Genomic DNA, 121,869 nt, shown 5'->3' on the forward strand with positions numbered 1-121,869 from the left:
TTCTTTGAATAGAGAGCTTCTCACTCCATCATTACTTGTCTAATCAAATCATCATCCCCAATTTTTGAAAACTTTGTTTCTTGAAAACCTAATCTCCTACTTCTGGTCGAGTCTTTAGAACTATGCCTCCTAGGGATTTTAGTCCCCTTTTTTCGACCTAGATGTATCGACTTGCACCTGTGTACAAACCCATTTGAGAAACTATGAATATTGTGCATACTTTAGAATGAGCTACCTTCGATCTTTCTTATATTACTCTTTTGCTAGGGGCTAATATGTACTTTTGGTGCCCTGCCACTAATAACTTTCAATTTCTTTATGGAATGATGGGTCTGACTCTAATGGACATTTCGACCTTGACTGGTTTACTAGTTGATGGTGAATTTGTTTCATGGTCGACCGATTATCCTGAGGATGTTTTTGACATTAACTTTGACTCAAATTCTATGTCGAGCTTTATTCAAAACAATATTGGTTCCAATGGGGATCCTGTTTCTGACAGTGAGCATGTAGCTTTTCTTTTTCTTTGGCTCAATTCTTTTGTTTTCTGCTAGAAGTCAGTCTAAATTCAAAAGAATAACTACCTGTCCTTGGCCATTATGCTTCATCACAAAAAACTCATCGATCTTCCTGCTTTGATTTTAAGTCAGCTTTATGAAACACACTCTCTGATTGTTGGTGAAATTGGACAAGGGAATCCTTCAATCAACCCTTTTGGTCCCCTCTAGTTTGTAAATTTGTGGCTCAAAGCTATCCTTGAACCTCGACTCATAACTTCTGATTCTAACATTCCCAACACTCCAACCGATGGTATTCGTCTTTTCCAACTTTCTTGGACGAGACCAAAGACCATGACTCCTATTGGTGCCTTTTGATACTTTGTTAGGATTCTGCTCGAAATAAAAAAAAGACCATAATGTTTCTTATTTCCCTAACCCATTCTCGTTTCGACCTAGTTCGATTTTGTGTCTCAACTCCTTTACTAGCTCTCAGCCAGAGAATCAAGCAACTGTCGATGACATGTGGGCTAGAATCTTATCTCCTCAAATTCTCCCTGTCGGTCTACCTCATGAATCATCCTGGGCTCTTAAAAAGAAACTAGTCATCTATTCTCCCCAGTATGTAGCCTGATAGTTTGGATTAGCCTAAGCCTTACCTTCTCCTCTGTCTCTCGACCCTAAGGCTTAGATGATTCATTATGGTGTATCGGAGACAAAAGAATTCGACAAAATGCTAGAGATAAACCACCAGAGAATGTCGGCTCAATATCAATATTTGAATATCAATCGTTGTTTCTTGTCGAATCCTGACTTTCATGAGTGGTGGTCAAGGTATTTCTCTACTTATTGCACATCTGTCGACCAAGCCCTCTTGAATCTAGTTTTTTCTACTACGCTGATAGTGTTGAAGAAAACCAAAGGTGAGAGTGTAAAAAAATTCTTTAATTTATTTTTAAGTATTAAGCATCATTTTGATGCTCAACTCTCCTTACTTCTGATTCCTACAATTACTCGACAAACACCCATCACTCAAATTGCCGCTAACTTGTAACCAATTGAGGAAAACTGAGATGCTGATGAGAATGCAATCCCTAAAAAAAACTCAGATAAGGGGAAAGTCGAAGCAAAGTAAGGTCAAGTAGTGCAACCCTTACCTTTAAAAAGTGTGGTCCTATTGATATTCTGATGAGAACTGAACCACCCAAGCTTCAAAAGGTTCGACCTGAAACCTCAAAAGTATATACTTGATGATGCCTGTCACAACTGTTTTCTCCTTATACTTGCAATTTTTCATTTTCTAATATACTGTAGTCAAACCAATCCCAGAAAGGACCTTCCTCTCAAGTTGCTAATATCAACAAACTTGGTTTAAATGTGGATAAGCTAATTCAAGCTGAAACAAAAATCTTTCGGCCTATCGAAACTAAGAGTAATAGTCTGTCGACTCTTGTTCTAACTTCAACTTAGGATCCATCATCGACAAAATCATCTCATATTTTGACCTCTTCTCCACTGGTACTTCTTTTGTTTAGATTTTTAGTGTTAAGTGTCTTTCGACTGCCACTTGCTCCTTATATTTTACTTTTTCAGATCCATCATATGCCTCTTCCTAGTGATGCTGAAACTCTCCAAGAATCTGGGCCTACATATGGATCAGGGTCAACTGCTGCAGCTATCACTATTGTTCCTGGATGTTCGACATAGAAATTCATTGAACTGTCAACACAGAAATCCATTGACAAAGACACGGTTCCCGTACTGTCGACACAGAAATTCGTCAATCAAGACACAAAGCCACCCTTTAATGTTCCTTCTCCAGAAGCAGGAGATTTGAACTTTGATGACATCACCTTTGACCTGGACAATATCTTGTCTGTAGCTCGACGAGTCTATTCTTCTGAAGGAACTAGGGGGTTGGCTTTTGGTCTAGAATTGAGCACTGTATCCCTGAAGCTGAGAAATTGACTCAGGAAGCATTGACCAAAGGAGGAGAGGTTATAGAGGAAGTTACTTCCCATGTGCCCATGGGTTTAGATCCTTAAGTTGTCGATAAAATCAACATCGTTCTTAATTGCTTGGACCATTCCATTGATGATTTTGATAACAATATTGTCCTAAATGCTCGACTTACTGATGCACTTACCTTTCTCAGCCAACATATTTTCTCCGACATGCATTCAGCTCTTGGCTCATTTATTGAGAACGTCTCTTCCCACTTTTCCAGAATTCATGATGCTGATCAAGAACTTAACAAATCACTTGAAACTTTAGCCGACTATGATACTCAGCTAGAAAAATATTACATAACTATGTCTCGGGTCATTGAGGTTTTGTTGATGGGTCAAGTAAAAGAGTAACAGATGGTGTCGAAGATTGCAGCCCTAGAAAAATAATTGGCTAATCTAAACTCAGGAAAAGACCAAGTCACATCCACCAAGGCTCATGCTTTCAAATTTTCAGGTTGAAGTGCTTTAGTCGAAGCAATCACTCGAGCCACTGATGCCCGAGAAGCAGCACATGAGTCCTCAAGTTTGAACCAACATCGAGAGGATCTAAAACTCATATTTAGGAGCTTATTCTAGTTTTCTTATTTTGTTTAGTATTCTCGACTTAGTTGTTTTAGTGACAATCTTTTGAGGTACTTATCATTTACATGTATAGTTCGACTGCAATTTATCTTTCTTATTCCATACACATTGCCATTGAAAATCTTTCGATTTCAAAGGAATTTTATTAAAACTTTATATTTTAAAGTATGGAATAATAAGTTTTGCTGATCACGTGCTTCTTTTTAAATTTTTAAATTTTGAAAAATGGTTATAAAAAGATGAAATGGTTTGCGTGCTTCTGGGAATGTTATAACGTTTCTAATGGGCTTTAATGGTCCTTTATTACTTGAAACCCCTTTTATATTCCCAAGTCTTCATCCTTGAGCATTATTTAGTGAACTTTTCTCAGAAATTCTTCATCTTCTTCACAAGGCTTTTCATTTGCAATTCCATCTCTTCAGTCCTTCATGGCTTCTCACTCTAGTCTCAATTCTAGCAATACTCCTACCGTCACTGCTGCATCACCATCATCAACTACCATTTCTGTAACTACTACTATCAATGTTTTTGTTACTACCTCTACTGCAGGAACAACCATGGCATCTGCTTCTATCTCCACCACCAAAGCTGCTGTTATTGCTCCAGGTGGAACCTCTGCTACTCCCGCTTCTTCGTCCCAGGAGGGTGATGACGACGTACATGTCGCAAGTCCTCCACCTCTAGTGACTAGCATGTCACAATTTTATAATGATGATGGGATCTTAAGGGCTTCTAATCCAGATGTAGAGACTACCGACTTATGGCGTAGCTAGGTGCTTCTACCTTTTCAAGTTTCCAATGTCATATACTCGTTCTTAGCCCCAATCTCTACCTTGGAACAAGTCGAGTCAATTTCATCTTTCTTTCCATCTCCCCCTGAATACCTTCCTTTAATTTTTCTGTAAAGATGATGCGTGAGCATCTTGTCTTTATTTTCTATTTATTTTAGATGTGAATTTATTGAGTTTTAATTAGATTTTAGTGTTTGAAACCTATTTGGATGCTACTTTGAGTCGCTTTAGTGTTTTAATTATTTCAGCTAAAGTTTGGATCGGTTTGGCAGAGTTCGTGTGCAAGAAAAGAGAAGAATTTTGAATTTTTCAAGCTGGCGCTAAACGTGGACCTGGACGTTTAGCGCTAGTTGCCTTGTGATTCATGCCAAGCCTCTGCCACCAGGAGTGCTAAACGCCAATCCTGACATTTAGCGCCAGCAAGTTAGAAACGAATAGGAGACACTGCCATTAGGGGCGCTAAATGCCGAACTTCGCGTTTAGTGCCAGGAAGTCATTATCGAAGTTGGAGTTTCTGTCATCTGGGGCGCTAAATGCTGAATCTGGCGTTTAGCACCAGCAACGCGGATCAACCGCACTAAAGGAGCATCTTTAGTAGATTTGGCTTTTAATTATTATATTTTAATTGGTTTTAAGTATTTTCTATTCCCAAACACAATCTTTTGGGCTTTAGTTATTATTAGTTTATTTTATTTTCAAATTAAATTAGGTTAGATATAAAAGGGAAAAGATTTCACCCTTCGGGGGATATCTCTTCTCTCGGACCTGATTCTGCACTTTCACACTTTTGAACCCTAGTTTTCTCTCTGAGTCATGAGCAACTAAACCTCCCTAGTTAAGGTTAGGAGCTTTATTTATTTCCATGGATTAATACTATTACCACTCTGTTTTAATTAATGTATTGATTTAATTTCAAGGATTATTTTCATTCTTCATCTTATGAATTTGAGTGTATTGGAAAATAACTCGTATTCCACATGAATTCTTGTTGATTCTTAGAAAATTTATCTCACTTGAAAACTAGCTTAAAAGTAAACTCCTCCTAAACTAGCTTGAAAATTTATATTTAGGTAATTAGGGTTTTTGTGGCTAATAAACTAGAATTGAACCTAACCTTCTAATCTATATTAAGTGACCAAGGAATTGGCGGTTGATTAGGTTAGCGGAGACTAAATCACTAAGGAATTAGGGTTTAGTCAATTACAGTTTTCCATGAAATGAGTCTTGCATGATTAAAATAATTGTTAAGAAATCTTAATCCAGAAGAATAAATAACTCTGAAACCTTAACTATCTTCTCACATCCTTTTCATACCAATTTCTCTGTTTGCCCTCTCACTCTTTAAATTACTGTTTAATGCTTTTGAACCTCAAAACACCATTTTCTGCTAGCCTAACTAAGTGAGTCATTCGACTATTGTTGCTCGGTCCATCAATCCTCGTGGGATCGACCCTCACTCACCTGAGGTATTACTTGGTACAACCCAGTGCACTTGCCAATTAGTTTGTGGATTTTGAATTCCGCACTAAAAGACGTCAAAGCGACATATTTTGCTAGTCGAGTTTTTAGGACTACACCTCCTAAAGAATCGAGTTCATCTTTTTCGACATGGATGTTAAGACTTTCTCCAACTTACAAATCTCTCTAGAAGTCTTTTGGTATGGTGTCTGTCCTTCAACTATCCACATATGACCTTTCCTATACTACCCATTCACTTGGAGTTAGTTTGTATTTTTGGTATCCAGCCACAAACAATTTTTATTTTTCTTTTGGGATGATGGATCCGACCCTGATGGAAATATCTTCTCTGACTGGCCTTTCTCCCGATGGAGAAGACGTCTGCTGGACGACCCCATGTCCTGATGATGTTTCTGACATCAACTTTCACTTGACTTATTTGTCGGGTTTTATTCAAAATAACATGGGCTATGAGAATGACCTAATGAGTGATAGTGAACACATAACTTTTCTTTTTTTTTTTTATGGCTCAATGCCTTTGTTTTCTGCCCAAAGTTGATTCAAATTTAAAAAATCAATTACCTTCCATTAGCTATCATGCTCCATCACAAAAATACATCAATCTTCTCTTATCTTGGGTCAACTGTATGAAACGCTTTCCTTGGTGGTAAGTGAAATTCGACGGGGTAAGTCCTCGATCAATCCTTTTGGTCCTCTTCGGATTGTCAATTTATGGTTAAAGTCTTTGTTCGAACCATAACTCACTGCTCCTCTCAAATTTCCAAAAATTTCTCTTGAAGGTATTCGACTATCTACTCTTTCTTGGTCGAAACCAAAGGGTATGTCATCCATCGATGCTTTTTGCCACTTCATTAAGCTTTTTCTTAATATAAAAAACAATGATGATTCAACCTATCATCCCAATCCCTTAGCTTGTCGAAAAAATAAGGTAGGATACCTTCATTCTCTTATAAGCCTCAAACCTGAAAATTAAGAGACTCTTGACGAACTGTGGGCAAAAACCCTTACTCCTCAAGTTCTTTCCGTAGGACTTCCTCGTGAATCGACTATAGCTTTAAAGAAAAAACTTGTCAGCTACTCCCCTCAATTTGTGTCGAGGCAATTCGGCCTTGCACAAGCATTACCTTCTCCACTTTCACTTGAGGCTGGGGCCCAAATGATTCACTATGAAGTGTTGGATCTCAAGGAGTTCGACCAAATTTTGGACCTGAACCATCAGAGAGTTAGTACCTAGTACCAAAGATATGACCTTAAATTTTGCTTTCTCTCGACCCCTGATTTTCATAAATGGTGGTCGAGCTATTATAAATCTCATTGCCCCTCAGTTGAGCAAGCACTCTCTAACTTGGTTCTTCCTCCTGTGCAGACTGTTGATGCTTAGAAGAAAACCAAAGGTGAGCACATCAAAGAGATTCTTGCCTTTGAAAAATATTATAAGGTAAAATGGCACTTTCGGAACGTAAGGTATGTCTTTCTTGAGGCCAAAGAGGTGTTGGAAAAGAAAAAGAAAGCACACTTTCATAGATGTCTCGATCACTATTTAAAGCTTTAAGTGGAGATCCTTTTGTATAGAAAAATAACTTCATGAAAACATTCAAATTTCCCTCTTTTTCCAATGCCTCTTTCAGCCTTGCTGATCGACTACCTGACCCTCCTAAAGGGGCCTTAGGAGTGGATTATTGAACCGATAAAAAGACCTTCGTACTTTGGGCATAAATACAATTGGTGCCATTTATTATCTAGGCGCCAGGGTTAGAATTCATGGTCGGACGAGGATTGATGGATATCCTCTAGGTACCATGATTTTTCTTAGTGCTTAAACACGTTTTAAACCCTTACTCCTCTTATACTTTCTTCAAATTCTAACTGCACAACCGAAAGTCTTGGTGGGCGTCGCTCCCAACCCTAATCCAGGAAGAAGCTGGGAATTGGACAAAGAAGCTGCTCCTAAGAATACAAAATCAAAGAAAGGTCGAGGAAGAGAACGATCGAGCAAGGCAACTCTTCCTTCCAGAAAGCGCAGGGATGTCGACATTTTTATGGCGGATAAGCCCAAGAAGGTGCAAAAATCTAATCCAGTTCCTCCGATCAAGGTATCTTTCTTACCCTTCTTTTAAACAGTCAATTTATACACTGCATCCTTTAATTTAATCATTACTTTCCTTAGTCGAAACTTGCAAGGCGTATCTCCAAATCCCAAGCTGAAACACAAGTGACTCCAAGCTACTCTGAGCCAGGTGTCGACCCATCAAGTGTCGAAATTGAAGTTACTCAACCCTTCCAAAGGCTGTTGTTTCCTTTCCGATTTAGCCTACACCTTCGACTACTGCTTCCCAAACTTCAAATGATTCTCTAATGGTAATCATACTTACCTCTCTCTTGGCTCTTGTGTATATTTTATTATACCCTTATACTTTGGGAAACATTTATTATTTCTTCCTAGACAAGCTATATGCCAATTCCAACTAATACGGAGACTCAGCAAGAATCTGGTCCTGTTTCGACATCAGTTGCAGTAACTTCAACCTTCTTTCCTCCTAACCAAACTCCAGCTAGTGTCGAGCAGGACGAATCTTCGATCAATGTCCCTGCTCCAGAGGCTGGAGACTTGAACTTTGATGATTTCGACTTCGACCTTGCCAACATTCTTTCAGAGGCTTGACAAGTATACTTTTCAGAAGGAACAAAGGTTTTTTCTTCTTCTGGCCAAGAACTTGAAGCCCCTTCAGTGCAAGACGTGGAGAAGTTATTTTGCCCCGCGAAGAAGAAGTCACTTCTCCTGAGCCACAAGTTCCACCAGGTCTCGATCCTTCAGTTGTTGAAAAAGTCAATATCGTTCTTGATTGTCTCAACCATTCTTCGGAAGAGATTAACAACGAGGCTGACCTAAAGGCTCAACTATTAGCCGCTCTTAACTTCCTAAATCAGAAGATTCCATTTGAGACTTTGGCAGCCTTGGAAACTTTTATGGAAGATATTTATAATCATATTTCCAAGGTCGACTCTGTCGAAAAGGATTTTAACACAGTAATTGAGACTCTGGCCACTCATGATAAGCAATTGAAAAAATGTGAAGAAGCCACATCTCAAATTGAAGAAGTGTTATATAAAGGTCAGACCAAAGAGAAGATTATGACTATGAAAGTCGAGATTCTTGAAAAAAAAATTGGCTGGGCTAAAGTCAAGTAAGGCAAAGGTAGAGGCTACAAATGCGACCCTCAATCAACGGCTTCAGCAAATAAATCAAGTTCATGCATTGAAGACTTCGGGTCGTACTACCTTTATGGAATCAGTCAATCAGACCATCAAAGCCAAAGAAGAAACTGTTGAAGCTGCTGCTGCTTTATGTCAAAAGCAAGAGGACCTTAAACTCAAATTTAGGATCCTTTTTTAATTTATTGTAATTTTAGTGGCATTTTTTTAATATGAACTCTTTTTGTATGCACTTTCCATGTCTTTTGATTAATGACCATGATATATCTTGAGGTATTTACCATTGATATGTCCAATCTGTCGAGCCATTGTTGTATCTTTTAATTCATAAGCATTGCCATTAAATATTCTATCGACTCTAAAAGGTCCTTCTCACAAAGGAGACCACTTTCCTTTATTTTTCTCAGTAGCATAGATTAATTTCAGCACTAAGTTACCAACCTTAATTGTTTTCTTTCTTGATTTTTTATTGTATGACTTAGTGACACTATCTATTTGTCGAATCATTAGATCAAGAGCCATTAATCGAGATTGGTCTAATTGATCTAATTCATCTATCACGCTCGACCAATATTATTCGACAGGTAGATCATTTTGTTTCACCACTCTGATTGTTTGCAAATTTATTTCAAGTGGCAATACTGCTTTATGACCATATAATAGTTCATAAGGAGTCGAACCTATAGCTTCTCGAGGAGAACACCTATATGCCCATACTACCTGACTTAAAGTATTATGCCAATTTCAAAGCTATCTTCCTATATATTTCTTAATCAAACTAATTAAAGTTTTATTGACAGCTTCGACTTGGCCATTTGCTTGGGCATAATATGGAGTCAAATGTATAAGTTTAATTCCTTTCGACTCGGTGTATCCTTTGACTTGTCGGCCTGTGAACATAGTTCCTTGGTCTGTAGTCACAGTTTGAGGAATGCCAAATCTATGAATATTTGATTCTTCAATGAAATTAATTATTTTGGCTTGTGTGACCTCTTTCATGGGCACAACTTCCACCCATTTAGTAAAGTAATCAACTGCAACCAAAATAAATTTATTCCCCTTAGTCGAAGAGGGATGAATCATTCCAATTAAATCCAGAGCACATCCTCTAAATGGCCAAGGTTTAATTATCGTATGCAAATCTGCCGCAGGAACACTCTGGATTTGCGCATTTCTTTGGCATTAGTCATAACATCGAGCAAAGTTGATGCAATCTTTCATCATTGAAGGCCAATACACTCCTTGTCGGTGCAAGGTCCAATATATTTTTTGACCCGCTTGATGAGCGCTGCAAATCCCCTCATGCACCTCAGCCATAGCCAAATATGCATCTTGCAAACTTAGCCATTGAAGTAAAGATCTGTTGACACTTTTCTTGAAAAGATCTCCTCCAACCAATACAAAGCTCAATGCTAAATATTTCAGTTTTTGATATGCTTTTTTATTGGGATTTTCAAAGAAGTCGATGATCTTGTATCTCCAATCATTCACATCGAGAGTGTTTGTGCAACAAAGTTCCTCTTACTTCTAAAGGAGTCAAATTAGTTTTAATTTCACTAAACTCTTTTATCAAATTAGGAGTTATCTTATAGCCAGAAGCCATTTGAGCTAACTCATTAGCTTCTTGATTCAACTCCCTAAATATATGTTTAATCAAAACTGAGTCAAACTCAGCTAAGAGTTGAACAACCACAACAAAGTACTTAGCCTAATTATGACTAATAACTCGATAGTTTCCAGCCAATTGTTGAATTACTAATTGCAAATCTCCTAATATTTTGATTGTTCTAGCTCTTTTTCGGTTAAGAGTTCTAGGCCAACTATTAAAGCCTCATATTCTGCTTCATTGTACGATAGATCTGACTCAGGGATGATTAGAAATATCCCCACCCCTGCTCCATTTTGATACTTCGACCCATCAAAATATAACCTCCAAGGTTTTAGTTCAAGATACCCAATTTTGGGTTGTTCGTCAATCTCGACGTAAGGGTGATCTGCTAAAAAATTAGCAATCACTTGTCCTTTGACAGCTCTAGTCGGGACGTAAAATGTAACACCCTACCATACAAAACTTTATGCTTAAGTCATAAAACAGAGGTGGTGAGGTATTACAACCTATAAAATAATATATACATACATATTAATAGTTGAAAGGAATTTATAACGAGGAGTCTTGAAGGAAAGCTTAAACAAAAGTTGAAAAACGAAAAGCGCAATGCTGACGTAAACAGAACTTGGATAGGAAGAAAAGTAAGAATATATACATATACACATAGAGCAGAGTATCCAAAATACATAATATCAAGCTCCAGGCTCGACTTGCGAAGCCAAGGCTGACCAGAGAATATGTACATACAGACATATATATAAGTGTATCCCAAAATATGCCGACACACATAAAGTAAACACATAGTTCTCCAAAAATTCTCTAAGAGGATTAAACATAAGTTATATATATATATACATAGGAGAGTATATAAACATAAATACATAACCAACATCCCCAAAATTATAACATCCCAACTTCACTTGTCATAGGAACCTCCAGATGCTCTCCGAGACGCATCTCGACCTGCATCTGAAAACAACAACATTTGTATGAAATGAGAACTGGAGATTCTCAGCATGGTAATGGTGCCCACATAAATAATATATAAGATCCCGGAAAAGTCAGAGACAATCCTAGAACTCTGACACTCAGATTAAAATCTTAGAGTTATATTTTAAACCAAAAACCAGGTGAACTATCTATGGTAGTTAGATTCTAGCCCAATTTTAACCTGATTCCCACAATTCTCACTCTCCTCCAACCCTCCAAAACTCTGGTGGAACTACCCTTGTCACTCTTTTGCCAAACAAGGGATCTCTTAATTGCACAAATATACAATACAGACAAGGAAAACACAGATAAAATGCAGTTACATCAAGTAGAACATATAGCAAGTAAGTATAGATATTCAAATAGGCAACTCCGAGTAGTTCAAACTCAAACAAGACAAATAAATTCATATGATGTATGCATTTTCTACTGGTCGTGAGCTCACGTATCGGTTACTTTGTCAGAACCCGACACACCCAGTAGATAACCCGGATATCGTCTCGCTGACATGCCTCCACACTCTTGGGATATAGTTCCCATTACACTCTCGGGATGTAGTTCCCATTACACTCTCGGGATGTAGTGCCCGTCACACTCATGAGATATAGTGCTCGTCGCATTTTTCGAGATAAAGTGTTCCCACACTCTTGGGGTATAGCGCCCGCCACGCTCTTGGGATATAGTGCCCGCCACACTCATGGGATATAGTGCCCGATACACTTCCTAGGGTAAAGTGCTCCCACACTCTTGAGATATAGCGCCCGTCACACTCTTGGGATATATTGTCCATCACACTCAAGGGATATAGTGTCCGACACACTTGACAAACAGAGAGAAAGTAATGCAACAAGAATGGAACAGAATAAACAGTCACAGTTCATAATCATATTCATAATCCTCATAATCAATTTCAATCATCACATAATCATTCACGTTCTTCTCATCATAACACTACATCTCAACCTTCATTACTCAAGCACATAGTTCTCATCATCATCATCATCATATCCCATCACATATTCAGGGTTTTAGCACTTCCTAAACATAATTAACTACTTTACAATCTTTCTTCACCACCAAGTCAACACCCTCTCAAGGTTCACCCCCTTCACTATTATTAAAACTAAGTTTGGGACACTAGAGAGTAAAAATAGAGGTTTATAGGTTATAAAATAGGTTAAAAATCACAAAATCCAATTTTTCCAAAAACAGGGGTCTCACGTATGCGAGTACACTGGACAGAGGCGAATGGCCGCGTACACAGCCATGTCTCGCGTACACGTACGTGACCCATGTCCACATACGCAAGTTCCCCTAGACAGTGGCAAATTTCCACATACGCAGCCATATGTCTGCATATGCGGGCCCTATATTTTCTCAAAAAGTTGTTACAAATCTGCAGAAACACTTTTGCACACCAAACTTCCGATGCGGGTAACTTTTTTATTAAAAACCATTTTTAGTCAGTTCTTCAAACGATGTAAACTTTACGGACCCATTTTCATATGAAATAAGGTTGATAAAGTTTGAGGGTCCGGAAGCTAAGTTATGGCCTGCTGAAGTTTGGTCAAAAATCGGGTTTTTTCATCAAATCACAAACCTCTATTTTTTTTTTACAAATTTTTGTTTCAAAACCAAAGTTTCAAGTTCCAACTCAAACCAACCATATCCAAAACATACCTAAACACCTTTCATTTATTCCCCAACATGTCAATACTCAAAATTCATAATTTCCTCCCAATAATCCAAAATCAAGCAACATAATTCATCAATATATCAACAATCATAGTTCATATTCATCATCCTCACCACAAGCATCAATCATCAATTCATTATCAAGCTAACTCAACATTTTTCATCAAGATTACTAAACATTAACTTAACTATACATTCCAACCTATCCTGTGGTCATCTAGCCTAAGTTTTTATAAAACATTATATATTATCTACGAGAAACCAAAATCATACCTTGGCCGATTTCTTCTTAATGCTCGAACACCTCAATTCAAGCCTCTAAGGTTCCAAATCAAGTGCTATAAGTTTCAGGAACCAAAAGCTCCGATTCAAGTATACCACTTCGCCAATTTGACTTTAATTTCACATATATACAACCTAATGTCATATAATTCCATATACATACAAATTTTCAACACCCTAATCTCATAAAATTGACAAATTAGAAGGTAATAATGATTTCTTACCTTTACCCATAGACATATTGATGGAACCCATAATTATATGACGCTAATTCCACCTTAAACCTTCAAAGTCGCTCAATACCCAAACCAAAAATGTGGAAAAAGGGGGAAATAGATAACTGGGCATGATATTTATAGTTTCTTACCACAATATTTAGTTGGAATTGAAAAGAATTCTGAGACAAATGCGTGATCACAAATGACTCGTCAATGGAAGCTTTGGATTGAAAGATATGTGGAATTGAAGTTTGGGTGAATTTTAGGGTTAGGGTTCTTGCTCCCTTCCCTCAAGTTTCAGCATGAAAATGAAAGAGAATGGGAAAAAAGGCTGAATTGAGGCTTATATGGGTTGGGCCTTGGGCCCGGTCTAACCGGTTCGACCCATTGGTCCGTTTTAGGCCAAAATCTTTAAAATTAGTGTTAAAATTCATATTTTTGATATTTCTACTCTTCTAACTTATCAAATTTTAATTTTCTAATTTTTTTAAATAATAATTAATTTGTTGTCTAATTCTTTATTAATTTTCTAGGGTATACATAAAACAAAGAATGTTTAATCAGTCCCAACATCCACTTGCCAATTCTTCCTCTTAAGATTGAGTAAGAAAGCATGTATTTAATAACATCAAATTTCGACACAACAAAAATATTCTTTCCAATTAAGTAACTTTTAAGTTTAGTACAAGAGAAATAAAGAGCTAAACAAATTTTCTCGATTGCACTATATTTAATTTCTACATCAGTCAACATTCGACTCAGATAGTAAACTACTTTTTCGTTTTCATTTTCGTCTTCTTGGGACAGCATGCTCCCTAAAGTTGTGTCTGATGCAGCAATATATAATTTAAGTAGTTGACCTTGTTTGACTGGTGTCAAGATTTGAGGTGAGGTCAAGTATTGCTTTATTTGTTCGAAAGCCTTCTAGTGCTCCTCCTCTCATTTGAATTCTTTCCCCTGTTTCAATTTCAACAAAGGAGTGAATATTTTCGTTTTTTGAGATAAAATTTGGAATGAAGCATCGAAAGAAATTTACTTTAACCAAAAAGATTTAAGTTCTTTCGTACTCCTCAGAGGGGACGAGTCAAAAATTTCTTGGCAATATTAGTGCCGACGGCTACTCCCTTTTATGCATAACGAATCCCAAAAAATTTTCTGCAGACACAACAAAAGTAAATTTCAGTGGGTTCGTCTTGAGTCGATGATGTCTCATTTATTTAAAAGCCATTTCTAGATTACACAAATGAACATGATTCGACTCTGATTTAACTACCATGTCATCGATGTAAATTTCCATAAACTTACCAATAAAATCACGGAAGATCGAATTCATAGCTCTCTGGTAAGTAGCACCAACGTTTTTAAGCCCAAATGACATAACTAGCCATTCATAAGTTCCAATGGCACCAGGGCATCGAAATGCTGCCTTCGATACATCTTCTTGGAATATGAATATTTGATTATTCCTAGATATCCATCCATGAAGCTCATAAATTTGCTTCTTGCAACAGAGTCAATTAACATCTCTGCAATTGGCATGTGATATTCGTCATTTAGTGTCACTTTATTCAGATCCCTAAAATCAATACATACTCTTAATTTTTCATTTTTCTTAATAACAAGAACAATGTTAGCAATCTATTCGACATACCTGGCTGTGCGAATGAAACCAGCTTTTAATAGACGTTCGACTTCCTCTTTTATCTTGACCATAATTTCGGGAACAAAACATCTCGGAGCTTGCTTAATTGGTTGGGCATTCTCAATGAGAGGGAGATTATGTTCGACTAAAGATTTGTCTAAACTAGGCATCTCCTCGTATTGCTAAGCAAAGCAATCTTGATATCTCTTCAAGACGTTTATCAACTCTTCGTTGAATTCAGGATCTAGCTATCGACTAATGTAAGTCACTCACCCTTTTCCACCAATCTCGACCTCGTCGAGAGGATCTTGTACTTCAACCTTTTTATTATGCAAATATTCAGAAACTAAATTTGACCTTTCAAATCCTAAGAGTTCGACATCATATATATAATCTAGTGCACATTTTCCTGTGCACTCTTTCTTCTCAGCCATGTAGGCTGACAGTCGAGCCCAGTGGCTTGATATATCCATTTTAGTGGACATATTGGCCAAGTTTTCCTTGGTTTTGGGGACCAATTTTATACCATGGGCCCCTACATAGCAACCTTTGATAAGATTGGGGTCAAAGGTGCTCATATCAATAGTCAATGGTCGAATGCTGGTATGACTCTTTGAAGCTGACGTTTATTTGTTCTACATAGCATGGACTATCGTCAGCTTCAATTTCTTTGATCCTTCCATCTTTGTCCCATAGAACTAACTTTTCATGCAAAGTCGAAGGAATTTCCCTTACACCATGTATCTAATCTCTTCCCAAAAGAATATTGAAAGTTGCCTTGGTAGGCACTACTATGAACACTATTGGTCACTCGACACTTCCAACTTTAACCTGAGTGAGATCATTCCCAGAGCTGTTGTCGATTTATCATTGAATCCAATAGCAGTCAAGTTTGTCTTGTTCAATTCTTTGACTATTTTATGGAATAGTGGGAGCATACTTTCAGGTAATAGGTTAATTGATGCTCCCCCATTGACCAGAATACGATTAATCAACAATCCTTTAACTTTTGCCTTAATATGCAACAGTCGAAGATGACCTCTGGTGATCTCATTAGGTCTTTCAAACAAACCTTTCTTGATTATGCCGTTTTCAATTGGCATTCATCACTAGGGATAATATCATCACAGTCTTCTTCGAGACAATTCCAAGGCCCTTCAGGACTACCCTAGAAGTAAAAAAGGAGACCAGAAACTGTGGCAACATACCCAAACTCAGTTTCTCCAAACATCACATCCAAATCGTCCTCAAAACTAGAGTCAAAATTCTCTATTAGTGCTTCTTCTTTTTCTTTTCTTTTGGGGATCGACTAGATAGCTAGTTTCTCCTTTGACTCATCCTTCATATGACCTTTGCTCGGCAATATCATGTCTCCCTTTTTTTCCTGTTTCTGAGGTGACTTACTTTTTTTGCTCAATTCTGGATATGGCCCATGTGTCTCGACATAAGCATTTTGCGCTTGGGCAACTACTCCTGGAATGAAGGAAGCTCTTTCTTGAAAATTGTGTCGAGGCCTTTCTCGACCATTTTCCCTTCTACCTGCTCCTCGCCTGGAGCCTCCTCTTTTCTGGGCTCTAACCCAATTTCCAAATCCTCCCCTAGGAACATTAAAATTATAATTCCTGGAATAATTTGGACCGTTGTATTGTACTCATTTGTTGTTCGCCACATTAGTAGGGGAAACTCTAGTTCGACTTGACACCCCCTGAGGTTTCTGATCGACTGTCACCATTGTGCGCATATTTTGTTTAAAAGGAGCAGCCACAGGCTCTTGACTGTTAGCCCCTTGTTTCAGTCGGGCTTGCCTTAATTCTTCCTGATAGACACACTCTCTACTCTTTTTTTTAAGTCAACACCCTTAGCAGCTGAAATGTCGAACAAGGCACTGCATCGAGGGTATATGGCTAGGTTTCCTTCTTCCTTCCTTTGTCTCAACAAGAAATATAGCAGATCTTCTCTTGCCTTTGGATAAATCGTCCTTTCTACTTCAAACATGTTCAACTCAAACTGCTAATCTTTTTTCATAGGTTCGACCACAACCATGTTGACGGTAAACGCCACCTCTTCTGTTTCAGCGAAGTTTGATGTCACTTGGAAAGGGTCGGAATCCACCATCATTTTAGGAAATAGCCTTTTGTATCAAGTTCCAAAAATGAACACAATTATTAGTATGATGGCTAGCATCTTGACAAAATTTATAAAACTTTTTATTTCTAATTTCAAAAACAGATGGCATTCATTTTCATTCAAGAAGTACAAGATGCTTATCTTTTAACATGTCAAAGATCTATTCAACTTTTGTTATGTCAAAAGAATAATTCTTCCCTCCTGATAAAGGAGTCTTATCCTTTGATGGATTAAGAGATCGATACACATAAGGAAGCCCATCTTTTAATTTTGTAGCAAAGGTAGATTCGTTGTTCGACTCTTCTTCACTCACGCAGTCGACGTAGTTAACGTAACCTTTTTATTGAAAAATGTTTTTTTGTTTGACTCTAGCTCTTCTTTTTCTTTATTCAATTTTTCAATTTGCTGGAATTTATCGGCCAATTGAGCTAGGTCGAGGAACTGTTGATTTATTAATTTCTTTCGAATATTGAAACCAAGCCCATTTATAGCCATCTTGACTATTTTAGGTTCAGGAATAAGTGTGAAACATTTATTTCTCATATTCTTGAACCGGATAAGATAGTCATCGATTGACTCAGTTTTCTCTCTTTTCATTGTAAATAAGTCAAATAAAGTTACCTTCACTTCTCCCCTAAAGAATTGATCATGAAAACTTCTCTTTAACTGAACCCAATTAAGGATCGAATTAGGTTGCAAATTTGAAAACCAAGAGAAAGCATTCTTTGTCAGTGAAGGGCAAAATCTCATTTTTAAATATTTATTATTGGCCAACTCACTTATTTCGACTGAGTATCAAGCGATGTGCTTTACAGTCGATTCTCCACTTTTCCCAACAAACTTTGTAAAATATTTAGGAGTATAAAACATAATCTGGGAAAGGGGATATAAAATAAGGTTGATTTGTGACCCCAATATTTAATCCTACTCTATTCAAGATTTGTTCAACGGCTTGAGTTATCTTTTGACCATAAGCTTTGGCAACATTGTTTGCCCGGTCCTCGTTTAATACCATATTTGGGTCTTCTCCCATATTTAATTTAAAGGAGGATTATCAACACGAACCCCTCCCATAGGTTGGATTTAGGGTCAATTAATTGCTCCCAATATCATTGACGCGTCGAGTCACTTGCTCTATTTTAGCATTGTTATTTTCTAACATAGGATTCAACACTGTAGCCATCTGCTGAGTATGCATATTCACTAAATCATGATGGCTATCCTCAATTTGTTGCCGAAATACAGCCAAGGATTCGACTGTATTAGGCGACGATGTCCGGACAGGTAGTTGTCTCAGCATCTCTGAAAATATAAAAGTACGTGTCCCTCCTATCGACACTTTAGGTTCCCCTACTCCTTGTGTCGAAGTGACATTCGACACCGTAGGCATTGGTTGTTGCATGAGAATAGATCCTAGATATGGAGGATTGTTTATTAAGTATTGGTAGACATTGTAATTTGTCATGCCAAGGTTATAATTATATGTCCCCATGAGGGGATATCCTGGAGGTGGTACTGGACTATATAAAGGATTATTCCTTATAGTGGCTGCACCTCCCGTATACCCCATATTTGAAGTTTCTATGGGAGGAGAGTAATTTTTCGAGGAAACCTATATGGAGGCCACGTTACGTGTATAGTTGTTGGGATCCCTTCAGTGACGACGGAAGTCGTCCCTCGATTAGGAGTTCCAATTGATGGGACGGCCTCTGTTTCCCTATCCCTTGTGGTGTCTTTAATATCATTATTCGACGTATTTGTCAAAGTCAATACTCTATCAGACATTATTAATTTGTCATGGAAATGAGCTTGTGTGATGATCTAGTGTTCCAATTAAAGTCCCAGAACTCTTCTGAGTTTTTACTATTTATGAACCATGGAAATGGGCTTTGCTATAGAATATGTTGTCCACTATCTTACTTCCTCCTTGGGACGAGAAGTCAATTTCAAAAGGGAAGAAAGATTTCACTCGATTCAAAGACTGATGGAACACTCTCTAGGAGCAAACCCAGTCTTTCCTTTTGATCGGGGATTTCCCCACTCACTGCTTAAAGGGCAGACACATTTTAGACTTTTGTTCAAGGGGAGCCAGATCGCTTCTGATAGCTTGCTGACTCTCCTAGTAAGAAGAAAAGGTTTCTCAGCTATGACCTTGCCTTGACCATAAAGAATCTTGTCCCCCAAATTTTGACACCCACATCTTCTTTAGTCTCCAAATCTCCATGTTTCTTCAGCTTGTTCCTCAAATTTTACACTCATGTTCTCCACTCAACTTGAAGGTCGAATAGCAAATCTTAATGCTAAAAAAATAACAATAATTACCTTTCGACTATGACGCTTTTTGTACCATCTTTCTTTGATTTTTAGCTTTGTCTATTTTTGTTTCTATAGTTAAAATACTATTTCTGTAATCGACACCTTCTATAGTTGAAGATGCTCTTTTGTCGGAAAAAAAAATCTATTTTTTGTACCAACCATACGAAAGAGCATATGAAAAAAGAAACTCTCCAATTGAGTCACTACTTGGAGTATGAGATTTGAGGCTTTGGACGACAAATACACATCATTAACGAATAATACGTAGAAGAAATATCTCAACACCTATCCAGAAAGCATTCACTCTTCTCTCCAATCATTTCTTCTTTGCGGAGCCCGATAACATTAACCTGCCTATGAAGTAATGTTTTGGCCAAGTAATTATCTACTCTTTTAATTTGATGAGTTACACTTTTCTAAAGTGGGTGGGTTTGTCTTTAGTCTTTATCAATTTATAATTTATTTTCACTAAAAGGTTTGTAACTGTAATGACAGTAAGTCTTATAAAATTAGCAATACTCATATATATATATATATATATATATACCATAAAAAACTTCTCATATTATTATATGAATATAATTTTTAAAAGCAGTCATTTATGAATGAGTTAGTATCTAACTAAAGATGTTTGTTTTTAGTTTTTTTTATAAGCTTGATAGTTAATTTCTTAATAAAAATAAGAATTAATTTCTTCATCATAAATAATAAACTGTAAAATAAAAAATGCTATAAAAATTATATATATATCCTAATTAATACCATTAACAAAAATGTTAGTAGTATTATCTAAACAGATACTAATTAAATCATCTAAGAATAAATTATTAATTATGCCCTAAAAAAAAAAACATTTAGATAGCGTTTGGTGGAGAGACAGAGACGGAAAGACTGAGACTGAGAGATAGAGACTAAGAGACAGGGATTGAAATAAATTTCAGTATTCTGTTTGGTGCAAAATGGAAAACAGGAATTGAAACAAGAATGAAACTCTAATTTAATTTGCACAAAGGGTAAAATTGGAATTAATTAATTGAAATGAAAGTATTTTAGGTATAAAATGTTATTAAAGTTTCAGTCTCCATCTCTGAAATTTTCAGTCCCCTGTGTCCCTACTTTTTGAAGGTACTGAAATACTGAAATTTTAGAGACAGAGACAGAAATTTTAGTATCAATCTCTAAACTAACAAACACGATACTGAGTCTCAATCTCTCAGTCTCTGTCTCAGTACCTCAAAACAAACGCTACCTTAGAGTACATAGTACTTGAGCTCAGCTTTGGAGTAGCTTTTCCCTATTCGTTATAGACACTTGGTGCATAAAATTAAAAAGTAGGGCGTTTAATGTTTATTATTATTATGGGAATTATATTTTAATGATACCGTTAGGCACAATAATTATGAGATATATCGGCAAAATAGCTAGATTTACGTAAAACCTAGACTAATGAATATTCAAGAGATAAGTAAAAGACTTAATTTTGTGGCTTTCGTTTCAGTCTAGTAGAAAGGGAAAGCAACCATGTTACTAACCTATAAAATACTCACCCGAAGTAATCTTTACATGGAATGAAAGTTTGAATGAACGTTATATTTTTTAATCTGTTGGCATTTTGCGATGGTTACAAACCACCGCTAAAAGGAGGCAGTTTGGTTTTTAAATATAGTAATGGGTATAATTGTCGCAAAAATAATCTACCACAAAACTTTAATTTGTAGCGGTTATTCCAATGATTAAAAAAAATCACCACTAAATATTTAGTTGCACCTTATTTTGGAGCGACTATCCAACTGCCGCTATATAATTCCAGAACTGCCGCAAACTACCGGGAATTTTGAGCCAAAGGAAAGGAATTATTTTATTTTGAGTTTTTATATTGTCATATTACATAATATACGTAATGATATATAGATTAGTTTGTTAACCAATTTGAGTTAATCGAGTAATTAATTTACTCATTTATAGATTTACTTAAACAATTATATTAAATTTGAATCTTATCTTGTGTATATAGCAATTACTACAAGAAAAATGCTGAATACCATCGGATTTAGCGTCAGACGTTAGCGGCGAGTTTACTGGCGGATTTGGCAATAAATTTATCGGATAAAAAGGTTACTGTCGGATTTAATTTTCCGATGGTAAATTTACGCTGTGTTTTGGTCACTTTCAAAGCGTTACTGTTGGATTTTTTCGCCGATAAATCTGACAGTAATCTTGCTCTAAATTCAAATTGTGAATTCTCTTACCCTTCATTTTTGAACTACTCTCTCTCTCTCTCTCTCTCTCTCTCTCTCTCTCTCTCTCTCCCCCCCCCCCAAACCACCTTCAACAGCCCCTCCGCCAACGTCGGCCACCACCAATTGCGTCCAAAGACTACGTGAACTCGGCTAGGTGATCCTTATGACGCGTTGGTCGCTCTCTCGCCATCATTTTTGTCGCTCTCGCCACTGCTGCCGCTGTCGTTGCTCCCTTAATCGCCGACTTACGTCTCTCCTCCCTCCTTCAGGTAGGTTGCCCTCATCCCTCTTTCTATTCCATCCTCGTTTTTACTTCATTTTAAATAAAAAAACCCTAACCCCTTTTTGAACCCTAACCCTATCTCGCTCCTTCTTCAATGACTGTGGTCCGTAGTTCACACGTTCTCGCCGCCTCGCATTCTCGCTGCCAGTCGTACTTAGTTCCTGTCACATCGCCATGCTCTACTTCTTCTTCTCGTGATTCCTCCATCGCTGTGTTCTTGGTTCTGCTTCTATAGTATAGGTGAGTTCATTGACTTCACTTTTTACTGAATTTTTTTTCAATTTTTATTACATAAATTTTTTATACTAAATTTTTTAGTTTTTCAATTTTAAATTTTAATGTAAGTTTAGATAATTTGTTTAATTTGACATAATTATTTATTATTGAGTTGCATCTAATTCTCTTGTTATGATTTTTAGTTTGTTCTTGATTCTTGGTTGAGATTTTTTATTATGTTTTCGTTTTGCAGGTTCAAGTTCAGAGAGCAGTACAAGAAAGAGCATCCAAATAAAAAATCGGTTACAATTGTGAGTGTTTATTTATGTAGAATATTGTTCAGCACTTGTTTTAAAAAAATTTGAATTAGTTTTCAAATTATTTTTAACATGTTTGAATTTTAACTTCTTTTGTCATTACAACTCCAAAAAAATTTAGTTAGCAAGGCCGGTGGTGGCAGGTCATAATTAATTACTTATTTTTAACTTGTTTTATGATTGATGATTAGTTTTTGCTGTTATTTTTATAATTGTTCTCTTATTGGTCTATTAAAACTTAAAATTCAATCACACATTAGTTATCTCTATTTTTACTTTTTCTCTAATTTTGTGCTTATTCTTTGTCATTTTTTCGGCTAATTATGTCTATAAAGCTAATGTTCAATTGTTCATATCTTATTTTCAAAAGAAATTGAAGTAATATACAAAACAAAAATTCAGAGAATACGATGATATCAAACATTGATAGGGTAAACATTCTCTGTAAGTTTTATAGTCTATTTTTAGCTCTTTCAAAATTTTAATGCTTGAAAAAAAGTGAACAAATTTATATATTAATTGGCTGGTGGTGGATGAAATTTTAATTTGGATTAAGCTTACTAAGTCAATTGCATAGGCTATTAAGAGTAATAGTAGATATGATATATGGATTATCTTTTATTGAACATAAAAGGTTCTTAATTGACTTTAATTTTTTCATAAGTGTGCAAACAATACTTTAAGACAACTTTCTAGTCATAATGTGTATATATACTTAATTTTTTTTTTTTTTTTTTGTAGAATATGGGGGTTACTACCCTATAGTGTAGGTTATTATACTTTTTTTGTACTTTAATTTTATTCTTTTTACTGGTTTGATTAGTTAGTATTAACTATATATGCTTTTGTTCTCTTTTGCTGTAGGAAAAGGATGATGATAAATAAATTTATAAAAATAAAATAAAATTTAAATTTACTAGCGCAGTAATTATTAATTTAGTTATTATTAAATAACATAGATAAAAGTTTTCGGTGAAAATTTTTCAATAATAATTAACGGTAGATAAAAAATTTATCAGTAAATAATTACTGATGAGATTTATACCATCAGATTTATTCTGATGATAAATAGATTATCGACAAATTTTTTTAATAAATTCGTCAATAAATTTGACGACATCTCTTGTAGTGCAACCCACTTAATTATATTCTAAAAAAATAGCAATTTTCAAAAGATCATGCAATATCAAAGCTCTAAGAATCATGTTAACTTTTTTTTTTTCTGAAAATCTTCTAGTTTTCTGGTGTTTTCCAAATCTTAGTAGAACAAAAAAGTTTTGCTGTCAATTATATAATCATTTTTCTTTTGCCGTTTTATACTAAGATTTTATCTATTTAGAATAATAAAAAATAATAAAGATCAAATTAATTGATAATTGATGACTTTTTTATATTAAATCATGAATTTCTTTTAAGCGTTTAAAATTTTTTTCTAGACATACAGATGATTATGAGGATTTTTTATATGCTATGTATGTAATGTAGAGTGTAATCCTAACTTTAATTTCATGATAGGCATAGACTTTCTATAACTTTACCTACTATATAGATTATTTCTAGACACTTAGCTTGTATAGAAAATCTTTAATCAGTGACGGTGAATATAAAGAAAAGATTAAAGACCAAAATGGATACCTAAATGTCCGTACAATTAGACCACCTTTGCTTTTGGTAGATACTGTCGAAGTCACGCACAATCATATATTAATAATTTCCATCTTATATATATCTATTCATCAAATTACTATTAGAATCCATCATGGAAATTGTTGGTTGACACCCCAATAAGAGCAAATGAAATAATGAATGGTAAAAATCACAAACCATTTTCATCGTATTAGATGTATGTGGAGATTAATAAATAGATAATTATTATATGTAAGTTCGTTATTATTATAGTTGTACGGAAAATGAAACAGGTGCAAACAAAAATTGATGGGCATTGATCCCACCCGGGTGATGAAGCCAACTTTTAGGAATGGATGTCTCTTTCTCCGCACCATACAAACACAAACATGCTTTTTCTTTGTTTATATAAATAAATATTTCTAAGAAAAAGCTCCTTTGGCATACATATCTATCCACATATATAATGCAAAATAATGGTGGCGCGGTCTTCTAATCTTTTTCGGTAAAAATTAAATCCAAAGTTGTTTGTGGATACGTATCTGATGTGGAATGCAAATCAAATCTAATAGTATAAAATAAAAAATATATATATACACCCACCCAACCTCTTTTCTCTACGTGCCCTTACATTAGATTTCCACTTGGTACAACTCATCCTTCAAACGCTTCATTTTTAAGTTTGATTTAAATACATCAAATGATCAAAACACAAAAAAGTTTTACGGACTCGTGGGAAAGGATTCTCTGTTGGAAGTGCTAAGGATATGGTCGCCTCTTTACTACCATGCTTTTTCTTAAAAGCCATATTGTTTATTCTCTAGTTTATATATTTTTTATTTTGTACATCAATAACACATATACACTAAAAATAAATAATTAAATCAACTATTTTATAAAATATATATTAGAATTTCAGATATAAATTTAAAATGTATAAAATAATCCATATAATACTAACTAACTAAAATCTGGATTAACTCTTACCATCTTTCAATAAAACAATTTTGAATTAGCCAATCCACTTCAAAAAAAATTACTGGTTATACTACAACAGAGGCGCTGCTTAGCGGCGATTTTTTCCTAATTAGCGGCAGTTTTAAATCGCTGCAAAATCAAAGGCCGGCAGTTTAGTCGACCACCATGGTTATAGACGCCAGAATTAGGTTTTGCGGCAATCCCATTTAGCGGCGGTTTTAAACCACCGCGATATACAAGTATTAGGATTTAGTCAATTTTTTACCGGCGGTTACGAACCGCTGCAATGTTATTAAGTTTTTTAATTTATGACTGTTTGTGGCGGTTATAAAACCGCCGCTATTTTCAATACAAATTTAAAAAAAATCCTTGTAAAAACACTAATTTTTTTTGTTTAATTTTAAAGATAATTTTTTTTGCCTTTTTTGGATTTTTTTAATGCTATAAATCTTAATATTTTTCATCTATTGAATAAAAACTTGTGGCAAAAATAAAAAAATTAACTGAAAAACAAAATAATATCTTTATAAAAATATCAACATAATAAATCTCTTGCTAAGAATTACATAATGAAATTCAAAAAAATGTTTGCTTCAAATCAAAATAAGTCCAATCCTAGGATTCTATTTTGTCTCTGTCCTTCCACGGAATTCATCTATGCGATACTATTGAGTAAACAATCTGCATAAGGATAAATAACAATGTTTTAGTCTAATTAAACAATCGAACACATACTTAAGCCAATGATATATATGACTTTTGATACTTAGTTATAAAATACTACCAAGTTAGTATTGTTTTTTTTTTCTCTATACTAACCTTGCTATTGTCAATATTCGATGGTGGTAAGTTTCTCCTTGATGTATATATTGGTTTTTCTACTTCATAAAAGCAAAATCTGGATGGCTGAATTTACAAACATGTGACTGATCTTAAATCCTAATCAATGGAAATTAGTTAATGAAGTATTTTTGGTAGAAAACAAAAACATAATTGTAAACTTGCTGCTAGATTATGATAAACATGACACTTACATATTCGGTGAGGGATAAATTTGCCTCAAAGAGTGACCTGATTGTCCCTATATCCTCCCAATAGTCATTGAAGAAAAAAGCCTGCAAAATATTAGGGGAAATTATTGGTTATAAGATAAAAAAAAAAAGACAAAATAAAAATTGAATTATGATAAAGTCCAAATTAGCGGCACGAAATTGACTTTAGTATAAAATTGAATGCACAATAATATTATTCCTATAATATTTATACAAATCGTAATTTTTATATAAATATTATTCATTTATAATCTTATTCTTTTAAACATCGAAACAATCACAAGCATACAGAACATGTGAATATTATTATAACAAACATAATAATAAAATAGCTCTTCTAATGTGTCTCCGAAAATATCCCAAATCAAGAAAATTACATAATCTGATCCACTTGATTCAGAAAGCTACATATATTAGAAAAAATAAGAATCAACTAAAAGAAAAAGAAAATGAAGGCCTGGTTAATTCGATTCAATTGTCTGAGATGAAGAATCAAACAGGGCTGAGAAGTTGAGAGTTTAAATGTTAAACCTCAATATCAAATAACATGACACCATTATTGTTATTATTACACCCTTCTAATGTCACAAACTCAATATATATTATAATCCGTTGACACTTGTGTATTCACAACTTGGCCTCATCATTCTGATTCATACCTTAAGTAGAAGAAAAAGTCCCAATCAGCTTTCGTTACAATTTTATCCAGAGAGTTGGGGTTTTGGTTCGGAGTTCATGCCAATGATAATGACGAGAGGGATGAATCCGTGAATCAGTAATATAGGCAGTGCAAATTTTAACAAAGTTCATCACAATGATTAACAACAACAAAAAGCACTGAAGGAACACTCAGTAATATAGGTAGTGCAAATTTTAACGAAGCTCATCACAATGATTAACAACAACAAGAAGCACTGAAAGAACAGTGAATCAGTGACATAAGCAATGCAAATTTAAAATTTAAAAGTTATCAATTTAAAATTTATCATCAAATACAATCAGTGAGCAAAGCCAATCAATCAAGCACTGACTGAGCATTCTGTTCTGATTCTGTGACTGGGAAGCAACAAATTCAGCAACAAGCAACAAAATAGAGTAAGTTTCCAGCATTAACAAAACACTAAAATAGAGTAACAGTTACATAACAGAGTAAGTTTCCAGCATATTAGGTGTTCTGAACTAAAACAGAGTAACATTTACAAAACAGCAAAACACTAAAACATCAATATTAGGTGTTCTGGACTCTGGTTGATACAAATGACATAACAGAATAACTTTCCAGCATTAGCAACCAATACATACATACAAATTTCCACAGCAATCAGAACCATACATATAAAGAAGACCGAAGACCGAAGAAGAAGAATTGAAGAACCAAACTTCAAGCCAAGACCCAAGAAGAATTAAAGAAATATGGAACAAAAATTGAAGAAAAAGTTCAGAGAAGATGAATACGAGGAGCACTCCCCTGGGCTCGAGAAGCCAGCGAAGACGAAGAGGACCTGTCGAGTTACTGGGTTCCGGACATGGGGTAGAGGAAGAAGCGGCGGTGCTGAGGACCGGGGACGGCTGCGGCGCTGACGACCTCAGAACTGTGGCGACAATGGAGTGAGATGAATGAATGGGGGAAGGGGGAGGGTTCACGAGTGGATCGGGTTTTCTTTTTTTTTTAAACAAATTAAAAAACGGCGTCGTTTTAGGGAAACCGGCCGGTTACTGGTCCGGTCCAACTGGCCGGTTCTCGACCGGTTCGACGCTTTTTCACCGGTTTTCTCCCAAGCAATTATAAGAAAAGGACCAGACCGCTTACATCGCCTGTTCCCGGTTGAATCGGTTCGACCGACCGGTCCGGTCCGATTTTTAAAAACCATGGTTCAAACTGCCTATATTGGGACTGTTGGCTAGTTAGGTACCAAGGATGTTAAAACACAAGGCATACCCATTTTATTGCTCCGAGCTCATGCTACAGAGTGTTCTATCCAAAACCTTTCTTGTGAACTGAAGAAGAAGGATTCGGACGAGCCAACTAACTAACTAATATTCCATTGTCCTTATCATTAGTTGGTTTAATTTGTTTGCACATATATGGCAAATGATATATGGTCAAAATTGTTTAACAAAATTATTGACCTAAATAACTGCGTACATTTCTCATCTAAAATTAAAGAGCATCTAACAATCAACAATAATGTCCTATGTCAACTTAATTAATGGTTCGCTTTCACATCAAAGTGACAACAACCTAGATTTCACATATGATAATAAATATGGTAATACTAAAGATATAAAAAAAATAACTAAAATTTATTTTATTTAATATTCATTAATTATTATAATAATTAATAAATATTAAATAAGACAAATTTGACTGGTTTTGGTTAATTTCTTTTGATTACTAAATATTTTTGTGATAGATATATCATATATTTAATGAAAGTGGATCGATAAACACACACATATGAATTGATGAATTCGGACGCTCTTTTCTTTTTGCATGACAGTTTTTTACCCTCACTTTTTTTTTCGTTGTGCAAAACATGCTACTTGTTTAGGTGCTGGAAAATTTTTCTAAGGTACAACTCATAGAACTTGTAGTCAAAGTATAAGTGGCGATTTCAAATTATAACTCGGTTGAGAGTTCTTTATCGAAAGCTTATTTGAAGTTGTGGTTGGAATCGAAATTAAAAAAAAAAGGATTAAAAGTGTGCTTATAAAAAAACACTCATATTCTGAAGTAAGTAAATGTTAAGATTAATAAGATCAAATATAATAATTTTATAAAGAAAAAATTTAGGTAACGAACTTAATTTTTATTCTGTCAATTTTTTTATATACTAAAAACAACATCCAAAAGTATATATAGAAAAACTTTTGAAATCATACCATATATAAGAAACATTCGAAAGCATGAGAAAAAAAAAATCCGAAATCATATAATAAAAAACACCCAAAAGTATAGGAAAAAAAAATCTAAAATCATATAATACGAAACATTTGAAAGTTACCGAAAAATAAATGTATCAATGTTTATTTTTATCAATGTATCTATAAAAAAACATCCAAAAGTATAGAGAAAGAACATACATACATCGAAAAACTAAGTATACTACTATAAGAAACATCCGAAATTAGAGAGACAAAAGCTACCCGAACAGTACACTACAAGAAGTATCAGAATAGCGATCGATTTTAGCGACCAAAAAAATTGGTTGCTAATAGCGATTGATTTAGTGACCGATTCAGAAATTCCAAGACCAAATCAATATTGGTCGCTAAATCGGTCGCTAAATTAGATTTAGCGACCAATTTTAGCGACCAATAAGTTCGGTTGCTAATAGCAATCGAATTAGCGATCGATAAGTTTTAAATACAACTAAAAAAAATCGATCACTAAAATCGGTCGCTATTTTTTTATTTAGCGACCGATTTAGCAACCAAAACGGAAATAATGTCTTTGGAACTGTTGGTCACAAAAGCGGTCGCTATTTTTTATTTTAGCGACCAATTTTGCAACTGATAGTGAAATAGAGTGAATAACTGTTTGGTCGCTAATTTAGTCACTAAATTACTGGTCACTAAATCGGTTGCTAATTGTTAATTTAACAACTAATTTTAGTGACTAACATAATCAGTCACTAGTAGCTACCGAATTAGCGACCGACTAGTTTTACACAACTAGAATATAAATGGTCACTAAAATCGGTCGCTATTTATTAACTTAGCGACCGAATTAGCACCGAAAACAAAAGAAAGAATGCCCTTGAAATTTTTGGTTGGTTACTAATTCGGTTACAAAAGTTGTGGTCACTAAATCGATTATTAATTTTTAAATTAACAACTGATTTTATAAACTAATCAGTCGCTAAGTTAAAAAAAAGATATTATCTAAATTACCCTCACTAACTCTAATTCACCCCACCATTCTCATCAGAATCAACGGGAGAAACGACGACGACTGAAGAGGCAAGCACTACAAGTATAGCGCGTCGATGCATCCTTCTTCACTTGTAACCCACCGAATTCTCGGAGGCTTACCAATGGCAGAATCGTCCAGCACCTCTCTATTGCCGCCTTGTTCTTTTCCACCTGGAGAGACGGAAGAGAGCACATGTTGCATTCTCTTTGGCTGCCAGCTTTTATGGATTTGGCTTTGGCGATCTTGAGGCAATTTTTGGGCTTGTTCTTGGCGAGAAATTTGATCTCCATGGCGGCTTATTTTTGGTCTTCGATGGAAGAAGATTGGAACTTCGTGACGAGGTGGGTGATGAGGTTGTCGGAGTTGTCAGCAAGGGTGGAAGTGGTGGAAAGCTTGTCGGATATGTTGCAGTTGTCGGATAGTTTTTTGATGGTTTTGTTGTTGCGAGTGTGAAAGTGAGTGAGAAAGAGCATAGTGAAAGAAAGAGTGGTGTTAGAGGAATGTTGTTTTTCTTTTTCTTTTTTTTTTTTAAAGAGAATGGTTATTTTGGATTTTTTTTTTTTTTAGGATTTATTTATTGTCCAACAAATTATTGGCTGATGTTGGCTGATACATAATTAATTATCTAACAACTTTTCTATAAAATATAAAATGAATAATATAAGATGCGATATTGATATAGTTTGTATAGTATGATAGATGTTCTTGTTGAGAAGTAAAAAATATTTTATTAGACATTGGATTATACAGGAAAACCACTGAATGCAATTTGTTTCATCTATTGTATTGAATACTGTACGTGTCTTATTTGGCAGGAAAAGAAATAAGGGAAAAAAGGGTGTAATATCTGTTAGTTGAATGAAAGCTTTACCTACCCTACAAATGTTGGGGAAAATAATGAAGTGGGACATAGACATACATATATGCAATGTAATGGGGCAATGATATATCAACCCTAGTACCAAACAAGACGAGTTAAGATTCCAATATATATAGTTAGTTCTATGTACGTACATTATTATTATTATTATTATTATTATTATTATTATTATTATTATTATTCCATGTCTTCCGATCCTACCTGTTGCGCCCTTTGGCATTGAGTTCTTTTCTTCCTCTAGTCTTTCTCTATTTGAGAAAATGACCCTTCATCATCTTTGAAAAGAACAATGAATTATTTTATATGCATCATTAGTACAATAAGGTAAATGTGTGTAGCATTCATGAAATATAATATTAACTGATTCATTAGCTATAATCAGGCTCAGTCATACTTATAAATCGAAACCTTAATAAAATAAATAACATGTGCACTATCAAAGGAACGCGTTTTTCCTTTTTAACAGACTTTTCTATAAGATCAAATAACGTTTGGGAGCAGTTACTAAAAAATCAGGTTAACATCCTTTACGATTTCGCAAAAATTAATAACCACCTATAGTACAACAATTTTATAAATACAAAATATTCACTACGTAAAAGGTACGCTATTCACTTTGAATTGCAATATATTCATTTCACTCTTTTTCTAACTTGAGCGTTGGAGTGCCCTTGCAAGTGTCTACCGCCACCGTTCTTAAGAAGCCGACATATACCTCATCCGGCCAAAGGGAAAGCGAGTTCAAACACTGTGTAGGACGAGCTATACCTTGAAGCCGGCTATCTACACAAGAACATTTGGCACCCACCGTGGAGCCCGAAGTTTAAGCTAACCCCACCATTATCTTTTCCACCACTTTTTCATCTCTTTTTTGCAAGTCACAGCTTATGGTAGAAGAACGAAGCAACCCTCCTCATCCTCCTACCCAGGCCGAGCTAATGGCCATCAACGAATCTCTACGAGCAGAGAACCAACGGATGGCCGATCTATTGCATCAGGGACAAAACAGCCGAAGCAAGGGGGGAAGAGCAAAAGGATCCTGACGAAGAAGAAATTCATACGTCGTAAGCTAAGCCCATAGTGACAACCACTCCGAAGCAAACAGTAAAAAGGACTAATCCATTTTCAAAAGACATTATGAATTTTCAGATGCCCAAAAACTTTATCCTACCAACAACACTGAAACCTTACAAAGGAATTGGCGATTCCAACATACACATCACTAAGTTCTATATATGATGTTCATGAATGGAGCATCTGATCCAATACTCTGTCGCACATTTTCTACTATTTTAGATGGTGCTATCTTGATCTGATTTTCTGGCTTACCTGCAGGTTCTATATCAAGTTTTGACAAGCTGGCCAACCTCTTCGTCAATAACTTTGCTGCTTCAAAGATTTACGTACACAACTCAGACTACCTCAGCACCATAAAACAAGGATAGCATGAAAGCCTCAAAACTACATGACAAGGTTCGCAAAGACAACTATAGAGATACCTAACCTCAACCCAGAGGTCCATCTACACATACTAAAAAGCGGACTCCGCCCTAGAAAATTCCAAGAAACCATAGTTGTGACAAAACCAAAGACATTGGCCGAGTTTAGAGAAAAAGCAACAAGCCAAATCGAAATAGAAGAGTTTCGACAAATTCAAAAAACAGAGAGGCCTAACCTGAGTAGGGCAGGACAAATGGAACAAATACCCGAACAATAAGATAGATTTTGACATTTACATCCCTTTCAACACCAAAAGGGAAGACATCATTAAAGACGTTCTACACTCCAAATTGATTAAACCACCAAACAAAGCAGGAAGCTACTAAGACTAGTGATATGTGGACAAATCCAAATATTGCACCTTTCACAAAAAATATGGACATGCCACAGACAACTGTGTTATAGCAAAAGACCTTCTCGAGAAACTGGCTCATCAAGATCTGCTAGACAAATACATCGATAGTAGAGGACAAAGACCACTCAGAAAACCTCGGCCAGCACTCTAAGTCAAGTGACAATTACAAAGACAAAAGAAAAAAGGTAAACGAAAACCCTAATCAACCTCATGGCATTATTAACTGTATCTCTGGTTGTTTTGCAGGCGGAGGGTGTAGCAACTTGGCCAGAAAAAGGTCATACAGGACTATGATGTTCATAACTGGTTCCGAGCCAATCTCAATCACCAATGTGGACATCTCAGAGATCACATTTAATTCTTCAAATTTCAAAGCGAGGACAAGAACTTAGAAGATCCTGTAGTTATATCACTCCAAGTTGGTGAGCCTTTAGTGAAAAAAGTCCTTGTCGACCCTAGCAGCAGCACTAATGTATTATTCTATTCTACATACCAAAAAATGAAGCTAAGTAACAAAGTCTTACAACCATCCACTAGAGAACTGGTAGGTTTCTCAGGTGAGCGCCTTCCAATCTGAGGCTATATATGGTTACAAACCACACTAGGAGAATACCCTAACTGCAAAACTTTAGATATCCAATACTTAGTTGTGGATTGTCAAAGCCCATATAACATCATTTTAGAGAGACCTTCTTTGAATACATTTGGTGCTATTATTTCTGCTATACACCTGTGTGTCAAGTTTTGTATGCAGGACAACAAAGTGGTCACGATCCACACTGATCAAAAAGAAGTCAGGCAATGCTATAACACAAGCCTCAAAACAAACTCTACCAGGCAACCTGTACAAGAACACGTTCATGCAGTCTATAACTCGAAGAATCTACCCCCCCTAATAGAGCTCGATCCAAGAACAAAAATCCAAGACCGACCTATACCAATAGACAATTTGACCAAGGTATCACTAACAGAAGATGAAAACAAATACACATACATAGGAGATTCTTTACAAGGAGAGAACAAAGAGCAACTTATCACATTATTACAGCAAAATGTCGACCTATTTGCTTGGACTCCAGCTGACATACCAGGGATTGATCCGAATGTCATCTGCCACAGACTAGAAGTCAATCCCTCGATCCGACATATAGCACAGAAGAAACAACACCTCGGCATAGATAAAAGAAAGGCATCCACTGAAGAAACCCAAAAACTATTGGACGCTGGATTCATGAAAGAAATTAGGTTCACAATCTGGCTAGCAAATATAGTCATGGTTAAAATACACAATGCCAAATGGAGAATGTGTGTGAATTTCACCGACCTCAACAAAGCATGTCCTAAGGACGCGTATCCTTTACCCTGTATTGGCAAATTAGTTGATAGCTCTTCTGGTTTTCAATGTTTAAGCTTTATGGATGCTTATTCTAGCTACAACTAAATACTTATGTATTCGACAGACCATGATAAGACTGCTTTTATTACTAACTATGGCAACTTTTGTTATAAAGTTATATCCTTTGAGCTCAAAAATGCAGGTGCTACATATCAAAGGCTAATGGACAAAATCTTTGCCAACCAAATCGGATGAAATATAGAAGTATATGTAGACAACATGGTAGCGAAGACCAAGTCCAAAAGCAATCATGTCAACAACCTCAAAGAATTTTTTCACCAACTCTGACTATACAACATGAAGCTAAATCCGGAGAAGTGTGCTTTCGGAGTGCATGGAGGAAAATTTTTCGATTTTATGCTAACCTACCGAGGTATAGAAGCTAATCCAGAGAAGTGTCAAGCGATCCTAGAAATGAGAAGTCCTCAGTCAGTCAAAGAAGTCTAACAACTCATTGGTCGGCTAGCAGCATTATCACGATTCCTACCTCGGATAGCTCACAGAGCACATCACTTTTTCAAAACATTACAAAAACAAAAAACATAATCTGAACAAAGGATTGTGAACAAGCCTTCACCAAGAATAAGGCCAAATTATCATCACCCCAATACTCCAAAGACCAAAAAATGGTAAACCTTTATTTCTTTACTTACCTATAACAGACTACGCTGTAAGTTCGGTTTTGATTATAGAAGTAGATAAAGCTCAATAGCTAGTCTACTTTATGAGCAAATCACTCCAGAACGCCGAGCTTAGATATCCAAAATTAGAGAAGCTAGCTCTAGACCTCATAAACAACTATAAGGCGACTAAGATACTACTTTCAAAGCCATACCATCATTGTCCGAACAGAGCACCCACTAAGGCAAATTCTAACAAAACTAGAACTTGCCCGGAGACTAATAAAGTGGTCGATCAAGCTCTCAAAATATGATATACATTATCAAGCTCGAGGATCTTTTAAATATCAACATTTAGTCAATTTTGTGGCATAACTCACTCTCAACGACATTACACAAAGTAGTGACATATGGACACTATATGTCAACGGCACCTCAAATATGCAGGAATCTAAAGCTGGCATATTGCTTGAAAATAACAAGGGAACAACTATAGAACAATCTTTACAATTCATATTCCATGCCAGTAATAACCAAGCAGAATAAGAAGCACTTATAGCCAGTCTAAGATTAACTCACACTCTCGGAATAACACATATTAATGTCAAATGCGACTCGCTACTGATAGTACAACAAGTAACAGGTAACTTCCAAGTAAGAGATACACTATTAGAAAAATACAATTCCATTGTCAACAATCTTATTTCTTGTTTTTTAAAATTTGAAATTTTTCATATACCTCGGGAGTAAAACTGTCGAGCTGATATTCTATCGAAACTTACAACTACCAAAAGTCCAACCCAGAAACTGAGTTTTATCACAACTAACATTGGATGAGCCCAGTGTCATATTAACAAATGTTTTGAGTATTTCATAGGAAGAATATTGGTGATAACCATTTATCCAATACCCACAAACAAGAACGATACCCAAGCATATCCGAGACAAAGAAAATTCAAAATGCAATCAAACTTTTTTACAATAATTGGAGCTGAACTATATAAATGAGGCTTTACAAGACCTTTGTTAAAATGCAATGCTAAGCTCGCCATGGATGAAGTCCACGAAGACGTATGTGGCACATATATCGGGGGCAAGAGTTTGGCATCCAGAATACTCAAAGTATGGTACTACTGGCCTACCATACAAAGAGATTGTATTAACAAAGTTAAATACTGTGACCATTGCCAACGTCATGCCCCAATCATCCACAACCCATCCGACCAATTACACAAATCCGAGGTAAGCTGACCTTTCAATAAATAGAGACTAGATATCCTCAGTCTTTTCCAACAAGCACCAGGTCAAGTTAAATTTATAATTATTGCCATAGATTATTTTACAAAATAGATAGAAGCCATACCTTTGGCCAAATAAATTCCGAAAAAATTATATCTTTTGTTTGGAAGAACATAATATGTAGATTCAGTACACCTCATTCTATTATCACATATAACGGTAGACAATTCAAAGACAAAAATTTCACAAACTTTTTACAAAATTTTAGCATTATTCATGAATTTTCATTTATAGAACACCCTCAAACTAATGGCTTAGCTGAGGCTACCAAAAATATCATATTGCAGGCGCTTAAGAAAAAGCTGGACCAATTCAAAGGACAATGGCCCAACCTTATTCTAAAAATATTGTGGAGCTATAACACAACCAAACAATCATCAACCAAAGAGACCCCTTTAAGACTAGTATATGGCTATGATGCCATGATACCAGTTGAAATATCACACCAGTCTATCCGAATGCACAATCTCAACGATGATGCAAATGCCGAGCTAAGAGCTGCTGAGCTGGACTCAATAGAAGAAATTCGAGATCACGCACTGATTCAACAACGCGCAAACCAACGTGCTATAGCTCAGAAATACAAAGAAAAGGATAAAGCCGAGGTCATTCCATGAAGGAGACCTCATCTTGAGGAAAACAGAAGAAGCAAGAAAATCACAAGGACATGGAAAGCTAAGTGCCAATTAGGAAGGCCCTTTCTGAATATCTAAATTAATCGGACGAGGAGCATACAAATTACAAACATTGCAAGGTAATGATCTACCAAGCACATGGAATATTTTATCTTTAAAATTTTATTATAGTTAAGTCTATAAGTCGGGACAAGGTGATGTACTCTTTTTTCTACTACCAGATTTTATCCCTAAGTTGGGTTTTGCTGGAGAGGTTTTAACGAGGCACACCTCATACCCTTTCCAATAAACTCTATTCTTCGTATTTGTTGATTATTACTTTCTACCCATCCATTTTTTTTCCAAAACCGATCTATAGATAACTCATATAATAGGATGAGTTACCTGTTTTATTCAAATTATTTTTGCAAATTTCCAAACACACATAAAATCCAAACTAGTTGGAACTACTTTCTACAATACGTTTCCAAAACTTATCAAACAAAATGTCAATCTGAAACCACATTATAAATTCCTATAATCAAAATACCCAATTATGTTTATACAAAACATCACAACAAGATAAACATTGTTCAAAATACCAAATTCAACCGATCTATACTAAGGTCATCAGTATACCAAACTATTACCATATTAACTACAAAGTTTTCAAAATAAACAACAAGTCCATTGAACTAAAAGAAAATAAGTCTCATGACGCACCTACGTTCTCATCTTCACCTTCCTGGTCAGCATCATTATCTACCAACTGTCCACCCATCACAATCTTTCAAGGATCCATCATAGAAAAATCCATAGTTGGAGCAATAAATTTAGCTTGCTCCAATATCCCATAGCAAATATTTCAAAATCATACTTTTCTTTTTCGGTCTCTAAACTCTTCTTTTCCACAAACAGCTCCACAATTCTTGTCTCTAACACCGACTTCTCCTTACTTAGCTCAACCTCTTTCTTCTCTAGTTAAGTTATCTTCGCTTGCAAAAGCTTACCCTCTTCTACGGCATCTTGCAACTTCTTCCCTGTCTCCAAATTCTCCTTCATGAGTTTCTCCATACTCGCCTTGTCAAAGGAATCCCTCAAATGCTTCAGCTCTTGAGTCCGACCCATAGACATCAGCCGAGCACCCATCACCTATATCAAAACAAACCATCAATCCAAGGAACATTTAATAAATTGGGCAATCTAAAGAACCAGAACCACTTACCTGCATATGCCTACCTCTTCTAACATCACCCACTTCATGCACAAGTTTCACGTCAGAAGGGTACTGACCATACTCGTCGGAAAATGCTCACTCCACATCGAAGTGAAATCATCATTCCCTTTATATCCATGCAATACCTTCTAACTCTCAGTAAACTTCTCTACATCGCCGAGGTCCACCTCCTTATTAGCAAACTTAGAACCAGTCAAATCTACTACCTTATCCTCCTCAATCTTCTTACTTTTATAACTAACCCTCTTAGCAAGAGAAGGCTGGTTCACCTCAACCCCTCCCTCAGCCTTAACATTATCTCGTTGAACCTTCCTTCTCAAAATTTGTTTATTTGAAAAAGGCACGAAGACTGCTCATAGTCACCTTCAGAGCTTTCTCCCATGTAAACACACATATCAGAACACATATCATAATCAATTCTCAAAACTATTCAACAAGCAACAAATTCATACATTTTTACCTAGATAACTAATCACAACCTATCTGTCAGTTTCCCACTTTAGCAAATTTGCTATAGCTAATAACCTCGCCGAAGATATGTTATTCACCGAGACTTTCACTATCATCTCATTCCTATACTATCATCTCATTCCTATACTCCATACGATCCATCCCTAAAATTTGCCGAGGAGAAAGATGACAAAACAGCGGGAATCTTTCCATCCAAAATTCTTTTACACAGAACGGAAACTCCTCTTCAGCCGATCTTACCTTCACAAACATAGCCTTAAAACCTTTAAAGGATGACTTATATAAACTAAAAATGGCTCGATTTAGAATGCTGGCCAAATTTATCCAACGACCTCTCTTTACACCCTTAGCTTGGAATAATGCAAAAAATACCTCCAATGGAGACTCTATCTCTAAAAATTCCATCAGAACCTCAAAACCTCTTATAAAGGCCCAAGAATTTGGGTGTAGCTGTGATGGTACACACTTCAATTGCATCAAAACACCATGCTGAAACGGCGTAAAAAGAAATCTAACTCCACTTTAACAAATAAACATGTATACATATAGAAGAACCCGTACCCCTCCCTTCTGTGACAAATACGATCAGCAATACTACAAGGCAAAAATTCAGTTTTTATGTCAGCTCCATCCCTCACCTAACCTGAATCCTCTAGTTGACGAATACTCTCCATATCACGAAACAATGAAGCATGTTCCTTCACAGATGGAGCCACCCACGAATAAGGATCATTTTCATCAACAATAACTTCCTCCTCCACAATTTCATCACTATCATTTTCTGATTTTTGTGTCCTCGCATCTTTCTTTTTCTTTTTCCATTTTACTTTGACTTTACCTTTTCCCATTCTCCAACTATACCACACCCTCAAACTAGGAAAAAATAGAACAATGAAAAGAAGAAAATAGAAAACACACTAACTTTTTTTTACTCATCGTCAAAAAATAAACCCTAAAAAATTCTAACAGACGCCCAAAAACTTGAAACAAACTAACTCCACACCACGACTTCAATTTTACCCACATAAATTAAGCGATCAACGACTCAGATAACAACTCTCCATTTCCAAATTTATTTGGACTGTTAATCGTGATACACAACCGGTCATTATGACCTTGGTAACCGTAAAAACATTCATTACACACGTCACATCAGTTATTCAAGATTGTCAATTCCAACATTTATAATTTTCATTTTTATTTGTAATTCATTAAAAAATCAAATTGAGCTGGGGGATACCACTCATGTCATAAACCGATATATAAATGGAAATAACTCTATCACTCACCAAATCTTTCCTTTTTTCCATCCTAATTTATTTACTTACTTATCCATTTCACCTGTTCAATATTTCAATGTAACTTTTTATTACTAATCTTTACTTTGTTCTTTCTTTTCAAATCCAACAAGTTGGGTTTGGGGTTACTACTATTACAATTCTGATTTATAGGTCGGAAGCTCAACTTGTCTAATTGAAAAATATTACAGGTCAAGCTTGGAAGTTGTGATCCGTTAGCTATAAACAGGTTCAGTCATACCTATAAATCGGAACCTGAATAAAATAAATAACACGTGCGCTATTAAAGCAACGCGTTTTTCCCTCTTAACGGACTTTTCTATAAGATCAAATAATGTTCAGGAGCAGTTACCAAAAAATCGGGTTAACATCCTTCACGATTCCGCAAAAATCAGTAACCATCTATAGCACAATAATTCTATAAATACAAAATGCTCACTACGTAAAAGGTACGTTATTCATTTCGAATTGCAATATACTCATCTCACTCTTTTTTTTAACTTGAGCGTTGTGTCCATTGTCGCCGTTCTTAAAAAGTTGACATATACCTCATCCAGTTTAAAAGAAAGCGAGTTCAAACACTGTGCAGGACGAACTATACCTTGAAACCGGCTATTTATGCAGAAACATTAACAAAATATGAAACACTCAGAAGATGAAAGATTTTTGCATCGTTATCGCTTTTGATTGTGATCTATATAACATATATACGGACATTATTGCTTAATTATGTGGTTTTGGAGAGGTCAATTAGATGTTAATAGTTTGTAATTCTATATAATTAATTTTTTTAGTTAATATCAATTAATTTTTTAAAATTATTTTATTTAATTTAAATTTTAAATTTTCAATTATAAAATTTTATTTTAAATTTTAAATTATAAACTTAAATATTAAAGTAAGAGATATTTTAGTATTATCAAAATTTATTGTTTTTGTTGGCCATTACTTTTATACATCAATCTAATTTCTTTAGTCTAATAATTCAATAATATACTTTTAATAATCTATAATTTTTAAATATTGATAACTAACTTCTGATAAAAAATAATAAATTTTATTAATTCTCTAATATTTATCTATTAAAGTTGATTAATATTAATTAATTAAAAATTAATTTTTTATATTTTTTATTAATTAGTTGGTTTCAAAATTAAAGTGCATTGGTAAAAATAATACAACTATACTAGATGCAAATCAAAATTAGTTACCTATATAAAATATATATTAAAATATAAAATATATACTAAAAATGAGTTAAATTATACATATATTATATATATTATATATAAATATATAATGATTAATTTTAGTGTTGATTTTAATATATAAATAGTATTTTAAAAATTAATGATAGACGTTTTTTACCTTTTTTATTTTTTTTTCTCAAAGTCAGATAATTCCATTCATGAAATGAAAGAAACATATAGATGTCCATATATGGGACAAATAAAAAAAATGGAGGACTTCAACACTCTACTATAGAGGTAACATCATATAATAATCTAATAAGATAGATAAAAAAAGTAAAGTGCTCATCAACTAGGAAGTGTGAATTTGTTGAAACTCTTTTTGCAGCTTCAAAGCCGACGCCATTATCTCTTCCACACTAGTTGATACATTATCAAAGATGAATCTGTTTCTAGCCTTCTATAAGGACCAGCTCAAAATCACCATCATCATTCTCTGAGAGGAGCTATTGGGTTGGGTACGCAAGGCTCCCATTCTCAAGTTCCACTCAACATAGAAATCAGAGTCTTAGGTGCTCCTTCTAGTAGCTGGTAAGTCCATTTTTGACTAAATTTCCTTTGATTTTACATAATGGAAGATGCAATGATTGATTGTTTTTGAAATTTTAGACATCTTCGGCAGATAGGTTGAATCAATGGGATAGGATGATGAAGCTTTTGCAGCACTGGAAGCTTTTCATGGAAGCCCCTCTAGAGAAAAATCTTAATCTTTCCTGGAATTTTCAACTTCCACAGTTCTCGCCACAAATTTTGTTGTCTCATAATCTCTAGGCAAAATTCAATGGGAGGATGCGAGAACCCATAAGCCACACGGTACTCAGTACTCACTTCATAAAACCACTTTTATTAAGGGCCCAATAAATTTTATCTTCTCCACCCCCAATTGTTGTTGCTAACACACGCTAACTAGTGTCCTCAGAAAAAATACTTCTAATTAGAATTTGATTCCACTGACCATTAGAAAGTATTAAATTTTTGACCATCAATAGTGGTTGATTTTGTAAATTGGAAGTTTTAGATGAAGAAACAACATAAGGGTGTGGAGGAGCAAGCCAAGAAACACTAAAGATTCGAATACTGGATCCATCACCAACTTGCCAAACCAGCCCCTTTTCAACAACCTTACGCTCTTCCAATATGCTACGCCACCCTCACGAAGGTACTGTTCCGATCTCTGCATTCATTATAGAACTGTATCGAGAATATTTACCTTTGAGGAGTCTAGATAGGAGTGATTGTGGCTGAGAAACAACTTTTCAACATTGTTTTGCTAATAGCGCCAAATTTTGAGCCCCTAGGTCCTTAAAACCTAGTCCACCTTCCAATTTTGGTCTTGTCATAGTATCTCAACTAACCCATGCCATTTTTCGCTCTGTACCTTTTTTACCCCACCAAAATTGGGAGAGTATGTTGTGAATCTCCCTAATTAAAGTATCAGGAAGACGGAAACATGATAATGAATAAATTGGGATAGCCTCCCCAATAACTTTGATTAGAACATGCCTGCCTGCAGAGGAAAGAAGTTTTCTTTTCCACCCTTGAACTCGCTTCCTCACCTTGTCCTTGATTTCTCTGAAGGTGGCCTTTTTTTATTTTTAGACTGTAGATGGAAGACCCAAATATTTATCCTATGCACTAATATGATCAATTTTCAATTTTCGATCTAGTAGTAATCGAGCAGTGGGAGGAGTATTATTACTAAAGAATAGAGCTGATTTATGCAAATTAACTTTTTGGCCACTGAACCCCTCGTATGACTGAATAAGATTGAGAATATTTTCACAACTGTTTTCTGACTCTTTGCAAAAAAGGATTGAGTCATCCGCAAACAATAAATGATTAACAGTAGGACAACTTCGGTTGATCTGAATACCTTCAATGAGACCGTTTTGCTCTGCCTTGTTTAGCAAAAAGAATAATCCTTCAGCACAGAAAAGAAAAAGGTATGGAGATAGAGGGTCTCCTTGACGGATACCTCTATTTGGTTTAAAAAAACCAAAAGGTTGACCTTCAACAACGACAGAGTAAGAAACTGTAGTCACCACCTCCTGTATCCAACCAATCCACCTAGATTTAAATCCCAACTTCTCCAAAATGAACCAAAGAAAATGCCACTCAACACGATCATAGGCTTTGCTCATATCCAATTTAACAGCCATTTCACTCGATAGGCCCTCTTCTTTGTCTTTAGATAGTGCATACATTCATGAGCGGCTAGGATATTGTCTGAAATCAATCTACCCTTAATGAAGGCACTTTGATTAGGGTTGATCAGCGAAGTCATAAATTTCTGTAGCCGATGGACTAGTACTTTAGAAATAATCTTATACACAACTGAGGAAAGGCTGATGGGTCTAACCTATGTCATATCCTTTGCATCAGAAATCTTAGGAATGAGACAGATTTGTGTATGATTGAAGCTCTTTAGTAGTCTACCACTGACAAAAATACTGCGGACAGCCTTAAAAACATCCTCCCCTACTAAACTCCAGTAGAATTAAAATAATTTAGCCGTAAATTCATCATCACTAGGGGCGCTCTGGGGGTGAACACTAAAGACCGCACGTTTTATCTCATCAAAACTGACCGGTCTAGTTAATTTTCTGTTCATGGTTGTTGAAACTTTGGTGTCAAAATCTTCGAATGCATGTGCCGGATTAGCTTGGTTAATCGATGTGAAGATATCCTTGAAGTATGTTTCAGCTACTTGTGCAATTTTCTCACGGGTGGTAGCATACGTACCATCATTCTTTTCCAGTTTCCAAATTTTATTTCTCCGGATTCTAGATTGGAATGATTGGTGAAAGAAACTTGTATTTCTGTCCCCTTCTTTTAGCCACTTTACACGAGATTTCTCCCTCCAATAGCTTTCCTCCCTAAAGTAAGCATCTTCAAGTTTATTTTCCAAGGTTTCAACATGTTCTCCCCCTGTAATATCCTCCTCTCTGAGAATTTCAAGCTGAGATGTGAGTTCACCAATGTCCTTCTTCGAATTAGATTTGTTCTGCTACTATCATTGAACAATATGGTGCCTACAATGCTTCAATTTTTGAGCCAAAATAAATATCGCTGAGCCATCCACCCATTCCTTCCAAACTTCAGTGATAATTACCTGAATTTCTTTTAAATCACACTATCTCTCCTGAAACTTAAACCTCTTATTAGAATTTTCTATGACTGGATTTGTATCAAGGAGGATAGGCACATGATCTGAACCGTTTTTTGTGAGTCGAGACAGCGAGGCTGATGGAAAATAATCCATCCACTCACCGTTTGCAAGTGCACGGTCAAGCCGTTCCCTTATTTGGTCCTGCCCTCGTCGCCTATTAGTCCAGGTGAATCTTCTCCCAATCATGCCCAAGTCCTTCAGTCCACCACCATCAATAAAATTCACAAATTCAGAAATAGATGAAACTGATTTTAACCCCCTCCCCCCTCCTTCCTTCTCATCGAGACTCACTATAGCATTAAAATCACCCATAATTATAACTTTTCCAAAGGAACCTTGTACAAAAGAGGAAAGTTCTGTGTATTGGGTAGACCGAATCCCATCCAAGCTATTTAAATGTACCCCAATCAACCCCCAAGAACAGTTCAAAGCGTGATCAGTTACCTTGGCAGCTATGAAAAACTCTTTTTCAGCAAGAATCTCAACCGTTGTGCCCTCCTTCCATGCTAAAGCCAATCCACCAGCTGTACCCGTCGGACTAACAATCCTCCAATTCATAAAATCACAGGATCTCAACTTACTTTCTACCAGATGAGGTTGGTTTTTTGTTTCACATAGAAACACAATTTCGGGGGAGTGAGATTGACACATCCCTTTAATTAAGGTTATGAACTGTCAGAAATTTTCCCAAACCGCAACAATTCCATGAAAAACTCTTATGACGAATTAAAAGAAAGGAATAAAAAAGAGAATAAAGAAAGGACTAAAGAAAGGAATTAACAAAATCAAACATTAACTTAGACGGCACAAAAATTTTGTTTTGAGAAAAATTCTAGCAGAACAAGTTGAAGGGGTATGTACTCCTCACGTGAAAAAACCCTAAACGGCGGTCATCATTATTTTTTTACCTACTTTAACCATTGTTTCAAGTTGTGAATTTCATCCGAACTCATGATGCAACTTTAAAATTGCAATTAATTGTGATATTATAATAACATAAATTTAACGACCAACGTATATATGATATTTTAAAATTTAATTGATATTAGTTGGAAAAATTGATTTAATTAAATTCGTATATAAGCATGCGTGTGTGTCTGTTGTGGTCCTTCAATTCCGAATCCCATCCCTAAAATGGCTAATCAAATTCTCGTAAATAACTCTCCGAGATTTGAGGAGCATCGTAGCAGTACATCGTATGGAGAATACCAACGCAACACTTTTTATTAGGATTTAGGACATATCTTAAAATTATTAATTAAAAAATTTATTATGAAAAATTATGTAAATTTTAATTTTTAATATAATTATTGTGTATTTATTAAAATAAAATATTTAAAATTTTTTATTAATAATAATCTTAATTTATTATATCCTTATAATATATATTAGTTAAATCATTTTTATTATTTTATTTTTCTATATAAATTAAAGACACCTATCATGTATAAAGCAAGGTTCTGAGAATCGAACCAGTCATCAAACCGCTTTAGTCATTAGTTTACTGGTTTATTGGTTCAACCGATCCAACCGTGGTATAACCGGAAAAATCGTTTTAGAATAAAATAATATATAAATTTTAAATATATATCCTAAAATATAATTATAGCTTTTGATAAAGATCTTCCTACCAATCCAGTTCTTTTGGTATAGCTTTGTGGTATAATTATAGCTTTGTGGTATAATTATACCAATTCAGAATTAGACTGCATATACTATATTCAAGGAGAAATCTTATGCTTGTACAACTTAACAGCACATAATCCACCTGACATAAAGCTAAGCAAGGACTCAAGAATTGTTTATTCTAGACAAAAGGGGATCATAAACAACTGATTTTGTGGAAGTTCAATAAATAAACAAACAAAGTACAATAATATGCATTATGCAATGCCATAAACAAACCAATGATGAAGGGTTCCTCTCTTCAAGCTTGTGGGGGACTAGAATCAATCAACAGAGTAGCTGTTGGGATAATCTTCCTTCTTAATTTCTATATACCTCAAACAATTTCCTACAAAATGAAAACTGAGCACAAAATAGGGCCTTAAAACAAAAACAAAACAACACTCACAGAGCCAGAAATCAGAACATTCACAGCCAGAAATCAAGAACAATCAGCACAATATACTAAAAAGAGCCAGAAATCAAGAACAATCAGCAACTAAAATTAAAATACAGCAACAAATAATTACCCTAAATACTAAAATCGATAAATCTATCAACAAAAATTCAAAAACAGTTGATTCAAAAGTTAAAAAACACTAAAACAGCAGCAGCAAGTACCAAACAGCAACAAGTAATCCCTAATCACACTAAACCTGAAATTTCAACAAACATTACAAACAGCAACAAGTAATCCCTAATCCCTAAACAAAATTTTCAATAATGATTTCATTTTCATTTTTAGCAGCAGCAAGAAAATTTTAACCAAAATTTCAGAAATCAAAGAAAGAGCAGCAGCACAAAATCAGCAAAAATTATCAATTTCACAATTTCACATTAAAAATCAACAAACAGAGGCTCTGGGGAGAGAAGACGGAGACACGAACAAAACAGACAGAAACACTAACCTTCGATGGAGGCACGGATGGCGACCAGGGAGACGACGGCTACCGGGGAGACGACGACGAGCGGCGATACGATAGCAAGTTGCTTCAAGCCAACAAAACAGAGAAGCCACGGAGGTCGGACGGATGACGGGAAAGCAGGATGCCAAGCTACAAGAGAGGGCCAGGCCACGAACGGCGGCAACACTGCGGCAGAACCATTGCAAAATGCAGAGAGAGCCTAGGATTTTGGTTTGGTGAGTTAAGATGAAGAGCCGAAGAGGACCTGCCGACTTACTGGGTTCCGGACACGGGAAAGAGGAAGAAGCGGCGGTGCTGAGGAACTGGAGACGGCGGCGGCGCTGAGGAACTGGGAACGGCAGCGACGATGGAGGGCTAGTGTTCCTTTGCTTCAAAGTTCTCCAGGGAGTGAGTAGTGAAAATGAATGAATGATTGGGGGAAGAGGGGGGTTGGTGGAGTGGATCCGTTTCTTTCTTTTTTTTTAATTAAAAAACGGCGTCCTTTTTCTGAACCGGCCGGTTACCGGTCCGGCCAGAGACGGATCTATGTTTGTACTTGTGGGGACAAGCGCCCCACTACAATTTGAAATTTTTTTAGTAGTATATATGATAATAATATTTATTTGCCCCCACTAAATTATTAAATTTGACCCCATAATAATTTTTATTCAATTTTTGGTACTTCATAATCAATTTAAAAATTTCATATTAGATGTCATTAGAATGATCAATTCTCAATTTAAATGAAATTTATGTTTTTTTTTTTAGAAATCGACTCGAAAGAGTATTATTTATCTTTACAAAAATGCTATTTAATTTGTATACCAAAATCAGCCACTAAAATCAACCACCAATGTATTTATAGTGTATTTTAATTTATTTTCAACGCATGTTTGTATTCCAGCATATATTTTATACTGGTGGCTGACTTTGGTGGCTAATTTTGACTTTGGTGGCTAATTTTGGTGTACACGTAGCATAACTCTTATCTTTTTTTTTATATATTAGTTTTAATTTTTTTGTAACAACTGCAATAATTGAAATAATTTTTTCAACTATGAATCTCTATAAGAATTGGCTTCTAATTGTATGAGAAGTAAATTTTTAAATAAGTATTTACTCATATATATATATATATATATATATAAAAGAGTAATACTACACATTCAAGTCTTTTTATGAACTAAGTCTAACCAAATTAAACAATAAGACATAAAATAATGCTAGTCAAAACTAATTTTTGTTATCTTAGATTAATTTGGTTGGGCTTGTTTAACAAAAAAACTTGAATGTGTAACATTATTCTATATAAAAAGAGAGATATTTCGATTATATTGTTAAGTAAAAAAATTACTCAATTTTTTAAAAATATAAAACCTAAATAATAAAATTCTAAATTATCTGTTATTATTTAAATTATTATTTTAGTGCTTTAATTTGTAAATTAGATATTTTAAAGACTAATTATGTTATATGTACATAAAAAATAACTATTTGTATACATATTAAAATAAAAAAAATATATTAAAAATAAATTAAATAATACATATATTTATATACAAATATATAATAATTAATGAATATTTTGATAGCTGATTTTTATGTACACATAATATTTTTATTATAAAATTATTATTATATTATATATATTTTGCCCCCACTATCAAAATTTTCTGGATCCGTCACTGGGTCCGGCCCAACCGACCGGTTCTCGACCGATTCGACAGTTTTTCAACAGTTTTGTTTCGAACAGTTATAGGTGGAAGACCGGACCGCTTACATCGCCGGTTCCCGATTGAACATGTTCGACCGGCCGGTCCGGTCCGATTTTCAGAACCTTGGTATAAAGTAGTTAGTTGTAGGGGTGTTCAAAACCGATCCGGACCGAACTAAACCGATAGACCGAACCGAAAAAACCGATAACCGAAAAAACCGAAAAAAGTGATGTTTTGCGGTTTTTTTGCGGTTCGGTTCGGTTTTCGGTTCTTGCCACCAAAACCCTAACCGAACCGAACCGGTTCTTCAGAAAACCCTAAAATTAAACCTACCCCAACCCCACCCCCTCCCCCAAACGCGTTACCCTTTGTCACTTACAGCTGCGCGACTGCGCGAGTCCCTCCCCTCCCCGGCTCCCCCCATGGAAACCTAACCCCGCCGCCCAAACCCCAGATCGGAGCCACCACCCACGGACCCACGCACCCAAACGGCCAGCAGTCACCCACCTTCTTCACTCCTTGTCCAAGGTAGCAGTCAGCCAGTCACCCTAACCCCGCCGAAGGTAGCAGTCACCCTAACCCCGCCGCCCAAACCCCAAATCGGAGCCACCACCCACGCACCCACGCACCCAAACGGCCAGCAGTCACCCACCTTCTTCACTCCTTGTCCAAGGTAGCAGTCAGCCAGTCACCCTAACCCCGCCGAAGGTAGCAGTCACCCCAACCCCGCCGCCCAAACCCCAGATCGGAGCCACCACCCACGCACCCACTCACCCCAGATCGGACCTCACCACCTCCGACGTCTCCGCCTCCACCCAGAAAGCCTCCACCCAGCAGCGTTTCTGGGTTCTGTAGGGTCACCTCACCACCTCCGACCTCGCCGCCTCCACCCAGAAAGCCTCCCACCCAGCCACCGATTCAAGTTCATATGGAGCCCGAGCCATCTATTCAGGTAAACTTTACTGATGCATTCTTGCCTCGTTGTTGGTATTGCTGCTTGGTGCTTGCTGGTTAATGGTTATTGTTCAATGTTCAGTTTGTTCAGTTTGTGACTTTGTTCAATGTTCAGTTTAGTGTTTAATTTGAGATTATCAAGTTTTGTTCTGTTTAGTGTTTAATTTGCCAAGTTCAATTTGTTCATTGCCAAGTTCAATTTGCAAATTCTGTTTAGTGTTTATTGCTGCCTTGCTGGTTTAATTTGTTCATTGCTTGTTCACATTATCAAGTGCCAATTCTGTTTAGTTTATAGCTGGTTTAGGGCTGGTTCCTTGCTTGTTTATTGTTTGGTTTATTGCTGTTTATTGCCAAGTTCAATTTGTTGGTATAAAGGTTTATTGCTTGTTCATTGCTGGTTTAATTTGAGATTATCAAGTTTTGTTCTGTTTAGTGTTTAATTTGCCAAGTTCAATTTGTTCATTGCCAAGTTCAATTTGCAAAATCTGTTTAGTGTTTATATAGCTGCCTTGCTGGTTTAATTTGTTCATTGCTTGTTCACATTATCAAGTGCCAATTCTGTTTGGTTTATAGCTGGTTTAGGGCTGGTTCCTTGCTTGTTTATTGTTTGGTTTATTGCTTGTTTATTGCTGGTTAATGGTTATTGCTTGTTTATGTAGTTTGACGTCAGTTCAAGTGAGAATATGGGCGACACTGGATTGCCTCCAGTTCCTATTCCGAATGAATCAACAAGCATCAGATCTCCGACTGCTTTGCCTCCTGTGCCAGCTCCTCATCGAAACACAAGAAAGCTTGCTAGCAGAGGCCGAGGGAAAAGGCGGGCTGTTGAAGAAGCTCCCGTTGATGACTCTGCTGAAGATGAAACTAGTAATCCACAGTATCCTATAGCTAAATGTAATTGGTGTGGGGCTAGTTATGCATGTGATACACATAAAAATGGCACTAGTAACATGAAAAATCACTTGTTATCGCAATGCAAAAAATTTCCGAAGGAGGCATTAGATCCTACCCAAAAGATTCTTTGTTTTCAAGATGTGGTAAAAGATGATAGGAAAGGGATAGGTAGTTCACTTTCTGCCGTGTCATTTGATGTTGATCGTTGTAGACAAGCGCTTGCTAGAATGATTATCGTGGATGAATTGCCTTTTTCGCATGTTGAGGGGGAGGGTTTTCGTTATTATACGAGTTGTTTGCAACCCAAGTTTCCTATTCCTGGAAGGCTCACAGTTGCTAGGGATTGTTGGAAGCTTTATTTGAATGAAAAAATTAAGTTGAAGTCTGTTTTCTCTCAACCAAATCAAAATGTTTGTTTGACAACTGATTGTTGGTCATCTGTGCAAAACTTAAACTATCTTTGCCTTACTGCTCATTACATTGATGCTAATTGTAAGTTGCAAAAAAGAATTTTGAATTTTTGTGCTATCAAGAATCACAAGGGAGAAACAATTGGTAGGAAGATTGAGAGATGTTTGTTGAGCTGGGGGATATCTCGGGTTTTTTCTATCACTGTTGATAATGCTAGTTCAAATGATGTTGCACTTTCTTACTTGAAAAATAGAATAGAGGATTGGAACTCACATCCATTAAGGGGAGAGTTTTTACATGTTAGATGTTGTGCTCATATTTTAAACCTTGTTGTGAATGATGGGTTGAGAGAAATGCATGAGTCAATTGTAAAGATTAGAAATGCGGTTCGGCATGTGCGTGCATCACCTGGTCGTACTGAGAGGTTTAAAACTATGATTAAGGAAGCTAGAATTCTGGAAAAAGGCACTGTCCATTTAGATGTTCCTACCAGGTGGAACTCTACCTTTTTAATGCTTGAAAGTGCTTTGAAGTTTCAAAAGGCATTTAAACGTTTGGGGGAGAGAGATTCTGAGTTTGCTATGATGGCTGGTGGGATTCCTAGGTCTGAGGATTGGGAGAATGCAAGGCATTTTGTCAAGTTTTTAAAAATATTTTATGAGGTTACTAACAGTGTTTCTGGTTCAACGTTTGTGACATCTTCTCAACACTTTAATGACTTTTGTAAAATATTGTCTACACTTAAGCATTGGATGGGAAGCTTAGATACTGTACTTTCAAGCATGGCTGAGAAAATGAAGTCCAAGTATGATAAGTATTGGGGAAATATTAAGAACACAAACATGATGATTTTCATTGCAGTTGTTCTTGATCCTAGGTATAAGCTTCAATTGATTAAGTGGAGTTTTGAAAAGTTGTATGAAAAAGAAGATGCTGAATTTTTAACTTCAAAGGTGAAGGAGACGCTTTTCAAGGTGTTTGATAGCTACAGGCTGTTTGGTGGTAACTATCAAAGGTCTACTCGGCAAGATCCTCCTGAAATTAGCACACAAGAGCTTGAGGCACATGAAACTTCTTTTGCTATGGAATTTGAGAAGGAAATGCAATTCAATGAGAGTGTTAACAAGAATGAGGTGGAGTTATATCTTATGGAGGCATTAGAGAAGAGTGGTGTGCAATTTGACATTCTAAATTGGTGGAAAGTGAATTCTACTAAATTTCCAATTCTTGGGGGGATTGCAAGAGATGTCTTAGCCATGCCAGTTTCCACAGTTGCTTCAGAATCGGCATTTAGTACTGGAGGAAGGGTGTTGAATAATTATAGGAGTTCTCTAACTCCAATGACAGCTGAAGCGTTAATTTGTACCCAAAATTGGCTTCGAAACTCTCCAAAACTTGTCCTTGAGGAACTCATCGAGGAATTGGAGAAGTTAGAATTAGGTATGGTTAAGTTTTTACTTATAATTTTCTTTATTTTAATCTAGTTTTTATTAATATATATTATTTGTTATGATTGTTTCTTGTTTTATATAATTTGTAGAAGTTGCACCCACACGTGATCCCAATGAAAAAGATTCTGGTGTTGAGTCTGATTAAAGTACATCTTGTTAAGTTTTATGGTATGAATTGTTCTCCTTATATTATTATTATTATTATTATAATTATTATTATTGTTGTTGTTCTTATTATGTAACTGTTTTTTTTTTTTTTCAGGTTGGTTTGCATTATGAAATTTTAGCTATTTTGTTGGAGAAGACACCATAACTTTGCTATCAGTTTAATGACAATTTATTTTTATTTTTAGTTGTGTTGACTGTTAAGCTATTAAACTTTTTTAATTGTCGTATTTGAATTCTATTGTCGTTATATTTCATTAGATCAAGACTTTTTTAGCTATCGTGTATTTTGGTTTATTGATTTCAATCTTATGACATTGCATAATAGTATGGTAGAATTTTTTTTTATTTGATTGAAAAAACCGAACAAACCGAACTAAACCAAACCGATTTTAATTGGTTTGGTTTGGTTCGGATGACCTTGGAAAAAAAACCGAACCAAACCGAACCGCAGCTTAATTAAACGATCGGATCGGATGGTTTTTCCTTCAAAAACCGAACCAAACCGCACCGCGAACACCCCTAGTTAGTTGGAGGCTCTCAAAAAACTTAAAATCCATTGGAAGAGAAGCAAATCTATTTTCATTAACAAACTGAGATATCTGAGACAATTATCCATGATGAGAGAGCTAACGAAAATTTACAAAATTTCTATGAGGATGGGACCTGTCTCACAATAAATGAGACGGAGATAGAGATTGAAGTATTCGAAGACTCGCCGAATTTTCGCAAAAAAATTACTTAAATACTTTTATATAAGTGTATGTTTAATGATTTTTATTTTTTTTTTAGTTTTATCAAAAAATAAATTAATAATGTATATAATATTTAAATTTATAATAGTTAATTATTTAAATTTATGTCATTATAAGAAGAGAATTTTCTCATCGAGTTATGATTGGTTACTAAGAATTATTATATTCTACTTTTGTTGAAAGTTTTTTTATTTCATTTTATATTAATTTGTATGTTAAAAATTTTGTGTATGCATTAATTATGTTAAATTTGTATTTGGATTGTGTTTTAATTTAATACATTTAGTTGAATTGTATTAGATTTTATATGATTGCATTAATTTTTAAAAAAAAATTAAAAACTTAATATTTATAGAGACATCATAACAAAAGAAAATAGAGACATGTAATAAGGATAAAATGAAAATAGAGAATATTTTATTAAATAGAGACGAAAGCAAAAATAGGATCTTATTCCATGAATCGCATTGCTATCCTTACTCAAATTACAAAGACATCCTTATTAATAAGCATATAGCTAGTTACGTAATAATTCAAGAGACAATAATAAGGATGATATATTATTAGACTTCTACCCCAAAAAAACAATTTTTGTAAATTAAAGTAAACCTATATTTGCCACCAGAAACAACCAATGCAGATAGTGATTTTATTTTATCTTGTAAAAAGTGAGATCTACACTGTATTCTTTAATTTGCATTATCCATTATATATATGATTATTATTAGATAACAGATGTTCTTATCATAAGAAAAGAATCTAAGGGAGCAAGTAACAAAATAAAGGTGACGAAAAAAGAGCGAAGTTAGATGTTTATTTCACAATGGAGCCTTCAATTGCAAAGTAAAAGTTAATGCAGAGAGATCGTTACCTTAACTAATATATAGACAACATTATTATATTTTGGTCATATTTTTTAAAAGCATTAATATATATAGCCGGCTAATGAAATGAAGGTCAAAGGTGATGAAGTGCATTATTTTATTTTTTTCACATATATCATTTTAATAGATTGTTCAATTTCTATTAAAATCTTATCCTATTGCCGGCAATAATTAAAAAACAGCCCAATGCAACCCAAACTTGAACTATGAAGGCAAATAGTATTCAACTTAAAGTATTTAGTTGTAAATAGACGATGACGACAACAACAACAAAGTCTTGTCTCATTAGATGGGATCGGCTACATGAATTAAACGATGTTATTGTACTTTATCATGTATCATGTCTACAGAGAGACCGTTTACAATGTAAATCTTGTTTGACCACATCATTATTGGTCTTCTTAGGTCTTTCTCTGCCTTTCACCCCTTATCCATCTTCCATCTCATCCACCCTCCTGACTGGGTGTTTTGTCGGTCTTCTTCTCACATGTCCAAACCACTTGAGACGCGATTCAACCATCTTTTTCACAATGGGTGCTACTCCAACTCTCTCCCTTATATCTTCGTTCGTTATTTTATCCAATCGCGTATGACCACTCATCCATCTCAACACCTTCATCTCTGCCACACTCAACTTATGTTCGTGCTCCCCTTTGGCCGCCCAACACTCCATACCATAAAGCATAGCCAGTCTTATAGCAGTGCGATAGAATTTACCTTTAAATTTTAAAGGCACTTTTTTGTCGCATATAAAACTAGATGCACTCCGCCATTTTGACCAACGTGCTTGGATCCTATGATTTACATCTTGTTCAATCTCTCCATTATCCTGTATGATGCACTCAACATACTTAAAACTTTTAACTTTTGATATGATGTTTTCTCCAATCTTCACCTCTATTAGGGTTTTTCCTTCTCAAATTAAACTTATATTCCATTCCATCTTGCTATGGCCTATGCGCAGACCATACACTTCTAAAGCTTCTCTCCATAAGTCTAACTTCTTATTTAGGTCTTCCCTTGACTTTCCCATAAGGACGATATCATCAGCAAAAAGTATGCACCATAGCACAGGCTCTTAGATGTGCTCTGTGAGTACTTCCAAGACTAATGTGAAAAGATATGGGTTTAAGGATGATCCCTGGTGTAATCCTATACTAATAGAAAATTCCTCTATCACACCACCTTGAGTCTTCACACTAGTTGTACCCCCATCATACATGTCTTTAATTGCACGAATATATGCAATCCTTACTCTCCTCTTTTCTAAAACCTTTCATAAGACCTCCCTTGGCACTCTATCGTACGCTTTTTCCAAATCAGTAAACACCATATGTAGATCCCTTTTATTATTACGATACCTCTCCATCATCCTTCTTAACAGGTATATCGCTTTGGTGGTGGATTTGTCTGTCATAAATCCAAATTGGTTCTCTGTTACTTGTGTCTCTTTTCTCAACCTCCGTTCTATCACCCTTTCCCATAACTTCATGGTATGACTCATGAGTTTAATCCCTCTGTAGTTTTCGCAACTTTGTATATCCCCTTTATTCTTGTAGATAGGTACCAAGGTGTTTTTTCTCCACTCATCATCAGGCATCTTCTTTGACCTTAAAATCTCATTAAAAAACTTGGTTGATCAGTTGATGCCTTTCCCTCCAAGGCCCTTCCAAATCTCAATTGGGATATTATCAGGTCTTACTGTCCTGCCATTTTTCATCTGTTTTAAAGTCTCTTTTACCTCGAAGTCTCGAATCATTCGATAATAGTCAAAATTTTGATCTTCTTCCCTTGTGCATAACCGATTAAGACTCGGAAGAATCTTCTCTCCTTCATTAAATAACTCGTAGAAGTAACTCTTCCACCTTTCATTAATCTTCTCCTCTTGAGCTACCACCTCTCTATCCTTATCCTTTATACGCTTAACCTGATCCAAATCTCTAGTTGTAAATAGAATGTTAGATATTTCAAATGGTAACATTAACATATATAAATACACACTTGTGACTTATCCGAGTCAGGAAACAACACTGCTACATACTATTAATTCTATTCATACATAGCAAAGCACTTACATATATAAACAAAATGATCGATGGAGACAACTTTTTTGAAAATATAACCAAAACCTTCAATAGAAAAATGAGGTTATTACAATGCATTTAAAACTAATTAAGGATCGATAAATAGAGATGAGGACCACAATATGAAGCCTAATAAATATCTAAAATTTATTAATTACCAGCCACTTGTACGTACTCATTATTATAAATTAATTAAGTGATGAGAATAATATAAAATAAGACATAAACAGTTGAGAATATTTCCACAAATAGATGAGTGGCCGTTAAAATATTGGCACAGTCTGGCCACCATACCCAACATCAACTCTTCCACCACTCCTATTTTTGGTTTGAGAAAACTAAAAGAAATTGAGCAAAACGAGAAAGTACAGCCAAAAAGGTAGTGATGGAAATATTAGAAAATAAAATGAGTGTCAGTCTTTTGGATTACTGAATCCATACAAATGTATTAGGTCTTGTTTCTTCGATAAGTGTCTTTTATATTTATGTGAAGTGTAAATCCAATATCAACAAATGTTAATCCTCTTTGCAATTCAATGAAGAAATAATGCATGGGTTTGGTTTAAAGTTTAAACAATATATATAATTATTTATTTTTAAATGCTTTTTAATTTAAAATATTCGATCTAGACTTTAAAATTTAAATTTTAAGATTAAAAATTTAAGATTTAGTTAAGATATTTTATTTTTTATTTTTTATTTTTTATCTTTAATAACAAGTTAATTTTTAAAAAATATTATTATTTTATTTTTTTAAAGGTGGATACTACAATGAAGATTTTATAACTGTCTTCATGAAAATATTTCTTTTTGATCATTGGATGATAGATTGTATAATTAGATTTTGATATTTATAAAAATGTTGTCTTTGTTTAAAATGTGACTATATAAATAAATCACACTTTTAAACAAAATATTTTTATAAAAATATGTTTTTGTCATCTTCATTTAAATAGTTGCTTTTTTTAAATACATTAGCATTTCCCTTAATACATAATCAATAATTTTTGTTTTAAATTTACGCGCGCCTCTTCTTCATCCATGTTGTTGCAGCATCTTCTTCTTCTTCTCCCATGTTGTTGTTGCTTCCTCTTTTTTTCTTTCTCCTTTATCCTCGTCTTTCTCTTTTGTTATCATCATTACCTCTTCCTCCTCCTCCTTTTTTATTTAAATTTCTTCTTCTCCTTTCCTTTCCTCCTCTTTCTTTTCTATCGTCATCATCATCGTCATTATCATGCATCATCGTTATCATTATTGTTATTATCATCATCGTCGCCTTCTTCTTCTCCTCTTTTTCCTCGTCTTTCTCTTTTATTATTGTCGTCACTACCACCACACCACCACCACCACCTCCATCTCCTCCTCCTCTTCCTCTTCATCTTCTTTATTTTCTCATTTCAATTTCTTTGATTTCTTCCTTCTTTTTTCTCCTCCTCCTCCTTCTCCTCCTCTACCATCATCATCATTATTATCATCATCGTCGTCTTCTTCTTATATGTATAACAGTTCAAATTCAAAATGCACCAAAATTCCTTAATGATGGCGACACACAAAAAAACTCAGTTCAAAACAAGTTCAGACCAAAAGTGCACTTTATTGAAATTTAGAATGCACCAAAATTAAATTCAAAATGCACCGAAATTAATTAATGATGACGATACATGAACAAACTCGGTTCAAAACAAGTACAGACCAAATGCACCTTATTTAAATCTAAAATGTACCAAAATTACTTAATGATAACGACATATAAACAAACTCAATTCAAAACAAGCACACACAAAAAATGCGTCTTATTTAAATCCATAATGCACCAAAATTTACTTAATGATAACTTAAAATTCCTCCTCCTCCTTCTTTATTATCATCGTCATCTTCTTCTTCTTTTCTGATTCATCTTTTCTTTCTTATTTTACCTTCTCATGATTCTTCTTATTTTACTCTCTTAACAAGAATAAAAACAAAACAAAAATCAAACAAAGAAGAAGCAGAAACACATAATGCTGCAAAAATTACTAGGAAGATGATGAACCTACATTCATTCAACTAAATAAGATTGCAATATATACATTACAAAAATGTTCATTCAAGTCTAATATGAGAAGCAATGCTCTTAAAAGAAGAAATAAAAGCAACAGAAAAAAAGAAAGAAAGAAAGAAGAAAAAATGCAACATTAAAGAATGTGTTTTTGTGCTTTTGTAGTAAAATTTTGTTGTAAAAACTTAGAAATTTATGTGTTATTGTTAAGAAATTTTGGTATTATTTGTTCTGATAAATTCTGCATAATTTAAAACTCTTTCTCTTTTTTTTTTCTTCATTTTCTATTATTTCTTCTTCTTTTTCATCTTTTTCTTCTTCATCTTCTTTTTATTTCATTTTTTCATAATTCTTTTTATTTCACTCTTTTAAGAGGAAAAACAAAAAAAAAAGAAAAAAAATCAATGCTGCAAAATTACTAGAAAGAAAAGGGAAAAAAAAAACGTAGTAACAATGGTAGCAATAAAAGAACGACGAGAAGAAAACACACAAAGAAAAAGGAGGAATGTGTGAAGAAGAAGAAGGAAGACTGCGAAAAAAAGAAAGAACGCGAAGAAGAAGAACGATATAAACGTTCACATTTACCTTAATAAATGAGGAATTAGAACATATATTCACGTTTTCATTAAAGAAACGGATTTTATTGGATTTAGACTAATTTAATTAAATTTGATTGTCAAAAAAACTTAAAATGTATGACAAAAACTATTTTAGGATTGAGTTTTGTGGATATAAATGATTTTATTAAAAAGATAGTCACAATCGTAATAATGTAGATATTCCTAATTAATTTGAATAGATCACCTCTTATAGATGATGGTACATATGCTTGTTTTTTTTTTTTTTTTTTAAAAAAAGGTAGTTAATACTTAATAGTCGAATGACTTAATTTATTATTAATTAAGCCAACTTGCATCCTTTCTTAATTAATTTATTTATAGTACAAAAGAAATACACTTATGTTACTAACTAATTCAGGATTATAATATTTTTGTTTCTATTCTATGGATACCCCTATCCTACTGTCCCGAGCTTTTATACAGACAAATAATAAAACAAATTTCTATCTTAAAATTTACTATCTTGTATGTATCTTTTTATAAATTCATGCATGGTAAAGACATGCATATGGATGATGGATCAGCGCAAGATTTTTGTTTGTTAATAGATAGAACCGTTACCCAGTCAGCAAGTGGAGAAAGAGAGACGTGGTAAATGATGGTACACAATGGAATTATATCATAATATAATTTTTAAAAAAATATAATAAATAAAGAAATATTAAACAATATAGAATAAAAATTTTATACTCTATATGTTATAATATAAAATTTTACAGAAAAAAAAAAAAGAAGAAAAAGAGGGTAAGAAAGTAAAAAAAAAAAAAATGGAAGCAGAAATATTAAAATAAAAAATATTATATATACATAAAAATTAATTATCAAATTAATTATTATATTTAAGTTATTTTTAATATTTTTTTTATTTCAACATATATTTTATATAAAAAATTAATTTGGTAACTATTTTTTAATATATATTTAACATAATTAAAAAAATATTCAAAATAAAGAAATTTATAAAGTAATAAATAGAAGATTAATTTTTATTGATATAATTTTATATTTAATTATTTTTATGTGAAATTAATAATTAAAAATTATTAAATAATAATTTAATCAAATATATAAAATTATCTAATAATTTTTAAGTATCAAATCAATAAAAAAAATAATTGTGTATATCAAACTCTACCATTTTCATATTTATTATGTTTGAGTTCTACAACCTTAATTTAAGATAATTAAACTCTCATTTTAACATACTTTTTAATTTTAGATTTTAAATTGAATATATATAGATTAAGATCTTTTAAATAAAAAGTTGATCAATTGAGAAATTAATTACTCTTAAATTAAAATAATAAGACACATATTTCATAAAAATTACAAAATTAATAATAATTAATATTTTATTTTATGATAAAGTATTAAATTGGTCTTCTACGTTTGAGCGTAATTCTATTTTGGTCCTTAAGATTTAAAGTGTCCTATTTGACCTCACAGTAAGACTATATTGAAATTAAATAAAATTTTTTTAGATTTAAATAGGACAATTTAACATTAAACACTAAAATAGAATTACGTAGACCAAATTAATATTTTATCCTTTATTTTATTATTTTATCAACTTTTTTTACTCTCTCTCTCTCTCTCTCTATATATATATATATATATATATATATATATATATATATATATATATATATATATTTAAAAAAGAAAAGTGGAGGGGTCCAGGCAATGGTATTGGATGTTGGAGTGTATTTCCATTATCACTTGTACGCTTTTCTGTGCGAGCGTGTGCAGTGTTTCTCTCTTGCTTCTTATTCTTCCGGCATGTTTATGCTTCCAATCTAATGGGCTTTCTTCTTACTCTCCGTTAGATTTCTATTCCACATCTATGTACCTCTCTCTAACCTTTCTCTTCTTCTTCTTCTTAGTCTGAACTGTTTACTGTCTTTGACTCTTTTCTACTCAAATCTATTCTACTTTACCTTTTTGAGTTCCTTTTTATGCTGCTGCTGCTACTGGGTTCTATATATGCATCATGCATGGTTTCTGCATCTGGGTATTGTGTTTGTATTTGTATTTGTGTTCCGTATGTATATATAGTCCACTCTATATGCTTTTTCTGTTGTCTCCTCACTTGTTTGTTTCTTTCTTTGATTGTAACTCTCTTCTCTCCTCTTGTTTTGTCATCTTCTACTTATTTTCACTCTTTTGTCACCTTTCAAGCATTCAAATCTTCTGCTTTTACTGTTTCTGTATTATTATTATTATTATTATTAGACTGATTAGTTATGGATATTGAAATTCTGGTTTTGATGTGAAGAATATTCTGTTTCCTTCAAACCCTCTTTTGTGATTGTATATGCTCAGGAGTAAGACTAGATAAACACGATAGAAAACTAGAATATGCTTTTAATGCAGTTTATCTATCCCCTTTTGTCTTTTTTTATTTTGGGGGAAAATTGTTATTTCAAAACTTTATGTTGGTTTGTTGTTTCTGATCCTGAGATTCTTATTGTTTGTGTGATCCTAGAAATCATCTTTTGGATCGATTCGAACGGTGTATATGGCGAAGCAAAGTGTTTATCCTAATAAGGAACATGAAGGGATTGTACACAATTCTTCAGGGCCCTGGTGGAGTCTCTTTGGATCTCAATATGGGGAATCTTGTGGCCAAATGAAACCCTTTTCACTGGAGATTCCCAACTATGTTGATCAAATTGCCACCGGCAAGCAATCGGTGAGAGGAGCTGAAAACATATCTGGGAAAGGACATACAACTCAGTTTACCATCTTTCCAGGTATTTCAATTGTGTTCTAAACCAAACTGTGAATAGTTAATTGATAAATGAATATATAAAGCTATGGATAGTTTGGGAAACCAAAGACAAATTAGAGAATATTCTTTTCTATTAAGCCGCGGATGGTTAGAAAGTACTTTGGAGTGCATCTTTTCTAAGGTGACATGGTTAGATAGCTCTGATATGAGGACCTTTTTTTGTTGTTAAGTTAAATTATTTGTTAAGGCATTAGTGAAGCTTCTTGTTATGAATGGCGGGTCACAATTAATGCAAGGAAATGGATTTTTCATTTGAAATCTGAAGACTTTAAGATAGCCTTTCAAGAGGGTTTACTGATATCAAGGTGAAATCGTGTTCTGCTTAGTGACTTGTATTTAAACTGGAGAAAAATTCATTACCTCAAAAGGGATGGTAATCTCTTGAAAAATCTAGTTTGCCCTCATTGCAATATCTTGCCAGGTGGAACGAAAAGGTGTCGTGTACAGATTGGCTGAGCTTTTAAGTGAAATGGCAATGTATCTCTACTAGTTAAAGATGGATCCAGAACATACTAACAAAATTCATAATCTAAGGATATGTTTGGTTAGCGGATAAAAAATAGGTAGAATTTTCCTAGATGAGTTTGATTTGTAAAATTACACATGGAGCTCATCCATGAAAAATTTCACCTCATTTTTACCCTCTAACCGAACATACCTTAGAATAGAGACTTCATCAGTTGGACATATTCTCCAAGAGGCTTTCATTTACATAGTGGCAGAAACAGAGAGAGGATGAAGTTGAACTAGTGAGTAATCATGGACGAAACACTAAAAACTTTTCTCTATAATGATTTCCATAAAGTATGAAGCTGAAATGATCTTCCAGAGTTGAGTAATTGGTTTCTTTATATAATCAGACAAAATCTGATACTCTTTTTCTTTTCTCCCCATTTTGGTGTTTTGAAGCAACAATTTTTTTTGTTCACTTTAGAAAAGAGACTTCAACTTTCATGTGTATAACCATCCAAATGTTTCTTTTTCAGATGATTGTAAAATGCCATGTGGTGCACAAAAGCCTCAAGCAGCCCTATCTCTGCAGTCACCACTTGCTGATACCAACACTAGATTCGAGCTAGGATTCAACCAGCCAATGGTAATAGTTCTCACAAAAACAACCACTTTTATTTATTTATTTTTTGTCGACATGATTTGCTTATGCTTGGTATCTTTCCATTTATAGATCTGTGCAAAATATCCATATATGGATCAAATTTATGGGCTCTTCTCACCTTATGGACCTCAAATTTCGGTTTGTCGTTACTTCAGCGCGCTTCTTAATCTATAAAACCATGCCTTTTCTTTCAGTTTTGATTTCTTGATGCATTGTATGCGAGTCTTTCACTTTCTACTAATACATGTATGCATCACCTGTAATAATCTAGGGACGGATAATGCTGCCACTTAGTATGACATCCGATGATGGACCAATTTATGTGAATGCTAAGCAGTACCATGGAATCATCAGACGCCGGCAGTCCCGTGCCAAAGCTGTACTTGATAACAAATTGACAAAACGTCGCAAGGTAGGTTCCTCACCTCTAATGTCCTCATTGGCATTTAAACTATTTGCAGTGATAGCATGGTGTGAACAAATGAATCAAAAAGTGCTGCATTATCATTTTTAAAGTGCAGGGAAAATATCATGTTATATGGAGCTTAATATAGAGATAATAAGACTAATATTGTAGACATAATAAGGAGGTTTTTATTGATTAACCCAAGTACTTAATAGGATAAAACTGTAAATTAATGCACTAGATTTTAGATATAAAGTTGATGTAGTGCATATTCTAGAAGAGATCATAGAATCTCATTTTAGATGGTTTTGGTATATTTGGGGGGTGGTTTCTAGAAGCTTCAAGTGAAAAGGTAGATTAGATGGAGTGTAACTCAATGTTGGAATTAGAAAATAGGATGATTGATTTGAGATGAAGTACTTATATAATAAGCTGAAATTTATCTAATGAATTTAATTTTATCATTAAGACATTTTCTATTAACTATTCAACATGTGTATTCCTTTGTGAAATTGTATTATGTTTTTTTTTATAGTTATCTTTATGTTTTACAGCCATATATGCATGAATCACGTCATCTCCATGCAATGCGGCGACCAAGAGGATGTGGCGGTCGCTTCTTGAACACGAAGAATTCCGATGATCAAAATGATAAAAGTGGAAACAAAGTGATCAAAGCTCTTGGCGAACAGTTGCAATCTTGTGGCTCTCAGAGTTCTGAAGTGCTGCAATCTGAGGTTGGAACTCTGAATTCTTCAAAAGAGACTAATGGAAGCAGTCCGAATATTTCCGGGTCAGAGGTGACTAGCATGTATTCACGCGGAGGTCTCGATAGTTTTGCTATCAGTCATCTTGGTTCTGCCGTCACTGTCCACTCTCTAGCGGACATGATAGACGGCGGGCGGGGCATGAATATGATCATGCCCCCCAAATGGGTTGCAGCAGTTGGTGGCAATTGCTGCAACCTTAATGCTTGACTACCGGCAAGGACACGTGGGCTTGGTGCAATGTTGTACCAAACCCCTTCCTTGCTGCGGCCAGATGAAGAAGCTATGTTCCAGTTTCATGTTGACTGTGACAAGTTTCGTACAGCGGCTCGTCCCAATTGTCTGGTCGAAGGCAATCCATCCTTGGCTCAAATTATACCTATGGTTACTGTCTTTGTCTATCTGCAAGGACTGTCTTGGCATGGCGGCATGGCGCGTTGCCAGTGCTAATGGCTTGACATCCTGAGACGGAAGACAATGGTGATATCTTTGGCTCTGTACTAAAAATAAAAGTGTGAATTTTCTAGTTTCATGTGTGGTTTTAATCATGTGTTTATTATGGATATCCGACTTTGTGGTGCATACTTTGTCATGTGAGTGATCTTTGTTATTGAAATAAATCATTGGTCTGGATTTCCTCTATTGACCAAATGTTGAATGTTGATCATCTTTAGCATTTGGAAAATATTTAGTATAGGAAACAATAGCTGGTATTAGGGGTGCACAGACCCGACCCGATCCCGAACACTTTAAAGGCTATTAGGCTAATTTGGTGTGATTTCATCGGGTTTAGGGTCGGGTAAGGGTCTTAAAAATAGACCCGGTCATTATTTCGGGTTGGGTCGGGTCCGGGCCATAGCTCGGGTCACCCGAAGTCGGCCCAGTGGCCCAGTCATCATATACAATTAATATTTTGTGTTATTAGTGATGAATCATGACTATTCTTATGTGGAATTTAAGTATTGTAAATCTTAATATTTTGTTTTATTAGTCATTATAAGACTATAAGTTAATGTTTTATGTTTAGAATGCATTAGTCTTTAGACTAATGCATAATATTGTGTTATTTGTATTGATTTAAATATTTGGTATTATTAGACAATATTAGTATTGATTGTGGTTTTGCTTTAATTTTAAAGAAGGGTTGGTTCTTGTTATATTTTTCTAAGTGAATTTTACCATGTTAAATAATGGTTGGAGTCTTTGAAATTTGAATATTTTTACATGCTAGCTTACAAGAAGGTATCAACGTAATGTAATATTAACGGCCTGATTTTCACCCGGTATAATTGTGGCCCGAAAGTGTATTGGTTTCATCAGGTCTAGGGTTGGATTCGAGTATAATAAATAAACCCGGTGTATATTTCGGGTCGGGTCTGGGTCACATCAAACCCGGCTTCACCCGACCCATGTGCACCCCTAGCTGGTATCTACAACAATAGAACAGATGAATATCAAGAATTCTTATGAACCCCGTATGGATCCTAGTGACATGTTAGATAGTAGGGAAAAACCGTAAAAGAGCCATTGTTAAAGCTCGTTCATGTGATCCCACTTCCAATTGCATCGCCAAGAGACTCTAGCAAATGCATCATCTACAAACACAGTTAACATCTTATCAGAATAAAATAAATATTCTAATTGACCTAAAAATGATTCTAATTTCTACTTTATCATAAGTAAGGTTATGCTTTTACTAAAAAAAGAAACATTTCTCCAAGTACTTGGATCAATCGAAAGTTCGATTCTATTTGAAGTGTTCATTTTCAAATCCATGCATAAAGAGGAAATTGGACAGATTTAGGATTATTAGATTAGGTTTTGATTGAGCCGAACAAATTTCGAGTTGATTAGGAGGAATTCACAAATTTAATTAATTAAAATAAACTGTAATATAGAATATTATTCTAATAAACAATTAATTACATTAAATATATCCACTCTCAGGTTGGACAGTAAAAATCGAAAAAGGACAATCACTCATTTAACATAATCGTAAATAGTAACATAATTCTTGAACTAACTAGACAATAAGCAGATAAACGAAAAAGTAGCTAGTTACATATATTTGATTATGGAAGAATTGTTTTTTTAGCTCATTTTACGTGTACACTAAAAATTAATTATTAAATTAGTTATTAATATAAAATATATATTAAAAAATAAAATTCACATTAGAAATGAGTTTAACAACAAATACATTTATATTTTATGCACAAAATTATAGCATTTTTTATTTGAATTTTCTTTTTAAGATGTATTTTTACTAATAGAAACTCATTGCAAAGAGACGCTAGTGTTTTATTTTTTTTGGGTAACACTTTCTCTTATAATCAATTTGTTTCTGAAAAATTATTATAAAAATTGACACGATGATTCCTTATTTCATATTTGATTTTAGTTAGATTAAAAAAATTGTTAAAAATTTCCTAGTATCATTATCGGCAATTATTAAGAATACTAAAAGAAAGATTTTATAGAAAACAATAAAAAATTTTAAGCTTGTCAATGTTGTTAAATGCATAAACAGTTGGATACGATCCCAACCGGAAGTAACCAAAACCTTATCCTCCTCACTCATTGACTCACTAACTTCTTCAATGGTTGTCTTGTTCGTTATCTCTAACTCCCAAACTCAATTCAATCGCCAGCTCTGAAGTCTATCCCTTCTCCCTCTCGCTATGGCTGCTGCTACAGCTTCTGTTTCCTCTTCTTCTTCTATCTGCAACAGAATCTACAACCCCACCTTCACCCACACTTCCATTTCACTCACCACCAACTTCCCTCAGAGACCCATCTCCTACAAACCCCTCACCTTCAACCTCAAGCCCCAAAGTTTCAATCTTTTCCCTCTCCCTCTTCACCCTTCCTCCGCTGCATTCGACGGATTCGAAGCCTCTCAAGAACAAGAACAAGAACAAGAACCACAACCAGAAGAGACCTCTGAAACACCCCAACAACAAGAAGAGCAAAGGGTTTCAGATTCCAACGACTCTGGGAGGCTCTATGTTGGAAACTTGCCATATTCAATGACCTCCAACGAATTGTCCGAGCTCTTTGGAGAAGCTGGCACTGTTGTGTCTGTTGAGGTTTTTCTACTTTTCTATTTTTCCTTTAATTCTATTTCACATACTTCTGTTTATCCATACATAGCAAGCTAATATTGTTTTGTTTGATTGGATTCTATAGGTTGTGTACGATCGTGTCACGGATAGAAGTAGAGGATTTGCATTTGTTACAATGGGGAGTGTTGGAGATGCTCAAGAAGCAATTCGAATGTTTGATGGCTCGGTAAGTATATAGAATATAATTTAGTCCAGAGGATGAAGAAATTCTAGTCAATTATGATCATCAATAATGTTTCTCATGGAGAGTGCTCTTTCATTTTGCTACCATTGATATTAATATGATTATTGATTGTTAATCTCTATCTATCTATTAATACAATATGGCAAATGGCAACAGATGATTATATAGGATTCCTCTTTGGTTGCTCTAGTGTTCTAGGAGATATCTTGTGGGAAACCATTCATTTTCAATGATTTTAAAATAACTTCAAGGTTCAAAACATTATAAATGAAAATAAGTAGTTGTGCATGTTCCTGAATGTGCTCCAAGAGTATGCAAGTATTTCTTAGTACAACTACTTGCCCATCAAGGACTTGATGAAACTAAGCTTTTTAATCTTATCTGTATGATTGATTGTTGGTTGTATCAACACTAATGTTCATGACCCATGATGGTGACCAGCAAGTTGGCGGTAGGACCGTTAAGGTAAACTTCCCGGAAGTGCCCAAGGGAGGTGAAAGGTTGGTAATGGGGCCGAAAATTCGGAACAACTCCAGAGGCTTTGTAGACAGCCCTCACAAGCTCTATGCTGGAAACCTTGGTTGGAGACTGACTTCAGAGGGTCTTAGAGATGCCTTCGCTGAGCAGCCAGGCTTATTGAGTGCCAAGGTCATCTATGAGAGAGACTCCGGAAGATCACGAGGTTTTGGATTCGTTACTTTTCAAACTGCAGAGGATGTAGAGGCTGCTTTGAATGCTATGAACGGTGTGGTAAGAACAAATTCGGCACATTAGTTCTTCAACTTCAAGTTCATATTATATCTTAATCTGGCTGTATTAACCAACTTTCTTTTTGTACTGTGTTCAGGAGATTGAAGGTCGACCTTTAAGGTTGAATTTGGCTGCAGAGAGAGCACCTTCATCTCCTCCAAGAAGTAATGTTGATAGCTCAGAGTTGTATTCTAGTGCCAGTACATGAGCAATATGGTTAATCAAATTTTGGCCCCTAAATGCATATCATATGGTCTTTTCTCTGAGGTTCCTCCTGCCAAGTGCGAGTCAAATTGGTATCCACCAACTAAACCTTCAGGCAGTGTGTGAGATGTATCAATTATTGAACAAATATTGAACATTTTTAGTGTTGATTGCTAATTATATAGGTTTTGTATTTTACTAAAGACACGTGCTGAGGTTGATCAAGTAATAATCAAGTAAGGATTTATATAAAGTGCTTTCCTTCGTGAAAAATCACATTAATTTTAATCAATCGAACCGTTTCACAACACAGCTTCTATGCAATGCTAGTCTGTCTGAGGCAAAAGCATTTTCAGAAGTCAATTATTAGTTTGACCAAAACCTAAATCGTTTCCAAGTCAGTAAATATTTTAATTATAATTATGCCATCACCCAAGTTGATAAATCTGACCAATTAATTAAACCCATTTCTAGCAATTTTATGATTAACATTGTCACTGATAAATATTTGTTTGGTAGAGCTACATAAACGTTTGGTAAAATTGTGTTATTTAAGTCATGCCAATGCATTAACTTTTTAGATGCAGGCACGAATAGGTTCATTGCATTTCATTTAACTCTAGTAATTTCTATTGAAAACCTTGCAAAAAGTTTCTGAATATCATTTCTCAACAGAATAACCCTCAACACAATACTTTAAGATCAATTTCTACCATTGTAAACAACAGGTTTGTAAATACACAATGAGTATGAAAATAGAGTCTTTCGGTTTGTTGCTGTATAAAATCATTCTAGTTTACAGTAGCAGGTTCGTTAACATAGAATGCAATGATCTGTCACACTAAGGAAACTGCCATCTGGAAAACACGTTATGATATGTCGCTTCCCACACTGATTCCCAGCTTTCTCAACACAATGAGGAATTGGACGGCCAAACAGCTCCGAAGAAGCAGATGAGTCTTTATGAAGAATTAGCGCCAGCAAGAAGAGCATCAGCTGCAGAATCCAAGTCTTGAGGGAAGAAAACCCTGCACAGAATTTTTTTAGCACCCCTGACTAGAAAGGGAAATAAATGGAATTGAATTACGATTCTTTTAATTTAAGTTTGTGACAGGTTGCATCCCTGAGCAAACTATTGGTTGTCTCACAAGGAGCTGCACTGGGTTCAATTCCCAACCAAGACTGGGATGTGGTATAAGAACCCTTGATGTGTGTGCATGAGGAGTATATTTAAGTTCCAGGACAAATTGCAAATACCTGCAAGTATTGTGGTACAATGTTTTGCTGAGACTACCGACATCATTGATGCCTTTGCAGCCTGCAACCACCTCAAGAACTTGCCTGAAATATTGCAGTCATGTTATCCGAGTAAGAGGTATTAAAATTCATTCAGACATAAATCTAGAAGAAAATGAATAGAACATGTCCTAGGTTTAAAAATAAGCAATCACAATGATATAAGACTGTTAATAGAGAAAAAAATAGACAAAACACAACATAAGCTCTGGCTCCTAGCTTACCTAACTAAACAGGGTTCATTGCGGCCTTTGACAATGCACTCTTGATCATATTTCTCTTTCTTCTTTGAAGGCCATGTAGATTTAACAAAACTAATTCCAGCATGAGTATTCTTGATTTCACAGTACGGTGAGTCTGTCTCAATCATCATTTTCTCAACAGGAATATCCCTCACAACATCAAGGTTCTCAGTTGTCTTGAGAGAGCACCCATTTATGCCTGTTAAAGTGCCAAACAAAAGAAATAGATATTGAATCAAACCAAGAGCAAGAAGGGAAACACGCCATTCATATCTTCTACTTTTTAGATAAAAAGTTATGAGAAAACACAGCTTTCCCAAAGTACATATATCATTTTTACCCCGAAGAGCTTGTAATCGGCACCGAAAAATTAGTTGTGGTTATATTTACAGACAGGTAACATTTAAATTAGACATACCTAGGTCTAGGTGACTTCAAATGGTTAACAAGTATAATAAAGCTCAACTATGGATTACCTATGTACATGTTATCAAAGGAAAGAAGCTTATTGCAATCATCCGTGCTACCAGTAAAAGAATGTGCAACTCCAGCAGTGAACCTGACATATAAGCAGAGATTATAAGTCCTTTTCATATATCATAGTGATTACAGTACACCATCATGTGCAAGGAATAAGCCAAAATGAACCATATGAGAGTCCTTTTCATATATTCATAGTGATTATATGTATAGTCAAGGCCTCATCCTTCAAATGAGAGCTTGAGGGTTTGAAATGAAGCATAAGTATCTCCAAGCAACCACACCCTATGTAATTTCCAAAGCAGAAACAACATAGCCAAGGATGGCAACAACAGTTTTTAATCCTTAAAACTAATTTCTCAAACCAGATAGAATCATAAACCAAACAAAGCAGATATTAAAGCAGCCCTATATGAATATTAATAATTTCAAAATATGAGGTCCAACAACCGCACCTGTACTTATTTTTCTCAACAATTTCACAGAAGTCTGCAGCAGCTGCTCGCATGTGTAAAAACATAGGTAGTTTTGTGATATGTGCTAATTCAAACTGCTTTTCGAAATACCTTGCTTTCACCCAAAAAAATTCACATAATCAAACATATTAGGGAAACAAGTACAAGAAAAGGGGGAAAAGAGATCTTATGTGACATGTTTTAAGAATGGATATGTTGCAAATGCATACTTCTTTTGAATCTCTGCAGGGCAAAAATGAAGTCTATCATAGTCCAACCCACATTCTCCAACTGCCACGACCTACCATGTGAAGAAGAGAAAGCAGAGTGTATAACTATTATTTCCAAATGGTTACTTGGGCAGGATTTTTTTTTACTTTCTGAACTAGAGCAAAATTTCAGCCACCATATGGAATAACAACATACAAGATGAAAACGTTTTGGGGGTAACATTTATTAGAAATGAGGCAACTACTATTTTACCTTAAATACTAAATACCAACTACCTAATGAATAAGTCACTTAAGATTCAAAGCCACGCAGGTTAGCATTCAGAAATAACCAGTTAAACTTAAGAATACCTTTCCTTTTTGAATTCCCTCTTTAGCTAGCGACACAAGAGCCTGGAAATGATTTTCTGGATCTCCACTCTCCTCGAATTCCTGAACCAATACACTAATGATGGTTATATACACTTCAATCTAAACTACTTCTCCAAAGAAGAGCTTCCACAGAGAAAAGCAACCTTGCAACGTGTCGGATGCACACCGACTGTGCAGAACAGTCGTCCTATGACACACAAAACACAACAAAATTATCCACATTTGGCATCCGAGATTCATAAAGAGAAAATGATGGTAATGTAACAAACCATCAGTTTCAGCAATTGCAAGTGCTTCCCTCGATTCCTCGAAGGATCCACCGGTTACCTGCAACACAAAAAGCAAGTCCTTCTAACCGTGAAAGTTCCAATAATTTTATTCACAAATCACAATGAAATTGAAGCTTGTGCTCTGATTGAGGGCAAATTTTGTAATTTTCCCCAGAAGTCAGCTATTTTAACATCAGAATTTTCACATTTTATGGCAGTTGATGAAGTAATAGATAATTGAAGTTGGAGTAGACACTATAGGCATCAAAGCATTCTTGAGAAATGGAAAAGTAGCATGTAAAAATTGAGAGAGAGAGAGAGAGAGAATATGAGAGGAAATACAATGATGCGGTCGACCTTAAACATGCCATCTGTGTGTTTGAGACACTTAGAATTATCTGGAGAGAACCGTAGATAAATCTGCAAGGTGGCATTGCTTGCCGTTGTAGATTCCCTTAAACATGCCATCTGTGTGTTTGAGACACTTAGAATTGGAGATAGATAGATAGATACATAAAAATGCCGAACAATTGTTTGATGAAATGCCTAACCTGTGAAGTTGACGGCTATATCTGCGCATAACACACACAGTGCGAGTTCATTAGTTCAAGTTCGAAGAAACTGAATAGACCTAATGAAATCATTATTTACCTATCATTCGAATGCCGGCCATGCCTCCCTCGGCTTTCAGCTCACTCGCTCCTCTACACCACTGTCAGGACCACACACGCGCCGTCTTCATATTATTCTGCATCAAATTGTCTCTTTTTTTTTTTGGGTCAAGAAATTGTTTCCTTTTTCTTTAATGGCTCAGGCCCTTCTAAGACAAAAACAACACTAAGGCCTGCTGGACCAAAAACAAAACTTAGGCCCAGAAATTCTGGATTAATAAGTGCTTAAGTTGACTGCTTAACCAAAAACAAAACTTAGGGGCCACAACACACGGTTTCTTCCTCAAGGAAACGTTAACTAAGCTGATATGCTCAACAATCAACAAGACTCGTGGAGTCAATATTCAGAAGATGAAAAAAAAATTGAATTTGGCCTAAAATAGGCCACGAGAGAAGAAGTGGAGAAATGAATCGATGTTGGAAAAAGCAAAGAGAAATAATTTTACAAGAATAAAAAAGGGCAGATTTATTATGTTGAAGTGGTTTTAGATGAAGAAAAAGAAGAAGAATCAAAGGCAAGCAATCAACTCAACAATAATTTGAAGATATGGAAAGAAATCTTGAGCATAAGGATGCAGTATAATCTGAAAATCAAAAGAAAGAAAGATGAAAGTGGAGGAAGGAACATCATAGAGTTCAGCTGGGAAGAAGACCATGAATCAAGAAACAGCAAAAGAAACAAGAACCATATTGTTCAGGAAGGAAGCAGCAGACTCAGGACAGAATAAGAAATAGCAACTACGGCTAAGGAGGTGGGCCTAATCATGCCCCCACCTCAGCCATGATTATTCTAAGTTGGAACTGTCGCGGTGTGGCGGCGGCCGCGACAGCTTTCGAATTGAAAAACCTGTGCAGTAAACACAGGCCGCCATAGTATACCTTATGGAAACTAGAGCTAAGGAGGAAAAATTAAGAAAAATAGCAAGAAAGCTTTAATTTAAAAATGTCTTTTATGTAAAACTCTGAGACTTGTCCGGAGGTCTATGTTTGTTATGGAATGAAAAAAGTTAATATTTCTGTTTATTTATGGTGTCAAAATTTTATTTTTGCAGATATAAAGAGTAATAATTATCTTGATTGGAAGTGTTGTTTTGTTTACGGCAATCCAATTTTTAAGCATAGAAGAAGAACTTGGCAAGTATTAGGTGAATCAAAAAACATGGTAGATGAGCCGAGTTGTTTCATTGGGGACTTCAATGACATTCTCAATCAAGATGAAAAAGTTAGAAAACACCTGAAGCTGCCAATCCAAATAGAGGAATTCAGAGACTTGGTGAACAAAAACAACCTCATGGATTTGGAGCTAAAAGGGAGCAAATTCACTTGGTTCAGCAACCCAAGAGACGGTGTCGTAACAAGAGAAAGGATAGACAGCGCATTGGTTAATTGGAAGTGGAAACAAATGTTTAATCATGCTAGACTCACAGCTCTACCAGCCATTTCATCGGATCACTGCCTCCTTATTCTTGACATGAGGCTGAACAAAAAAATTTCAAAACTCTTCAGATATGAATCCTATTGGGATGACAGAGAAGATTGCAAGGAAGTAATCAAGAAAGGATGGATTGGAGGAAACAACAATGGAGATGATTGGAAAAATTTGATAAAAAAAAACAAAGAATTACATCAAGGTCTTTAAGGAGTGGAATAGGACTAACTTCAGAATGGTAGATAAAGAGATCGCATGGTGACAATCCAAGATTCAGTCACTTCAAAATTTTCCTCACAACCCACATCAGCAAATTCTTATCAAAGAGGCAAAGGAAAAAATCAAAAAGTTATGGAGTCAAGAAGAAAAATATTGAGCTCAAAGGGCTAGAATCAAATGGCTCAATTGAGGTGATCAAAATATGGCATTCTTTCATGCTTCTACCTTACAAAGGAGGGACAGGAAATGAATTGATAGGCTACGAAACAATGAAGAAAATTGGGTTCACAAACAAGAAGATATTTTGAGGTTAATAGAAGAGTATTACATGAGGTTATTCACATCAAAAAGAAGTACCAACCTGCAGGATTGTATTAAGAATATTTCCAAGAGAGTGACTGAGTCTATAAACAATGATCTCTTAAATAAAGTAACAGAAGAGGAAATAAAACAAGCAGTTTTTAGTATGGATGGTACAAGAGCTCCTGGACCTGATGGTCTTAGTGGTCAGTTCTACCAGAAGTACTGAAGTACTATTCAAAAAGATGTTTGTGCAGTGGTTAAATTTTCTTTGAAAAGGTTTACATTCCCAAGGAGTTAAATGAAACACAAGTTGTACTTATCCCAAAAATTATGATAGGATGGAATGGACGTTTATTGAAGAAGTGCTCAAGGCATTAGGATTCCACCAAAAATGGGTTAAGCTTACCATGAAGTGCATCAAAAGTGTGACATACAGGTTCAAAACTAATGGAATTCTAACTAGACAGATAACCCCGTAGAGAGGTCTTAGACAGGGAGATCCTCTTTCACCTTATCTCTTTATCATTGCTGCAGAAGTTTTTACTATTCTAATGTATAAAGCGCTTAATAGTAATCTGATATCTGGGGTCAAATTAGCCCTAAATGCTCCTATCATTACACATTTATTATTTGCTAATGATTGCATCATTTTTTCAAGAGCTAAATAGGAGGAAGTGTATCAGCTAGTCCAAATACTCAATGTGTACACCTCAGCTTCTAGTCAAGTGATCAACTTGGAAAAATCTGGAATTACCTTTGGTAATCAGATCCTAATCCAAACCAGAGACAACATAGAGGAGATCCTCAATATTTCAACTTGGGACAAACCGGAAAAGTACTTAGGGTTACCAACACAATGAAAAAGATAAAAAAAACAAGTCTTTAGATTGGATAATGGAGAAGGTGGATGGAAAAATTGAAGGGTGGAAAGAGAATCTCTTGAATCAAGCCGGGAAGAAAGTGCTCATCAAGGCTGTTATTCAAGCGATACCAACATACGCCTTGAGTATATTAAAGTTTCCTAAATCATTCTGCAAAAAATTAAGTGCAAAAGTGGCTAAATTCTGGTGGAGAGGTCAAGGAAAGGAAAAAGGAATACACTGAAGGGCTTCGACAAAGCTTTGCACGAGTAAAAAAGAAGGAGGATTAGGATTCAAGGACTTCCATCACCAAAACACAGCACAACTGGCTAAGCAAGTATGGAAAATTATCAAAAATCCAGAAGCTTGTTTGGGTGAGAATTCTGAAAGCCTTATACTTCCCTAACTGTGAGTTTTGGGAAGCTCAAACTCATCAAAGAGGGTCTTGGATATGGAATAGCATTCTACAGGGGAGAAATTTGTTAAAGAGCAAAGCTAAATGGAACATAGGCCAAGGCAAAAGAGTAAAAGTGTGGAAGGATAACTGCATATATGGCTTGAATCAACCGCTCGACAAAGAAAACAATGAAGACTTAAGAGTGGAGGATTTGATCTCAAGTTCAAAAGAGTGAGACCAAGCAAAAATTAAAAATTTCTTTCCCTCAGTCATAGCCGAAAAAATTATCAGAACTCCAATAAGCATAATAGCAAGAGAAGACAATTTGATTTGGCCGTGCTGACAAGATGGCAACTACACTGTTAAAACTGGATATCATATAGCAAAAAAAGTAGAAGAGGAAAAATACTCCAAGGACAACCCTCAACAAGTACACCTTTAGAGGATCTTTGGCTAGAAATTTGGAATATGAGAACTCCCCAAAAGATAAAGATGTTCCTATGGCGGACAATCCACAATATCCTCCGGATAAAAGCCAATTTGATTAAGAAAAAGATAACTAACAGTAATCTATGTCCGATTTGTCTGCAGGCATAGGAGACTACCGAACATGCTCTACTTCTATGTGAATGGACAAGAGCAGTATGGTTTGGCTCGCAAGCTCAATGTACACCCACAAAGGAAAGCGTAAGCTCAGTCGGGATGTAGTTACAAAAAATGTTCAGAAAATGCAACCAAGGAGGCAGAACAGGAGCAAATAAAATGTGCAGTCGAATTGGTATCACAATGTGGGCAATTTGAAAAACAAGAAATGAAAAAAATTTTCATGACACAGAGCCTAATCCAAAGTCTACTATCAACTATGCAAAAAATCTTGAACTAGAATATTTCAAGGCAACACAAAAGGAACATAATAGCACCAAAGAATCAAATAAGAGAAGGACGGTACCTATAATCTGGAGAGCCCCTCCTCAAAATTGGCTCAAATTAAATACGGATGCAGCCTTCTCCAATGACACCAAATCAGGAAGTGTAGCAGAAGTGATTAGAGATTGCAATGGAGCCCTCATGGGAAGGACAACTTCAAAAATTCAAACGAACTCCAGCATCCTTGCAGAAGCAACTGCCATAAGAGAAGCAATCATTTTAATAGAAAATCTCAAAATTGAGAATGCAACCATTGAATCCGACTGCTTTCAACTAATTCAAGCAATCAAAGAAGAAAAAATATTTTGGGAAGTAGAAGTAGAACCAATAATTCAAGACATTAAAGCTATTCAGAAGAGACTCACAAACTGTGGTTTTTCTTGAATTTCTTGAGAAGGGAACATGCTAGCTCACTGATGAATTGGGTTTCTTGATGGTTTATAATTCACAAATGAATTCTCGTTGCAAGTATAGTTTCTAACCCAATCAATAATCCTTTCATACAAAAATTTGTTTGTCACAAGTACAAACCCCTAAAATCTATAAACTGAAGTATTTAAACCTCGGGTCGTTCTCCCTAGGATTTGCAATAAAGTGTCTTGTTATTGGTTATGAGGTATGTTTTGGGGTTTTTAGGATAAGAGACATGAAATGTAAATGGCAATAAAAATAAACTAACAACTAAAAAGGTCTTGGCAAAGGTTGGTGGTCAAGGATCTCTATCCTTATCACTAACCACAATATGAGAATTGGCAAGGATCAATCCCACTAAGTCATCCCCTAACTAATAGTAGAGGAAAGTCAAGTGAGCTATATCAATCCAAGTCCAATAGTCCTAGTTCTCCACCAAATCAATTAGTGAGATCTAGAGTTAATGGCTCCCAATCGTCAATCACTTGGACATTAGCAACTCAAGAGTTCCTAAGTTACCTTCCCAAGCCAAGAGCATAAAATTCTACTCTAAAATCCAACCAAGCATTTGATCAAACACTTGGAAGGCATAAAAGAAAAGCATAGTAAAATTGCAAGGAAAGTAAATCTACACTACTCAATTGCAAGGAATTAAACAACAACAAATCAAATGAACAATAAAGGAACATGAAAACATAAATTGCATTAAAAGGAAAAGGAAAGAACAAAAGTGCATCAACATAAAAGTAGAGAATTACAAGAATTAAATGCTAAACTAGAGAGAAGAGATATAGAAGAAGAAGAACTACAAAAGGAAAAGTAAATCAAAGCATGAAATTGACCTAGATTTAAGAATTCCTAATCTAGATCTAACTTACTCCTAATTATAGAGAGAAGAGAGAGCTTCTCTCTCTAGAAACTAACTAAAGTATGATAAAACTAAAATAAAACTCACTAACTAACTAGATGTCTCATCCCTCTTCAATCCTTGGGTTAAATAGCATCAGAAATGAGTTGGATTGGGCCCAAAATGCCTTAGAATTCGCTGGCCACGAGTTGCATTAAGTGAATCATGTGCAACCATCAGTGTGTACATGTACCATGTGCGTGCGCACCCTTAAACGCAATGCAACTATGACAAATTTTATATCATTTCAAAGCTCTAGATGTTAGCTTTCCAACGCAACTGAAACCGCATCATTTGGACCTCTGTAGCTCAAGTTATGGTCAATTTAGTGCAAAGAGGTCGGCTTGACAGCTTTTGCGATTCCTTCATTTCTTCATGAGTTCTCCATTTTTACATGCTTTTCCTTCATTCCCTTGATCCAATCTTTGCCTCCTAAATCTGAAATCACTTAACAAACATATCAAGGAATCTAATGGAATCAAGGTGAATTAAATTTAGCTATTTTAAGACCTAAAAAGCATGTTTTCACTCTTAAGCACAATTAAAGGAGAATTTACAAAACCATGCTATTTCATTGTATAAATGTGGGAAAAGATGATAAAATCCTCTAAATTCAACACAAGATAAACCCTCCAAATGGGGCTTATCAACCTCCCCACACTTAAACCAAGCATGTCCTCATGCTTAAACCAAGAAGGATAAGAGAAGGGGTATGGACATTTATTCAATGCAAATAACCTAAATGCATCTATCTATATGAATGCAACTAAATGCAAAATGATTCTACCTACTTGGTTAAAAATAAATCAATCCTCCAAGACATATATGCACAAGTAGGGCCAAGATCATATAACGATTCATGAATCCTACCAATTCAAATATAAAAATGAAGTTCAAGTGGACTTGCAAGAAGAACGCTCATGAAAGCCGGGAATCAAGGAATTGAGCATCGAACCCTCACCGGAAGTGTTTGCACTCTAGTCGCTCAAGTGTATAGGGTCGATTCTCTCAATTATCTCCTAATCATGCTTTCCAAGATTTGTTTTTCATCTAACAAAACATTTATTTCATGCATGCATACAAGTATTATGAGGCCTTTTCATCGGTTGTAATGGGACTAGGGTCAAGGTAAGGATGCATATTTGGTCAAGTGGACTTGAAATTTGAATCTTTGATTACCTTAGACTTCCCACCTAACCTATATAGCAACCTATACAATTCTAAACAAACCTAACTACCCATTCTTCACTTTTTCACATACTCGTGCATTTTTTTTCTTGATCACAACACATATGCATTGATTTTATTGAGCTTCACTTGGGACATTTTGTCCCCTTTTTATTACTTTTCTTTTCTTTTTCTTTTTTTCTATTTTTTTTCTTTTTTTTTTATATCTACGTATATTTTTTCTTTCTTTTTATTTTCACATTTTTTTCTTTTTTGCAATAAAATATGTATAAAAGCATCAATGCATATGGTTTTACATTTAATTAACACATGAGCATGTACCCAATTCCCAATAGTACCAACAAAAACACAAAACTACCCTTTTCTCAACCAATGTCCCAAGTTTCCCACATTTGAATGATACACACATACTAGCCTAAGCCAATCAAAGATCTAAATTAAAGACATTTATTATTTTTCGCTTTAAGGCTTATAATGTGCTAAAATTATGAACAAGTGGGTTAATCATAGGCTCAAATTGGCTAACAAGGGAAGATAAAAGGTAAATCTATTTGGGTAAGTGAGCTAAATGAAACGATGGCCTCAATCATATAAATGCATGAATACACAAAATAATGGACATAAAGAATCAAACAAATCAAAGATCACAATCATAGAAAGAGAATAATACACATAAGAAGGAAAATAAGTGGTTATAAGATGTAACCACGTCATTAGACTCAAATCTCACAAGCTTGTGTTCTTAGCTCAAAAACCATGTTCCAAAATAAATTCTTTCAAGCAAGTTCAACAAAAATATTTTCAAATTGGTAGGTTGCCCTAAAAACAGTTTCTTGGAAAAGAAATCATCACCCTAACCAAGTAGTCCTAATATAAAAAGAAGTGACAAAATATGTACAAATTCTAACTAGCATGCAACCTAATATGCAATGCAACCACTAACTAACATTGGTGTTGAAAAAGAAAATTGTTACCAATGGAGATCGGTCGGACGACCTCCCCACACTTGAAGATCGCACCGTCCTCGGTGCATGCAAAGAAGAGCAATATGGATGGGTTGCTACAATTGATGAGCTTCTTCAAAGGGTTGTGCGGGTGGACTTGTTTGTTGTCCCATTTAAAATCTTTTCCTTTTCTCCCTTCTTGGTGGCCAACCTAAAAGGAAAGAAAAAAAAAGAAAAATTAAGCCTACAATAAAGATAGCAAAGCAAGAGAACATAGGTCGGGGCTAATGCCAAATAAGAGTAAGGTTCTCATCCACATGGTAGCTACAACATGTGAGTGAGAAAACAATGTAAGCTAATGCATATCATTAAGCTTGATGCAAGAGTAAAGTCAAAGCATGAAGAGCATATTGAGCATCAAGTTCAAATAAGAAAAAAAGTGGATCATGAAAAATAATATGAGCTCATATCAATGCACAAGGGATACAAGAGTCATACAAGATGAAGCATTGATTTAAAAATTTCATCACCCATCAATATCAAACAAGTCAAGTGATACCAAAATAATGCAAGAAATTCTCAACAATTGAGTAAGAGAATTCAACACCATTATTAAAATAAAAAACTCAAAAAAAATAAAGTAAAAACAGGCTATAAAAACAAAATGAAAATGTAAAGAATAAAAGTAGGCAAATGCAATAGACAAAAGAAAATGGAAGATGGGAAATTTTTTTTTTACCGGCGCGGACGCGTCATGCACGCTCACGCGCCGATAAGCAGATTGGCCGAAGGGCGCGTACGAGCCAGGTGCACGCACGCGTGGGTTAGGTTGGGCGCAGGGCACAGTGTCAGCCCAGGGTTGGCCCAACTCTCTGGAAAATGTATCAGGAGGGCAGGTGGCGCTATCGACGCGCGCGCGCACAGCGTGCGTACGCACGCATTGCGAAATTAGCATGATGGACGCGTACGCGCCAGGTGCGCGTACGCGTGGGTTGGTTTGTGCCTTAGGCCCAATATTCACACAGTGCATGCCTAACTCTCGGGTTTTTGGCTGGGGAATGGAATTTTTGCATCCACGCGTACACGCCATGTACGCGTGCGCGCTGATGGGCGAAAATGCTTGGGTCATGCGTACGCGCCAGGTGCGCGCACGCATGGGTTGGTGCCTTATTTTTCAAAAATTTTCCAAGTTCTTGCACCAAACCAAGCCTTCCAAACCTCCAAACAGCTACCAAAATACCCTAAAATCTTATTTAACATACCAAACTACCAAATAAACTCAACAAACTAAACACAACATGAAATTAAACTAATTCTATTAAAATGTACAAAAGGAGAAATGAAAAGAATTTACCATGGTAGGGTGTCTCCCACCTAGCACTTTTGTTTATTGTCCTTAAGTTGGACTTATAGGGAGCTCCTCTCAAGGTGGCTTGTGCTTGAAGCTATCCTTGAACATCCACCAATGCTTGGTTCTCCATTGTGCCCCAAGATTCCTTATTTGTTGCACCAAGTGTTGATGGAGTTCTTCACAAGCTTGGGGCTCCCAAAATTGATTCTCCTTGTGCGATCCAGGATCCCACACTTTATTTTCACACCCGCCTTGAAGTTGATCATTATTGGTCCATTCGGGTGGCAAGCAAGATGAATTCTCAATAAAGTGACCAACAATCCTCCTAGACCCATGCACTCTAGTTCTACACCAAGTCTTGCAATCAAACTTTGAACATGCAACTATAATGAACCTAGAATAATGTTTCCAACCACTAGCCATCTCCCTTTTACTCTTAAAGCCACAAATATGTCTAAGTTGACCATCCATCTCAAGCAAACCATATTCAAGGGGAATAATAAAGCTTAAGTATAAGAAATTTACCCACTTGAATGAAAGAATGGATGGTGATGGCTTGGGGAGAGGTATTCCCAATGTCCTTGCAAGCTCTACTCCCTTATATTCTTCCTTGATTGCCTCCACCTCTTCACAAACTTCTTCATTTTCAATCCTTTGTTCATCATTTTCATCTAACTCTTCTCCATCACTCAAATCATAAATGGGAGGTTGAGAAAAATCTACCTCCACATTGCTTTCCATCTTTTTAGAAGAAGGTTCTTCAAATTCAAAGGATTCACCACCAAGAAGAATGGATGCATGGTCTTCATCACCAAGGAAACTCAATTCTTGCTTCATTCCCTCCAAGTCTTCATATGGAATATGCCTTGGAGGTTGTGCACATTCGTCCTCAACATCAAATTCACTCTTCTTGGAGAAGTTCTCTTCAACTCTAGGTTTCCAAGGAGGTTCCGCATCTCCTAAGTCTTCAACCACTTCTTCCTCTTCTTCAATGATCATAGGCTTCTCCAATTGCTCTAATACAAAATAACATCCCTCATTTTCCACCAGAGTTTTTAATCTCTCCTTATGCTTTTCAATTAATTCTCCACATGTGACCATGGGAGTGCTTTGAGTGCTCAAGCATTGGGAGGCTAAAGTGCTTACTACCTTGGTCAAGGTAGCCACAAATTCTAGTGTCTCCCTTTGCATTTCTCCTTACCCTTGAAGTATAAGGCCAAGGATTTCATCCATTGAGGATTGGGATGGGTAAGAGGGTTCATTGTCTTGGAGAAAGGGTTCATAATAGGAAGGTGGTTCTTCTTGGTAAAGTGGTGGTGTATATTGAGGTGGTTCTTGGGAGTAGTAATCTTGGAATGGTGGTTCCATATATGGCTCATGTGGTTCAAAAGGTGGTTGGTATGGTGGATATGGATCAAGTTCATATGGGGGTGTTTAGTGAAAATAGGCTTGTGAGTGTGGTTGAGGTTCATGTTGAGGATATGACTCATATGGTGGTGGTTCTTGAAAGTCACAAGGAGATTCACCATAGCCATTGGATTGGTATGCATCATAGAATAGATCTTCTTCATAGTGCATTGGTGGAGGTTGTTGCCATGAAGATTGATCATATGCATATGGCTCCTCCCACCTTTGATTGTCCCATCTTTGATACACATTCTCATTGTAGCTCCCATTTCCTACAACATAGTTAGAACCAAACTCATAGTCAAAGTGAGAATTCATAGTGAAAAGAGAAAATAAGAAACAAAAGCTAATGAAACAAAGTCTTAAAACTAGCAAAAACTAACAAGCAATCCAAAAATAAAGCTATTCACAATATTCACATATATAGAATAACCAATAACAAGGCACACAATTGCAATTCCCCGGAAACGGCGCCATTTTGATGAATTGGGTTTCTTGACGGTTTAGAATTCACAAATGAATTCTCGTTGCAAGTATAGTTTCTAACCCAATCAATAATCCTTTCATACAAAAATTTGTTTGTCATAAGTACAAACCCCTAAAATCTATAAACCGAAGTATTTAAACCTCGGGTCGTTCTCCCTAGGAATTGCAATAAAGTATCTTGTTATTGGTTATGAGGTATGTTTTGGGGTTTTTTGGGATAAGAGACATGAAATGTAAATAGCAATGAAAATAAACTAACAACTAAAAAGGTATTGGCAAAGGTTGGTGGTCAAGGATCTCTATCCTTATCACTAACCACAACATGAGAATTGGTAAGGATCAATCCCACTAAGTCATCCCCTAACTAATAGTAGAGGAAAGTCAAGTGAGCTATATCAATCCAAGTCCATAAGTCCTAGTTCTCCACCAAATCAATTAGTGAGATCTAGAGTTAATGGCTCCCAATCGTCAATCACTTGGACATTAGCAACTCAAGAGTTCCTAAGTTACCTTCCCAAGCCAAGAGCATAAAATTCTACTCTAAAATCCAACCAAGAATTTTATCAAACACTTGGAAGGCATAAAAGAAAAGCATAGTAAAATTGCAAGGAAAGTAAATTTACACTACTCAATTGCAAGGAATTAAACAACAACAAATCAAATGAACAATAAAGGAACATGAAAACATAAATTGCATTAAAAAGAAAAGGAAAGAACAAAAGTGCATCAACATAAAAGTAGAGAATTACAAGAATTAAATGCTAAACTAGAGAGAAGAGATGTAGAAAAATAAGAACTACAAAAGAAAAAGTAAATCAAAGCATGAAATTAACCTAGATTTAAGAATTCCTAATCTAGATCTAACCTACTCCTAATTCTAGAGAGAAGAGAGAGCTTTTCTATCTAGAAACTAACTAAAGCATGATAAAACTAAAATAAAACTCACTAACTAACTAGATGTCTCATCCCTCTTCAATTCTTGGGTTAAATAGCATCAGAAATGAGTTGGATTGGGCCCAAAATGCCTTAGAATTCGCTGGCCACGAGTTGCATTAAGTGAATCATGTGCAACCATTGGCGCGTACGCGTACCATGCGCGTGTGCACCTTTAAACGCGATGTAACTATAGCAGATCTTATGTCATTTCAAAGCCCCAGATGTTAGCTTTCCAACGCAACTGGAATCGCATCATTTGGACCTCTGTAGCTCAAGTTATGGTCAATTAAGTACGAAGAGGTCGGCTTGATAACTTTTGCGATTCCTTCATTTCTTCATGAGTTCTCCATTTTTACATGCTTTTCCTTCATTCCCTTGATCCAATCTTTGCCTCCTAAATCTAAAATCACTTAACAAACATATCAAGGCATCTAATGGAATCAAGGTGAATTAGAAATTGCAAATGGGGTTTATCACTCACACCTTGGCATTTCTAAAATTGCAAAATCAACTAACTAATCACTGGCCATCTAACCCGCCCAAACAGATTGCAGAGATAATTAGAAATGAGAAGTTAGGCTTACCTTTCCATCATCAGTGGCGCCATGTCTGAGACAGTTCAGCGACGGGTTTCACAGTCGTCTCTAATGTTGCCTCCTGTTTTCTACTCAAGCTCATAGCAGAGTTGCAGCTTCCTGCTCTGGATCGTCCACACTCTGGATTGTTATGCATCTCGTACCGTGATTTTACTCCTCGAAGCAGATCCATAGTTTTTATTTGGTCTCATAATTTAGCGTCAATTGTGTTTCCTTATAGTAGTATGGTTACAGGGGAGGGAAAGCAATTCAATCGAGTAGTTAGGGAGCTAGTATTAGGAGTTGTGTTTCTTATTCTAGGCTTGGGTCTTAGTTTAGTTTGGTTATCCAACCCGTCAAAAAAAATGTTAGACTGCTTAATCAGTTGGCAAAATCCTGGAAAGTTAGAGTTCTGCATATTCTCAAGGGAGGCAACACCTATGCCGACTGGATGGCTAAGCATAGTTTGAACAAACCATTTGGATATAGTTTCATTGATAAACCTGAGCTAAATTTAGAAATTCTCATGGAGCAAGATTGGAGGGTCTCCAGACCCACTAGTCAAATTAATTAGTTTTCTTTTTTGTGTTGGGCTTAGGCCCTGATGGTAATCAGTGACTAAGAATGGGGGGTTGAATCTTAACCCCTTTTTGCTGAATATTAATTTCTGATTTTTCAAAGGAACTTCAGGAGATTTGTCTACTTTTGTCTCGTGCTGTGTTGAGAGACACTTTTGTTTTGTCTCGTGCTGAGTTGAGAGACACTTTTGTTTTTGTCTCCTGGTTAACAGAAACAGAGAAAGGAGTAGAGAAGAAGAATTGACACCAGATATATCCTGGTTCAGCCACTAGGTGCAATGTGGCCTACATCCAGTCTCTATCACAACAATGATGGAATTTCACTATCTCTTTTTCAGGATTACAAACACCAATTTCTCCCTAAGAACTACCCATTCTTATCTGGGACAAATCCAGATTCTAACCACAATCTAAACTTGACTTGGACTCAAACCAAGCTTTCAACAGCAAAGTGCTAAACCAACTTGCAAGGGAATCCCCACAGGATCATGAAACACAACAGATAGATGTACAAAGAAACTCTGAGACATCTCTGGCTTTTTCTCTAATTTGATCACTTTCTTTTTCTTCTCACTGGCTTTTTCTTACAAACCTCACCATGTTTGTCTTTTTCACCATGAGACTCAGACAGACAAATACTAAGGAAAAGAAAACAAAATGAACACCATTGAAGGAGAAGAACTCAGGAAGCTCGGGTAGCTATGAGAACTCTGTGCTTTCACTTTCTCTCCTTGATCTCAACCTTTGGCCGTTCACCCTTAATATAGAAGGGGAAGCTTCCAAAGTTGAAACTCTAACCCAGCACCTTCTTCTCCTCATCACTCTCACCCTTTTTCTTCAAGCTTCTTCCATCTTGGCCATTGATCTTGACTTTGGCCCCAAGAATGGATTCTGATCGTTGATATGGTTTTGACCCAAGATAGCTTCTTGCCTTCTATTTTTGCTTCTTCCTACGTGTAGCATAGCGGCTATCTTTTTTCTTTGATGAACAAAAATGGAACTAAATTTTTTCAACTTAGATTTGCTTTTTCGTCAAGGCAAATTATTTCTTTTCTTGGCATCAAAATCTTGAAGTCATCTTCCAAAATATTTCCTTCTAAAGCAAAGATCTTTAATAGCCTTTCTATTTCATAGCCTTTTTTCTTCTGATAGCTTTTTCTATCTTCTTCTCTGATGGATTGACATGACCGAAAGCAAGAGAGAGGAGAGAGAAGAGAGAAGCTTTCAATGCACAATAAACTCAATTTAATTTTGAGTTTCGGTTACTAAGGAATGCATTTAACCAAATTGAATTTTGAATGCCAATCACAAGGGAGTAGGTAACTGAACCAAGCCTTGATCCATTTCTTTCTTCTTCTAGTTTAGATCAATAATGATGTTGGACCAAGAGAATGTTGACTTGGACTTTGTATTAGCTTCTTAGCCCAATTGTTTTACTATCCCTTTAAAAATTCAGCCACTTAAAATGAAATAATTTTGCTTAAAGACTAAACAAACTTTAATCACAGTAGACTTGATTCAATTTGGCCCAATCGTAAACTTTCTGCACACTAACAAAAATATTAAATAACCTATTGAAAGCAAATAACAATTTAATAATTTTTTAAATAATATTTTAATAATGTTTGATTATCATTTTAATTAGATTCAAGTTTTTTAAACTCAACAGCCCCATTACATTACCAAAAAAAAAAATTTACTCATTTTAAATAAGTGTAAGTGTTTTGATTTAAACAAAAAAAATGTAAGTGTTTTGATTATTGTTTTATGTATACAATAATTAACAATAAATTCTTAAATAAATTTAGATTCATAATAAATTATTCTTTAATTTATTGAACTATACAGTTAAAAATTAAAAAAAAAAACATTCATTTTTTATTCAAATGAAAAACAAAAAATATTTTTAGTCATTTTAACTTACGCATTAACCTGATACATTTTTCTTTCCTATTAAATTGGGTGTGAAATCTATTATTCTATTTATATATAAGTATAAGCCATAACCCGAAATTATATTTTTGGTAATGTTATGACAACCTTTTTTAATTGTTTTTATTTTAAGTTAAAGTGCCTTCTTATGGAATCACTTGAATCAGAAATATATATGCTGTTGGGTGATCTATAGAACTAGATTGAATATAAGCAGGGATCCAAACTCATTGTTCAACTCATTCAACTGGTCAATTTCAGAGATTGTTTAGCAAGTTCACTTACATGATATATCATATCTCATGTTTCTCAATAGAATTCACTCCGCGCATGTTTTAAACTTGCTTAATTATATATTTTTTAATAACAACTTAAAAAGATTGAACAATAGTACTAGTACAGTACTTTAATGATAATGATTTATTACTGTTCCGACCCAATCCACCAACGATTCGGGTTCGGTTACAAGTCGATGACCTGACGTGACTCCGACTCGATTTAGTAGATGATTTATGTACTACTTCTTTTGTCATGAAGAACCTGGACAGCTAGTAAAAATTTTTAGAAAGGTGGGTTTCGTCACAAAAGGTCCACCCGAATACAGAATATAAATCGGGAGGAACCTACTTCTCTCTAGTCACTCTTTCTAATTTTAATTAGCTGTCTTCTTGTACGAGCTCTGACTTAGATATTGAAATGTTCTTGCAGGTGGTCTCACTGGCCGTCCAATCAACATTGCTGCCAGGCTCCATCCTCCAACTCGTGCTCAGGTCCCGACTCCTCCTTCGCATCTAGGGGTGGCAATATGTACCTTACTCGCGGGTACCCAACCCGACCCCACCCGATTGGGTAGGTTGTCAACCCGATCCGCAGCGGGTAGAGTAGGGTGCGGATAGGGTTTTCGTGCGGATCGGGTAGGGTGCGGGTTGAGTCTCAACCCTATCCGACCAACCCGCACTCTATATATGTTTATGTTATATACTTATATAAAAATATGTTTTAAGTGGATGTTGAATTAAAGACCTCTCACTAAATGCAAAAGATCCTTAACCACTAAAAGAAAATCATTAATTGATAATTTAATATTTTTTTTACATAAAAATCAGTTTTATTTTAAATTATCATCAAGTTATATAATAATGTTGTATATTTTTTGTAACTCGTGGGTAGGGTCGAATATCCGCAGATTAAGAGCAGATAGAGTTAGGGTTGGGATATTCTCAGCCTGCGGATGGAATAGGGTTGAGTTTATATGAAAATCTCAACCCATGAGTAGGGTTAAGATTAGATCAAAATTCTACCCTATTTTACCCATTGTCACCCCCATTCGCATCTGTTGAGGAACCACTTCAACCCGATCCGAGAAGAACCCGAACAAACGAACAATTACCAACATATAAACAAGAAGAAACCTTGGCACTGATAATTGACTCAATATATGAGCAGATATAATGGTAATTCACCGACCACACATCGTATAAACTATAAAGTCGTTGAAAAGCAACATCAATAAACCGACTTAATTAAACATATGTACATGAATGACTCCTATAAGATACCACCCCAAGAAAAAAAAGAAAAAAATATGTGGAACGCGGAACACACACTTTCCATGAACAAGTGCCCCCGTTCTCCCACGTCAAATGATTCTAGAATCTCAAACAAATACTAAAACAAATAAAAAAATAAATAACGGCAAGGGAAAAGCAAAATTAAACACGAGAACGAAAAGAATGATAATCACAAAGACGTTTAGGTCAACAAGGTGGCTTGAGTTGACTTGACATTTGATTGATTCCACATTCGCAGCCAGCCAGCACTATTAACAACACCAACCCATTCAATTTGACCATATATTTTCAATTCTGTGAGTCATCAGTTTCTCAAAACTATGGGAAGAATTATAGCCAAGGCGATTATGAGAAGCAATATGATGGCAATAAAGGTCCACTTGCGGGTGTTCTTCTGGTGCTTTCTAGCAACTTGGAGTTGCTGTACACCACCCCTAACGTACGAATTAGCACGTGCCATGTGGCTCTCAATGTCGTCGAGCTGTTCACCCTGTGTTTGGACCAACACTGACATGTCCAAGAACACCTGGTGAAGCTCGTTCAGGTTCCTCTCTATCTCTTTCACCGCACCGTGCCTCTCCTGAATCTCTTGAATTGTGTTCATCACTGTCGCTCTCCCTTGTTGTTGGATTGCTTTCTGGAGGAAAGTTTCACTCTCACCTGAATCCACCACAATGTTATGCAATTTTGTTTCATAATCATCATAATAAATAATGCACGCAAGATCATAATAATGACCGCATTCTTTGCATTGATGTAGACAAACCCAGAAAAAATTATTGATCATTATAGTATAACTATATTACGTTTGTTACAGTAAATTTCACTAAAATTAATTAACATAAAAAATATAATTTTAATTTTAAATATATTTACACAGTCATCGTATCCACCATATTATAGTCATATTAGAATTCATCTAAATTATACAAGACATTTGGCTTCTAGTTTAATTTTGTCGTGTAACGAAATTTAACTTTACGTGTAGTTAAACTTTTTTAGTAAACTATTCTACGTACTATATAAAAATCAATTTGGGGAATGTGGTACAAAGTACGTGGTTGTTAAAGTGGAAAATGCCAAGGAAAAATGCTGAAGTCTTGTGTGATGGAAGAATAAAAGAGCTTTCTGTATATCTTTTCGTATTTTGTACATCTGATTTTTTTTTTTCATACTAAACTAAATTAGAATTTATATGATATGTAGTTCTATAGTACATCTATCTCCGTCGGGTGAATTTTTAAATTGTTGTCAATTGTGTTATTTTAAGATTTGTACTATTTTAAATGGTGGTGTAAGATATTCCATGTATGCTAAAATGAATTTAACATTTTTTTTCCTTCTTAATTGAAAATAACTAACGGAAACTACTCCTTAGTTATTCCTGCTAGAATTTCTCCGTATTCAGTTAACATGCGAAACTCTAAGGCTCGCGCTTTAATTTGAGTATAACCAAACTTCAAAATCATCAAAGTATTTAAATTTGGATTTGAATTTTCTAAAGTTTGAATTTCATTTTAACAGTAAAATGTGATTTATTCAAGAGTAGAATCCTACTTTACCCTCTAAACTACAAATTTAAAATTTAGAGGATTTAAATTATTTAAATTTAAAATTTCCTAGAATAGTAAGTAGTAACCAGATATCCTTTCATTCCGTGAGGCTTGTTAAAGAATTCAAAGTTTCAAAATACACACATATTAAAACTAACTAAATAAAGTAACACCTAAATCCCAAGCCACCTTAAATCATTTAAAAATCTCATTAGTTATTTGATTATTTCTCTCCTTCTCCTTAATATTATATTCACTTCTGTTTATCTCTTTAGAATAAACTCAAGTAATTTATAATATAATCATAATAATAATTTGATCAGGAGGCATGATTAATCCCAGTAGGCAGTTAAAAAAAAAAAAGAAAATAAGAAAGAGGGGCTAATTACCGGTAGAGATGAGAAGGTCAATGGTTTTGTCATCAGGATTCTCGCCGGTGACGGTGTAGTAGCGACGTTGTACGGTATCTCTATACTCCGACGATATCTGATCTCTGAGTTTGTTGAAACTCTCCATTGACTCCTTGAGGTTCTTTCTCAGTCCATTGACCACAGACGTCCGTGTCCGGTCAGAGGAAGAGCCAGGCCCGCAGCCAGCCACGGACAGACTAGCCTCGTTAGCCCGGTCAAGGGCCTCCAAGCGGGCCTTGAGGACCCTGGCCTTCCTGAGGGCGGTGGTGACATCAGCATCCATACGAGAGCGAAGGTCCTTCACATCCTTTGCGGTGTGAAGAGCCTTGCTCTTCTCGTTGGAGACTCGGAGGCTGTTGTGGATGTTCTCGAGCTCCTTCAGCTCCTGTTTTAGGGACTCAACTTCCTCGAAGAACTTGTTGAGGTTGTTCTCGACGGACGGCGTCGTTTCGGCCATCTCGATGACATGCTGGTTCTTGTCCCGCGGTGGAGAGAGCAAGTCGTTCATCTTTAATTTCTTTCAAGATATTATTCTCTCTCTTGTGTTTGAAAGAAACTTTGAATGGAGATTAAGAGGAAATTAGATGGACTGCGATATTGGGCTCTTTTATTTTTATGGGCTGCCGCTCGCTTCTAATTATATTCATGGAAGACTACGGTACATATTTAAAAAATCGAAAAATTAATTATTTGGGACCAGGTCAAATTCAAACCCATGTACATGATGACTTGAAAGAGGATACAAACTGAAAAAAAAAAGATTATATTATTATAAAAATATTATATATAAATAAAAACTCAATTATTAAATAAATTGTACCTTTAATTGGAAGAGATATAGAGACTGAAATAAACTGAGATTGAGAGATAGATACTGAAATAAGTCTCAATTGTATTTGGTGAAGTAGAAGACAAAGACTAAAATAAGAATGAAATTCTAATTTAATTTGTACAAAAAGTAAAGTTGGAATTAATTAATTGAAATGAGAATATTTTAAGTATAAAATGTTATTAAAGTTTCAGTATCGATCCTTAAAAATTTCAGTCTCCTGTGCCCCTATTTTTTTAAAATACAGAAATACTAAAATTTTGAGACAAATACTAAAATTTTAGTACCACTCTCTAGGCTAATAAACATAGATATTGAGTTACGGTTTTTTAATTTCCGTCCTAATACTTTAAAACAAATGCTACCTTATTCTTTTAGATAACTATTCACACAGCCAACGTAAAAAGTAATTAAATAATTATTTATACTGATGTGACGATACATAATTAAATATACTGTGTACTTTTTTATACTAACAACGCATTAAAATTAAATTTATATTATATATTTATATATAAATATATATTATTTAATTTATTTTTAATATATATTTTATATTTTAATATATATTTTATACGAATAATTAATAGTTTATTTTTTACAGTTTACACGATAAACATGATATTATTATTATGGAATGGACAAATAGTTGATTGGAAAGGTAGTAAAAAGGGGAAATACCTAAGAAGTTTGGTGTGCGGATACGCAGAATAGAACGAAAGGGGAGTGAATGAGGGTAAGGGCTATGATAATTGGTACGCTTCTAGAGGATTATCGTTAAACTTTTCCGGTTACTTGTTAATTACTTTATAGTAGTAGTTAAATCTGTTGCAGTAGTTTGGTCCTCTCCTCTCCTATATATCCTGTGTGTGTACCCGCCAAGGAGGAAGTTTCCTATGTGTCTTTGTTGTTAGCCTCCCATTGGATATTTAATTATTTATTTATCTCAATTTATTTATAATCAATTGCCATCTATAGCAATATTCAGATAAATCATTCAAAAATCTAATCCTTATCAGCGTGCATGTAAGTTAACAACCAAAGATAGCAATTGATTTGAAATCTTGAATCTTATTCATATATGGTGAATTATTATTATTATTATTATTATTATTCTTATTATTATTATTATTATTATATAAAAACCATTTTAAATTTTAGAATCATTAAATTATGTGTGTACTAACAATTAGTTATCAAATCAGTTATTATTAATATAAAATATATTTTAAAATATAAAATTTATATTTAAAATATATTCGTAATTGATTTTTAAATTATAATTTAAAATATAAAATTTTTAAATTCTTATACATAAATATAAAATAACTAATTAATGAATGATTGTTTATAGCACATATTATTTTTTATTTTGAAAATAACTTGTCGTGTATTTGAATTTAAACTAAGCTCATAACAGCAAAGTAGTTGATGCATCATTTAATATTTAAAACAAACTTTATTGTATGTAGTTTAAGAATTGTTTAATAGTAAGTCCATTAAAATAATCTAAAGTGATGCCATTTAGCTAACTTTATTTGGAATGAATAATAATAGAGAAATAAACAAAGGAAAAACTTGAAATATAAGTTTCCTTTGAGCCTAATAATTAAGAGGCAATTATTCCAATAAAAATATAAAAAATATCTTTTAATTTTATGACGATGTTAATTTAAAAAGTGTGACTTATTTATTTTGTAATTCTTTAAATAAAAATAACATTTTTATAGTATATGAAAATTAAACTTTAAAATTTATCATTTAAAAAATAAAATATCTTTACATAATAATAATTATAAGATTTTTATTGAAGTATCACATAATTAAGATGCCTACATAATACATACAGGAGGCCTTCTACTAGTTCATAACTAATAATAAATGGAACTTCGGTGTTCTTGCTTCAAGTGATATTTTTTAACGAAAAATGTTAGAGGGTCAGCAAAATTTATTATTTTGATCAATAATTAGTTATAGAAAAGTATAGATAAACGATAAAAATATTAAACAATGTGAATAATTGATATATCAGATGTTAATATTAAGATTTAGACGGGTAATTTAGGAGTGTAGTGTATTTTTACTTTATTGGACCAATTTTAAAATTCATTGTTCACATTATTCACAAAAATAATTGTCTATCTAATAAATTTCGTTAGTTATTAATACTTAAAAGTGTAAGTTAAAAATATATTATTAGATTATTAGACTAAAAAAATTTGACTAATAATTAAAAATAATAATAAAAAATAATAAATTTTACTGAGTCTTTAGTATTTCTCTATTTTAATAAATTTTATGCTGCCACATTTTGAATCAATGAAATAGCGGGCAAATAAAAAAGGGATCGTAGACATGTGCTTTGTATACCAAAGAGAAAACCCGCGTTGTAATTTCCAGATACACGGTTTTTCTCTTGAATACTTTCTAATGAGGAGACATATCTTTCTTCACCAACAAGAAAATTATGTTGAAAATTCTAAAAATACTGGGAATCGCCAATTGCCATTCGTGGAGACTAATTTCAGAAATAGTGCACCACAATAGCAATGCGCGTGGACTTTTCACATTTGCAATTCAATCCATCATCAAATTCGTCTTTTCTTAACATTAAAATATTTCCATGTTGCAGAAACATTTCATATATATATAAGATATGTGAGCTCACACAAAATTGCAGCGTCACTCAAAAAGAAAATACATATACTTACAATTTTATGAATGAAAAAGTTTATCGTTTGCTTGTTATTTATCAAAGTGTGTGTGAAATTTTGATATAATGTATTTTCACATTATCATGAAATTTATATAAAAAAAATCAATTCTCAAATATAAAGAAGAAAAATATTTCTAACTGTACTTAAAAATATTCACTAAGATTAACCTCAATAATACAGTAAAAGTAAACTGTATAAATTGTAAACAAATATTAATATACTCAATTGTAAATAAATAAATAAATAAATAACTCCACTCTCTTTTCAAAATATTAATTTATTTGGCATTATTTGTCTATTTGCATCACATCTATATTCATCATTCATAGAATCCCATTGAAATCATGCATTCTAATTCACACATCATGACTTATATATGTTATTGGCACTCACTTTACTTATATTATATGGTGAATTCATTAACTCTGTTAGAGATATAGAAAACAGAAGAAAAATTAAAGAAGCGAAGAAGAAAGGGTTTGATGGCACTATAAGAAAATAAACTTTTTGCTATATTTTTAAAGCGTGTCGAAAAATACAAAAAAGTATGTCGATAGTTTTTCGCAATATTTTTTGAACTATTGGCATGCTTTTAAAAGGATCACATTCGCAAGCGTGTCGTTGCTCTATCGCCACGCTTTTGTGGATCAACCGGCACGCTTTCTTTTTTGCCACGCTTTTATCTCTTGCCATGCTTAAAAGCGTGGCCATATGTATTAACCTATAGCTACGCTTTAAAAACGTACTGAAAAGTGTACATATCATCACACTTTTGGAAGCATGCCCAGTGGTGTGGTTTTGGCTACACTTCGAAAACGTGCCGATAAGGGGAAGATATGGCTACGCTTTTTAAGCGTGTCAATAGAGGAAGATATAGCTATGCTTGATAAGCGTGGTTGTTGATGATTACAAGAAGATATGGCTACGCTTAAAAAGCATGCCAATAGCCGAAAATATAACTATAAGTTAGATCAAAATACTTATGGTTATACTTGTTTATGAATCTTCCTAATTAAACACTGCAAAATTGATATATAATTTTAAATCATAGTTTGAATGACTAATTTAAATAATGGAAAAAAAATTATATAATTTTAGATTAACCAATCTAACATCTATAACCTTTCATCACATTTGTCAACAAAAAAATAAATTTTATTATTTAAAAAATACAACATATACATCATTAAAGCCACAGTAAAAAGAAAAGTCAAAATTTGAGATTTGAAGAACAAGAAAATTGTTCTTGTGTGAAGACTAAAACAGCTTTGGCTCACTGCTGGAGTGCAAGTAATAAGCAACCCTATCTTTCTCTCGTTTTAAGCATTCCTCAGCCTGAAATGAACAACATCAAATAGATTACTATTCAATAGAAACCACACAGCAACATAATGAAACTAAAATTTCAACGTACAGTAATCAGCACAAAGAAATAGTACCTTAAGCATATAATCAGGACAAGAATTTTCTAGGATCCAATTTGAAGCCTTTCGAGAATAATAAGCAGAAGTATCTTTCAGCATGGCTGCTTCAAAATCATTCCTATAGTGATCCATTTGACCTATTCTAATTTCAACAAATATATCTAATACATTTTTTAAAAGATGAATCAGGATCGCACAACAAAATGATTAGGGTTGATATCATGTTTGGAGCTTCATCATCCAGATATAACTTGTTATTTTTGAATAAATATCCTATAAGATATGCAGATGATCTTCTGATAGCAGCCTGGAGAGGAATATTGTCAACAACAAAAAATAGTCGAGAGGAGAGAGCCATTTTATCAGTAATGAAAAGAAAAGTACCTGACTGTCATTAACACCTTTCACAAGCTCTGATATGAGTGACTCTACATCTTCCTCATTAATGACCAAAACCACTGTTCCTTAGCTGAAGTTTGAACCTCCTAGAATATAAAAGAAATAAAATCAAATTATGCATTGAATCAGTTGAAATACATCCACAATCAACAAGAACACTTATAATTCTTGAAAAAAGAGCATGTATGAAGATGGAAAGTCTTATTAAGAATTTCAAAATATGCAATTTTGGTCTACCTTATCTTCATCGCCCATTGTTGATAGCAAAGGAGGAAGCATAGTACCAAGATGAAAGTTAAGGCTAGGACCTTAGATGAAATAAATAAATAAATAAGATGAAACAAATAGTAAGATAACAAGAAATTACAAACAATAACATCAATATACACGATCTCCATGGCAATGATGGCAACAAACAAGTTACCTTAGAATTTATTTAAGGACATCAAGTGTAGTATCGGAAGTTTCATCATCCTCTAGTGCATGTAGAAGAGTGGGAGCAATTTCATCAATAGCTTGCAATCCAACACTCTACATTGCAAGATTCGGATGGAAATGTGTTGTAAAAACTCTAGTATTATCTAAGATACCACAAACTAAAACATCATAAAGAAAGAATAAGTAGACAGCAAAGAGTGCAACCTTATAAAGAGTGTTGAATGCAAGCCAGCTGATTCACGAACCTCAAGCAAACTGTAAATACATTGATCTAATTTATCAAAAAATACAATGTAAAAATTTCCCAAAAAAAGGCTTAAAATACACAAGCCTATCACAAAACGCAGTTCGAATAGTGGGAATGAGCTCATTCATGAAACTCAACAACTAACTCTTGCCAGCACTTACCATAACTTCACTCAGACTAACACATGCAACATAAACCATAATTTAATCAAATTACATGATATGAGCTATCAGCACATAGATACACCCATAACAAAACAACAAATTTCAGCAGCAACAACTATTTTCACCTGTCTTCTACTGCTGCTAGGGTCACTCAGGCCCTGGGATAACATTGGGATTATCAAGGGGAGCACACATTCACCAAGTTTGCTTACTAGCTCACCCAATGATCGTCTGGCAATTAACCTGCATAAGAATGAGCAAAGGTAAGACAAAAACTCCACAACTTGTGGCAGAAAATCAGTCAAAATGGATATAAGTGCACACCTGCCGTCTTTTAGAAGATGGATGATGATGCAAGGGATGAAATTAAAGTATCTATCAGAATAGGCATAATTTCTCAAAGAGTCTTAGGAATATTTGGTGGGAGCAATTTCGAATAATATCAGCAAGTCATGATGTCAGAGAAAACATACATGGATCAGCAGCTATCTATAAATTTTGAAACTTCAAAAATAGAAAGACTTACTTGAATGGCCAGTGAAGGCTAAGAGAAGTAGGAAATAGAGGAAAAAGGGCCATGAAAAGATAGAGTATATGAAAGATCAGATCCAAAAATCCAGTTAGAAAATTGACGTGGCAGCCATAATCTTTTATGCTGAAAAGATGGGAAAAAAAGCTTAGAGTATATGGAACAAGTTGAGATAACTATGTAGAAAGCATGTACAAGAACAATCCATCCATTGCAAGAACAACAAAAGGAGAGGGGCCAAGTGATTTTAAACTAATTTCATTTGGAGAAGAGTCCCACCTTTGGCTCTTAGAATTGCAGCATGCAGCCCTATATATAGAGAGAAGGCACAAAACCACACAACTAAAATTCAGTAAAAAGGGCAAAACACAAATAACTATAACCCCCCAAGAGCCACCAACTATTTATTCCTTAATCAAATAGTCACTGAAGTCATACTAAATTAACAAACAAGAAAACAAGTGAATTCATGTCAAAAACTGTTTGTATGAAAAACAAAGAGAAGAAAATACTCTACTTTCGTTCTAATCAAGATCAATGCAATAAAATCATATATTCATGTCAATGGCATTAAATTTAAGTTCACTACCTTGCTGAGTTACTTGTATATAATCCTACATTAACAAGAAAAAAAATCAAATTATTTATATCTACAAACAAACTTGAGTCTCAACTGCATTCAAATCAAAAGAAAATGGCTCCACATCATCATCTCTCAATCCTTTTAGACATGAAACAATGTCATTCACGGCAACGGAATCATCCCACGGTGCGAACTCTATGATGAAAAGCAACTTCGATAAAAAAATGCTTTTTAAGTATTATTCATCATAACATTTAAACCAAAACTTGGATATTTTAACACAGACATCTTAGAGCTATTAATTTCATCAATATTTGAATAGTTTGAAAGAAATAATAAATGAAAAATGTTGCACATATACCCTTTAGGATTTATCCTAGTAGCTGCAACATACAGATCAAACTTTCCAATGGATTGCCATTTCCATGAACTCCAATCTCCAAGTCCCAAAATTCTGCTCCTATTAGTGGAATCTTAAGAAGAAATTTTACATTCAACACAATTCTACATTGAATTGAATTAAATAGAGTGAGTTGTAATGAGCCTCAGACCAAAAGCTTAACCACTACTCTACATCTTGAGGATGCAAGTGTTCGTTTGTTCCAGTTGAATTTCATAATACACATGAAGGTCTAAAAATTCTCATGTTTGTTTTTTCTGTATTTAATCTTGGTATTTTGTTTATTTATTTATTCTTCAATTCTATCCCACATCATTTTTAAATGTAAAATGGTTTCGGAACTACAAGTTACTAGATTTAAAATATTTTAGAGAGGGTCATCTACAACAATTCTAACGCAATTCCCTGAAACTATGTATTAGAAAATTTGACTAAACATAAAAACATATAAACTATGGATGAATACCAACTTTTGTCATGACTATTGAGTACAACAATATTGTAATAGACTATGACGAGCGAATCACATATAAATTATGCGAGAAAATAATCCAACTCACCATGAGATTCCGCACCAGGAGGGCTTATGCGTCAACAACACAAAAATAACAATCTGCCACTCTAATTCGGTAACCACCAAACATCGATCTTCCAATCTAAAAGGCTTATGCAGATGCGGCTGCTCCCTTCTTCCTTGGTGCAGCTTCAGTACCTAGTTAAACAGAAACAAGGTCGCATTAACGAAATGATGATTGATGAAAAACACAACTGCTGAAGATCTGAATATAGATTGTGGGGGTACCTTATCTGAAGCCGCTCTTGAATCGGCAAGGCACCTGGCAGAGGTACCTCATCCTGCCGGTGCCGGTGGTCTTTCTGCGGATGGACTTCACGCTCCAGTTATATGTAAGAGTTCATTTGAAAAAATAGTACTAGAATCGTGAGAATTAAAACTAAAAAGTGTAGAATCAGAAATCGTGAATGAAAATGGAAGAAATTAGGATTTACATTTCCTCTTGCGTGCAGCGGGGAAAGCACAGGCGGAGCAGCGACTCTTCTGGAGGTGAAAGCCGCAGCGACCGCACCTCACACAGAGGGTGTGAGTCTTGTTCTTCTTCTTACCAAAGCTCCCTGTTCCCTGACCCTATGTTACATTCACACATACTCAAAAGTTAATTCATCATAGATACACAGTGAGCTCTGTGTGCGTGTGTGTGTGTGTGTGTGAGAGAGAGAGAGAGAGAGAGAGAACCATTGAAGCAGATCCAGAAGAGACGATAGACTAGCAGCGTGGAAGAAGGAAAGGCGACCTCCGTTGGCTGACCGACGTGATGAGTAGTTGTGAACCCCGTTAAATTAGTAGATAATTAGTCAATAAATTAAATTTTAATAAAGAAAATTAGAAATATGAATATTATATTAAATTATGATAAAGCTCATCAAAACGAGAATTTTGATACTAATTTCAAAGAATTCGGTCCAAGATTGGACTGAATGGGCCGGATCCGTGGGCCCAACTGGCCCAACACTTAAATGAGCCAAAGCTTCTTTTCTCCCCCAATTCAGCAAAAGCAACGCTGAACACAGCAAGGGGAGGAGAAGGGTTCCGAACCCTTATTCCAATTTCCAATCACCGTAACTTTTCAATCCGAGCTCCGATCGCCGCACCGTTTGCGGCCACGCGACCACTGCGTCGAGCTCTACGATTCTACCGAAACAATTTCATAGGTAAGCTACTTAATTACTCTCAGCCTCCCCTTCCCCCAATTTTCAAAAATTATGTAGTGGTGTTGAATTTCTTTGCTTTTTGATGTATTAGGATCCAATTAGCTTGAGGTAAGGTGAGCATACCATAACTCTATTTAATTTTCTGAATTTGTGCTTTGAGTATTAAATTTGGGTGTACATGTGTTATGAATATGTATTAGGTTGTGAATAAATAATTGGAGCTTGAAATTGTGGACGTTGGAACTTGGTGGAGGTTGAGCACTAGTGTTTTATTGAACTTTTGGGGCTGTGTTTATTTTGGTGAGTTGCCTTGATCACTACATAAAAATCAGTCAAGGTATGGTTTAGGTTTCTTGCATTTAATATATAATGTTCTGTGAAAACTTATGCTAGATGACCATAGGATAGGTTGGAATGTATGTGTATATATTTGTTGCTTAGTATCTTGTTGAGAAGTATGTTTTGGTTTGGAGCTTGTTGACTAGTTGGTAATTTGATGAATTGTTGATTAATGATTTGAGGACATAAGCATATAAGCCAAAAATTTGTGAGCTATGGTTTTGGTTGATGGATTTGGGAAGTGTATGTGTATTATTGTGGATTTGAGGTATGATTTATTGTGGTGGTTGTTTTGATGATGAAGAAGAACATACTATGTTGATAATTGCAGGTTTGGTGATGAATGGGATGGGATTTTTGAATGAAAATGAGGTTTGGGAAGTTTTGTAAAATTTTGGTTTTGGGCCGAATTTCGGCGAGCTATAATTTGGCTTCCGGACCCTCAAATTATTTCCAACTTGTTTTAAATGAAAATTGGGTTCGTGAAGTTTACGCCGTTTAAAGAACAGGTGAAAAATATTTTAAATCGAAGAAGTTATGGGCGTCGGAAAATTTGAACAAAAAGTTGTTTTCTTTTCAGTTCTGGCAGAACCAGGATCTTCGGTATGTGTGCGCACGCACACACTTGTGCGCGTGCTCTGAGCAGATCAAGTTTTCACTTGTGCATACGCACACTGCTGTGCGCACGCACGCCCTTGCAAATTTTCAGAAAAACGTGCGTACGCACACTATAGTGCGCACGCACACACAGGGGAAGGCCCACTGCTGGGAGCACTCGCACACTCTGATGCGTACGCACAGGGACAATTATGCGTGCTACTGGGAGCACTCGCACCATCTGGTGCGTACGCTTCTCCTTGGATTTTTACGTAAGTGTGTGCACACACACAAGTGTGCGTACGCACACACCCTGTTTCTTAGCACACGTATTTTTGTGATTCCGAAATGAGTTCAAGCTTCTAAACCTTTATTTTCATTCTTCTAGTCATGAATAATAACATTAAGTCTGATAATCAAATGAGGTTAGGAAATGGGGATAACTTGGAGGTGAAGTAAAGCTGAAAAAAGTGATGAATTGACTATGAAGTGTTATGAATGATTGTGTATAATGCATGGCTTAAATAATCAAATGATCTGAGATACAAGATTCCTTGAGTAAAGTACCGTGGCTTGCCACCACGTGTACTAGGTCGAAACTCAATACTCTGTTGACTCTACAACGTAAGGGTGACCGGGTACTTATAAATTCCCAGGAATATTAACCCCATCGAGCAATTATAATTATTTGAGAAAAAAACTATGCATAGACTTGTGGGGATGCACGCCGAGGGACAGTCCAAGAGTTTAGCAAACCGGACTTGTCGGGTTGGCTTGATAACCGACAGATGAGACTCATCAGCCATAGGACAGGCATGCATCATGTGCATATTACTTGAATTACTTGTTTGTGCATTAATTGGGTGTGCCTAAGTGTACTTGCTATGCTAAATGTATATTTGTTACCTGCAGTACTTATAACCTTCTTGTGCTTGCCTTTATTTGTTTATTTGTCTGTGATATGTTGTCGGATATGGAGGTATGGAGGAAATGCGGTAAGACTTAGATTCAAGATTAAGTTAAGTTAGGCTTAGATACTTTTAGAAAACCACCTTTTTATGGTTTCTGTTTAATACCTTAAGTTTTATAATTTGAGTATCGGCGTTCTAGGATTGCCTATGGCATTCCCAGGACCTTATATCTTATATGTGTGGCACCTTTACCATGCTGAGAACCTCTGGTTCTCACTCCATACTATGTTGTTGTTTTTCAGATGCAGGTCAAGAGGCACCTTGTTAGGCGTCTGGACGTCTGAAGCGAAGTGGTTTTCGGGTTACTTTTTTATTATATATATATATATATACTTAGTTTTCTCTCCACATGACTTGTTCCTTTTGACCCTCTTAGAGGCTTATGGAGAGACAGGATTTTGTTTATGTAAATTTGAGTTTTGGATATGTATATATATGCGTAAATATTCTCCGGCCAGCCTTGACTTCGCGGGCTGAGTTAGGAGCTTGTTATTTTGTATCTTTGGTCCTCTATTTCTACTTTTGTTATCTTATTCTTGACATCTATAGCTTTCTTAGTACGCAAGATAACTCGTTTTCTGAATATTGCGCTTTTATTTCGCGATTTTTATTTCATCTGTTTTTCAAGGCTCCTAGTTTATTTTATTCTTTTTGCTATTATATGTACACATTTTATTTTAGAGGTCGTAATACCACACCACCTCTATTTCACGGCTTAAGCGTAAAGTTTCGTGTGATAGGGTGTTACAGTAGTGAGCGCCGAGGGAGGGCGAGCGTCAGCAGAGACAAGTTAGGGGAGAATATGGAGGGAGCGCCAGCAGAGGAGAGAGTGCAAGCGCCGATGATGAGCTCTGGCTGAGTAGGGGATGAGCAACAGAGTCTGAGTGTTTGGGTTTTCAGAGCATTAGTGTAATAGTGTTAGGGAAGAAGAATAGAAGAGTCTGATGAGTTAGTGTAGTGCGTTTGGGACTTTAATTTAGGTTTTTTTTTAGTGGAAACTTTTTCGTCACACTTTTTTCGGGGTTCCAATAGAGTTATTGAAAATGGGGACACTTTAAAAACGCACCAAGATCAAAAATTTTTCGCCACGCTTTAAAAGCATCCCTGTTTCTCTCTATGGTCACGTTTTTGAAGCGTGGCAAAAAAAGCATAGCCAAATCTGTAATCAATTGCCATCCTCATAAAAACGTGGTCATAGATCCTTTTCGCCACGCTTTTTTAGCGCAGCAAAAAAAATATGGCAAAATCTCTAATCAATCGCCGTCCTCATAAAAACGTGGCCATTGACCACTTTTGGCTACATTTTTAAAACGTAACAAGAAAAAAACGTAGCCATAGACCTTTTTTTTTGTGCGTATAAGGTAGTTGGGATTGTGATTTGTGACCAACACATGCAATGAAATGCAACTTTTCTAAATGTAAGTATCACCTTCCCTTGACAGATCCCAAAACATAAATGCTTGGCACATTGAAAGTCCGAAACACTGAAACCATCAAATCGATATGATAAAGCAAACACGATTTCCTGCTACAACAGAAAGTGTCACTGTTCTTAATTGGAATATAGATGGCTCTAGCTAGTGACTATTAACGTTACTAATTTGAGTAATGCTATTTTTAGGAAAGATCGATATTGTTTATTCAAAAGAGAAACACTAAAAATAAGTAAAAATAGAGGTAACTAACCGAAAATTTTATTTAAGATGGTTGTGCTTGGAGTGTATCACCTTAAAATGGTGACTAGATATGCTTTATTTTATTGTGAAATTCTGAAATCTGATGCACCAATTTCTCACTTGATAAATGGTGTTTAGCATAAATAAGACACAGTAATTTGTGTTTTTTTTAAAATAAAAAACCGAACGGACCCTTTAATTTATTTCTTTTGAATTTGTTAAATTAAATCGAATCATCCAATTTTATTTTTCATAAAATTAAAAAGTAAAAAATATATAAGGTTGAAATCGGACTATTCGATTTTAAACTTGTCTCCCTTCAATAACAAATTGAAGAGTTTAATTTATTTAATATCAATTAAAAAAAATTATACCAATTTAAAAAAAATTATTCCATATAAATGAAAAATATCCAAACTTTCAATAACAATGCACTACACACATGTTTGATCCATATAGAAAAAAAATTAGCAATAATTGACGATATTTAAAGAGTAATTCTTTGTATATATATTTATATTTCTAATTTTTAGCATTAAGAGTGATGAATGAAACGTGAAAAACAATAAAATATCCAAAGAAAAAAAATGCTCAAAGTCCCAAAGTCTTCTGGAATAAAGAACAATCTTCATGATTCATGGCAAGAACAATATTTGAATAAAGAACACTAGCACACAAATTAAATTATACGTGTAATTATAACATCATTAGATCAAAGCATAGAGTATATGTATATAAGCATGCATATATAACGAATAATCGTGTCGTCCTTACAACTAGCTCATAAGGGGTTTTATGAGATTCCTATGTTTCTAATTAATTAAGAAATTAAAGATAATTGGCCAATGAGTTATAGTTCAAATAACATAATCTTCATATATTCATTTAAGAGGTCGCTAGGGCTGCACATGGATCGGATAATATCCGCATATCCGCGGTAATTATCTGCATCCGATCCGAATTTTGCGGATATTATCCGATCCGCAGAGCCATCGGATCGGATCGGATCGGATCCGCACTATGGTCGGATCAGATTGCGGATTTGGCGGTGATATCCGCGGATCCGATCCGCAAATTCGCATATCCGCACATCACATATAAATAGCATAGTTTAAGAAAATAAACCCTAATGTGATATGAATTTTAGTGTGTTATTTATGAATTTTATGATATTTTGTTTTTAATTTTTTATGTTGTACTTCAACTTAGAATAATTAAACTTAAATCTTGTGTTATTATTTTATTTTTGTTATTCAAAAGAACTATTATTGATAATATTTTAGGAGTAAATAGACTTAAACAAATAAAAAATGAATTTTTTGGATTTTTTTTGTAAAAATAGTCAAATAAAATCTTAAAATAGTTTTTTTTTTAATTATGCGGATATACCCGATATCCGATCCGATCCGATCCGCAAGTATGCGGATCGGATCCGGCCTAAAAAAATGCGGATATCGTATCCGATGAGTGCAGTGTGGATCGGATAGAATTTTAGACTATATCCAATCCGATCCGATCCGTGTGCAGCCCTAGAGGTCGCGCACATAGTCTTCGTATATTCATTTAAGAGGTCGCGCATTCAAATCTCTCTATGATTGGTAAAAAAAAAAAATTAAAGATAATTGACGTCTCATGCATAGATCTTAATTGAATTAAACTTTACATTGTTTACAAATGTATGTCAAGGCATTTGTAAGCAGCAAAATCATCAAAAAATTAAATAGGCGTCAAAACTTGTTATCGGGGTATCGAAAATTTTAAGCTTCACCCTAACCTCAGAAATAAATTGAAAAGAAATAAAACCCTATGTCCCCAAAATAAGAGAGAAATGGGCTTTTGTGTAATTTCTCAAAGACGAATTTCGCAATCAACGGGGCTGCCCAAGATGCCAGTGGTGGAGTTATTCTGAAACACAAGCTTCAAGCCGTCGCAAACGGCCGTTAGCACCTCCGTGCTAGTGGAAACAGTGGAAGACCTTAACTCCGTGACGGACGTTATAAGGACATCGAAAGTAACGGAGCCAGAAGCTCGTTCCCTTCCCATGGCATCAAGATCCGGCGAATTCCCGAAATTGGCGGCGGCAGCGGTCACCATGAACTGCTTCTTGTCATTCCTGCCCAGGATCAGACCCGGCGCGTAGCCACCGGTCAGTTCTTTCCCTTTGTGCAACACAACCACCTTGAAATCCCCAAAATACCCCGTGAGCTTGTCGTTAGGGTTCTCCAGCAAGATGGTGGTGTTCCAGTTTCCGGTCAGCGTGTTCACGGTGCCGAAATTGTCGACGCTCATGGATGTAATCTGGTATTTGGGGAGTGTGGGGTGCATGGCTAGGGCGACGACGATAGTGACGAGGAAGAACGCGGTGAACATTATGCAGGAACAGAGTATGAAGCCTCTGACGAATGATCTACCGGCGTCGCGGTTTGGCGGGTAATCATACGGTTGGTGACCGTAGTAGTTATTGTGGTGGTGTTGATGGCCGTATTCGTTAGGATACGGAGGAGGGTAACCTGGATATGGCGGAGGAGGAGGGTAGCCTGCCACTCCTGGAGGGTAATTATGGTACGGCATGTTGGGCGGTGCGCCCCAATTGGGATGCGCACCGCCCTTGTGTGGCGAGCGCGGCGATCCGCTGTCAGATGAGGAGGAGGAGGAGGTTGAGGGGCGATGATCCTTGATTTTTGATTTGTCTTTGGATCCTTTTCCTTTTCCACTATGGGATGGGTCGTCCATGTATAATAATGGTTCTCTCTCCCAGTGATATTCTTAAGAGAGAGAGAGAGAGAGAAAAGAGAGATTGGATGTTGATGGAAATGGAAGAGAAAGGGGGAAGTAGTTTCTTTAGATATCAGGTGGATGATATCAAAGAGAGAATGGGGAAAACAAGAAATAGATAAAATGGTTAACAATGCATGAAGACCGTACGTGACTTTGCTTTAATTTCTTCACTTTCCCATGGAATATTATTAGAAAAATTATATGAACAAGGAACTGACCACAAAAAAAGTAAACAACTTAAAGTAATTTATAATTATATTTAATTAATTTTATTTGTTTTTAATAGAGACGAGAATCATAAAACTTTTAACAATTTCAATTTTTAGTATATAAAAAAATTTATAAAATATATAAAAGAACATCTAATTAGTATAAAAAAAAACATTTTAATACTTAATAAAAAAAACATTCTAATGTCTAATATAAATACTATTTACATATAGATTTTGGGTTAACATTTGGCTGGTACCGATATTATTATTATGAAACTAAATAGATGCTGGCCAATACCATTGTAATTTGGTGTAAATGCCAATGCTTGTCTACATTCTTTGGATCTGCATGCTCTTTATTTCATTTCCTCCTACCCTCTATTTTTGTAACCTTTTTTTATTATTATTTGGGTTCGTATTCTAACAAAAAAAAAAAAAAAAAAACTTCACTATTGGCATCTTGCCTATTATTAATAGGCCACCACTCCATAAAAACATTAAAAATATTTTTTTTAAAGATGTTATTTGTGTTATATTATTATTGAACGAATTATTATTAAATTAGTCAATAATTTATTTTTAATAAACTAAAATGAAATTGATTTATTATAATTATGATTCGATTCAATCAGTTTATATAATCCGAATCAAATTATGTTTAAATTTAAAATATATATATATATATATTTTAAATTTTTTATTCGCAAACATTTAAATTCATAAAAATTAAAAAATATAAGTAGGTGTCTGAACAAAAAAAATCATAACCCTAAATCCTTACCCTAACCCAAGTCCAAGTCTAATTTCAATGTCTCACTACTCTTTGAATATGACCCCAAAAAACTCATATCCTTTAGGCCTTAGCGTCTTTTTCGTCTCTCTTTTCCACTAAAGTTCGAACTCTCTCATCTCTCTGCTCACTAGCTCTTGCAATCTCAAACTTTCTCCTTCTCTCGTCTCCGAACTCGCATTTAAGGTTCTCGTCGCTCTCTGTGTCACCAGTCGTCACCATCTCGCACTCAGTCGTGCTCGCACGTCTTCTCTGAGCTCGTTGTCGCCGGGGCAGTAGCAGCAGTCCTGGAACTGGTCGTCATCGTCGCTCCATGTCTCCTCACCGTCTCGCATTTAGTCGTGCGCCTTCTCGCGTTTGTCGTTGCCGATGGAAAAAGTAGCCAGTCCCAAAATTAGTCGTTGTTGTCGTCTTCGTACTTTAAATTTCGCCGTCAACTTCTTTCCCGCCCTTAGATTCTTTCATTCAACCAGAAGGTGATTCCCGATTTGGTGATTTTCAATAAATTTTTCTGTTCTTTTTTTTTTTTCAATTTTGTTGCCCAATCCATTATTAGCTTGCTTTAGGCGCATGTATTAATAACAAATGTATTGATATGGGCTAATTAACAACAATTAGAGAGTTTAATATCGGTAGTAAATATCAAAATTTTATTTTTTAATTTTTAAGGCATAAACAACCAATATAAAGTAATTATTACTGTGTTTAAAAAATAGTATCTAATTTATTAAAAAAATAAAATATTTAATATTTAATTTAAAATTATAAAATGAAATAATTTTTATCTTAAAAAATAAATTTAATAAATTTGGTACCAAATTAAAAGGCACCAAAAATTTGTCTAATAACAAATTAGAACAATAATAATTTAAAAGGAAAAAGTAGAGGGAAAAAAAAAGCACATATGGACCAGGCTAACTAGGCCCTATAAAATCCTGTACTAAAGCAATGTGAATGTTTATTTCATTTTTTTGGTCACATAAATTAGATAATCTCTAATTTTAGGTATTACATAATACATTCCGATCCTCATATGTTTACTATATGTTGCAGCAATAATTATAAAATTTTTTCTATCAGTTACAACCGGTAATACTCAACTCAATCTTTAAGTGAGAAGAGAAAGACTAGGTCATTATTCAATTATTCTCTTCACTCCTCCAATCTAGTCTTATTTTTTTTTTGGTCATGTCCAATCTAGTCTTATTAATATTTAGTTCATTGCAATTTGTGGACCTAGCTGGCTGCCTACCCGCCTCTATACTCATGCTTTGTTTATCAGGTTTTAAGAATAGTTTTGCCAAAATATTTAAAGATTCATCCGTTAAATACAAAAACAAAATGTGAATCTCGACATAATAATCCTAAAAAAATTAAAAAAATAAAAATATTTGTGTTTCTCTATCTAAAGATCAGGAAAATTTGAGACATTTTTCATTTATCAAACTTTTGTAATATTTAAAAACCAACTTTAATTTCATAATATTTGCTAAATTATATAATTTAAATTAATTAAATATTTTATCAAAGATAAAAAAGTGCTAAAGTGCTTTACTATGTTGCTAAAAGTGAGATGCGTTTAAGTTTCGCAACCGTCATAACTGTTCATCTTTAAACATTTTTTTATTTATTAAATAAGTAGCATTGTACTTTTTAATTAAACAAATATTAACTCACTATTTATTATATTTTATATCAATAATTTATATTTAAAATAGTAATTTATTAATTGGGTTAACTATTTTTTGTGTGAAATTATTAATAAGTAAAAGCTGAAATCTACTAATTTATTTATTACTTCTAATAATTGTGTTTTTTAAGAAGTTCAAATAATTCATTAGCATCTGCCTAACATAACCGAGAAGATTCAATTTTTTAGAATTATTGAGTTCATTTATTTATCTATTTTATTCAATAGAAATTAGAATGATATAGTTGACATGATATATTTTTAAAGATATTTATTTATTTATTTTTTTAACTCATTAAATTTAATTCATTACAATAAATTAATTATATCAACTAATTAGTTTGATTAGATTATTTAGATATTTAAATATCACACAATTTATTATAATTTATATCGATCAATTAATTATAATAAATAAATTAAATCAAATCAATTATAATAAATAAATTATATAACTAATTGATTTAATTAATGCATATATCACACTAAATCCTAAATCAATTATAACTAATAATGAGAAAAATGATAAATGTAGTTTCATCTTGAGAATATTTTTATTTTATTTAATTGGTTAAACCAAATCAACTACAATTAATTATAATTAATTATTACTATATCAAGTATATGATTTGAGGTGAAATTAATCATATTAAAATACATTATTTGTGCTTACATATAACTTTGCGTTTCCATTACTATATAATAGTCTTCATGCCTTTCATTTTTCTAGAATGATATTTAATTTTTCTTTCACTTTTTTAGAATATTCAAATAATATTTTATATTCTATCTTCTATCATCTTTTTTTTTTCTATATTTTATAATTTTTTTATTTATCATTTTTTAGGTTTTGTATAATTTTTTTTTAATCAAGTAGTTTAATATTTTGCCATATTTAAAGAAAAAAAAATTGAATTCTATCTATATAAAAGTTGTTTGACTGTTTTATTCAATTTTTTTTAATACTAAATTATATTAATTTAGTATTTTTATTTTACAGATTTTAAGTCCTTCATTATATTATATTGGTGTTTAGTCATTTATTTTATCAGTTATAACTAATTCATTATATAACAATTCAATTTGATTAGTTAACGTACATTTTTTAATTTAATTTATTTGGTACTAACATGTAATTGGTAAAACAAATGATAAATAAGTCTGACAAAAATTAGTAAATAAAGCAATAAAATCATAGAAGGTTAATATAATTGGTTTTACAAAATAAGTGTATTTACATTAACGTAATCATATAAATGTGCATATTGTAGCTAATTTATTTAGCTTTAAACTGTTAATTTTATATACATGTTACAATTATATTATATTTACAGATATCAATTACTTTCTATTTGTATTATTTTTTTATTATTTTATATTATCTTTCATCCAAGAAAAAGAATCAATTCGTAAAATTAACTCAAAAAATTAATAATAATCAACACTAGTTAATTCAAAAAATAATTAACTCAAATAACAATAAAGTAAAAAAATTAACAATAAAAAACATCATCAACTCAAAACAAACTCTAAATTACACCCTACCTAATTTAATATTATTCAATTTCTAATTACACTAAATTAATATAACAAACTCTAATCACACATTTTATTAAAAAATTTAATAAAATACTTAATAAAATCCTAAACAAAAAAAATTTAAAGAAAGAAACAAAAATTATAAAAAAATTATCTCTGATGGTGATTGCAGGATAGTAAAAGCGTAGTAATGACAAGAAGCGACAATAAAATTTACGGTGGTAGAGCTAAGGTTGAATAGAATAAACAACAAAAAAAAATGAACAACAAACATACCTTTGATGCGGTGTACCTTAGCCGCGATGACGACTTCCAATGACAAGGGACACTAGCAATGGAGACAGAGATTTTCCACGGAGACTCTAGTAGCAATGACGGCGACGTGCTGATCTGTGACGACAACAGGACTAAGCGGAAGCGACGGTAACTCCAATTGGTGGTGCAGTCAGGGACGGGTCTAGAAATATTATTATGGGGCCAATAACATATAATATTAAAAAATTAAGCAAAAAATTATATAATATAAGATGTATTGCAAAAATATACCGATAGAGAATATATTTTAAAGTACAAAAAATATGTGTGTACTTTTTATTAACGAAATGGTCATTTTTTTGTATCATAAAATTCATCGGTAGTAGAATCTATGTCAAATTTTTCAACAATTTTCTTTTCAATATAATTAAAAGACAATTAGCAAAAAATTCATCTTTTATTTTATTTTTGAGTCATTTTTCACAATATTCATAGCTGAAAAAGATCTTTCAGTTATAACAATTGAAACAGAGATAATTAATACCAAATGAATCAAGAAAAACGGTCAAAAAAAGAAAAAAATTCATTTTATGGGATTTAAAAAATTTATTTAATTAAAAATATTAGTAATAATATCTTTTGCATATTTTTTAATACTGTTACTTACTTTAAATATTAAAAATTATTAATATTTAGGATTGATTGGAGTTTTATTTATACTAGACTAAATATTAAATAATTTTTTTTTAAAATCAAATCATACTTAATAACTTATTACTATTAATTTAAAAAAAAAAAAGCCCCATATGTCTGTCCCTAGATGCAGCAACCTTCTTCAATGGAGAGACAAAAGAGAAAAAGAGAATAGAGGGTTTGCAGAAGTGAGCCAAAGAGATTTTACATTGAATTTTATCCCAAAATTCGATGGTAAGGTGTTTGTCGTTGTCTAAACGTCATGTTTTACTAAATCGTGTTATCATTGAAAATTTCTGATAAAAATCCAAGTTAAATTTGACGCTAATAAAATTAATTTTTGTGTCTTTATTTACCGTTGGATTTAGTTACAAAATTTTAAATAAAACAATAATTTATTTGAGAGACGAATTTTTACTAGTAACCGTCGAAAAATCCATCTATAAATTTGCTGATAATATCTATCACTAAATTCAACAGTAAATTTAACAGTATTAACTACATTTTTTGTGGTATAATATAGACTAGTATTTAATAATATTTTTTAAATAAAATACTATGTCCAAATTTAAAGTGTAGTGTTCTTTGCATTTTTATTGTTAAGTAATGTTTTTGTGTGATATTAAAAGAGGAGTGCTAGGGCAGTAATTTTGTTATTTGTAACCATCAAATAGCTATTAATGATGATTTTAATGGTGTGAGATTGGTATGAAATTTCATCCAATAACTCACTTTTCTTTGGTTACATGTTGGTTAGAATTTGAAAAAACTGAAAATGCTACATCATATATGCTGTATTCTTTATAGTTTAGAGTGTGACGATTCTCAAACATCACGATACTTTTTTAAAATTTTTATTGCTGCAATTAGTTTTATACTTTTTTTCTTTATAAACGTGAATGAGCTAGAAAAGATATGAGTAAAGAATTATTGCTCAATCATCATGAACCTTACATACATTTTTTATTTGTGTTTGGCTGTACAAGTTTAGATATGAAAAGCAAATTAGAAGGTAGGCTATCGCGAATGAAAGAATATAAAAATTAAAGAAGAAGAAAGACATGGGATCCATGTGGTTCAGAAGAAAGACATTTGCTTCCACTGCATAGGGACAGTGCAGTTCCTGTTAGGGTTTGCTAACCTTCCTGAATAATCTTTTTCATTCCGAAATTGAATCTTCAAGTCTTCGCAACGGGGACTCATTTCCACATCCGACACCCATATTTCACCATAATAGATTGCCTCAACCTTAATCTGCATCCCGAAATTAAGAGACCCATCTTTCACCCTATCTTTCTCTATCTCCTCCACCAAACTTTGATCGTTATTACTATCCGTCGTCCTCTCGAAGTTCACGCGCAGTTTGACGTACTCCCCTTTGTCCAAATAAAAAGGGTATGACGAAGCGGAAGAAAGAACGTCTTCGGGGTTGGTTTTGTAGAACAGGGTGAAATCAATGGTTCTGAAGTAAATGGATGAGACGTTGGTGTTGATGATGGTAAACTTTGCGTGCCACGTGGCACCGAGGCTTCCATTGGAGAGGTACATGGAATTGATGGTAAAAACGGGTGGAACAGGGTCCTGGGTGGGTGTCCCTAAGCTCCTATAGATAGGCAAGAAGATGAGAACGATGAAGACGGTTATGCAGAAGATGTCTTGAATCATCTCGCATGTTCTTTCATACAATGTCTCCTCGTCCAAGCGGTAATATTTTGGTAACACCGGGGCTTTGGGTTCCACGGTAATTGACAAGCCTTCATCTTCTTCATCATCATCATCATCATGTTGGGTTTCTGATTGAGGCAAAGGGGAAAACCTGTAAGCATGGTCTCGCTCGTTTTGGGGCTCGCCGGCGGAGGCCATGCTTATTGGCTCCTTGATGAACACGGCCGTACCAAGGGGAGGAGAAAACAAATGCAGAGAGATACAACAATAATAGCTAATTATTAATAGCTATATATGAGAGGCGTTATTTCTATAAATTCATATAGTAATTAATTACCCAGACCAACATGTTTAAACAATGTGAATAACTATAGTCCAGTAATAATAATTAGTTTCTTACAGCTGGTTAATATTAATTAATGTGGGATATTATATTATGGAAAAGTTTAGGAAACAGCAACTTTGTTAAATTCTGTCCAGCATGTAACCAGTAAAAAAAAGTGAACCATTGGATGAAATCTCATACCAATCGCACACCATTAAAACCATCATTGATAATTATTTGATGACTACAAATCACAAAAATTGCTGCTCCTAACATTCCTCTTATATTATATATAATGCGGTTTGTGGTGCCAATGGTTGTTTGGTAATTAATTACAATGGCTAGCCTCCATTGATCAATCCTATCTGTAGCTGATACGTGGACAGGTGTAGCTCTAATGATTTTTGTTTTCAAGTTGCTAATAATGACAGTAAATTATTATTGGTTAAGCACACATGGAAAATATAGTTTAGTGTGATAAGAATTAAAAAAATATCATGAGTTTGTTCTAGAGTAATTCGAAGACTAAAATTTAAAGTAAAAAAATTCAACCCAGAATCTGTGTAAAATAGAAGGATATATCATCAAGGGAGCTATATTATTTATCTTTTATTTATTATGCAGATCAGAGTAAATATCGATAAGTTCAAAACCTTTATTATTAACCAGATTTCGAAAGAAAGAAAAAAAAACCACTTATATCATCTTTGTATTTTCCTCTTTATTTGGGCCATTAATTAAGACTTAATTCCTTTTTCTAGACTCACAAAAATTGAGCTAGTATGTCCACTCCTTTGGCAATCCCATAAGATCAGGAGGAGAAGGAACAGTAGTATTTTGCTGCCCTTCCATTTGCTGCTTCACCACTTCATCATCGTTTTTGTTTACGCGTTTCCAGATTCCTGCCATAACACCAAAGATAATTAGTGATGAATAATCCTCTTTAAGGATATCACTGTTACTATATTATTTATTTACTTTCTTTTATATTATTTGTGGTTGGAGATATGTCACACGTCTCATTAATTGAAATTAATATATTTTTTAAAAAATCTATAAAAACTTCTGATCAAATTTTAAATACATTGGTTAACGAAGCGTTTTCGCCATTTTTATACAAATAAAGCTAGAATAATAAACCCCTTTTATGTAAGCAAACATTTGGGTAATAATGTCTATGCATGATATTCATCACAAATATTGCAATTAATTTGGATAAATTGGAGTTGTAACAAATGATCTAGTCAGGTTAGTAAAGGGACGGAATTTTGTACAATCAATTTAACTCATCTAAATCTTGATGATTTCACTCCAGCAACATTGTTTGATATTTTCTGGCCGGATCAAGATCTTTTAAAAAAAATTTGATAATTGGTAAAATGAGTAGTTAAAATTATTTTTAAATTAAAACAATAATAAGATATATATTTTATAAAATTATAAAATAATGATAATTAATTTTTCATTTTATTATTTTATTAACTTTTTTTTTAGAAGATCTAAATCTTTTCTAATTAGTTACAACTTGCAAAAAGATTAAAATTCATATATATGTGTATTCTATCTAATCTTTTCTAAAATAACATATAATTTATTCTTTTTAATGAATTAATTTTTGATTGGTTGATATTTTAATTACTTAATATACTAATAATTTGAAATTTACCCCTCTCTCATGAGTTTCACTCCATTTTAACATCACTTTCAGTTATAAACTTTTTGTTGTCGTCAAATTAGAGCCTACACTTGCTGTTGCAAGATTATCAAATTAACAAAAGATGATGTACTTTCAAATATGATATCGTACCGAATATTATTATAATAACAATTTTTTATACATATAAATGATCGATGAATTATTTCTTTTTTTAAGAATGATATTTCTTTTCTTATTTGACCACTGTTTTCTGATTAAATAGAAATCTTCAGAAACCTCTAAAACTGTACCTAAATACCTTCATACTGAGACGGATTCTTTATGCTCTGTTCTAGCTATATAAAGTCTAATTAATTGTTAATTAGAACCAATATTTAAGTTAGTAAATTTGTAATAGTTTTTCAATAATTTTTTCTATCGATATTATTTCAATAATTTCTTTTTCTTCAGCGAAAAAGATTTAGGGAGGAGTTTTTTTATTAATATTTTAAAAATTATATCATGATCTATTTTAAATTATAATTTAATTATAAATGATCTCTATTATGGTTAAAATATTAATTTTAATTAAATTTAAGTAATTTAAATTACTAGTATAATCAGTAATTAAATTAAATTATCAATTAATTAAAAATTGACACATCATAAAGAATAAATTATATATTATTTTAGAGAAGATTGAGTATATATATATATATACCTAACATAAAGAGGTAATAGGCTTAGTATGCCATTCTTAAATTTTATGTGTCCTGGAGAAATTTTCTTGTTTTGCATTATTAGTTTGAAAGGCTAAACATATATATATTTTTTTGTTTGATTTAAATGAGCGATTATTTATAAAAAAAAAAAATAATTCTTAATAAAAGGAAAGAATAGTCAAATAATTTTTATACATAAAGTATTTGATAATTTAATAATAAAATTGTGTATCAAAGCAAATATATTAAATAGAATAGTACAAATAAATTAAAGTAGGTAAAGAAAAAGAAAAGTTAAACTCGGTAATATGAAATGACGAGAACACTAACCTTTGCAACGGGTGAGTTTGTTATTATGGTTGGTGTGTGACTTTTGAATTGGAAGTGGAGGATGATGGGTTGAAGAATGAGGAGGAGGAAGAAACACACCAGTGCCACGGCTACCTGATGAGTCAGAGAAGGAGCCACTTGTCTGTTGTTTCCCATTTACCTACACATTGAACCATTCATACCCATATTGTGTTTATATCTTTTCATATATATTCCGAAAATATTTTACAATATTCAGGAAAATAGATGAATATACAGTAGAGAAATGCTAGGGACCAACAATTTTTATGTTTTGTAATTATTAATTGGCCATCAATAATATTTTTAATGGTATGAAATTATATCCAATAATAAGAAATCACTTATTTTTCTTTTGATGGTTCAATGCTGGCCACAAAAAGTAAAAGTTGCTGGCCCGGTGGTATTACACAGGTGATGTTAAATCTATGGGAAAGTCTTTGAGTCAACGTTCCACATTTGAAGTCAATATTTAATACAAGAAAAAATATTAAAAATCTTATAAATAAGAATATTTAAAATTTAAACTTAATAGAAATTTATTTTTAGTGAATTTTATTATAAATTTATTTAATAATTTGTTATATGTTGACTGAAATTGATTGTCATAGAATTAATGTTCCTATATTATTAAACAATAAATACAAATATAAAATTACACGTTAAAAATAGAAAAAATATAACTTAAATGAATAGAAATAATAAAATTATGCTTTAATCAAATTAGTATTTAGTGTTAAAAACAATATATTATTACCTACCCGAAACAAGATTATTATCCAAAAGGCAATATAATTAATATTCTACAAATTATTTAAAAATAATATTTGAGATCTAAGTTATATATTGTATAGCACCACTTTTAAGTATAATTTTTTAAATAAAATAGTTATAATTTATAATATACAATAACTACAATTATATTATGTGTATACTAAAATTCAACTATTGAATTAGTTATCTTATAAAATATACGTGAAAATATAAAATATACATAAAAAATAAATTAAATATGATATGTATCTATAAACAAATATTATATAGTGATTAATTTAATGAGAAATTTATAATATGCACATAATATTTTTGTAATAATTATTATGTGTATAAAGTAAAAAAAAAAAAAGAATTGTTTCATATTGCATATACCAAAAGATGGAATAAATATCACTAATTTCCCTTCATTATTTAATATATATAACCATGAATGAATAAAGGAGTGAAGCAATAATGGAAGCCAAAAACGCCAAAAATGAAGGTTAAGCGAAACAAGGTGAACAGAACAATTGATTTCCGGATAATATGGCCTAATAAAGGCCTTAAAAAAAAGAAGAAATTAAAGAAAGAGAATATGACAATCTAGTGCATGTTCTGGTTTGGTTATTGGCTTAAAATACCTGAAGGGGTTGAGGGCGTTGAGGCGGTGAGATGGGATGAATCGTCAGCGGAGGCAGTGGCTGATGAGTTGGCGTAAAACATTGATAACTGTAACTGCAAGGTGCAACTCCACTAAAACCACCAGATGGTGGTGGTGGTGGTGGTAGCGGCAGAATTTGTGCTACCGGCAGAAGAGGTGCTGGTGTAATAGTCCAAACAATTTGCCCAGCTGCTGCTAGCGGCGGTGCCAGAATTATGGGTCCCTATCAAAACCAATCACAAAACAAAGAAAGAAAAAATAAATAAATAATTCGCGCCTACGCAGTAGCAACTCAGCTCATTTACTTGCTGTGTCTTGAAAGAGGAGAGAAAAAGAGAGAAGGAAGCAAACCTGTGGATACGGTGGTGGTGGTGGTGGTGGTAGCGGCGGAACAGGGTTTGATATCCGAGAAAAGTGTTGTGGTCGTGGGAGTGGCTCCGCCATATTCATAAGGTATTTGGAAAACAAGGTGCGCGGACAACACTCACTCACTCACATATAAAGCTGGGAACCAAATACAATTTCACACCAATTCTTCAAATATGATTATTATTATTATTATTATTATTATTATTATTATTATTATTATATAATACTATATAATCAGTAAATATTATTATTTTTTGTTAATATTTAGTGAATAATAATTTGTATTTATATTTATAAAAATTTTACATATAAATAATATATAATTTATATTTATATTTATCAAAATTTTGTACACATACAATTTGCATCTATATTTTTTTAAAAATTTTCACAAATAAATCAATAAAATTTATTTGTTAAAAATAATTTAATATTTATGTTAGTATTAAAAATTACTAACCCCAATAGTTTCTATATATATATATATTAGAATGTAAAGTATTTATCATCTTAATTAACATACAGGAATATTAACTTTAAACTATATATATATATATATATATATATATATATATATATATATATATATATATATATATATATATATATTATTGATGCCAAGTCTTTATATAATCGTAAATTCAAACAAAGTACTAAATAAAAAAAAAAGAAAATATAAATAAACTTGTGTTAAACAATATCAATTCATAATTTTTTTTAAATAATTTGTTTAATTTTAATTTGGTCAATATTTTAAATTAATAAAACAATTTTTCCATCTTACATTTATAATTTAATTTCTATAAGAGAAAAACTTTCTTGTTAATACTTATTATCAGGGACGGAGCCAAGTGGTAGGAAAGGGGGTAATAGTCCCCCTAATTTTAATTTTTTACATGTAAATTATATATAAATTTTAGTTTACTCCCCCTTAAAATTTTATTTTAGTCTTAGTTTATTGTATAAATATTTTTGGTCCCTTTCTAATATTTTATCTAACTCTGCCCCTGCTTATTATTGATTACTAAGTTGACTCAAATTTTACTAATATTAAATACTACAATATTACGTGTATACAAAAAAATCAATTACCAAATTTGTTATTTGTATAATTAAGATATATATTAAAATATAAAATACATATTAAAAATAAATTAAAAAAATATTTATTTATACATAAATATATAATAATTTGTTTTTTACGTATATATGATATTTTCGTATTAAATATTATAATGAATCAATTAAATTATGTTTTATGTTATCAAATAATAGAAAAAACAAATTGACTTAATATACTAAAAATGATAAATTTATATAACTCATAAACTCAACTCTTCCTAAAAAGTTAAGAATATCTAGGCATATTAATGCTATTGAACTTTTTCCCTCTTCATATTGGGCTTGGTCAATGATTCCTTAGTCCCGTATAGTTTTGACTTACGACACACTGATTTTGTTTCTTCTGGATCTTAGTTTTATTTAAAAAAAAAAAATTAAAATGACAATTAAATTTTATCTAGGATTAATTAGTCTTTAAAAAAAATATCAATTAAGTTATTATATCTGTCCTTTTATTAATAGATAGCATAAAATAAAATAAAATTGTCTATGTATTTCGTTATCTACAGTAGTGTGTGTCCGTTACTATCACATGATGAGTAAAATATTATTAGCTTTTAAACAAAATAAATAATTTATTTTTTTTAATAGAAATATTTTATTTAACTAATAGACTAACCAAGTTGATTTGTAACAAAACGGTATTGTTGGATCTTATTTTGGAAGTTAGTGTTTTTGTTTTCGGTATTGTTCTTGGTTTATAGGCCTTTGGGCCGTGAACCCATTAAAAAGAAGTATCTCTCATGTACCACACATTGAAATTTAGTTCAGAAGTTCCAGACCAAAAAAGAAAAATTATTAGTTCAGAAGTTAGTTAATGTAGAAAATAATGCAAGTATGCAACTTAACCCAAATAGGGTGCATATACAAGGTTTTAATACTGCTTCATGGTTCATACTTCATAACATGGTGGTTACATATGCTTAATCATTTGACTTCTCTAGATTTTTTAGCTAGGCTTTTGTTGCACTATATTTCTCTTTTACTTGTAGATTTATCCAGATGAATCTAGATCTTTCTATGCATTGCAGCAATGTGCAAAATGCAACATAGAAACTCATTTGTGAAGGGGCTGCAATAATTTTATATAATTAATTAATTGAAGCATAGGATTTTATATATCGCAAGACATGGTAAAACTGAATTGTTCAGTCTTATTAGGTTTTGCAAAGCCTAGCTAAATCGCTAGATATACACTTCAAAAGGCCACCACATAGTAGTGCTTGCCTGCTTGGTGCTATTGCCGCTACCTAGTTATATTAGTGGTAGATAACTAGAGATAAATGACGGATATGCACCCAGCAATTAACTGCTAATGACACGAGTGCTCTCTTGGAAGTTGGAATTGGAGTATTGGACCAAGGGTTTTAGAAATTTACTGTACCGAAAAGATAATATAAACGAATAAATAAATTATTAAAAAATTAAAATATGTTAAAAATCAGCAAATATTAAATAATAAATATACATTTTTAAGATGATTTTTTTTTTCAATTTTTCGTTGTAAATATGCATCTAAATATTCTCACCACAATTTTAATTAAATGTATAAACAATTTTTTAAATATAAAATATATTTGTTACTTGTTAAAAAAATATTTTCTAGCCAATGAATTATAACTCAAAATATTCATGTAAGAAATCGCTAGTTCGAATCTCTCTATTTTTCGGGGAATGGATCCTCTCAATTTTTGTTAAGAGAGTAAAGTATAATCTCTCACCATTAATTTTGTAAGTGAGATCAATAATAAATATGAGAGAAAAAACAATAAAGGGCTAGAGATCAAACTTTACACCCTCAAATTTTTTTTTTTTTAACAATGGAGAGGATTCATTTCCCTATTTTTCGTTAAGAAATTTTTTTAATTATTTTTTTAATTTTTTCAAGCATATATATTTTTTAAAATTATTTTCGTACAGTACGAATAATAATGTTCATTTCCTTTCCTTGATTCTCTCTTCCTCTCACGTTTATTTCCGCAACTTCGCACATTGGTATTTCAATCAAGAGAATTTGTTTTCCTAAACTCTTCATCTACCTTTTTTTAAGGTCTTTATGCTAAATGAGATTTAACAACCTGATTAATCCATTATCCATAATGTCAGCGAGTTGGACATGCTAACGGACACACATTCAATAGCCAAACGATGGAGAACACACAGGAAATCTTCAACTAACAATTTATGAAACGTTAAACGCAAGAAAACAATATAAATTAAAAAAACCCCAAAAGGGGGAAAAAGCAGCATCTTTTTCTTAAATATTATTGCTGGATTTGCCTTCAACCTAGAGATTGAAATCACCATCTCTCAACTTAGAAGAATGATATAAAAAAGCAGCCCTTGCTGTCCCACGCCCACCATTCTGTTACAACTCACAATAATCCTTTCCCATCATAAACCATAACGACCAATTTTCCCACCTCAAACAAAACAAAAAAGAAAGAAAAGAAAATTGATCAAATAACAGAAAGCACCCTCTCTCCAAGCAAGGGGCAAAGCCGTCACAAAAACCATCGTCCTACGCCCAAAGTGTATAACCAATTATCAATACTATAGACTAATGTTCACCGAATTATTAATTAATTGTATAATCAATGTCAAAAAAAGCAGTGTGGAAGTTACACCTTCCGTTTGCTATAGTAAACCACACCGCATCCGATAACTCTCGCTTTTTTCTTAGTTTCCGAAAAAGCCCCCGAGCTTTTTCCATCTATGCTCAACTAATATTCACACCATACCATACGAGTCGCCACCACTGAGAGGCATAAAGAGAAATTTGAAGTTTAGAACACGTCATTCTTACCCGGAACCCCTTA

General features: G+C 34.0%; 8 protein-coding genes and 1 long non-coding RNA gene across 12 annotated transcripts; 3 read left to right on the forward strand and 6 right to left on the reverse strand.

The window, feature by feature from the left end:
* Positions 1-44,131: 44,131 nt before the first annotated feature.
* On the reverse strand, positions 44,132-44,818 carry LOC140183268 (uncharacterized). Its single transcript, XM_072231301.1, has one exon. The coding sequence runs from the start codon at positions 44,816-44,818 to the stop codon at positions 44,132-44,134; it is 687 nt and encodes a 228-aa protein (XP_072087402.1).
* A 15,558-nt stretch (positions 44,819-60,376) lies between these two features.
* On the forward strand, positions 60,377-64,437 carry LOC112783880 (nuclear transcription factor Y subunit A-10). Of its 2 annotated transcripts, none has more exons than XM_025826958.3 (6): positions 60,377-60,553; positions 61,194-61,461; positions 62,486-62,595; positions 62,683-62,751; positions 62,885-63,025; positions 63,574-64,437. In XM_025826958.3, exons 2-6 carry the CDS (start codon positions 61,227-61,229, stop codon positions 63,994-63,996), a joined length of 978 nt encoding a protein of 325 aa, XP_025682743.1. In that variant the 5' UTR covers positions 60,377-60,553; positions 61,194-61,226; the 3' UTR covers positions 63,997-64,437. The 2 variants fall into 2 exon arrangements, with proteins under 2 accessions (XP_025682743.1, XP_025682745.1); XM_025826960.3 differs by lacking the exon at positions 60,377-60,553 and adding an exon at positions 60,906-61,032.
* A 1,830-nt stretch (positions 64,438-66,267) lies between these two features.
* LOC112784281 (33 kDa ribonucleoprotein, chloroplastic) lies at positions 66,268-68,302 on the forward strand. Its single transcript, XM_025827430.3, has 4 exons — positions 66,268-66,875; positions 66,976-67,077; positions 67,537-67,845; positions 67,943-68,302. The coding sequence occupies exons 1-4, from the start codon at positions 66,468-66,470 to the stop codon at positions 68,051-68,053; spliced, it is 930 nt and encodes a 309-aa protein (XP_025683215.1). The 5' UTR covers positions 66,268-66,467; the 3' UTR covers positions 68,054-68,302.
* A 442-nt stretch (positions 68,303-68,744) lies between these two features.
* On the reverse strand, positions 68,745-72,168 carry LOC112783828 (uncharacterized). 2 transcript variants are annotated; one of them, XM_025826900.3, is made up of 12 exons: positions 72,045-72,168; positions 71,945-71,965; positions 71,751-71,861; positions 71,394-71,451; positions 71,268-71,311; positions 71,104-71,184; positions 70,753-70,823; positions 70,523-70,633; positions 70,064-70,146; positions 69,570-69,786; positions 69,307-69,390; positions 68,745-69,077 (listed from the first exon to the last, which is right to left on the reverse strand). In XM_025826900.3, exons 3-12 carry the CDS (start codon positions 71,859-71,861, stop codon positions 69,011-69,013), a joined length of 927 nt encoding a protein of 308 aa, XP_025682685.1. In that variant the 5' UTR covers positions 71,945-71,965; positions 72,045-72,168; the 3' UTR covers positions 68,745-69,010. The 2 variants fall into 2 exon arrangements, with proteins under 2 accessions (XP_025682685.1, XP_025682684.1); XM_025826899.3 differs by having other exon boundaries at positions 71,736-71,861.
* A 16,143-nt stretch (positions 72,169-88,311) lies between these two features.
* On the reverse strand, positions 88,312-91,207 carry LOC112784238 (syntaxin-121-like). Its single transcript, XM_025827387.3, has 2 exons — positions 90,428-91,207; positions 88,312-89,145 (listed from the first exon to the last, which is right to left on the reverse strand). Exons 1-2 carry the CDS (start codon positions 90,954-90,956, stop codon positions 88,790-88,792), a joined length of 885 nt encoding a protein of 294 aa, XP_025683172.1. The 5' UTR covers positions 90,957-91,207; the 3' UTR covers positions 88,312-88,789.
* Positions 91,208-95,127: 3,920 nt separating this feature from the next.
* On the reverse strand, positions 95,128-99,032 carry LOC112782852 (uncharacterized). The gene is made up of 11 exons (XM_072231302.1): positions 99,015-99,032; positions 98,739-98,890; positions 98,140-98,238; positions 97,193-97,321; positions 96,792-96,909; positions 96,460-96,510; positions 96,242-96,348; positions 96,055-96,125; positions 95,803-95,903; positions 95,434-95,725; positions 95,128-95,329 (listed from the first exon to the last, which is right to left on the reverse strand). The coding sequence occupies exons 1-6, from the start codon at positions 99,030-99,032 to the stop codon at positions 96,502-96,504; spliced, it is 525 nt and encodes a 174-aa protein (XP_072087403.1). The 3' UTR covers positions 95,128-95,329; positions 95,434-95,725; positions 95,803-95,903; positions 96,055-96,125; positions 96,242-96,348; positions 96,460-96,501.
* Positions 99,033-99,736: 704 nt separating this feature from the next.
* On the forward strand, positions 99,737-102,341 carry LOC112782854 (uncharacterized). 2 transcript variants are annotated; one of them, XR_011878325.1, is made up of 4 exons: positions 99,737-99,906; positions 99,998-100,019; positions 100,107-100,243; positions 102,056-102,341. It is a non-coding gene; the product is annotated as an uncharacterized lncRNA (long non-coding RNA). The 2 variants fall into 2 exon arrangements; XR_003193208.2 differs by lacking the exon at positions 99,998-100,019 and having other exon boundaries at positions 99,738-99,906.
* A 2,760-nt stretch (positions 102,342-105,101) lies between these two features.
* On the reverse strand, positions 105,102-106,397 carry LOC112786783 (uncharacterized). Its single transcript, XM_025830159.3, has one exon. The coding sequence runs from the start codon at positions 106,220-106,222 to the stop codon at positions 105,338-105,340; it is 885 nt and encodes a 294-aa protein (XP_025685944.1). The 5' UTR covers positions 106,223-106,397; the 3' UTR covers positions 105,102-105,337.
* Positions 106,398-114,015: 7,618 nt separating this feature from the next.
* On the reverse strand, positions 114,016-118,065 carry LOC112784130 (uncharacterized). The gene is made up of 4 exons (XM_025827249.2): positions 117,911-118,065; positions 117,540-117,782; positions 116,125-116,284; positions 114,016-114,338 (listed from the first exon to the last, which is right to left on the reverse strand). The coding sequence occupies exons 1-4, from the start codon at positions 118,007-118,009 to the stop codon at positions 114,214-114,216; spliced, it is 627 nt and encodes a 208-aa protein (XP_025683034.1). The 5' UTR covers positions 118,010-118,065; the 3' UTR covers positions 114,016-114,213.
* Positions 118,066-121,869: the final 3,804 nt, after the last annotated feature.

Source organism: Arachis hypogaea, chromosome 20 (assembly GCF_003086295.3).
Source record: "Arachis hypogaea cultivar Tifrunner chromosome 20, arahy.Tifrunner.gnm2.J5K5, whole genome shotgun sequence".
NCBI classification, from domain to species: domain Eukaryota; kingdom Viridiplantae; phylum Streptophyta; class Magnoliopsida; order Fabales; family Fabaceae; genus Arachis; species Arachis hypogaea.

What these genes read in the sequence shown, in the direction of transcription:
- LOC140183268 (XM_072231301.1), bottom strand. Translation starts at nt 44,818, where the DNA reads ATGTGTCAATCTCACTCCCCCGAAATTGTGTTTCTATGTGAAACAAAA.
- LOC112783880 (XM_025826958.3), top strand. Translation starts at nt 61,227, where the DNA reads ATGGCGAAGCAAAGTGTTTATCCTAATAAGGAACATGAAGGGATTGTA. An exon ending in TCAGTTTACCATCTTTCCAG is followed by an intron (nt 61,462 to 62,485) that starts GTATTTCAATTG and finishes TTTCTTTTTCAG; the next exon opens with ATGATTGTAAAATGCCATGT. An exon ending in CTTATGGACCTCAAATTTCG is followed by an intron (nt 62,752 to 62,884) that starts GTTTGTCGTTAC and finishes GTAATAATCTAG; the next exon opens with GGACGGATAATGCTGCCACT.
- LOC112784281 (XM_025827430.3), top strand. Translation starts at nt 66,468, where the DNA reads ATGGCTGCTGCTACAGCTTCTGTTTCCTCTTCTTCTTCTATCTGCAAC. An exon ending in TTCGAATGTTTGATGGCTCG is followed by an intron (nt 67,078 to 67,536) that starts GTAAGTATATAG and finishes GATGGTGACCAG; the next exon opens with CAAGTTGGCGGTAGGACCGT. An exon ending in TGAATGCTATGAACGGTGTG is followed by an intron (nt 67,846 to 67,942) that starts GTAAGAACAAAT and finishes TACTGTGTTCAG; the next exon opens with GAGATTGAAGGTCGACCTTT.
- LOC112783828 (XM_025826899.3), bottom strand. Translation starts at nt 71,861, where the DNA reads ATGGCATGTTTAAGGGAATCTACAACGGCAAGCAATGCCACCTTGCAG. An exon ending in TGCAATTGCTGAAACTGATG is followed by an intron (nt 71,312 to 71,393) that starts GTTTGTTACATT and finishes TGTGTGTCATAG; the next exon opens with GACGACTGTTCTGCACAGTC. An exon ending in AATGAACCCTGTTTAGTTAG is followed by an intron (nt 69,391 to 69,569) that starts GTAAGCTAGGAG and finishes GCAATATTTCAG; the next exon opens with GCAAGTTCTTGAGGTGGTTG.
- LOC112784238 (XM_025827387.3), bottom strand. Translation starts at nt 90,956, where the DNA reads ATGAACGACTTGCTCTCTCCACCGCGGGACAAGAACCAGCATGTCATC. An exon ending in TGACCTTCTCATCTCTACCG is followed by an intron (nt 89,146 to 90,427) that starts GTAATTAGCCCC and finishes TGGTGGATTCAG; the next exon opens with GTGAGAGTGAAACTTTCCTC.
- LOC112782852 (XM_072231302.1), bottom strand. An exon ending in TCCTGGTGCGGAATCTCATG is followed by an intron (nt 98,239 to 98,738) that starts GTGAGTTGGATT and finishes TTCCACTAATAG; the next exon opens with GAGCAGAATTTTGGGACTTG. An exon ending in ACTAGGATAAATCCTAAAGG is followed by an intron (nt 97,322 to 98,139) that starts GTATATGTGCAA and finishes CCATCTTTTCAG; the next exon opens with CATAAAAGATTATGGCTGCC.
- LOC112786783 (XM_025830159.3), bottom strand. Translation starts at nt 106,222, where the DNA reads ATGGACGACCCATCCCATAGTGGAAAAGGAAAAGGATCCAAAGACAAA.
- LOC112784130 (XM_025827249.2), bottom strand. Translation starts at nt 118,009, where the DNA reads ATGAATATGGCGGAGCCACTCCCACGACCACAACACTTTTCTCGGATA. An exon ending in CACCACCACCGTATCCACAG is followed by an intron (nt 117,783 to 117,910) that starts GTTTGCTTCCTT and finishes TGGTTTTGATAG; the next exon opens with GGACCCATAATTCTGGCACC. An exon ending in CAAACTCACCCGTTGCAAAG is followed by an intron (nt 114,339 to 116,124) that starts GTTAGTGTTCTC and finishes GTGTTATGGCAG; the next exon opens with GAATCTGGAAACGCGTAAAC.